Genomic DNA, 144,179 nt, shown 5'->3' with positions numbered 1-144,179 from the left:
AGGGTCAAGGATCGCCAAATGTACTGGTCATTGTTGTAAACGGCTATCACAGGTCCAATGTCCTGGGGAGCCATAGGCTCTTGACGATGATGGGAAAATGTGGAGTCGAGTCCGTGCCGTGGAAGAGCAGTGTCGCCTGTTCTGTGCTGAACAGGACTTTTGAAGCTATGCCTTTAGAGCCCACAAAACACAATGCAGTCTGCGCCGGGTGGGGAGGTCAGTGACAGATAGTGATCTGCAAGCGCGTTCTAGGGTGATGCCAGTTCCGGAGGGCCTGAGGCAGTGCCGTGAAATTGACAAAGGAAGCGTCATGTCAACAACAACCAGCGGAAGAAGGACGTAGTGGGAATGGAGAGGCTGTGTCAAGTGGAAGAGGAGGGGGTCACGTAGGACACGCACAAGTGTGTGCACCCATGATCAGGTACAAATCTCATTGGGTGGGGTTGAAGACTCGCTGTTACTGGTAATGGCTGCCTGCAGCATGGAGTAATAAGGGTCAGGAGTTTTTATGATGACAGCCAAGGGAGTAAATTGAATGCTATCGTTTAATTCACACAATGTTTATTGGGCCGATATGGCAACTGGACATGATGAGGACATCATTGTTGTGTCAGGGAGAGTCATGGTTCCGATGCCAAATGTAACTGGGTTTGATCGTGGCTCAATCATGTGCACTGCGGAGACATCCACAGTTTGAACAGATTGGGTTGTGGGGGAAGTTCTCCAAAGGCAGGTACAGATCGGTGAGTAGCCCTGGAGTGCACCAAAACTGAAATGAGATAACCCCCATCTCCACGTTCATCATTTGTTTTAGGCTGTCACGGTGGAGTGACCCGATTCTATTGTGTATTGGAAGGATGGGGTAGGGTGAAAGTATTCAGCTGGTAACAAGTGACTGTCACCCAGCAATCTTTTGCCGATTGGCCTCTCTTGCCGTTGACTCTGCACTGATACCTAACCTTGTAACTACTCTTCTGCATCTGCCTGCATCTGCTCCGATGGATATCAGGCTGTATGGGCTTTAGGGGGTGGGGTGCGGGGGGAGGGCTGGGGGCGTATGCTTCCTTCTCTTCCTGCATCTCAAGAAATCCGTGTATGCCTAAATTATTTAAAATAGTGAATGTGTTCCCACATTCTGTTGTCTACCAGGTCAGGTTCTGTGATTTGAACTTGAGCATGTCTCGGCAGGAAATAGCTAACAAGAGTTTAAGCCGCCACCTTCTCGTTCTCTAACAGGGTATGCCTGCTGAGGAGTCCCAGACATCCTTGAAGCGGGTGATAAAGTCAAGAATGGGTTCATCTGAATTCTCCAAGCAACGGGAAAATTCCCCAAAGTCAGCCTACTGCCTCGTAGCTATTTTAATGGCTTCCAGTCATAGAGATGTACAGCATGGAAACAGAACTTTCGGTCCAACGCGTCCAACGCGTCCATGCCGACCAGATATCCCAAAATAATCTAGTCCCACCTGCCAGCACTCCGTCCACTTCCCTCCAAACCCTTCTTATTCAAATACCCAGCCAAATGCCTTCTAAATATTGCAATTGTGGCAGCCTCCACCACTTCATCTGGCAGCTAATTCCATACATGTTCCACCGTTTGTGCGAAAAAAATATCCTTTTGGTCTCTTGTATCTTTCCACTCTCATCCTAAACCTATGCCCTCTAGTTCTGGACTCTTTCACCCCAGGGAAAAGACTGTCTATTTCGCCTATCCACGCCCCTCATAATTTTTTAAACCTCTATAAGGTCACCCGTTAGCCTCCGAAGCTCCAGGTAAAACAACATCAGTCTGTTCAAATTCTTCTTATATCTCAAATACTCCAACCCTGGCAGCATCCTTGTAAATCTTTTCTGAACCCTTTCAAGATTCACAACATCTTTCCGATAGGAAGGAGACCAGAATTGCACGCAATATTCCAACAATAGCCTAACCAATGTCCTGTACAGCCGCAACATGACCTCCCAACACCTCCCAAGTCCTGCTAAGATTTTCTTTCCCAAAATGCAGCACCACGCATTTAGCTGAATTAAACTCCATCTGCCACTTCTCAGACATTTGGTCCAACTGGTCGATATCCGATTGTAATCTGAAGTAACCTTCTACACTGTTCACTACACCTCCAATTTCGGTGTCATCTGAAAAATTACTAACTGTACCGCTTATGCTCGCATCTAAATGGGGGTTTTAGGGTCGACAGTATGAACCTTTTCCCGCGTATTGAGTCGGGTATTACAAGGGGGCATAGCTTTAAATTAAGGGGGAGTAGATATAGGACTGATGTTAGGGGTAGGTTCTTCACTCAGCGAGTCGTTAGTTCATGGAATGCCCTGCCAGTAACAGTGGTGGACTCTCCCTCTTTATGGGCATTTAAGAGGGCATTGGATAGGTATATGGAGGATAGTGGGTTAGTGTAGTTTAGGTGGGCTTGGATCGGCGCAACATCGAGGGCCCAAGGGCCTGTACTGCGCTGTATTCTTCTATGTTCTATGTTCTATGTTCTATAAATCATTGATATAAATGGCAAAAAGTAGAGGACCCAGCACCAATTCTTGTGACACTCCACCAATCACAGACATCCAGTCTGAAAAACAACAATCCACCGCCATCCTCTGTTTCCTTCTTTGAGCCTGTTCCGTATCCAAATGGCTAGTTGCCCCTGTATTCCGTTAGATCTGAACTTGCTAACCACTCTCCCATGGGGAACCTTGTCGAACGCTTTACTGAAGTCCATATAGATCACGTCTACAGCTCTGTCTTCATCAGTCATCTTTGTTATTACTTTGAAAACTTAATTAAGTTTGTGAGACATGATTTCCCACGCACAAAGCCATGTTGACTATCCCTAGTCAGTCCTTGCCATTGCAAATACATGTGCATTCTGTCCCTCAGACTTTCCTCCAATAACTTGCCCACCACCGACTTCAGGCTTACTGGTCTGTAGTTCAGTGGCTTGTCCTTACCACCGTTCTTAAATAGTGGAACCACATCAGCTAACCTCCAGTCTTCCGGCACCTCACTTGTGAGTATTGAGGATACAGAGAGTTAGCCAGGAATTTGCTAAAGCAGGTCCTCAACTTTTGATATATCTGGAGTACTCCCGGTGCTACAAGCTACTGAGGGTCTCAATAGAAATATAATGCCGATGAATGTGTGGATGAGGAGCTGGCGCACGGGAGAAGGTGTTGACTTTTTTTGGGTTATTAGAATTTGTTCTGTGTTAGAGATGACCTCTACAAGAAAGATGCATTTCATCTGAATTGGAAAGGGACAAAAATGCTGGCAGGAAAATTTTGCTAGAGGTTCTCTGGAGGATTTAAACCTGTAGGGTGGGAGGGTGTGACACAGGGTGATAGTGAGGAAACGAATCAATCTGAGAATGGTACAGTTGGGAAAGAGCTCGTCAAACAGTCAGGGAAGGCAGGGACAAAGCAGAGAAAAAGTTAGGACTGATAAATTAAACTGTGTTTGTTTCCATGCAAGAGGCTGAACAGGAAAGACCCATTTGGGGGATATGGGAATGGGATATCAGAGCAATTACAGAAGCGTGGCTCAGGAGTCGATAGGACTGCCCGGTTAATATTCTAGACCTTTAGTAGGTATAGAAAGAGTGGCAAGGGAGGAGGGGCATTGGCGTTTTTAATCTGGGACAGCATAACAGCTGCACTGAAAGAGGATATTTTAAGGTATACATCCAGGGAACGTATTTGAGTAGAACTGAGATATAATAAAGGAATTGTCTTTTTTTTTCGTTTGTATTGTAGACCGTTAATAGTCAACACAAAATTAAGAAACACATTCATCTGGAGATTTTCGATGCCTGTAAGAATAATATGGTGGATATGTTCGGGGAGTTTATCTTTCTAAAGATAGGCTGGGACTGCCATCGTGTTTAGGATTTAGATTGAGAGAAATTCGTTAAATATGAAAAAGAAGAAAAAAGTTCTGATAGAGTACATAGATTCACCAAGTTGCGAAGGTGCAAAACGTGGTTGACTCTTGGGAAAGAGGTCATGGAAAGTGACTGAGAGGTAGCTTTTTGGGCAGCGACTATAATTCAGCTTTAAAACACTGAGGAAAAAGAATAAACCCGATTTAAAAGTTGAAGTTCTATGTTGCCAGAAGGTCAGTTTTGACCTTATTAGGCGAGAACTTTCAAAAGCTTATTTGAGGCAGATATATGCAGGGAAAGGGGAGGCTGGAAAAATGAGAGTCCTTCAGAAATTAGATAAGAAGAGTTCAGAGTCAGTTTTTTTTATTCCCGTCAGTGTGAAATGAAAGGCTGGTAGGCGTAGCGAACATTGGATGACTCGAGAAATTGAGGCTTTGGTCAAGAAAAAGAAGAGATAAAGAGAATTCTTCGAAGCGTATGAAGTCAGAAGTAGTATGCAAAGGGAAATCAGGACGACAAAAGGAGGACGTGGAAAAGCTTTGGTCAACAGGGTTAGGATAATCCAAAGGTTTTTTTTTTTATAAATGCTTTTAGGACAAAAGGGTAACTAGGGAGAAAATATGGCCCCTCAAGGATCAGAAAGGTAGCCTATGTGTGGAAATGCAGAGATGGAGAAAATACTAAACGAGTAGTTTCAATCTGTATTTGCTGTGAAAAAGGGCAAGGAAGACATAGAATGTGGAGGAATAGACTGCGACAACTTGAAAAATATCAAAATAACATGGGACGCCGTGCTGGACGTCGTGTAACACATCGAAGTATAAAATCTTCAGTGTACCCGAGAACTCTGTGGTAAGCAAGAGAAGTGATTGCTGGCCCAGTTGCTGAGATACACGTATCATTGATTATCACAGGTGAGGTGCCAGAAGACTCGAGGTTGGCTATTGTGCTGCCACTATTTTGGAAAGATGGTAAAGAAAAGCCAGGGAACTATAGAAGGCTGAGCCAGAAGTCGATGGTGGGCAAGTTGTGGGAGGGATTCCTGAGGGGCAGGATTTACATGTGTTTGGTAAGTCAGTGAGTGATTAGAGGCAATCAGAGTGGCTTTTTGCGGGGGAAGACATGTCGCACGAATTGGTTCAGTTTTTTTGTAAAGGTAGAAAGCGGGTTAATAAGGGCAGAGTGGTGGGCATTATGTATATGGATTCAGTAAGGCGTTCGAGAAGATTACCCATGGGAGACTGGTTAGCAAGACGTTGTTTCAAGGAATGCAGCAGAATCAGTATTTGGTTGCACAACTGGTTCGAAGGTTCAGGACATAGGATGATGCTGCAGGTCTGGAACCAGTGCTGTTCCGTGTTTTCAGACTGGACGCATGTAACCAGTGGATTGGCACAAGGATGGGTGCGGGGTCGCTACTTTTCGTTAATTATAGAAATAATTTGAATATGAACACAGTCAGTAAGTTTGTAGAAACCACCAAAATTGGATGCGTTTGAAGGTTAACTCAGATTACAATAGAATCTTATTCAGATTGGTCAATGGGCTAAGGAGTGCAGATGGAGTTTAATTTAGATAAAAACGAGGTGTTGTGAAAGCAAATCTCAGCAAGATATATACACGTTTGGTAAGGTCCTAGGGCGTGTGCTGAACAAATAGACCTTGGAGCGCAGGTGAGTAATTCCTTGAATGTGGAGTCTCAGATAGATCGGTTAACGAAGAAGGTGTTTGCCATGCTGTCCATTATTGGTCAGGGTAATGAGTATAGTAATTGGGAGGTTTCGTTGCGTGTGTGCAGGGCAATGATTCGGCCACTTTTAGAATATTGCATGCTATTCTGTTCTGCTTCCTATTGGAAGAATGCTGTGAAACTTTAAAGGGTTCAGAAAATATTTAGAAGGATATTAAACCCACATCCAAAAATGTTTTACCTGCACATCCACTAATATCATTTATTGTATCCGTTACTCCCGATGCGGTCTACTCTACACTGGGGAGACTGGACGCCTCCTAGCAGAGCGCTTCAGGAAACATCTCCGGGACACCCGTACCAATCAACCACACCGCCCTGTGGCCCAACATTTCAATTCCCGCTCCCACTCTGCTGAGGACATGGAAGTCTTGGTCCTCCTTCACCGCAGTTCCCTCACCACCAGACGCCTTGAGGAAGAACGCCTCATCTTCCACCTCGGAACACTTCAACCCCAGGGCATCAATGTGGACTTCAACAGTTTCCTCATTTCCCCTTCCCCCACCTCACCCTAGGTCCAAACTTCCAGCTCAGCACTGTCCCCATGACTTGACCTACCTGCCTATCTTCTTTTCCACCAATCCACTCCACCCTCCCCCCGCCCCGACCTATCACCTTCATCCCCTCTCCCACTCACCTATTGTACTCTATTCTACTTTCTCCCCAACCCCACCCTCCTCTCGCTTATATCTCCACGCTTTCGGCTCTCTGCCTTTATTCCTGATGAAGGGCTTTTGCCCGAAACGTCGATTGTACTGCTCCTGATTCTGCCTGAACGGCTGTGCTCTTCCAGCACCACTAATTCAAAATCTAGTTTCCAACATCTGCAGTCATTGTTCTTACCTAACCTGAAGCCCATCCCACCTACACTATTCCATGTACGTCCATCTGCCTGTCCAATGATGATTTAAATGCAATAAAACTTGTCTACAACAGCAATCAGTGACACCTGAGACAGGATATGGTGCAGAGGAGCATATGGAGCGAGGGAGATGGAGAGGGAAAGAGAGATGGAGAGAGGGAGAGGGAGTGGGAGAGGGAGAGAGATAAAGAGAGAGAGAGAGAGAAGGAGAATGCATAGCTTCTGAGTAGAGAATAACACATTATAATACTACAGCATTCTATTCAAATTTGGCAATAAATAGGTTGGACACATTAAACGCTAAATTCAAGTCCAAAAATAATAGACTGGTATAGGACAACAATGGATTGAGATGTCATAACAATTGATTGGAATGATATAACGATGGATTTACAAATTACAGCAAAAGACTGTTTCGACAATGATTCAAAATGGGAGATCTTCAGTTTGGAATGGTAGAACAATGTGGAGAGTTTTCTTTCATTTATTGAGCAATGCTTCTACTGGATTTGATCGGGTACCAATGGAACATCGCATTCGAACGGTTCTTTGGATCATTGAATTCATTGGTTATTATATTCTTACTATTGTTGCAGATTCTGGTAAGTTTGTTTGTATTCCTATAAACCCTCGTATTCCGCTGCAACCCTCGTTGATCTTGTATTCTTCCTTCTCCGTTGCTTATTCTGCAAATCACTGATAAGACTTGTATTATGCCTGGTATTTATTGTCATATTTACCCCTTCTTGTTGACATCTATGACCCACTATTAGGCCTGTAATCTTTACTGACTGAGTCTTTTATGAAATACTCACTGATTCAGTATCCATGTATTCATGGACCCCGTCCAGATGCAGTTGAGGTATTTGATTGATTCAAACTTTCGAGTCCGCTTCCAATTGCAAAGGTCTTTGTTTATCCATTGTATCCATTACAGACATACATTAAGGTAGCGCCTTTTAGATTGTACTCATTTCAAATGTTCATTCATTGGCATGTCCATTCTACCACGCGCCTAATCCTAGCCATCACCCATGCCCTTCATATCTCATTCTATCGTTCCAACAGCAAGTAGAAAGAGATCGAACAGCCCAGCAGGTTGGTGAAATCTGTAGAAAGAATCAGTTGACATTTCGACACAGATACGAATAACTCGCCATTTTTTCAGTACCTCATAACACACGTAACTTTTTGCTACACTGTCCTGCACATTGATGACAATGGTTATTGTAAGGCTTGATGCAAAGACACTAGATCAGAGGAATCAGAAGCTTTCAGAAAGGATTGGTATTAAAGACGGAAAGAACAGTGAAAGCCATAAATCAGAAACAAAACAGAAGTTTTGGAAAATTTGTCTGACAGCATCTGTGGAGACAAAGAAGTCTTGATACTTTGGATTGAGTCACTCTTCCTCAGGCGCTCAACCCAAATCGTTTACTCTGATTTCTCTCCATAGACGCTGCCAGGCCTGATGGGTGTTTCTAGCAATTTGTTTTTTTTTTGCTGATGTCGGTCATTGGCATGTTCTGATATACTTACTGTACTTACCTTTTAACAGTAGTAGTCAAACATTAAAAGGTTGGTATTTAAGGAATCCTGTTGAGCTGCTGCAGTACAACTGACGGATGGTGGACAGAGTAAGAGTTTCATGTTTTAGCTGGGTTTTAATTGCATTGTCGTTTGCATTGTCGATGGTGAACAGGCCTCAAGTACAAAGGTGGTGAGTTAATTTGTGCAGGATTCCAAATAACGTCAGTGATAAACCAGTCACCAATGGACCTCTCAGTATCTTGTTGTCCCCTTGGCGTGACTTGAACAAAATCCTGACATCCATTGACCAAACGCAGTCTTTGGCTGTGCAAGATTGCAGCTCACCACAATGAATACAGGGAATAGTAAATATTGACACAGTCACTGAAAGTTACACCGCTGAACGAACGATACAACTATGTCCGATAAAATACTATAAGTACTCTCAACAACAGTTTCTCGTGGAGAAGAAATCGTGGAAACGGATTAGCGTGTTTGTCACAGTGCAACACAGAGTCATGGCGGACTCAACAGGGTTGGAAATGCCTGTTGAATTATCCACGTAAATCCAACAGTGTTCTGAAATTATCAGGGGAGAATAGCCCCGCCAAACGCACATGAACCAGAAAATGTGCACATCATCAAGGCTGGGACACAAATCCATTTTGGCTGATATCAGTGCTCTCTGCCCCAAATTATCTGGCCTGAAGTGGGAGCTACTATGATGGTGCAAACTTCATTGCAGCAAAAATGATCATTCCAGTCAACAGCAATTTTATCTGAATTCATAATTCCATTCTGTGCTCCTTTCATTGCATATTCAAACTTGAATCCATCAAGTGACCTTCATGCTGATACAATCATTTGGTACAGTCGTCGCTCTAGAATAATATTTGCACCGCATAATTTGCTCATAAGACTAATAATATTATGAGAAGGTGAAAATGTGAGTTATTTGTTTCATTTCCATACATCTAATACATTGACATTTGTCATCCTATTGTGAAGAAATTGTGGTCTCTTCCCATTGTGTCACTCACGAACTGATGGCCATGATAATGGCAGATCTCTTAGTAATCATCATTGAACTCATTTTGTGACACCTTGCATTTGTCTACAAGGAGGACCATCATTTGTCCAAAGATATCCCGTGAGCAATATTCATGCTGTCCTGCTGTATACAACCACTGACTGTTCTGTATGGTTCATTGTCACTTTCACCTTAGATCGATTAGTGGCCATTAATGCTCAAATATGAAATGTAAATATTGAACTGTGAAAACAACGGTTGTTGTTCTTGGAACAGTGATCGGAATTGCCACTTAAAGGTCAACAAAGATTCTGATTCTACCACTCCCAGGTTTATAAGATGATCAGAGGAATAGATAGAGTAGACAGTCAGAAACCTTTTCCCCGGATGCAACAGAGTGTTACAAGGGGACATAAATTTAAGGTGAAGGGTGGAAGGTATAGGGGAGATGTGAAGGGTGGGTTCTTTACCCAGAGAGTGGTGGGGGCATGGAATGCGCTGTCTGTGGGAGTGGTAGAGTCAGAATCTTTGTTGACCTTTAAGCGGCAATTGGATAGGTACATGGATGGTTGCTTAAGCGAGAACAAGTGTTCGGCACAACATCGTGGGCCGAAGGGCCTGTTCTGTGCTGTATTGTTCTATGTTCTATGTTCTAACTACACTATCAGCAATTAGTGCTGCATCAGTTTCTATGCAATCTACACTCCCGATGTTTGATTTACAGATATCTTTGAATCAGGATTCTATACGCTGGGGTTTGCATCTCTGATCTTTGTCTCTCTAACCTGATAGACTGCATTGGTGCATTTTTTCCCCTGTATGTCTAATCAAGTGTGTGCTCGGGTCTGTGTACGTGCATTACTACAAGCATAAGATTGTGGAAAGAGGAATAGTTTCAGAAACAGATGTACTACTGAAGGATGATGAGAACATTACGGAATGTTGTTCAGTTTGAGGGGATCAATAGAGAATGAAGCTGACACTTAAATCTGATTTATAAAGTGGACACTCGTGAAAGCACAGCTTCTTGTAGTGGACTGTAATTTAAAAATATCAATATGTGAAATTGTAACATGGTAAATGTGCAGTACGATGCGTTTAGGGAGACATTTTGTAACTCTAAAACAGGATTGTTTTCACTGAAATACAATTGAACGAGGAGGGCGGCTGCACCTTTCGTTACTAACTGTTGGACCAAGATGAAAGAAACTGCACCATACTCTGAAGCTCATTGGGATAACATTTTCTTTTTACCAGCAATGGATGACTTTTCCAAAAATGGAAAATGTGGAATAAAAAATGTCAAACAGTAACGAGTGCTTCGAAAAGAAAATGTTCAGGACTTCTACAAGGGTAGGTGAATAGATGGGAGTTGTTGAATGAAAGCTCATTCCTGTTGAATGAAAGTCGGCAATTAGAAATGGCAAAGTAGGAAATTATGTGAATTTTCAACAAATAATTAGCATCACTTTTTTGAATAGGTGAATGTATTATAATAATAGAAACTTCTGAAATAAAGCAGGAGGAGGAAAAAAAGATTGAAAACTATCTTTGTACCAGCTGTAAAGAACATGTATTATACTGTTTTGGAACAAAGAGCATGCACTGCAGAGGGGTCAGGGAAAGTATGAGCTTATTGTTTGAAAAATATTCTATTTTGAATAGTCAATGCGGTTACACTGGCCCAATTGAATTCTAACTATGCTGGCGAAATTGTCTGATTCGATTGGGAAGACTAAACGGTCTAATATATTTTGGAGTTCCGAAGCATGAGCTTTTGCATTGCAGAATGGGCGGCACGGTGGCACAGTGGTTAGCACTGCTGCCTCACAGGGCCAGAGACCTGGGTTCAATTCCTGACTCAGGCGACTGACTGTGTGGAGTTTGCACATTCTCCCCGTGTCTGCGTGGGTTTCCTCCGGGGGCTCCGGTTTCCTCCCACAGTCCAAAGATGTGCAGGTGAATTGGCCATGCTAAATTGCCCGTAGTGTTAGGTTAAAGGGGTAAATGTAGGGGTATGGGTGGGTTGCGCTTCGGCGGGTCGGTGTGGACTTGTTGGGCCGAAGGGACTGTTTCCCTTTCTAACATCCTGAAAAAAAAAGAATATTTGAAAGAAGTAACAAGTGCTGTCGTTGAAGATTGTATGCAGTTTTGCTAAAGTCCTCTGTACTGGGAACGTTCCAGAGGATCATGAAACCAACTCATCAGATGTATCCGTATTCCAAAACGTTTAATTGAAAGATCAAGTTATGGCAGTTGAGATCAAATCGTGCTATGTTCCTTGTGATCCATATGGGAACTTCATTCACTGTATCCGGGACCAGGATGAGAGCAGGAAACGTCTCCAACTGAAATTCCTGGAAGGCCGCGTTTAGCAATTGTATTGGCTGCTCACAACACTGCAGAACATCCTCAAAGCTTTGGGAAGTGTGGATAGTATGAATAGGGAGGTGGACACACCGCAAAAAAAAAAATCACAGGCAAGACGACAACGGCTGGCCACCACATTTCTTCAGAAGACTTAAAAGACAATGCAAGAATACCCTTTCGCAATTCCCCCGAGAAACATATTTAACACCTGCATCCTTCTGAAGGAAATGGCCTCCAAAGGGGAAAGTAGAAACTGCCAATTTTGAACCAACTCCATTGGCTCTTTTGAACAGAGGAAGAACGAAGCCAGTGGAAGTACAATAGTAATTTAATTATACGAAGAATTCAAAGGCATTTCTGAGACAAAAATGACTCCGGAATGCCATGATGCTTCTGTAGTGTCAGCAACAAGGAAGTCTCAGAATGGCTATAGAACGTCCTGAAGGGGAAGAGTGAATAACCTGTGATCATGGTACACTTTGGTAACAACAACAGCCGTACAAAAAAGAGACGGGATTCTAAATACAAACAATTGGCTGTTACGAAGCACACTAAACGTAGGGCGTCCAAAGCTGGGAATTCAAGTTTGCGACCTGTGCAACATCGTGTGAACGAGGAGATCACAGAAAGGACCAAAGAACACGTAGCTAACACTGATTCGGTGAGGGGGAGGTTTTCAGATTCATCCTGCATTAGGAGTTCTGGTAGACGTGGGAATAGCAAAAACTGGATTGGCCCACCTTCCGTTCAGAGTTAGTGTCAGTGTATTCCAGGTGGCAGTGATATGGTGAGTGTCAGAGGGTCAGAGTGGCAGTGACACTGTTGGAGAGTTGTGTGAGAGGGTCAGGCTGACGATGATGGAGAGAGTATGAAGGGTCATGGAGACAGTGAGTTAGTGAGTGTGAGACGGTATGGGTGACTTTGAAGGTGTGTATTTGTGACCGGGCCAGGGTGATATTGACAGTGAGTTTGAGGTGGTTGGGGTGAGAAGACGGAGTGAGTATGAGGTGGCCAGCATGGCAATGAGGGATTGAGCGTCTGGGTGATGTGGACAGGGTGAATGTGAGTAGATTCAGGGTGGCAGAAATGGGGTGAGTGTGAGTGGGTCAGGTTGACGGTGATGAAATCAGAGTGAGATGATCAGCGTGACGGTGACGGAGATCGAGTGAGAAGGTCATGGAGGCGGCGATGGAGTGAGTCTGAGAGTATCAGGGTATTGGTGATGGTGTCAGTGTGAGGGGGTTAGAGTGGTGGGCATAGCGTGAGTGTGAGGGGGTCAGGAAGGTGGTGACAGAGTCATTGTGGGAGGGTCAGTGTGACAGTGACGGAGGGAGTGTGAACGGGTCATGGTGGCGGTGATGGATTCAGTGTGAGGTGATGGTGAGGGAGGGATTGCAAGGAGGTCAACGTGTCGATGAGGGACCAACTGCAAGGGGCTCAGTGTGATCATAACCGAGTGATTGAGCGTTAATGAGTGTGAAAGTGTGAGTGTGAAAAAGTTGAGGTGACAGTTGGACGGTGTGAGGTGTGAGTGTGAGGGAATCAGCATGACAATGACAGAGTGAGTGTGAAAGTGTCAGGCTAATAGTGATGGAACGTTGTTAAGTTCTTTGAGAAGGTGACGTATCAGGTGGATCAAAGTAAAGGAGCTGATGTGGTGGATTTCAGGAAGGCGTTTGATAAGGTTCCCCACTGTAGGCTATTGCACAAAATACAGAGGCATGGGATTGCTTGTGATTTTCCGATTTGCATCAGACTTGGCTAGCTGAAAGAAGGCAGCCGGTGTTTATTGATGGGAAATGTTGATCCTGGAGTTCGGTTAATAGTGGTGTACACCAAGGATCTGTTTTGGCTCCACAGAAGAGTTTCATTTTTTATTAATGACTTGGATGAGGGCGGAGATTAATAGTCAGTATATTTGGGGATGACACTCAGGTCGGTGGAGTTTTTGACAGTGCCAAAGGATGTTGAAGATTGCAGAGGGCATAGACAAGCGACAGAGATGGGCTGAGATGCGGCAAAGGTAGATTAACGTGGGAAACTGTCAGGTAATTCACTTTTGAAGGAGTTGCAGGAATAAAGAGAACTGGGCTAATGGGAAGAGTATTGATAGTGCAGATGATGAGAGACATCTCGGTGTCCATGTAAACAGATCCATGAAAGTTGCCACCCAGATTAATAAGGTTGTTAAGAAGGTATCCGGCATGTTAGCTTTTATTTGTCGAAAGACTGAGATACAAAGCCATGTTGCGACTGTACAACAGTCTGTTTTGCCAGCAATTGCAGTATTATGTACAGTTCTGGACACCGCATTGTGCAAAGGATGTGGAAGCGTTGGGCAGGGTTCAGAGGAGATTGACTGGCACGTTATCTGGTATGGAGGGAAGGTGTTATGACGAAATGCTAACAAATTCGAGGCAGTTTTCGTTAGAGAGAAGAAAGGTTGAGGATTGACTTTATGGAGACATACAAGATGATCAGAGGATGAGATACGGTGGACAGTGAGAACCTTTTTGGTCGGATGGTGATGACAAGCACGAGGGCACATACCTTTGAATTGAGATGTGACCGAGAAAGGACAGATCCGAGAGGTAGTTTCTTTACTCAGAGAATAATGAGAGCGAGGAAATCTCTGCCTGCAACAGTAAACGGCTCGCCAACATTAAGGGCATTTAAATGAGCACAACAAATAGATCATAATGGAATAGGATAGAGCAAATAGGATTCATATTGGTCTCACTGGCTGGCGCAACATTGAGGGCCGAAGGCCTGTACTGCACTGTTAAGTCCTGTGTTATACGTTCTATTCAATACTCCCCCTTTCTACCTTCTTCTCATGTCTCTCCTTACCCTTCATTTACTCTCTTTCTCTCTGCCCCTCGTGCTCACCCCAATCTGTTTTTCTCACAACTCATCTATCCCCAGTCTCACTCGCATTGATTCGTCCTCTCTCTTTGTCTCCTCTCCCTCTCTCGCCGATCTCTCTCTCTCCCCCATTTCTTGAGATCTGCCACCTTTATTTTACTATCTCCTTCTCTCTCACATCTCTAACCGCTCTCATTCTACCATTCTCTATTTCTCCCATTTTCTCTCCTTCCCACGTTCTGACTCCCCTTCCTAATCCCTTTCGTCCTCTTTTCTCCACCCTACCTCTCTGTCCCCTTTCTCTGTACCCCTTCCTCCCTCTCTCTTACTTTCTCTGTCCTTCTCACTCTCGCCCCCTTTCTTCCTCATCATTCCTCTCTCAGACAACCACCCCTCTTCCACAGTTGCCTCTCCCCATCGCCTGCTTCTTTACATCTGTCACTCCGTTCCTTCATTTATTCTCCTCGATCTTTCTCTCTCTATCCTGTCTCTTTCAGTTTCCCCACGCAGTCTCTCTCTTTTCACTCATCCCACTCGTTCGCTCATTCTTTCCCCACACTCTGTCTCCCTCTCACGATCTTTCTCGCTCGCCCTACTTCTCTCTGTTTTTCTCTCTTTTCATCTCTTGCACATTTTCCACAGTGTGGAAACAGGCCCTTCGGCCCAACAAGTCCACACCGACCCGCCGAAGCGTAACCCACCCAGACCCATTCCCCTATATTTACCCCTTCATCTAACACTACGGGCAATTTAGCATGGCCAATGTGCCTAACCTGCAGGTTTTTTGGATTGTGGGAGGAAACCGGAGCACCCGGAGGAAACCCACGCAGACACGGGGAGAACGTGCAAACTCCTTGCAGTCAGTCGCCTGAGGCGGGAATTGAACCCGGGTCTCTGGCGCTGTGAGGCAACAGTGCTAACCACTGTGCCACCGTGCCGCCCACATTCGCCCTTACACTCTCAATCCTCCAATCTCTATCTTCCTTCGTCTCTCCATCTTTCTCTCTGCCCGCATCTCTCTTCCCATCTCTCACACTCCCTATATCTCTCTTGTGCCATCACCTTCAAACCATCTCTCTCTCTGTCTCTGATCCTCTCTCTCCCCCTCTCTCCACCTTCCTTTTCCATTCTTTCTCATATTCCTCCCTCTCTGCATCTCGCTCTATTTTCCTCCGCACAACCTCACCTCTTTTCCCTCGCTTTCCCTTCCCTCCATCTCTCTTCCCACTTACTCTCTCTCTCCCCCATCCTTGTATCTCACATTCACTTCTGAACCTTACATCCTCTCCCTGAGGATAGCAGACTGTCACTACTATGTCTCTATCTCTGACACTGGGAAAATAACGCTGACCCCGGTATGTGTGAATCACTGACCCCAGAGGGAGCAGGCAGATTCCCTTGTATCTGCATGATGGGTTCCACGGAAATAAGGTTCCAATCTTTCAAATAACCAGTTTTGATTCTTCTAATATCTGGAGTACACAGATGCACATTGAAAATTTCGCAGCAACAGCTTTATTCACGTTCTTTATAGACTTTTTTTTACTTTTTACCTACTTTTAAAGTAAAGAACCAAGTATTATGAGCACATTCTGTTGATCTATTTTCTTGCCAGCTCTTGCCCACATTCCATCCACAAGATGTATTCTTCACATCTACCCCTGTTTGCTTCGGATCTGCTACAAAATAGACAGACAGGAGGCTGGAAGAACACACCATGCCATGCAGCATAAGGAGATGGAAACTTCGATGTTTGGGACGCAGTTCTTTTTCAGGACTGGGAAGAGAGATGCGGCCAGAGGGAGAAAAAAAAGGAAGAGGGCGAAAGTGGAGTGAGACGGTTGGAGAAAGTGGGGGAGAGTGTGAAGGGTAGTGTGTGAGAGATGGAAAGAGGGGAAGGGAGTGGAAGTACAGAGTGAAGGATAGAGAGAATGTCTAAGGCAAAGGGAAGAAGAAGTTCACACGACACGTCGACTTCTCCACCTTATGATTCTGACTGGCTTGCCGTAGTCTTGCAGCCTCCTGCCTATATATTTTAGATTCCAGCATCTGTATTTTTAAAATTTCGAATCAATTTCAATCGCACGTGTAACTCTGCCCTTTGCAAAAACATTTGTAAATTTAACCCTTCTTATGCTGTAGGCTAATCACGCAATTTTCAATGTCCAGGCCCAGCTAATAATTGGGAGGTGACCTTATGTGGTAAAGAGCAGTAAAATACCAAACTTTTGACTTCAGAATTTACTGAATACAATATTTAATCAAGGATTCAACAAAATACAGATTGATAACTCAAATAATATCAAGTAATACAACAACCATGTCATATTGGGCAATTGTAACAATTCCTGTCAAGTTGCAAGTTCAGTCATTGGTTTCTCGTTGATATCATACATGTGTAAAGTTCCCCAGTTTTCGTTTTCGAGGTATCTGTGCATCGTGATTACTGTGTACTTTCACTCCAGCTCTCTATCATTGTTTCAAAGTCGTATCCTCTGTGGATTATGTGTCAGCGTCTTTTCATTTAAACCGTGCTCTTTGGCTTTTTCAAGTCACACTAATCCGTTTTTTCAAGTAGATGTACATGCCTCAGTCCCATTATCCAGCTCATTTTGTTTTTACCATGTATTCCCTTATCTTTGTTACTTCTGAAACATCACTCATTTTTGCACAATGAAATCGCATTTCCAAGAACATGTCGCGCATCTTTGACTCTCGTATTACCTTATCAACCGATCTGTGAAACTTTACTGATTTCTCCATGTACAGAACCAATAGCTTGGGTAGTAGTTTGATCAAACAGTTCCCCAAAGGAAGACAAGGATAGAACATCATCAAGAAATGTAAAACGCAATTTAATTTCAGTTCCAAGATTTAAAATCATTAATCTAATTTGTCGCCACTCTCCTTCTCTAATTTTTAAATTTTGCAATTCTCTCCTATCTAACTCCAGAGATTTGGACAGATTTGTAATCTGTGGAAAATTATCTTTGGTTGTTTTAAAACAGAATTCAAACGCTTCAGTTTGATTCAGGCAAAAAAAAACTTAGCATGCTCTTTCTCTAATTTGACTCCATGTATAAAACGACTTGATATTTTATTCTAGATGTTAGTTTGTACAATTCAAATTTCAATATTCTCCGTCAGTCACAGTTTTTTTTTATGATTTGTAATTCCTGATATCCGAACACAATTAATGTTTTTTACAGCAATAATCCAGTACGAGGATGTGTTGTTAACGAATGGCTTGATCCACTGGGCTATGATAGTGAAAGTCTGCTAACAGATTCAGAAGTTCATCCTCTTATCTGAATTCAAAAAAAACTATCTGTTCGTTCCACTTAAAGCAGAATGGATAAATTAGCAATGGTTTATGGGTTGGATTAAAAATATTTGGACAGAATTACATCGACTGACTCTGCCTCTCCTGTACTGAAATAAGTGTACTAAGAATTTGTTCAGCATTGCAGCACGGAGAACTTCTCTCTCTCTCTCTCTCTCTCTCTCTCTCTCTCTCTCTCTCTCTCTCTCTCTCTCTCTCTCTCTCTCTCTCTCTCTCTCTCTCTCTCTCTCTCTCTCTCCACCCTCTCTCTCTCTTCTCAACTCTCCCCCATCTCTCAACCTCTCTCTCTAGCTCCATTTCATTTTGATTTTAAGCCTTCCGGGCGCTCACATGAATGGGCTTGGAGTTGCTTGGTTTGCATTGGTTCTTAGCACGGCTCCACATCATCGCTGGAGGCAGGGGACGATTCTGCTTTGTCCCTGTCTTTCTCTTTCGTATTTCACTTATCAAATGGCATTGTGACGGTTAAACTGGCCTTGGACTGGGATAGTAGATTTAGGAATTGTTGATTGGGTATCTGGATTCTTTTCTGCCGGATTTCCTTTGGTACATCCTGGCTCTTTTCAGTGCATTTCAATTTCTCAGACAACATTTAATTGGCTTGTCCAGTTCTTCTCCAACTCGTCATTAATTAAATTCTGTATTGTCATTCAAATTGTCGGTGCTGTGCAATGAGGACAAGGGAACATCTTTCTACCAGTTTGGAATAGGGAGGCCTGTGCTCTTACGATCGTATTTCTTCCTATTTAATGACAACCTTCTCGTCCTTATTTTGCCTTCTTAAAGCTCATGATCTGCACTTGTCGTAAATTAAGTGGCTGGTCTGCTTCTTCAGACTGGCTGGAGCTGAGACCAAAATCTTTGCCCCCACTTCCCAGAGCCCGCACTGAATCCGTGTCGTGGAGTGTCCCAGAGTCGGTAGATAGGAGAGAGCTTAGATAGGGTAAGGGTGAAGGACCAGTAGAACTCAATATTAGTCAAGGTTGAGATGTAGAGGAATTTCTTAAGTGCATATAAGACAGTTTTCTGATTCAGTTTGTGGATGTACCTACCACAGAAGGTGCAAAACGGGACCTAATCTTTGGAAATAAGGCAGGGCAGGTGAGAATGGGAGAGCACTTTGGGGCTCGTGACCATAATTCTATTCGTTTTAAAATAGTGAAGGAAAAGGACAGACCAGATCTAAAAGTTGAAGTTCTAAATTGGAGAAAGGCCAATTTTGACGGGAATAGGCAAGAACTTTCAAAAGCTTATTGGAGGCAGATGTTCTCAGGTAAAGGGACGACTAGAAAATGGGAAGCCTTCAGAAATGAGACAACAAGGATCCAGAGAAAGTATATTCCTGTCAGGGTGAAAGGGAAGTCTGGTACGTATAGGGAATGCTGGATGACTAAAGAAATTGAGGGTTTGATTAAGAAAAAGAAGGAATCATATGCCAGGTATAGACAGGATAGATGGAGTGAATCCTTGGAAGAGTATAAAGGAAGTAGGAGTATTCGTAAGAGAGAAATCAGGAGGGCAAAAAGGGGGCATGAGATAGCTTTGGCAAATAGAATTAAGGAGAATTCGAAGGGCTTTTACAAATATATTAAGGACAAAAGGGTAACTTGCGAGTGAATAGGGCCCCTCAAAGATCAGCAAGGTGGCCTTTGTGTGGAAGCACAGAAAATGGGGGAGATACTAAATGAATATTTTGCATCAGTATTTACTGTGCAAAAGGGTATGGAAGATATAGACTGGGGGGAAATACATTGTGACATCTTGCAAAATGTCCAGATAACAGAGGATGAAGTGCTGGATGTCCTGAAACGGTTAAAGTTGGATAACTCCCCAGGAGCTGATCAGGTGTACCCGAGAACTCTGTCGGAAGCTAGGGAAGAAATTGCTGGGCCTCTTGATGAGATATTGTTACCATCAATAGTCACAGGTTAGGTGCCGCAAGACTGGAGATTGGCAAAGGTGGTGACACTGTTTCAGAAAGGCGGTAAAGACAAGCCAGGGAACTATAGACCAATGAGCCTGACCTCAGTGGTGTGCAAATTGTTGGAGGAAATCCTGACGGACAGGATGTACATGTGTCTGGAAAGGCAAGGACTAATTAGGGATAGTCAACATGGCTTTGTGAGTGGGAAATCATTGAGGAGAATGTGAGGTCTGCAGATGCTGGAGATCAGAGCTGAAAATGTGTTGCTGGAAAAGCGCAGCAGGTCAGGCAGCATCCAGGAAACAGGAGAATTGACGTTTTGGGCATAAGCCCTTCTTCAGGAAGGGCTGAAGAAGGGCTTATGCCCGAAACGTCGATTCTCCTGTTCCCAGGATGCTGCCTGACCTGCTGCGCTTTTCCAGCAACACATTTTCAGCGTGGGAAATCATGTCTCACAAACTTGATTGAGTTTTTGAGGAAGTAAAAAGAAGGTTGATGAGGGCAGAGCAGTAAATATGATCTACATCGACTTCAGTAAGGCGTTCGGCAAGGTTCCACATGGGAGACTGATTAGCAAGGTTAGATCTCATGGAATACAGGGAGAACTAGCTATTTGGATACAAAACGTGCTCAAAGGGAGAAGACAGAGGGTGGTGGTGGAGGGTTGTTTTTCAGACTGGAGGCCTGTGACCAGTGGATCGGTGCTGGGTCCTCTACTTTTTGTCAATTACATAAATGACTTGAAAGCGATCATAAGAGTTACAGTTAGTAAGTTTGCAGATGACAGCAAAATTTGAGGTGTATTGGACAGCGAGGAGTGTTACCTCAGATTACAACAGGATCTGAACCAGATGGGCCAAATGGATGACAAGTGGCAGATGGAGTTTAATTCAGACAAATGCGAGGTGTTGCATTTTGGGAAAGCAAATCTTAGCAAGACTTATACACTTAATGATAAGTTCCGAGGGAGTGTTGCTGAACATAGAGACCTTGGAGTGCAGGTTCATAGCTCATTGAAAGTGGAGTCGCAGGTAGATAGGATAGTGAAGGAAGCGTTTGCTATGCTTTCCTTTATTGATCAGAGTATTCAGTACAGGAGATGGGAGGTCATGTTCCGGCTGTCCAGGACTTAGGTTAGGCCATTGTTTGAACATTGTATGCAATTCTGGTCTCCTTCCTACTGGAAAGATGCTGTGAAAATTTGAATCGTTCAGAAAAGGTTAAAAGGATGTTGCCAGGGTAGGAGGATTTGAGCTATCGGGAGAGGCTGAACAGGCTGGGGCTGTTTTTTTCTGTAGCGTCGGAGACTGACGGGTGACTTTATCGAGTTTTACAAAATTACGAGGGCCATGGATAGGATAAATAGACAAAGTCTTTTCCTTGGGGTCTTGGAGTCCAGATCTGGAGGGCACAGTTTTGGAGTGAGTGGGGAAAGATATAAAAGAGACCTAAGGGGCAACTTTTTCATGCAGTGGGTGGTATGTGTGTGGAATGAGCTGACAGAGTATGTGGTGGAGAGTGATACAATTGCAACTTTTAAAAGGCATTTGGATGGGTATATGAATAGGAAGGGTTTGGAGGGATATGGGACGGGTGCTGGCAGGTGGGTCTAGATTGGGTTGGGATATCTTGTTGGCATGGACAGGTTGGACCGAAGTGTCTGTTTGCATGCTGCACATCTCCATGAGTCTATGACTCTAAGTCACAAATTGGAGTGACTTTGCTCACTAAGGATGTGTGTTAGGAGACATAAAGAGTTAATGCACTCGTGAGCTGGTCTGTTGTCATCGACTGTTCGTGTTGGGGGTGGGATGGGTTGGTGATGGGGAAATCATTCTTTATGCCTGGAAATGGGGGCATTGATATTACTTCCTCTGATGACTACAGACATCTGTAAGTATGTGGATCCAGTTGGAGATCACGGACGGATCCAGATCACGTCAGACGAAGTTGGTTTGAGTTTATGATATCAGGTGAGAACATTTAGAATCAAGACCAGTCGTTAACCATGGGTGCTGTAAGGATGTAAGCCGTCTTAAGTGATCCAGCATTCGTTTTTTTGATCCTGCTCCTCTGCCAAGGTGTTGGGTTCCTTAAAAATAAGTATCAAGCCCACGATCTTTTCAAATATCAGGCTTTATTTATTTTATTATACGTTGACTACAAATTTGCAACTTTGGACTTCCGCAGCGATAGTTTTAATCATGTTCTTTAGATTCTTTTAACTTGATACTCCATGAAACCGGAACAAATGTTTGGTAAATGTTATTATGCTCCTTACTTGCAAGCTGTTCCCAACATCATAAATACACGTTCTTGACAACAGTCTGTTTTATCAGGTACATAAAAAGATATAACATAGAGCAGTACAGCAAAGCAAATGCCCCTCATCCCTCGATGTTGTACCGGCCTTTTATCCTGCACTAAGATCAGATTAGCCTACATGCTCTTAACTTTACTAGATTTCTTGGCACTATCCAAGAGTCCCTTAAATGTCCCATCTTATTCTAGTATCACTATTGGCAGCGCATTCCATGCACCTACAAACCTCTGACTAAAGAACCTACCTCTGACATCTCCAATAGACATTCCTCCAAGTTCCTTCAAATTATGCCCCATCATGACAAACATATTCGCCATGGGAAAAGAAGCCTCAGTTTACCCACGCGGTCTCTGCCTCTCAACATATGACATAGAATACTGAAATCTTCAGCACAGAATAAGCGTTTTGACCCACGATGTTGTGCCGAAGGTTAAGCTTAATGTAAAATAAAATAAATAAAATAACCTACTCATCCCTCAACTCGCTGCTATCCATGTGCATGTCCATCAGTCGCTTTATTGTCTCGAATTACTCTGCCATCACTGCGACCTCGGGCAATGCATTGCATGAATTCACAAATCTCTGCATAAAGAACCTTCCTCTGACGTCCTCCATATACCTTTCTACCAATATCTTAAAACTATGACCCCTTGTACCAGTCAATCATGCCCTGGGGAAAAGTCTCTTCCTATTGAATCTATGCATTCCTCATATTATCTTGCATACATCGATCAGGCCACATCTCTTCCTCATTCCCTCCTGAGATAAAAGTCCAAGCCTAAGTCTGGCAACATCTAGTACATCTCTATCAAGTCACCACACATGTTTCTTCAATCCATTCAGACAAGACCGAAAACCCTCAAACTTTCTTCATAACACATCTCCAGTGCAGGCAGCATCCAGATAATCTACTGTGCACCCACTTTAAAGCTTCCACATTTTTCCTTGAAGAGCCTATCAGAACCGGAAACAATTTTGCACGTGTCATCTGACCATGACTCTATACAGATGTAGTGTAACCTTGTGGCTTTTAAACTCAATCTTCCGGCTAATGAAAGGCAACACTTTATACACCTTATTAAAAACACTATCAACCTGGGTGGTACCTTTGAGGCATCTATGGACATGAACACCAAGATCCATTTGTTCATCCAAACTGCCAAGAATCTTCCATTCACCTGTATTCCGCATCCAAATTCGAACTTGCAAAATGAATGAATTCAGACTTGAAATCCATCTACCACTTACTGACGCAGTTGTGCATACTGTCAATGCCTTATTGCAATCTATTGCATCCCTCCACACTATTTACACCTCCTCCAACCTTCAAGTAATTCGACACCTTACTAAACCACTCTTCCACTTCCTCATCAAGCCATTTGTAAAAATCACAAAGAGCAGAGGTGTCAGAATCGAGCCCTGTGGAACAACACTCTTCACCAAGCTCCAGACTGAATACTTTCCATCGACCATCAGACTGTATCTTCTTTGGGCCAGTAAATTTGTATCCAGCGAGGCTGGTTTCTCTCTACCCCATGCCGCCTCAATTTCTGCAAGAGCATAACAGGAGGAAAATTATCAATCGCCTTTCTAAAATGCATGTACACCACAACCACTGCTGGACATTCATCAACATGTTTTATCACATCATCAAAGATTTGAATAAGTTTTTTGAGGCATGATCTGTCCCTTGAATAGCCATGCAGACTATCTTTAGCCTAACAATGGTTTTCCAAGTAATCGTAATTTTGTGCCTCTCGGACTTCTCTCCAATACTTTAAGTCTGCACTGGCGTAAGATTTCCTGGTCTATAATTTCTATGAGTATCCCTATTTCCTCCTGGAACAATAGAATAACATTTGCTAAACACCAATGATCTGACACTACTCCAGCGGCGAGTAAAGTCTCAAAGATTTAGCCAAAGCCGCAGGACTCTCTTCCCTCGATTCCTGTATTCAACTAGGATATATCTCCAATGTCCCATTCGATTTATGTATCCTGACGTTTTTTTCAAAATTTTCAACATATCCTTCTTCCAAACATAAACCTACTCATGCCTAACAGTCTGTTTTACGCCATTCTCAGAAACGTCAATGTCACTCTCAGTAGTGACTAATAAAGCAAAATATTCATTCTGGACATCGCCGACCTCCTCTGAAACCGGTCTTAGATGCATTAGTCAGAGGTGCATGTGCAGTGATGGGTTAGTGGAATGGATCTGTGTGGGTTACTCCTCGAAGAGGCTGTGTGGACTTGTTCGTCCAATTGGTCTCTTTCCACCCTGCAGGTATTGTATTTTATGATTCCTTCAAACTACCATCTCTTCCTTGCCTCAGTGGGACAAATCTATGGTGCACCATCGGCACGTGCTTCGCAAAAAAAATCCATATTTTCGTTATGCATTTCCCTGACAACATCTGTTCCCAAATTAGGCGCCCCAGTTCCAGCCTAATCGGATTGTAATTCCTCCTCTCCCAAATAAATACATTCTTATACCTTCTGCTCCCATGAGTATAGAAAAGCTCATAGTGTTGTGGTTTCTGTCAACAAAATGTTCTTCCCCTGAGAGATCTGACACCTGGCATAATTCATTGTTGAGCACCAAATTTAATATGGCCTCCCCTCTGGTCGATCTATCTACATGATGCGTCATGAACCCTTTCTGGGCATACCTAATAAAAACTGCTCCATTCAAACTATTTCAGTTAAGTACGTTCCAAACAATATTAGGGAAGTTGAAGTCACCCATGAGAATAACCCTGGTACTTCTGCACATTTCTGAAATCTGCCTCCCAGTCTTCTCTTCCTTGTCATTGTTGGTATTCCACGGCCTGTGTAAAACGCCCAAAAAGTGACAGATCCTTCCTTTTTGCTGACTTCCACCCATAATGATTCTGCAGACAAACCCTCGTCGACGACCTCCCTTTCCGCAGCTGTGATACTTCCCCGATTCGCAATGCCACTCATCCATCTCCTTTGCCTCTACTCCTCCATTCCGTTTGAAACATCATAACAGTGGAACATCCATCAAGTATTCCTGCCCCTATGATATTGACGTCTTTGTAATTGCCCAATTTCATATTTCCACGTATTGACCTATTCTCTGAGTTCATCACGCTTCTTAAGGCTACTTAGTGCATTAAACTGGACACATTTTAAACCATCATACTGACTACACGTTTGCCCGATCAAGTGCCTGTCCCTCCTCATTGACTATCTGCACACTGTGTCTGTGTGTTCACTACCAACTCCATCATCTCATCCATAGCTCAGTTTCCTTACCGACCACACCCATCCGTCAATTTAGCTTCAACCCTATCGAAGAGTTCTAGCACGTTTCCCAACTTGGGTATTGATGCCTGTTACAGTTCAGGGGCTCCTCATTATTCTTGATTAGACCCCACCTTCCCCAGACGGTAACCCAATGATCCACATACCTGAAGACCCCTCCCCACACCAGTCCTGCAGCCACTTGTTCATCGGCACTGGGTCTCTGTTCCAAGCCTCATGAACACGTGGCATTGGTAGAAATCTTGAGACTACTCGTCCTACTTTCTACCTTCCTACCTAACTAACTCCATTCTATTTTCACTTTCTCTCCCTATGGAACTCGTACAATTCGTACCGTGAATTCTGGCTGCTTTCCATGTCCATTAAGAATTCTGTAGACTCGATGAGAGACATCCCTGGTCCTGGCATCTGGAAGGCAGCACAGCATCCGGGATTGTTGGTCCTGACCTCACAACCTCTTGTCTGTTTCTCTCATGATTGAATCACCTATCATCATCGCTGTACAATCCTTCCCATTTCCATTCTGAGTCACAGCGCCAGACTCTGTGTCAGGAATCTGGCTGCTGTTTCTTTCCCCTGGTCGATCGCCCCTCCCGAACAGTCTTCAAAAAGGTAGACTTATTATTGAGGGATCGTCCATAAAGTGGGTCCTTGTACTGTTTGCCTATTTCCTTTCCTCTTCTGATGGTCACCCAGCTACTGTTGTGCTGGAACCTAGACATGACTATTTGCCTGCAACTCGTCTCTATGATGCCCTCAATCTGCCGAATGATCCGATGTTCATCCAACTCCAGATCCAGTTCCATAACATGGTCTGTGAGGAGCTGGGTTGAGTGCACTTCTTGCAGGCAATGTCAGGAGCAAAATCTTTGGTGACTATTACCTCCCACATCCTGCAAATGGAGCATGCAGCTGCCCGAGCATCCATCCCCTAGGATCTCAATTATCAAGAGAGATTGAATAAATGAAGAAAAAAATCCAAGCCTCCATACGTTGTGTTTTCTTCGGTTCAATGAAGAAGTTCGAGCAGGAGACATTACGCATATAGTGTGTCGGGTTTGTTAACCACAGCCCAAATGTATCAGTTCACGTGTCAACTCATTTTGAGTCTTCGCTCTGCCTATTCACGCAGTAAGTCTTTGAGAGAACAAACGACCTTCCTGTCTTCCCCCAGTCATCACACCATTCCCGCTGCTTCTACAAAGGGAGGCTGCTGATTTTACAAAGTAGGTCTTTCATGGAAAACGTCTCATGTCTGCTTCAATCTGATTTATAACTGCACTTACAAGTCAGCTTTTTGCAACATCATTTGAAAATGTAATTCTTATTATGCTGAAGCTTAATGCCACAGTTTTAACTATAATTCACAAGGAGAGATTAAACAAATACATAAACATATATGCTTTCCTTTCTCTGGAAAACAGCTCTCTGGTTTGCCAGAGGACTTCACACCGTTATACCTTCAATGAACTCTTTGATGCGAGAACTGAACGTCTGGGTGTCAGGCGAATGCTTTGGTCAGCCGTAACCATCCACCCCCCTAAACCCCAAGAGGTCAGCATATATGAGCCAATTGATTTACTTAATTTATTGGAAGGAGGTGCAATTTTCTTTGCTATATGGCCCTGATTCAATGACTGAACTTCCTCTGTATAAACCAAGATGGGGGCCTGGAGTAGGCAAGTTAATGTTTTTTTCCGCACAAGCTGCAGTTTCCCCAACAATTCCTGTTTTCGTCTCACACCTTGAGTATCCGCATTTCTTTGTTTTATTTATTCTGTTTTCTAAATGGGAACACTCCTGCACCCTATCTCCCATACAACATTTCGCAACCAGCGAAATACTTCTCTGCATCCACTCTGTCTTTCCCTTTCATAATGTCTAGATACCAATGAGCACCCCTCTGCGATAGAGCAGAGCAATGAAGGGATTAGACTTTACCCAGTGTCCTTCCCGTCCGAGACCATGAGCTGGAGCCCGGGCGAAGGAAATGAGGGAAACTGGAAGCTGCCCGAGTGGCTTATTTCTCTGAAGAATTGAAGCTGTAGCAAAATACAGCTGCAAACAAATTCACCTAAGATCACCTGATGACACGGACCCTCATTTGAAACTGTGATCGAACAAGCCCACTCAAAATCTGGAGCTGCAAAAAACTTTTACGATGATATCGTTGTACCTGAAGCTAACACTGCAGTCGGATTCTCAGTCTGAATCTTGAGATCTATATGGCTGTGAACTGATCCAAATTCGGTTACCAAGCAACCGGTTGTGAATCAATCCTCATTATGTTTCTCCGCAACAGAATGTGAATCAAGTCTTCTCTATTCCCACAGCAATGCCCTGTAAACCCACCCACGCTTTGCTGTCCGAGCAACGATCGTTGAGCCCACAGCCGTTCAGTACACTGAGTGAAGGTTTTTTGAAACTGTTTGCACTCTTATCCTAGCCAACGCTTGTGAACCCAAACCGTTCTATTCTCCTCTCACCTTTCTTTAAACCCATTGTTACAATGCACTTCTAGCTATGGACTGTGAACATTTTTCCACTCTGTGCCAGTAACTATAGTCTATGAACTATATCCGACTGGAATCCCAGAGGAATAGCATGTACACCGATCACCCATCATGGCCTCATCCTCTGCACTTCCCACGCTGTGATACTCGCATCAGTGCGAGCAGCAGCGAACGTAAGACCGTTTGGTTTTAAAAGTACTTACCGGTAGCGGGCAGCGGTGTTTTTTTTTCTCTTTCACTCTCTCTTCACAGAAAGAGCGGGAGCACCAGGGGGAAGTAACGACGACCAGAGGGGCAGCCGGGAAGGAAAGCGGTGAGTATTTATACTCACCCTTCGAAGCCGTCGGTCATTTCCAGTGCGAGCAGCAGCGAAGGTAAGACCGTTTGGTTTTAAAAGTGCTTACCGGTAGCGGGCAGCGGTGTTTTTTTTTTTCTCTTTCACTCTCTCTTCACAGAAAGAGCGGGAGCACCAGGGGGAAGTGACGACGACCAGAGGGGCAGCCGAGACCCGGAAGCAGTTAGTGTAAGCTTACCTGGGTAGGTTTTTTCCCCCTTTAAAAGCGCGAAGGAGAGGAACCCGAGGCACTACACGGGTAGTGCCTCCCACCCGCCCTCCTCCTCTAACCTAATAATAACACCTGTTGTGGTAAGTAGGTAAGTGCTGAATTTTCCTTGTTGTATTCTTTAGACCCAGTTTTTTTTAAATAAAAGTTAGCTTTAGAGGGATGGCAGTGAAGGCAGTGCAATGTTCCTCCTGCAACATGTATGAGGTGAGGGATGACATCGACGTCCCTGCCGATTACACTTGCAGGAAGTGCACCCATCTCCAGCTCCTCCAAGACCGTGTTAGGGAACTGGAGCTGGAGTTGGATGAACTTCGGATCATTCGGGAGGCAGAGGGAGTCATAGATCAGAGTTATAGGGCAGTAGTAACTCCAAAGATGGCAGATAGATGGGTGACAGTGAGGGGGACTGGGAGGAAGCAGCCAGTGCAGGGACCCCCTGCGGCCGTTCCCCTCAAGAACAAGTATACCGTTTTGGATACTTGTGGGGACGACGACTTACCAGGGGTAAGTAACGGGGCTCAGGTCTCTGGCACGGAGCCTGTCCCCGTTACTCAGAAGGGAAGGGTGAAGAAGAGCAGAGCAGTAGTAATTGGGGACTCGATAGTTCGGGGCACAGATAGGCGGTTTTGTGGGAACGAGAGAGACTCACGTTTGGTATGTTGCCTCCCAGGTGCAAGGGTACGTGATGTCTCTGATCGTGTTTTCCGGGTCCTGGAGGGGGAGGGGGAGCAGCCCGAAGTCGTGGTCCATATTGGCACCAACGACATAGGTAGGAGGAGTGCCGAGGATGTTAGACAGGCTTTCAGGGAGCTAGGTTGGAAGCTCAGAGTTAGAACGAACAGAGTTGTTGTCTCTGGTTTGTTACCCGTGCCACGTAATAGAGATTCGAGGAATAGGGAAAGAGAACACTGAAATGCGTGGCTACAGGGATGGTGCAGGAGGGAGGGATTCCGTTTTTTGGATAACTGGGGTTCTTTCTGGGGACGGTGGGACCTCTATAAACAGGATGGTCTACACCTGAACCTGAGGGGCACCAGTATCCTTGGGGGGAGGTTTGCTAGTGCTCTTGGGGGGGGGGGTTTAAACTAACTCTGCAGGGGCATGGGAACCCAGATTGTAGCTTCAGGGTGTAGGGCCTGGAGTGTAGGGAGGTTAGGAACATGGCATCAATTTCCAAGGAGGGTGCCTGTAAACAGGAAAGTGGCTTGAAGTGTGTATACTTCAATGCAAGAAGTATACGAAATAAGGTAGTTGAACTTGCAGCGTGGGTTGGTACCTGGCACTTCGATGTTGTGGCTATTATGGAGACATGGCTAGAACAGGGACAGGATTGGCTGTTGCAGGTTCCAGGATTTAAATGTTTTAGTAGGGTCAGAGGTGGGGGTAAAAGAGGGGGAGGTGTGGCATTGCTTGTCAAAGATAGTATTACAGTGGTGGAAAGGACGATGGATGAGGACTTGCCATCTGAGATAGTTTGGGCTGAGGTTAGGAATAGGAAAGGTGAGGTCACCCTGTTAGGAGTCTTTTACAGGCCTCCTAATAGTCCTAGAATCATTGAAGAAAGGATAGGGAAGGTGATTCAGGAGATGAGTGACAGTAATAGGGTGGTTGTTATGGGGGACTTTAACTTTCCTGATATTGATTGGGAAAGCTATAGCTCAAGTTCGTTAGATGGGTCAGTGTTTGTTCAATGTGTGCAGGAGAGTTTCCTGACACAATATGTAGACAGGCCAACAAGAGGTGAGGCCATACTGGATTTGGTTCTGGGTAACGAACCAGGCCAGGTGTTAGAATTAGAGGTAGGTGAGCACTTTGGGGATAGTGACCATAATTCGGTGATTTTTACTCTCGTGATGGAGAGGGATAAGTGTGTACTACAGGGCAAGAGTTATAGCTGGGGTCAGGGAAATTATGATGCGGTGAGGCATGACTTAGGATGTGTGGCTTGGAAAAGTAGACTCCAAGGCAAGAGTGTAAATGATATGTGGAGCATGTTCAAGGAGCAACTATTGAGTGTCCTTGATAATTATGTACCTGTCAGGCAGGGAGGAATGGGTCGTCCGAGGGAGCCGTGGTTTAATAAGGAATTGGAATCCCTTGTTAAATGGAAGAGGGCGGCCTATCTCAAGATGAGACGTGAAGGTTCAATTGGGGCGATTGAGAGTTATAGGGTAGCCAGGAAGGACCTGAAGAGAGAGCTAAGAGCAGCAAGGAGGGGACATGAAAGGTCCTTAGTTGGTAGGATTAGGGAAAACCCTAAGGCTTTCTATAGGTATGTTAGGAATAAAAGAATGACTAGGGTAGGAATAGGTCCAGTCAAGGATAGTAGTGGGAAGTTGCGTGTGGAGGCGGAAGAGATTGGGGAGACACTGAATGAATACTTTTCTTCAGTATTTACTCAGGAACAGGGCATTGTCGTCGATGCGAATACTGAGTCACAAATAAGTAGAATGGATGGCTTTGAGGTATGTAGAGAAGAGGTGTTGGAAATCCTGGAAAAGGTGAAAAGTCCCCTGGGCCTGATGGCATTTATCCTAGGATTCTCTGGGAAGCAAGGGAGGAGATTGCAGAGCCATTGGCCTTGATTTTTATGTCCTCTTTGTCCACAGGAGTAGTGCCAGAAGACTGGAGGATAGCAAATGTGGTTCCCTTGTTCAAAAAGGGGAGTAGGGATAACCCTAGTAACTATAGGCCGGTGAGTCTCACTTCTGTTGTGGGCAAACTTAGAGAGAATTGTAAGGGATAGGATTTATGAACATCTGGATAGGAATAATGTGATCAAGGATAGTCAGCATGGTTTTGTGAAGGGCAGGTCGTGCCTCACAAACCTTATTGAATTCTTTGAAAAGGTGACGAATGAGGTTGATGAGGCGAAAGCGGTAGATGTGGTATATATGGATTTTAGTAAGGCGTTTTATAAGGTTCCCCATGGTAGGCTACTGCAGAAACTACGGAGATATGGCATTGAGGGTGAGTTGGAGGTTTGGATTAGGAATTGGCTGGATGGAAGAAGACAGAGGGTAGTAGTTGATGGCAAAGTTTCTTCATGGAGTGCCGTCACTAGCGGTGTTCCGCAAGGATCTGTTTTGGGACCATTGCTGTTTGTCATTTTTATAAATGACCTGGAAGAGGGGTTAGAAGGTTGGGTGAGCAAGTTTGCGGATGATACGAAAGTCGGAGGAGTTGTTGACAGTGCGGAAGAATGTGGCAGGTTACAGCAGGATATAGAGAAGCTGCAGAGCTGGGCAGAAAGGTGGCAAATGGAATTCAATGTAGCTAAGTGTGAGGTGATTCACTTTGGGAAGAATAACAAAAAGATGGGGTACTGGGCTAATGGTCGGATACTTGGTAGTGTGGATGAGCAGAGGGATCTTGGTGTCCATGTACACAGATCTCTGAAAGTTGCCACCCAGGTAAATAGTGCGGTGAGGAAGGCATATGGCGTACTGGCTTTTATTGGTAGAGGAATTGAGTTCCGGAGTCCTGAGGTCATGATGCAGTTGTATAAGACTCTGGTGCGGCCGCATCTGGAATATTGTGTGCAGTTTTGGTCGCCATACTATAGGAAGGATGTGGAGGCACTGGAACGGGTGCAGAGGAGGTTTACCAGGATGTTGCCTGGTATGGAAGGAAGATCGTATGAGGAAAGACTGAGACACTTGGGGCTGTTTTCATTAGAGAAAAGAAGGTTTAGGGGTGACTTGGTAGAGGTGTACAAGATTATTAGGGGGTTAGATAGGGTTGACAGTGTGAACCTTTTCCCGTGTATGGAGTCGGGTATTACAAGGGGGCATAGCTTTAAATTAAGGGGGGGTAGATATAGGACTGAAGTTAGGGGTAGGTTCTTCACTCAGCGAGTCGTAAGTTCATGGAATGCCCTGCCAGTAGCAGTGGTGGACTCTCCCTCTTTATGGGCATTTAAGCGGGCATTGGATAGGTATATGGAGGATAGTGGGTTAGTATAGGTTAGGTGGGCTTGGATCGGCGCAACATCGAGGGCCAAAGGGCCTGTACTGCGCTGTATTCTTCTATGTTCTATGTTCTATGTTCTATACCATTCACATTCTGTTCCTCCTCGCAACAGCCTGTGGAAGCAACTCCACTCTATCCTCCTCTCAAAGGCCTGTAAAATTATCCCCACTATCTTCCGCCAACAAAGGCCAGTGTACACATCCCTACTCTGTGGTGCTTGCATCGGCCTGTGAAACGAGTTCCACTCTGTTCTTCTCGCAACGGCCTGTGAACACATCCTCACACAACGCTTCGAGTAATTGCCTGTGAACCCATCACCATTCTGTGCTCCACGCAACGGCCTGTGATCCCATCTCTACTCCATTCTCCTAGAAAAGTAGTACGAACAAATCACAGCGCGGTGCGCCTCGCAATGGCCTTTGAAACCATCCTCAGTTTGTGCTTCTGGCAACGACCTGTGATCGCATCCACACTCTGATCCCCTGGCAACGACTGCAAAACATCCCCACTGAAGGAAAGTCGACCATGAGCCGAAAGGTAGAGAAGGTGTTTGGAAGGGAGGGAGAATGTATGAGGGACAGAGAGTGAAGATAATAAAGCAGAGTAGGTAAACCCAGAGGTGAAAGAAAGGACAGAGTGGCCAATTCCAATTCCTGAGTATGGATGACCAGCATTTAACGCCTAACCTGTCTCTCTCTCTCTTTCTTTCTCTCTCTCTCTCAACAAAGACAAAGAACAATATATTTCACTTTGCTCGTTGGCATTTTTAATGAACATTTTTATTATTTACAAATTTAAGTTAGTGATAAAGTCAATGCACTGGTGCCTTTTCGCACTGGCCCTTGATTTGAGACAAACATTGTAGTGTGTCGTTGTAACCTTCTTCACGATAAAGTTGCAGAAACCAGCCCGACACTCAGTCTGTTTCCATACTAACACACTGCATCACTGCTGAAACATTGAAATGAGAATATTCCAGATGGATTAATTCAAGTGTGAATTTGACTGACTGATGAATTTTGGAAAAGGGATATTTCAACACACTCTTCAGCTGCTGTCTGAACTTAGTCTGGGTCACCGCATAAATTGCTGTGTTTGTGCAGCAACTGAGGAGCTGCAGCATGAACCCCAATTCCTGCAAAAACCCAATGAAGATGCACAGCGTAATACCCCAAATCATTCATCCGGGACCATATAGAATACACCATTAACGTTGACCATAGCAGGATGAAATTGGCCGAGATCACAAAGAGCAAAACAATGGATTTTTTTCGATTCCTCATTTCTGTGTCACACTGAGTGTTCCCATTGGTGTGAGCCCGGAGTCTCCTGCGGGCTCTGCTTGTCACTAAAATTTGCCTGACTGTGAAAACATTCAACAGCAGGATTAGGAGAAATGGTAAAGCCGGGTTGTGAATGTAGTGAAGGAACAGAATTGTGACCCAGACACGAGAGAAACGAACATTGTACAATGCATAACAAAACCAAGGTTCGTTCTCCAGCAAATACTAACCTGTGAGCATAAAATACCAGAAAATGTTCTTTAAGCAGCTGAGCACAGTCACTGCTGCCAGAACCACAGCCGCCGTTATCTCACTGCAATACTTATTTTTCAGCTTTTGGCACGAAATGGCCACAAATCGATCAAAGGTGAAAGTGACGGTGAACCAGACAGAACAGTCCGTGGCTGCAAAAATCAGGACAGCATGGATGTTACACGCGGGCATGGATCCCAGGAAATAAATCTGCTCCTGGTAGACAATAGGAATGTGTCTCAATAACAGCTCAAGTATAATGATCAGCAGATCCGCCACTGCCATGGCTCCTAGGTAACGTCTGACACATGGAGACAATCTACAATCTTTGTAAAGCAGGACGTAGATCGTCGCTATGTTAACTGTGAGGAAAGTAAACAAATCGTACATCAGCCTGGAGGCGAACTTAAATGATTGATTAACGACGTAATGAGATTTTAAAATATGTCACAAATATTCAATGATGCATTGGAATAATTCGAGCTGAAATCACAAATATAAAGTCTTAATGATTTACAAAAATGTGACTTACAATACAAGAAACACTCCTCCCACAAAAAAACACCGATGTCCATCCATAAGAACAGTTCATTTCTAGAACATTCCCAAAGATTTGAACTCTCGACAATAGACAAGAGTTCAGAATGCATTGTGAAGAATTACGTTTAAACCACTGGCTCAATTTCTTCAAAAAATGTGACAACTTGGATGGATAACGGGATCCCGGAGATGTAATTCAACTGGACTTACAGAAGGCATTGAGTAATGTGCTGTAAAATGATTAATCCTTAAGCTAAAATAAAATTAGGTTTGAAGGAGTTTATTAGCTTGGACTATACGTTTTCTGGTTTGGAATCAGTAATTTGGTGATTTTCAGGTGGCTCACCTGAATTCCAGATCCATTGTTCTGACAATGGACTTACTTAGACAGTGAAAAAGAAAGAAGCCAGTCGACAGCTACTTCAGTGGCAAAATAACCTCTGCATTTATTAAATATGAGAATGGATAGGTAGAACAGAATGAACAAAAGTGAATGTAAGTAACAGTGAAATTGAAACAGGCAGCTTCACAAAGCACTGTAACTAAGTGCACTATTAAATCAAATGCAGGTTAAGTGCTGTTAAGACTACACAATTGTCTGAACCACAAAAAAACATTTGTCCGGTTTCACAACCTTTGGGTTCGGTGGACTGTCACCACTGAACGTCCCTCTCCCTGTGAGCAAGATGGTAAATTTTGGGGTCTCGTGAGTATAAGTACACCAGTGGGGAGATGTGATTTTGAAGTACAGCTGGCTGTTCCTGTTTGCGGTCGTCAGTGTCTCGATGAAGTCTTCTGTCTTGGTTGAGTCCACTGATGTTTTATGACCCGTATTGGATTACCAGGTGATTACATGGTTTCTCTTCCTTTCTGGTGGTTATGTGAGCCAGAGTGCACTTCAGAATGTGCCTGAGGCCTTGTGGGGTCTGTCAGATCTTTAGTTTTCAGAGTTTTAGTTCTCAGGGCTACTGGTCATGGATTTTGCCATTGGTTCCTCGGGTATGGACAAGCCTGTATCATAGATTTTGAGGTTGATATTCGGATCCCACTTCGGGATTTCTGTGCAGATAGCTCTTAGTAGAATCATTTTGGGAACTATCTTCTGGTGGTACCTTCTAGGGATAGCTCACTCGGGGGTAACTGTCTTCGGACAAATCAGTCTCTCAGTTATGGCTTAGGCCTGCAATTAGTATCTGTTCTTCTGTTCACTCCATTTCTTGCTTGTCATTGCATTCCTTTTGGTAACGTTTGAGGTGAATTGCATTCCTGATAGTTTTGAGTAAGTGCAAACATACGTTGAATAATCGGAATGTCCAGTACGTCTATGCATGAATATTGATTGAAGTTGAATACCTTGCTATATTTGTCGGCTCCATAATGTCTGGATTGGGGTATCTCCAAATGGTGGACGTTATTTTCGTCTAGAGTATTAGGTCTGACTAATTGTTCTTTTAGAATGAAGGTATAAATCGAATTTTCAGTCCGAACTCCAAGAAGTCTGAATTCCAAAAATAGCTGTCTCTGTATCTGTACATTTTCCCAAAGAATAGCTCAGCTGCGTTTCTACATGAAAGTGTTTTTGAAAAGTCCAGCAGTTTGGTTTTGTCTGGAGATTTTTATGTCTGTATCCAAATTGCAGCACGATGAATATGCTGCACAAGAATAGGCGACGATGAGTTACCATACAGTAAGCAGACGTTTTGAATACGTCAGTTTCGATCAGTTTGCCAGTGCACTATCAGTGTAGCTAGACAGTGATTAGTGCTGTGTCCAAAATTGTTGACAATCTGTATCAATGAGCAAGAGGAGTGGAAGAGATGTGTGGTAACAAAGTTTGGCGAGGACGTTAACTAAGCTGAAAATTGAATCATCAAAACAAAGGGAAGAGTCTGAAAATGGATATTATCAAGGAAACAATTGTTTGGCAGGGGCATTATGACGTGACTAAATGAAGACCTGCAATTATTTTCTGGAAGAATAAAATATAATACATTAATGAAATGGAGAGTTGTGACAAGACTTACTGATACAGTGTATGCTCGAGGGGTCATTCTGAACTGTTCAGACAGAGCAAGTTTTGCTCTATCTCCATGATGGTTTGCTCCCTGATTTTCCAAGTGGCTCAATTGCTGTCGGCATACATGAGATATTTTGATGGTTTTTTTATGGTGATATATTGGAAGGGGTAGAGTGTTTTAAGTGTGTATCACGCGGATGGATGGCCTTTAGTTGAGAGACCTCATGGGAGACATCGGGAAGGGAATATAACTACGGCACACATCGTAGCATTGTTTCTGAACTTCGCACCGCCAGAAATCGGTGAAGTACAGAGTCAACAATAACAACGCCTTCGTAACATACAGAACAACATGAACATTTCTATTCAAGATTGAATCAGTCAAATAATTAATTTACAATATGATGTGGAAGTGCTGGGAAAAGACAGGGTTGTGGGGCGAACTGGCGGGAAAAGACCTTGGAAAGTCCAACTCACAAGACTGACGACATTGAACAAAGGCATTGCCAGGTCAGTTGAAAAGGGTTGCTGCATCAAATCTGAATGTGCCTCACAGAACCATCCCAGATGCCATAAAATGACACAGGTTAACAGACCAGCATGGAGCATTATGCAGACCATGCTGCTGTCTTGCTAAGGAAGCTGGAATTCATGCCCAGCATGCAGAACATTGCTCCCGTTGCCAGGATATTGGTGCGAGATTTGCACTAGATGGTATGGAACTGGATCGGGGTCATGGAATTGAGGGAGATTTTGAAGTTTGAATCAGAGACTAACGAGATGTAACAAAACAGAGGGTGTGATTGATAGGAATTTTCATCCTGGAGTTGAGTTACTAGTGGTGTACTGCAAGGATCTATTTTTGGCCGCTAGTGTTAGTAATCTTTATAAATGAAGTAAAAGTGGCTGCAGAAGAATAAGTTAGTCAATTTGCGTTTGACGCTGAGGTCGGTGGAGTTCTGGACTGTCATCAAGAATGGTGCAGGTTACAGAGGGACATCGATAAGTTGCAGGTCTGCCATGTAAGTTGCCGAATGAATTCAGTTCAGAGAAGTGTCAGGCGATTCATTTTGGAATGAATAAGAGTAAGGCAGAGTACTGGGCTATTGGTATGATTCTTGATAGTGTAGTTGACCAGAGAAATATTCGTGTCCACGTACATTGATCCCTGAAATTCGCCAAAAATGTCAACAGTTTTATTAAGAATGCATACGGTGTGTTAGCTTTTGTTGGCAGAGGGATTGAGCTTCGGTACCACGAGGTTATGCTGCAGCTGAACAAAACTCTGGTGCAACCCCACGTGTAGTTCTGCATACAGTTCTCGTAACCTTATTTGTAGGAACGATGTGGAAGCTTTGGAAAGCGTTCAGAAGATATCAACTAGAATGTTGCATGGTATGGAGGAAATAACGTATGAAGAATGGCTGTGGGACTTGAGGCTGTTTTCGGTCTAGAGAATTAGGTTGCACATATTAATTGATAAGTACAAGAAAATCAGAAGTTTAGATAGAACGGATTGATGAGAATTTATTTCCTCAACCGGTGACAGCTAACGCGAGGGGATGTAGCTTTAAACTGAGGTGTGGTAGCAATAGGACAGATATCAGAGTTATTTTCTTTACTCAGAGAATAGTAGTGGCGTGGAACGCACTGCCTGTCACCGTCGTAGGCTCGTCAACTTCAAGCGCATTTAAATGGTCATTGGATGGACATTTGTAGGAAATGGAACAGTGGAGGATAGAAAGTCATCAGACTGGTTCCACAGATCAACGCAAGATCGAGGGCGACGAGCTTGCACTGCGCTGTAATGCTGTAATTTGCATAAGTGTCTCGAACGGGAAAATGTATTGGGGTTTGAGGGAGCAGTAGTGTATTCGAAATTTATTGTTCAAGAGAGAACATGCTTGAAGAATCTGTTTAAATATGAACAATTGTCGGGGGTTTGGGAAATCAACAGAGAGAGACTGGTGGAATTTCATGGACAGATGTGATGATATGTTTGAGAATATTAGAATAAATAATTTGACATGGCCCATAGCAATATAGATCAGTGCACACAAGAATGATAGGGTGATGGAATTTTAGTGTGAGTTGTGAAACGAGTCATTAGGTACCAACGCAGATTTCCTTAGCGGGTTTGAAGCTGGCAGCGTCAACAGTATATTATTGACATCATTAATAGTGTATTTAATAGCTCACAGTTAAAATAGCAGCTGTGATGAGCCACTGAAATATTTTCTGTTTGTGTTTGTAGTTCAAATTGTGTCTGCTCAGGTTCTGCAGTGATGTATCATTCATGATCATTGTATCACTGGAGATATGACTCGTTTATTTCAGTCTCAGACATTGGGCTGGAATGGGACAGAGTAAGAGGAAGGAAATGGCATAGAAGACAGTGATCTCCATGTTTCCAATATTGAACCAGGCAATCCTGGTTCAGAGCTGAAACTGAAACTTTATTGATGGAACAGCACAGCAGGTCAGGCAGCATCTAGGGAACAGAAGATTCGACGTTTCGGGCACATGCCCTTCTTCATTCCTGAAGAAGGGCATGTGCCCGAAACGTCGAATCTTCTGTTCCCTAGATGCTGCCTGACCTGCTGTGCTGTTCCAGCAATAAAGTTTCAGCTTTGATCTCCAGCGTCTGCAGACCTCACTTTCTCCTCAGAGCTGAAACTGTATCGGTGAAAGGAGCAACCTGGTAGGCAGACTGCGAGAAGCAGAGAGGGAGAGAGTGAGTAAACAAGTACGCTGATGCAGTTAGTAATGGATATTGGAGAAAATATCTGGCCTCAGAATCTCAGCAGGAGCAATAACTGCAGCAAGGTATGTGATGTTGATTAAAGAACAATAATACAGTTTTAACTGGTTTATAGAAATAATTAAAAATTATTTATATGACATGAACGGCAGCCAGAATAGGATAACGAAAATACTGAATAATCAAAAGTGCAAGTTCACTCCACAATTATAATGACTATTATAAATTGTAAAAAGAGCCTAAACATCCCCTGATAAACCTCTGTCCATTGTGATAACGTTGCTGTCTGTTGCAAACAGATTCTGACGCACTGCTGTAACTTAACAGTGAATTATTATCAGACCCTGATCTCTCCTCCCCCTCTGGAGCTGCTAGTCCCGGTTTACTGTGAGCATTTCAAATAGCAGGCAATTATACCATAATTTGTCGACGGGGGTACACAGATGTCCTGTTGGATGCGCTATTACAGAGAAGTACAGTCTTCTTCCAAGAGGAAGACACGACACGAGTTTGATCAAACATGGTCGGAGCTCACCACCGAGCTCAGTGCAACATCTGCACGCTGAAGAAGTGTCCAGCAATACAGTTCAAACATCAATAACCTTCCCTGCTCTTCCATGAGATGCGTCACTGGATTCTGCATGCTTCCTCACTCACACTGTATATATTCTTTACAGCACGTACCCCCCAAACAAGGCTCACGCTCCACCACTCTCACCACAGCATTAAACACCTTCCAACCCCATTACCGCTCGACGAACACACACAATACCCCGACTCTAATAGCATTCACCAATCAAACATTGACTCTCTCCGGGCACCTCAGCTTACCCCCAACTTCACCAGCATTAACAGCGAGCCATCCACTCCCTCCCTTTTTCTCAATCCAGGAGAAGTAGGGTATAATCGGACAGAAAGGGCCATTCCCGATGGTGTATAGGACAAGTTCAGTTCCCTCATTCCCTCCCCTGATTATGGGCAGCGGATCCGGCCAAGATATTCTAAAACATTCATTTCCCACCAACCATGTAGGAGCAATGTTCAGAAAGAAGTAATTCTCAATTTAAACTCACTGTCATTCTGTTTCCACCAGGCATAACGTAGAAACTGTCAGAACAACACCATTACCCTTTTTTTTTGTCGAGTCAGGTCAAATGGAATCTCGATGGTGTCTCTTGGAAGGAGGATGGGCTCAGAGAGCGCTGTGCGAAAGTGAGTACTGCTGATGCTGGAGCTCAGATTCAATATTAGAGTGGTGCTGGAGAAAGCACGGCCAGTCAGGTCGCATCCGAGAAGCTGGCAAATCAAAGGCGTTGCCTGAAACGTCGATTTTCCTGCTCCTCAGATGCTACCTGACCTGCTGCGCTTTTGCATCACTACTCTAATCTTGATGTAGAGAACACTGCCTCTATTACCATGAAGGAAGAGAGCACGGAAGTTCCCTTCGACACCCTCTCCTGCAAACAGCTCAGATACAGAAAAATACTGAAGCACAGACACAATCCTCGTGTGAATAAGTGAATTACTAATACAATGCTCATAAACTAATTTGGCAGGGGGATGGGATCCGGACTTGTAGTCCAGCAAGTAGGCGAGCTGTTTGTCAGGATGTCCAAGTGTGTGGGGAGGCTGTGAAGAAGGTAGCACTGACAGGGAATACTTGTGGACACAGGGATGGGTTCAAGTGCGTATACTTCAACGCAAGGAGTATCAGAAATAAGGTCGGCGAACTTAAGGCGTGGATAGGTACCTGGGACTACGATGTTGTGGCCATCACGGAAAGGTGGACAGAAGAGGGACAGGAATGGTTGTTGGAGGTTCCTGGTTACAGATGTTTCAGTAGGATTAGGGAGGGTGGTAAAAAAGGAGGGGAGTGGCGTTGCTAATTAGAAATAGTATAACAGCTGCAGAAAGGCAGTTCTAGGGGGATCTGCCTTTAGAGGTAGTATGGGCTGAAGTCAGAAATAGGAAAGGTGCAGTCACCTTGTTGGGTGTTTACTATAGGCCCCCCAATAGCAGCAGAGATGTGGAGAAACAGATTGGAAAACAGATTTTGGAAAGGTGCAGAAGCCACAGGGTAGTAGTCATGGGCGATTTCAACTTCCCAAATATTGATTGGAAGCTCTTTAGATCTAGTAGATTGGATGGGGCAGTGTTTGCGCAGTGTGTCCAGGAAGCTTTTCTAACACAGTATGTAGATTGTCCGACCAGAGGGGAGGCCATTTTAGATTTGGTACTCGGTAATGAACCGGGACAAGTGATGGGCTTGTTAGTGGGTGAACATTTTGGTGATGGTGACCACAATTCCGTGACTGTCACCTTGGTTATGGAGAGAGATAGGTGCCTGCAGCAGGGTAGGTTTTACAATTGGGAGAAGGGTAATTACGATGCTGTAAGACAGGATCTGAGGAGCATAAGTTGGGAGCATAGCCTGTCGGGGAAGGATGTCGTGGAAATGTGGAACTTTTTAAGGAACAGATACGACGTGTCCTTGATATTAATGTACCGGTCAGGCAGGAAAGAAATGGTCGTGTGAGGGAACCTTGGTTGACAAGGGAGGTTGAATGTCTTGTAAAGAGGAAAAAGGAGGCTTATATAAGGTTGAGGAAACAGGGTTCAGAAAGAGCAGTGGAGGGATACAGGATAGCCAGAAGGGACCTGAAGAAAGGGATTAGGAGAGCTAAGAGAGGGCATGGAAAATCTTTGGCGGATAGGATCAAGGATAACCCAAAGGCATTTTATGCGTATGTGACAAACATGAGAATGACGAGAACGAGGTTAGGTCCGATCAAGGACAGTAGTGGGAGACTGTGTATTGAGTCGGAAGAGATAGGAGAGGTCTTGAATGAGTACTTTTCTTCAGCATTTACGAATGAGAGGAACCGCATTGTTGAAGAGGAGAGTGTGAAACGGACTGGTAAGCTAGAGGAGATACATGTTAGGAAGGAAGATGTGTTGGATATTTTGAACAACGTGAGGATAGACAAGTCCCCCGGGCCTGATGGGATATATCCTAGGATTATGTGGGAAGCAAGAGAGGAAATTGCAGTACCGTTGGCAATGATCTTTTCATCTTCACTGTCAACGGGGGTGGTACCAGGGGACTGGAGAGTGGCGAATGTTGTGCCACTGTTCAAAAAAGGGAATAGGGATAACCCCGGGAATTACAGGTCAGTTAGTCTTACTTCGGTGGTAGGTAAAGTAATGGAAAGGGTACTGAGGGATAGGATTTATGAGTATCTGGAAAGGCACTGCTTGATGAGGGATAGCAAGCACGGATTTGTGAAGGGTAGGTCTTGCCTTCCAAGTCTGATTGAATTCTTTGAGGAGGTGACCAAGCATGTGGATGAGGGTAGACCAGTGGATGTAGTATACATGGATTTTAATAAGGCATTTGATAAAGTTCCCCATGGTAGGTTTATGCGGAAAGTCAGGAGGTATGGGATAGAGGGCAATTTGGCCAATTGGATAGAAAACTGGCTAACCGATCGAAGTCAGAGAGTGGTGGTAGATGGTAAATATTCAGCCTGGAGCCCAGTTACAAGTGGAGTTCCGCAGGGATCAGTTCTGGGTCCTCTGCTGTTCGTAATTTTTATTAATGACTTGGATGAGGGGGTCGAAGGGTGGGTCAGTAAATTTTCAGATGATACGAAGATTGGTGGAGTTGTGGATAGTGAGGAGGGCTCTTGTCGGCTGCAAAGGGACTTGGATATGATGCAGAGCTGGGCTGAGGAGTGGCAGATGGAGTTCAACCCTGCCAAGTGTGAGGTTGTCCATTTTGGAAAGACAAATAAGAATGTGGAATACAGGGTTAACGGTAGGGTTCTTAGTGAGGTGAAGGAACAGAGGGATCTTGGGGTCTATGTTCATAGGTCTTTGAAAGTTGTCACTCTGGTGGTTAGAGCTTGTAAGAAGGCCTATGGTGTATTAGCGTTCATTAGCAGAAGGATTGAATTCAAGAGTCGTGAAGTGATGTTGCAACTCTACAGGACTTTGGTTAGGCAACATTTGGAGTACTGTGTGCAGTTCTGGTCGCCTCACTTTAGGAACGATGTGGAAGCTTTGGAGAGGGTGCAGAGAAGATTTACCAGGATGTTGCCTGGAATGGAGAATAGGTCGTACGAGGACAGGTTGAGAGTGCTAGGCCTTTTCTCGTTGGAACGGCGAAGGATGAGGGGTGACTTGATAGAGGTTTATAAGATGATCAGAGGAATAGATAGAGTAGACAGTCAGAAACTTTTTCCCCGGGTACAACAGAGTGTTACAAGGGGACATAAATTTAAGGTGAAGGGTGGAAGGTATAGGGGAGATGTCAGGGGTGGGTTCTTTACCCAGAGAGTGGTGGGGGCATGGAATGCGCTGCCTGTGGGAGTGGTAGAGTCAGAATCTTTGGTGACCTTTGGTGACCTTTAAGCGGCAATTGGATAGGTACATTGATGGGTGCTTAAGCGAGGACAAATGTTCGGCACAACATCGTGGGCCGAAGGGCCTGTTCTGTTCTATGTTCTATGTTCTATGTTCTATTTCACATGGAGCCAGTCAAATAATGACATGCTGTGAACCGAACAACAGAAATACTGACTAACACAAGGTGGAGTATTTTTTGACAAACTCGCTACAGAGCAAGAAAAGTGCTGATAAACTCTCCATGTTTCTATGACTGTCAGAGCACTAATCAGTTTCTCTATGTCTGTATTAGTTGTTGTCAATTGGTTTGGTGTCAAGATGGTTGCAGTTTAGGATGCTCCTATTGGAGATCCAATTATCTGTCTGTGTTGTTTTCTCGGTTTTCTTCTATTTTACCTTTTCATCTTTCCAATTTTACCTTCCTCTCTCCCCTTGTACCACAGGTGATCCAAAAAGGAGCAGCAGGCACCGGCAACAAATCCCTGGAAAAGTGAGGTCCGGAACAGTACGTGGAGCATGAACCTGGAGCAGCGGATCAATGATGAGCACTGGAGAAGCGTGTGGGAGCTGTTCCCTGGAGCCACGTGAAGGCCCCGATCGCTGGTGCAGTATGCCTGCCACGGGCTCCAGAGCAGCGTGTGCCCCGCATAGTCGGAGCAGTATCGGGCTACAAGACCTTGAACTGTTCAGGGGCCCTGACCTCCAAAGCAGAGTGTGGGCCACAGGATCTGGCGCCATGCGTGGGCCATGAGACTTGGAGCAATTTGTGGGTGATCCACGGGCCCTGAAGACATGCATGTGCCCCAAACCCATAGCAGTATGTGTGCAACGGGCCCTAGAGCAGTGTGTGGGCCAACAGCACCGGAGCAGCATATGCACAACGAGCTGTCGAACAGTGTGGGACATGGGGCCTTTAGCTGTGCATGGGCCTTAATCCCCGCACCAGCATTTGCGCAGTGTGCGCACCATGGACATGAAGCAGTGTGTATCACGGACCGTGTGGCAGTGTGTCTGGCAAAAGCTCCAGGGCCTTGTGTGGTCCACTATCCCTGGAATACTGTGTATGCCCCTATCCCCGGACCAGTGGGTGGGCCACTATCCCCATGCAGTGTGTAGGCCAAATTCTCTGGAGCATTGTTTGGGCCACAGGGCCTGGAGCAATCTCTGGGTCATGAGCCCTGTAGCAATGGTAGAATACGGAGCCTGGGAGAGTGTCTGGGCCACAGGTCCCGGAGCAGCGTGCAGTCCACGAGACCAGAAACAATGAGTAGACCACGAGCTCTGGAGTGGTGCGTCTGACACAAGACTCACAGCAGTGTGGGCATCGGGCCCTGGAACAGTGTCTCGATCATTCGCATCAGGGAAGAGTTTAGGCCATGATATCAGGAACGAGGAGTAGGCAACAAGCACCAGAGCAATATGCCGGCCACGCTGCCTGGAGCAGTGCATGCACTGGGAGCCCTGCAGCAATGTGTATGCCGTGAACACTGGAGCGGTGTGTGCTCCATGAGCCCCAGGGCACTCTGTGGTCCTCGAGCTTTGGAACGTCTGTGTGTCATGAGCTCCGGAGCAGTATGTGGGCCAAGGGCCGTTGAGCAGTGTTCGGGCCATGGGTCGTGCAGCAGTGGTAAGCCACAGGCCCTGGAGCAGCAGATAGTCCTACAGCCCTGGTACAGCGTGTGTGCCACTGGCACTGGAGAGTAGTGGGCCAAGGTTTTTGGAGAAGTGTGTGGGCCACAGGCCCGGGAGCAGTGGTGTACCACTGGCCCTGGAGCACAGTGGGGGTCATGAGCCTTGGAGCGGTGTGTGGGCCACGAGCTCCAGAGCAGTGGTGGGCCACAGGATCTCTAACAGTGTGTGGGCTACAGGGTATGCAGTGAGCTATGGGCGACGGGACCTGGAACAGTGATGGACCACGTGGCCTGGGGAAGTGTTTTGGCCACAGGGTCGAGCGCAGCGTGTGAGCTATGGATTCAGGAAACAGTGCATGGGCCACGGGGCATGGAGAATTGTGTAGGGCTCCGGGCCTGGAGCAGCGTCTGGCCGACAGGGTGGAGCGCAGCGCGTGATCCACAGGGTCTGGAACAGTGTGTGGACCACAGGGCCTGGAAAGTGTGTGAGACACGGGGCCTGGAGCAGTGTGTGAGACACGGAGCCTGGAGCTGTGTGTGAGCCACCGGGCCGGACAAATTGTGTGGGCAATGGGCTATGTCGCAGTGTGTGGGCAAAGACACCCGGAACCATTAGTGGGCCACGTGACCAATAGTAGTGTGTTGGCCTCAAGCTCTGGACCAGTGTATACGCCGGGCGTCTGGAGCACTGCATCGGCCACAGGCCCTGGATCAGAGTGTGGGACTCGAGTCTCAGACCAGTGTCTGAACCATGGGGCGTGTGACACATGAGACCTGGAACAGTGCCTGGGCCACGGCCCATAGAGCAGAGTGATGGACACAAATCTCAGAATCTCTTGTGTGCCACTTGTCCTTGAGGAACGTGTCAGGAAGTGTCCTGAGATTATCATGTGGGCCATGATCCTCGGAGCAGCATCTCTCCACAGGAGCGTTTCGGCAATGCGTCCTGGAGGTGATAAGGTCTGTGGATCCCAGAGCTGTCAGTGGGCCGTGAAACACTGGAACAGATGAAAAATGCATGACCCACAGCAGCTTGGGGATGCAGCTCCATCGACGCGCACAGGCAGAGAATCGCAGATGGCATCAGGGCAGGAAAAGCACCAGTGAGCTTACGTTGCACAATTTGTATTCTGGTAACAGATTGGTGCTTAGAGCGGGAGCAGGGATGACCTTGGGTGCTGGACTCTATCTGCTGCAAGCGGTCAGACCACGTGCAGAGACCGTATATTGAGTTTATTTTAATCTTTAACTTGCTTTTCGCCTCTGAATAGTAATGCAGCGTCTTGCTCCCCCCACCCCTGTTGGATTCATGAATTGTACCTCGGTATTCGTTCTTAAGAGTTGGTTACACCTAGAGTGGAGTACATACGACAATAAAAGGCTATTCCATATTCTGTGTGTGTGAGTGAGTGGCAGATGAGACAGTCTATGTCTTGATTAAACGAATATAATGCCACACTCCGCTGGCTTCCGCATGCCATGCATTGGAGGTGGCAGAGGGCTAAAACGATCAGCAATTCAATCACAGAGAGGGAGGGCAGGTGCTCAAAGCTTTACCCAAATTGAGAAAAACATCGGCACACACACACACACACACACACACACACACACACACACACACACACACACACACACACACACACACACACACACACACACACACACACACACACACACACACACACACACACACACACACTACAATTGCAATGAGCTCCTCAGAGTGGAGCATGCTCGTGTGGAGTAATGTTCGTGCTTCATTTGCAATATCGAAGTAGTTTGTTCAGGCAATATTCCTGAAACTGAATGGCACGTTAAATAGTGTTTCCCGTGCATTTGAAATCATGCCCGTCAGAGCGAAGCAATTTGAAAAAGGTTGAGATACATATGTTGCACTTTCTCCAATTGCATTTTCTCTTGATGCACTCTTTCTAATTGTCAGGGAGAAAGGACTCAAAAATTCTAAAATGTACCTAATGCTGGCATCCGGTTCAGCAATATGAATGTTAATCTCGTTCTGTGAATATCACAGGCAGAAGACTGCATGGAATGGGATAAGAATTATTCTGTGTCTCCAACGATATTATTTGAATAACCAAAGACTTTGAAATAACTGAATTTCATAGTATTTGATGACTTCTCAAAATGATTTTTAAAAATCTGTACATTAGTCCGGGGTGTTGGGCTTCCAGCAACGGAGGGATCGCACACATTTAAACAAAAAGCAGAGCGACAGAAAGAGAGAGACCAAGGGAAGGCATTGGATTCCCATGCCAACTAATTCGCCCCCAATACAACAGATACCGAAGTGCAAAGAGATGAAAAAACAGAGAGACACACATTAATGCGTTAATCAGAGAATGCATGAACAGGTACAAGCACATTGAGGCAAACAGCGCTGATGGAATCGTTTCTTTAAGGCAGAGATAGATGTGTTGTTGAATTTTAAGTTGATTAAAGATTGAAGGAAGAAGGCACGAATAAACTGTTGAGAAACATGATCAAACAGTAGAACACATTTTTTGGCTATTTAGCTGAATTTTACTCGTAAAGTTATTGGTCTTACGCGATCTTGAAAAGTATTCTGAGAGTCCAGTGGAGGCTAAGGTTGCGGAATATTTGATTGGAAAGTGTATTGCCATAAGGGAGAGATATGACTGTCTGAAGCGACTGTTTATTCATAGAAAACCTACAGTATTGAATCAGGCCATTTGGTTCCACAAATCCACAGCAACGCTCCAAAGAGCTTATCACTATCCTATTCATGGAACTCAGCATTTCCAATGGATAATCAGCCTCATCTGTACATCCATCGTCTCAAAGAGAAAACCAAAACGTCGGCATGAAATCCACATGGAAACAGGGAGAAATTGCAAACTCTGTATACTCCCCCAAGGCTGGAATTGAGCTCGGGCCCCTGGTGCTGTCAGGCAGCATTGCTAAACACAGAGCCATCATGACGCCCATCAATTCCTAATGGTTGCGCCGTTGTGTTCCCAAAAGTGTTGATTTGGAGCAAGAGCAAAACACTTAAAAAATAATGGGTCCCAGATTGAGATAAGAATATCTCTCTCTCCTTATTATTGTGCTGTCTGCTGAGTTCTCACATCTCGGGAATAGTGAAGACTCGGTAATTGAAGACGTTCAAGGCAGCGATTGACTGACCGTTGGTGGGCAACGAAGTCAATGCTTATTTGGAATAAATATGGAAGTGTGTCAGCCACACTCTAATCAAACATGGGCATTCTGAATGGTACGCCAGGCTCGAGGGGCCGACTGGCATACTGCATACTGTTGGTCTTCCAATATACCCCACGAGGATGTCAGAGAGAGAGAGAGCGAGAAAGAGCGAGAGAGAGAGAGAGAGAGGGTGCGTGCAAGAGAGAGAGAGACAGAGAAAGGTCCTGTTCAGACAGTCAGGATCTTCACAATGAGAGTGGAGGAGGCCAATGTTGCTCTCTAAGGATTTATACAGTGATAGAATGAAGAAAATGGGAAATTGGAAGCCTTCAGAAATTAGATAACGAGAATCCAGAGAAAGTATATTCCTGTCAGGGTGAAAGGGAAGGCTGGTCGGTATAAGGAATGCTGGATGACTAAAGATGTTGAAGGTTTGGTTAAGAAAAAGAAGGAAGTATATGTCAGGTATAGACATGATAGAGCGAGTGAATCCTTAGAAGTGTATAAAGAAAGTATGAGTATACTTAGGAGGGAAATCATGAGGGCAAATAGGGACATGAGATAGCTTTGGCAAATATATTTAAGGAGAATCCAAAGGTTTTTTTTACAAATATATTAAGGACAAAAGGGTAACTAGGGAGAGAATAGGGCCCCTCACAGATCAGCAAGGTGGCCTTTGTGTGGAGCCACAAAAAATGGGGAGATTCTAAATGAATACTTTTCATCAGTATTTATTGTGGAAATGGATATGGAAGATATAGACAGTGACATATTGCAAAATGTCCAGATTACAGAGGAGGAAGTGCTGGATATCTTGGAACGGCGAAAGGTGGATAAATACCCAGGACCTGATCAGATGTAACCGAGAACTCTGTGGGAAGCTAGAGAAGTGATTGCTAGGCCTCTTGCTGAGATATTTGTATTATCGATAGTCACAGATGAGGTGCCTGAAGACTGGGGGTTGGCAAACGTGGTGCTACTGTTGAAGAAGGTCGTTAAAGACAAACCAGGGGACTATAGACCGGTGAGCTTGAACTTGGTGGTGAGCAAGTTGTTGGAGGGAATCCTGAGGGACAGGATGTACATGTATGTGGATGTACTGATTCGGGGTAGTCAATATGGCTTTTTGCGTGGGAAATCATGTCTCACAAACTTGATTGAGTTTTTTGAAGAAGTAACAAAGAAGATTGATGAGGGCAGAGCGGTGAATGAGGTCCATATGGGCTTCAGTAAGACGTTCGAAAAGGTTCCCCATGGGAGACTGATTAGCAAGGTTAGATCTCATGGAATACAGGTAGAATTAGCCATTTGGACACAGAACTGGCTCAAAGGTAGAAGACCGAGGGTCGTGGTGGAGGGTTGTTTTTCAGACTGGAGGCCTGTGACCAGTGGAGTGCCGCTAGGATCGGTGCTGGACCATCTACTTATTGTCATTTACATAAATGATTTGGATGTGAGCATAAGAGGTAGAGTTAGTAACTTTGCAGATTACACCAAAATTGGAGGTGTAGTGGACAGCGAAGAGGTTATCTAAGGTTCCAACAGGATTTGGACCAGATGGGCCAATGGGCTGAGAAGTGGCATTTGGAGTTTAAATCAGATAAATGCGGGGTGCTGCATTTTGGGAAAGCAAATCTAAGCGTGACTTATACGCTTAATGTAAGGTTCGAGGGAGTGTTGCAGAACAAAGAGACCTTGGAGTGCGGGTTCATAGCTCCTTGAAAGTGGAGTCGCAGGTAGATAGGATAGTGAAGTAGGCGTTTGGTATGCTTTCCTTTATTGGTCAGTGTATTGAGTACAGAAGTTGGGAGGTCATGTTGCGGCCGTACAGAACATTGGTTAGGCCACTGTTGGAATATTGCGTGCAATTTTGGTCTCCTTCCTATCGGAAAGATGTTTTGACAATTGAAAGGGTTCAGAAAAGATTGACAAGGATGTTGCTAAGGTTCGAGGGTCTGAGCTACAGGGAAGGCTAAACAGGCAGGGGCTGATTTCCCTGGAGCGTCAGAGGCTGAGGGGTGACCTTACAGAGGTTACCAAAATTATGAGTGGCATGGATAGGATAAATATACAAAGTCTGTTCCCTGGGGTCAGGGAGTCCAGAACTAGCGTGCATAGGTTTAGGGTGAGGGGACAGATATAAAAGAGACCTAAGGGGGAAAGTTTTCACGCAGAGGGTGGAACGTATATGGAATGAGCTGACAGAGGATGTGGTGCAGGCTGGTACAATTACAACATTTAAGTGGCATTTGGATGGGTATATGAATAGGAAGGGTTTGGAGGGATATGGGCCAAGTGCTGGCAGGTTGAACTATTTTGGGTTGGGATATCTTTTTTGTCATGGACGGATGGGACCGAAGGGTCTGTTTCCATGCTGTACATCTCTATGACTCTATTCGGCTGTCTGAGCACATTGCATAGCACAGGATGAAGTCAATTGACCTTTCCAGGCTGTTACACATGAAGATGGGCGCCCTGATTAGCGAACAGCGAATAGAGAGTAGAGATTAATGTCTATTTTCCTTTTGGAAAACAATAACTAGTGACTTGCTGTAGGATCAGAGTGATGTCATCAACGATTTGAAAAATATATAAATGATTTGGATTAAGACTGAAAGGATTGTAGCTCAATTAACTCATATACTAAAATACACATTTAATGAATTTTCAAGTGGAGGCAGAGCTGGGATGTCGGCCGGGGTAGTTATTCCGTAGACGTCCATTTGAAAACGTGACGGGATGACAAAGTAACAATAAACACAGAGAGATGTGGCAGAACTCTGGTACAGAAAGGAATAGCCTGTCGTCACACATGATTCACATAACGTTTGTCTTTAGTTTCAACAAGTGATTTAGAAAATATATTGAATGGTATTTTCATTTTTTGCAAACATTACCAGGTATAATCGTTGGAAAAAATTATTACATCAGTTGAGAGCCTTGCTGAGACCTCAACTGATTCACTGTGTGCAGCTTTGATACGAAGACAAGGGAACAATGCAATTGTTTTAGAAGATTTTCAAGAATGATTCGCTTTTCTGGTTCCTGAAATGAAGGCTTTCTGGTATGAAAGATATATTTATTGATCCATATATAATCTTGAGAAGGTGGTATAGGGAGCAAATCTGCTAATTAATTATCTTGTACTACAGACTTAAACGAGGGTTTAAAATTTAATAACGAAGGATGCATTAACACATACATTATGAAATGATGCAATTTCTAAAAGAAAAATACACGGAACCAAATTCAATAGCATTCAAATTATAAAGTGGGAAGTTTTGTGTTAAGAAAGAGGAACTTGTTTCAACAGCAACAATGACATATCTGCGCAGAGCAGGAACCAGGAACGGAGTCACACAGTTTCCTCGATAAACAAGGCGATCTGACATGGTCCAGAATGGTTTTTGGATAACATTATTATATATTTCATAACGTGGCAGAAAATGTGAACAGCTTGAAGTTCTGTGCAAGTTCACAATGCAAGTACATAGCCGAGTCTCTTCAGAACATCTGTCAATCGATATGGAGATGTCGCAGTGGCGTGTAACTGATCAGGAATCATATGTCTTGTATATGTGATTCGCTTCTGTTAAGGAAATAATGTGCTTGCCCATAACCCACATGTTCCAATGCAGTTACCTCTTATTGTCCCTCTGCAATGTCAATTCAACAACGATTTCTTTCACACACTGTTCATGATATGGTCATCCCAGATTTAGTTGGGCAGAAGTCCTTTGCACTCTCTCTGGGGAAGGACATCATTCCTCATAAAGGAGACTAAATCAGGACACAATGTCCAAAATACTCTCTCACCAAGACCTTTTCCGTCATTTTTTCCCTATGTTTAGTTCTTATGTTTTACTTAAAACTTAAATCCGTCTCTGCACACGGCGCATTGGGCGGCACAGTGGCTCAGTGGACAGACTGCCGAGTCGAAACGTCAGGGATCATTTAGAACGTCTGGTAAATGTCTGTGTGGAATTTGCACATTTTCCCCATGTTTGTGTGGTTTTCCTCTAGTGCACCGGTTTTTTCCACCAATTTAAAGTTGTGCAGTTTGGTGATTTCGCTATTCTAAATCTTGCTTCATGTTCTAGAATGTGCAAATTGGTTTGTTTATCAGAGGCAGACGCAAATGAAAAGTGTCGGAGAATGGGTATTGGCGGTTACTCTTCAGAGGGCCGGCGTGGACTTTATTAGGCTAATTGACCAGTTTAAACACTGTTGGGGTTCTATGATTGACATGCCTCTTGCACCTTGCACCATTTTCCACATCTCCGCATCAATGCAAACAAAACTAGAGGTGCGATCCGGAGACCAGGGTGCTCACGGTGGAAACTGAGAGTGAACAAATCCTCTCGAAATAGTGAACTGTTACATAACTGAATGAAAATAAGTTGGAGTGTTACAAATCAAAATATGCCAAGGAGATAGCTTAGATACTCTTCTCTCTCTGATTTCAAGGCAAGCGTGATGTGTTGCATTCGGGATACAATTCGATGGGTTAAACAGCAGGGCTTTCAGGAAAGGCACACTTTATCACTTACACTACGATTAAAATACAGACATAATAAAACTAAATGAATTGTTTTAACTATGACGGCATCCATATGAAATAACAAAACTATATATCATTTGCCTAAAACTAATTGAGTATTCCAATGCAGCTGTATCTTCCAAACAGCCGTTCCAAATGCATATACACAGGATAACTCGAAAGCACAAATCCAGCACGAAGAAGAGGACCGTTTTTACAGACAGAGAGGTGGATATCCTGCTAATTCCTTGTATCCAATGGTAAAGCAATACAAACAAACATCAAATGTGCTTAACTCCACCCACTCATGCTTTTTTTTCTCAGAATAAAAGTGAGCTACATTGCAGAGCAGATGGCTTGTCTCCAAATTTACAACAATTGCTTTCAAAGAAATATAACAGAGCAAATCTTTCTGAAAGGCCTATCTCATAGCAGACAGAGGAGGAGGATTAAGTATATTTTGCTACATTTTCATGCGATGTGTGCATCCCAAGCAAGGTCAGAACTTTACACGCAACATGACTTTTTCCCTTGAAATGAGTGCCTTGTTCGTCTATTCTACAGAATAGGAAAGAATCAAACACATTTTTGCGGGTCTGCATTTACGCAGACACTTGACCAAGGGAAGAAAAACACATTGCCTTCACTCAATGGAAAGAACAGAGCACGTTTCTTTTCTCTCCAAAGCAAATGCCTTCATAGTATCTCTTTAAACTCCTCCAATTTCCTTCATGGAATATGAATTAATAATGACACCATATTATAATCCATGGCTTCCATGTTGCTTAACAATGTCCTGACCAACGTGTAAATGTTTACCATTCACAGATGCTGTGGAAATATAAACACTTTCCGGAGTAAATGTTTCGTGAGTGGAAGATGGGCGAGAGAGTATTGTAACAATTGAATACAGATTTAATAAAGGGACAGTACAGTAACTGCACTGAAGCTCACTTGGAGACTGCAATATTATGGTTCTGGTCGTTAAGTGAAACAGAAAGCAGTGCAGGGAGAGAAAGGATCATAATTTTTTTTATAGTCTGAATTCCTCTAATACATTTGGTTATTTTGTAATGGGAGTAATGAGCAATCAGCAATCAGTGTTAAAATGTTTATTTTGAAAATTTCAAGGAATTACATTTTGATTGGAGCTGAAATATTGACGACCATCCTTGCAAAACTTCAATATAATGAGCAGAAATTCAGTTCTACCCGATTTAATAAACAGATAGAGTGACTTACCAGGAATCCCAACAATAGCGAGTGTGGGATAATAACCACTTTGGACAACATAACGTATACCCAAAATCCGTGATGCTAATGACATCCAATCCTGAGAAAGCAAGTAAAGACCCAAGGATAACCTCCTGTCCATTCTATGAACATTCCAGTTCAATATTCTCAGATTCTGTTCCATTGCTGTAACATTCCAGTCTATCGTTCTCAGATTTTCTCTCACTCTCTCTCTCTCGATGCTGATCCTTGTTGGCATAGAAAGTGATGGTGATACTGAAACGATGGTAGAACACATCGAAAGGAAGCCTTTATTTACTGACAAGGGAAACCTTCCAAGGCATATTGAAAATCCATGGAGACTGACATTAAACACGGCCACTCAACAAACAAGTTTAATTAATCCCTTTCGATTTAATACTTTTTCGTTTAAAAGTCAAAATAATATAGGTAATCTACATATTCAGGGTGAAGTATATTTTTGGGACACTGAGTACAGGAATGCTGAACATAGTGGAGTGATTATGTATCATTATTCAATCTAACTTGCACAAGAATTGTGGAGGGGCCGATGTTGGACTGGTGTGTTGAAACGTAAAAATCACAAAATACAATTTCCTCGCCTAATAGCTTTAATTGGAAGTGCAAGCTTTCGGAGCGCTGCTCATTGTTCAGTAAGCTAGTGGAGCAGGACCATTGGACAATAAATTTACAGTAAAAGATCAAGGTGTCATACAACTTCAAGATGTATTAACCGAACTAAAATCGCTGTGAAGGCTTCAATCATTTAGAATGAGTTGCATGTTTTAAATCATTTTTATGCAAATTCCAGAACTCTTTTCTAATCACATTCCCGAGATAACTTACGGTTCCTTTTCTTTGAAAAGCAAATATGACATCTCAAAACAGGTAATTCATTAATGGTGTAAGATTAGCGTCGGTCTGTATTCGAACTTTAAGTCAAAGGTTTATATTGCCAAAACAAGAATTTGTGAAATGTCACATGGACTGACTGTCAACAAATTGTATACTTTTTGAACAAAATAGAATGTATATGCGAATACAAGTCTGCAAATGCAAATTCATCACGAAACATGTATATTTTTGTGTGTGCATATTGGAATGACGCTGTGGCCGAGTGATGAACTGTGTGTTTGTGTGTGTGTCTGTCTGTGTGGGTGAGGAAATAGAGAGTGTGTGTGTGGCATTGTGGTGTAATAGATGCCGGTGAAATTGTGTTGGCATGAATATGAGTGTGGGTGTTTGAGTGAGCCTGAGAGACAACGAAATTCTCTCACAAAACTCTCTCTCTCAGACTCACATATTCCCACATCACACTCATTTGCACATCTCCTTCCAGGCGTCCACTCCATCAAACTCGTGCACACACGCACTCACACATTCTCCACCTCTCTATCACTCTCACTCTCTCAGACATTATCTCTCTGTGTTTTTGTCTCGTTCTGTCCCGTCCTCACAAGTATGCATGCGCACATATGGGACTGTGGTGTGAATTTGCATTTGCAGAATCTTATTCGTAATTGCTCAAAGCAAGTTAGACAATTCAATGCACTCTGCCTGTGGGAGGTTGTGGGAGATTATAAAACAACAAGTGTGATCCCACAGTTTCAAAAGGAGATGGGCGAGAAACGGGTTACTACAGCGAGTTAGCTCAACTTCAGTCGTGGCGAAAATGCTTGAATGTACCATCAATGAACAGAAATCAAATACTGAGAATAAAATGGCATTTATCTGATTCGCCATCAATGGCTTGTAGTGTGCCTCAGGGATCAATGTTGGGACCATAACTGCTTGCATTTTAAGGAGATAATTTGAAGTTCTGCACCAAGTGTGATGTGTCAAAGGTCAGAGCGGACACGAAGATGATCTTATCCACGCTGCTGGTTGCACCATAGATGAGGCATTTAATCAGCTGGTCACACCAAAGGTGCATTTAGAGATTGGTTGGGTGATCACAAGGAAAGCCAAAAGGAGTGTAGATGAGCAGAGGGGTGTCGGTGTCCATGTACAATGACATGGAAAGTTGTCAATTACATTTATGTAGTTGTTAAGAAGGCATATGGTGTGTTAGCTTTTATTGGTGGAGCTATGTGTTTCAGAGCAACGAGGTCATGCTCCAGCTGTACAAAACTCTGATGCCGCCTCAATTGGAATATTACGGACAGTTCTGTTCGCCCAATTACATGAAGATCGTGGAAGTATTGTATATGGTGCAGAGAAGATATACTGGGATGTTACCTGATATGAAAGGAATGTCTTAGGATCAAAGGCTGATGCTATTGAGTCTGTTTTTTTTTCGGAGTGGAAAAGGTGGAGGGGTGAATTAATAGAGACATACAAGATCATGAGACAATTAGATAGTGTGGACAGTGAGATCCTATTTCCTCGGATGGTGATGGTTCATACGAGGGCGCATCGCATTAAATTGAGATGTAAGAGATCTCGGGAACATGTTAGAGGTAGGTCCTTCACTCAGACAATAGTAAGGGCGTGAAACGTTCTGCCTGCCACAGTAGTAGACTCGCCAAATTTTAGGGCATTTAAATACTCATTGCACAAACAAATCGATGATGATGGAGTAGTGCAGGTTATATAGACTTTCTAATGGTTTCACAGGTCGGTGCAACAACGAGGACCGAAGGCTCTAGTTTCTTTGTTATATGTGCTAATGCTTTTTCAAAGAAAAAGCCATCGATAGCAATATATACCAACCATTTCATCGAAAGTATTTAGGTTGAAAATACAGGTTGGCTTATGCTAAGCATGTGCAGGAATCCAACTGCGCGTTGAAACATTATGCAGTTCGAACTGCAGGGAAATGTTGAAAAGAAGAAGAAACTGTGGAAAGAGAGACGTTTGTGGAAAGAATCAATGACTTTAGACGGGATTATTTGCATGCAAGGTCTTTTTGAAATCCTTATACGTTGCTTAATACAATATGCAATTCACTTTTAATGGACATGTGTACATCACCACCAACAGCCCCTTCAACACGCGCCAACTCCCGAAAGTCATCCTTCTAAATTTGCTGTCTGATAAGCCGCTTCATTCCTGGGAGGACGCAGTTACTGCCCTCTCATTATCCCTTTTAAAATTTTGCCTTCTCTGTGTTTGTTCATATTGACGTGCGTCATTGCGAGGGATAGAGTAAAGAGCTATCGAACCACAGCATGGAGAACAGCCCTTTGACCGAAACTGATCAATACCAAACAAAATGTCCATTCATGGTCACCGTATCTCCCTGCTCTTGGCCTACATCCTCCCAACCCTTTGGTATACAGAGATTTGTCCAAATTCTTTTAAATGTTGTTCATGTACTTACCTCACAACTTCTGCTCCAGTTCATTCCATATTCAGGTCATCCTCTTTGCTAAAAGAAAACGTTGCCCTTCGGATACCTTTTTAGTCTTTCCCCTATAAGTTTAAACTGATGGCTTCTCGTACCCGATTCCCCAACAGGATGGAAAAGACTCATTTCATTCAACCTATCCATTATTCTAATGCTCTTATATGTTTCTATAAGATCCCCCGTCAGTCTCCTATGCTCAAAAGAAAAAAAAAGAATCCTTGCTTGTCCAACGTCTCTCTACAAATCAGACACTTTAGTCCTGGAAATTTACTTTTCCATTTCGTCAGCACTCTTTCCAGTTTCGTAACATAGTTCTTCCAGCAAGGTGATCAAAACTGAGCACTGCAATCCATTTCCCGCCCACCAACATCCTGGAACCATGCAACATACCTTCCCAACATCTGTACTCAATGTCCTGACTGATGTCGGCTAGTGTGCCATTAGTCTGCTTCACTACCCTGTCTACCTATGAATCCACTTTCAGAAAACTGTGAACCTGAACTCCAAGGTCCCTCTGCTCTACTACATTGCTTAAGGCCCTACCTTTCACCACAAAACTCCAACCTTGGTTTTATTTTGTTCGAAATTCAACATCTAACATTTATCTATTTTAAACTCCAAACGATACCGTCTATTTGAGTGTCATCAGCAAACCTACTGATTATGGAGGAGAAAGTGAGGAGTGCAGATGCTGGAGATCAGAGCTGAAAATGTGTTGCTGGAAAAGTGCAGCAGGTCAGGCAGCATCCAAGGAACAGGAGAATCGACGTTTCGGGCATAAGCCCTTCTTCAGGAATTCCTGAAGAAGGGCTTATGCCCGAAACGTAGATTCTCATGTTCCTTGGATGCTGCCAAACCTACTGATTATGCCTTGTACATTCTCATCTAAATTAGTGACATACACAACAAAGAGTAATAGGCGAATCACCAACCTCTGAGGCACTCCAATAGTCACAGACCTCCAGTCCGATAAGCATCTTTCTAGTATTATTGTCTGCTTCTTTCCATCAAGACAATTTCGTATGCAATTGGCCAACTCGCCCTACATTTCTTCCGATCGAACCTTCCAAGGCAGCATACCATGTGGAACCTTATTAAAGGTCTTAGTGAACACCATCCAGACTACGTCTAACGTTCTGCCTTCGTCAACTTTCCTATTCATATCATCAATGAACTCTCATAGCTTTGTGAAATGCGAACTCCCACTCACAAAGCCATATTGAACAATCCGAATCAAATCTGGCCTTTCTAAATGCATTTGTAGCTTATCCCACAGAATCTTCTCAAGTGACTTACCCAAAATAGATGTTAGGCTTACTGGTTAGTAGTTCTCAGGTCTTTCCTTGCAGCCCTTCTTGAATAGCGGCGCAACATTTGCTACCCTCCAGTCTTCTAGGGTCTCACTTGCTGGCTAACGACGATGAAAAACATCTGCCAAGGCGCACGGAATTTCTTCTCTTGCCTCTTGCAGTGGACTTGGATATATGTGGTCAGGACCATGAGATGTATTCATCTTCATACGTTCTAATATAACAAACAACTCATTTACGGTGATATGGACTGTACTCAAGATATTAACACTCATGTTTGCAAGTTCCCAAGTGGGTAAACACAGAGTAGAAATATTCATTCAGAACATCGCTCATCTCCTGTGGTTCTGTACGTGTCCACGTTGGTTCTTTCCGCACCCTATTCTCGATCTGAATATTCTTGGTCCTTCAATATACTTAAATTACCTGTTTGGATTCACCCTAATGTTCTCTTACAAGGGTTTCTCGTGACTCCTTTTCGCCCTCCTGATTTCCTTCGTCACTAATCTCCTGTGTTCCCAGTATACCTCTAATGATTCCCTTGATCCCAACTGCTTCATGCTGAGTTACCCATCTTCCTTTTTTTTGGTCATAGCCTCAATATATCTTGTCATCCAAAGTGCTCTATTCCTGCCGTCCCTGCACTTCACCCTCACAGAAACATATCGACCGTGAACTATAGCAATCTCTCTTTCAGAGGCCTTCCATTTGTCGGTGGTCTCTTTGCCTGCTTTTAAAGTACTCCAGTCAACCTCCCGCTCTGCAAGCTCCTGGCTGATTCCATCGACATTCGCCTTGCCCCAATTTAGATCTTGAAACGATGGGCCTGTTTTGCTTCCCCCCCACCACCACCCCCCCACACCCCCAGTTATGTCATCCATCAATTGTACTGTCCCAATTCCCAAGAGTTGTTCTAGCTTGGCCCTTCTCCAGTAGTACCTCTCATGTACTGCTTTAGGAAATGTTCCTCGATACATTTAAAACCTTCGACCCCGTCCATTTCAAGAAAATAAAAATAAAATCTCCGACTCCGGCACGTCTGTTTCTCCTACAAGTCTCCCCCATCTCCCTGCAGATTTTATTTTATTCTTATTGCCGTTGAGTACTTGGGCGCCTGTAGTACAAACTCAATAACGTCCCCATCACCTTCTGATTGCTTATGCCACTCACAAAACCTCGCAGGCTGATTATTCAGTTATTTCAAATCCTTGTGTTAATCAAAACTGCAACTCCCCACCTCTTCCACCACCTCTCGAACACCTAAAGCAAATGGAGTTCGTACCCTGACACATTCCTGAAGAAGGGCTTATGCCCGAAACGTCGATTCTCCTGCTCGTTGGATGCTACCTGAGCTGCTGTGCTTTTCCAGCAACACATTTTCAGCTCTGATCTCCAGCATCTGCAGTCCTCACTTTCTCCACAAACATTAAGCTGCCCGTCCTGTCTCTTCATTAGTCGTGTTTCTGCAAGGACATAATTTCGCAATCCAACATACTTATCCACGCCCTGAGTTCATCGGCCTAACCCGTAATCACTTTTGAAATGAAATAAATGCAATTCAATCAAACCAGCATTCCGTGCTCCATGCCATGTTCCAGCCTGACCTGTCTCTTCGACCTACTGTTTGCGATTACTGTATCTCATTTTAGCCTCGCACTTGCCTCTCTGCTGATGAGAATTTCACCCCTCTGCCAATCTAATTTAAACTCTCTGCAGCACGAGAAAACCTGACCACCAAGATATTAGTTTCCCTCCATGTCAGGTGCAATACGTCCCTGTTGAACTGTTCACCGCTGCCCCATAAAACATTTCATTGATCTAGAAGTCTGAATCGCTGAAACCTGCATCACTTCTTTGTTCCTCTGCTATATGCTCCTGTTCTTAACCTCAGGAGCACATGGCACCGGAATTCTTCCAAGATTTTTTCCTCGATTTTTATAATCACGCTGCAAGACGTTATCCCTATTTCTACCGATGTCATTCGTGCCGACAAGCACAATGACTTCTTTCTGCTCCCCCTCCCCCTTGGGGACGTTCTGCCACCACTCTAAGTCTTTGACCCAGGTACCTTTTCGGCAAGATACCATCCTGGATTCCCGTTTGCACACATAGAATGTGCTATCTGTCCCCATAATTATCGAGTCCTCTATCACTAATGTCCTGTTAACCTTTAACATTTCCCGCTGTGCTCCAGAGCCAGTCGCGGTGCCATCCATCTGATTACTGCTGCTTTACCCGAAGTCATCCCCCCATGCGTAACCATACATGTATACGTGTTTCCGAGGGGAAAGTCCACAGGGGATTCCTGAATTCTCTGCGAACTCCTTTTGACTTTCCTAGTGGTCACCCAGTTACTATGTTTCTATACCTTCGTTGTGACCACCTCACTAAAAGCAGTGTCTATGAAGCTCTCAGCATCTTGGATGACACTGAGTGCATCCAGCTTCAACCCCATCACCCGGTCTCACAATAACTGCAGCTGGGGGCACATCCCATAAGTGTAGTCTTCAGGGGCAATGGACGTCTCCCAGGGTTCTCACATCCTGCGGGAGGAGCGTGCAACTGCCACATCTGTGGAATTTACTGCAGTAAAACTAAAAATGTACAGTGAAAATGACTATACCTGTGCTTACACGTGTACGTTTTTTGGAGCTGCTGTTTTCCAAAGCCCTCGAGCCAAAACCTTACTTCTTCCTCTGCTGTCAACCAGTTTTGCAATGGCACATTTCTCGACACCTCCACTTCCCTTTTCGTTCAGAGCAGGAAGGAAGAAAAGTAACACTACTGTGATGGCCTCTTTGGACCTTAAGTACTCTTTGCCACCAAGCCCACGATAACCTGCTCAGTATACGTGACTGTTTGTTCTCGGAAAGGGTCTTCCTGAGGTCCTTCTTCTGTTAATGGTGAATGCCCTGGTGCAATTCTTCACCCCGATAGCCAAACACAGTTGTCACAGTCCTCTGCTTGTCTTCGTGGACATCACTCTTGTGTGATGTGTGAATGGCATTCTGCTTCACACAATCGAAACTGCTCTGATTTATTCACTATGAAATTCTTTTTTGATCAATTTATAACCTTTTCTTACCAGAATATGAAAAAAAATTGAAGGTTCTGTGAATGCCAACTACCATCATTTCGCTCTTCTTTAAAGACACCTTACAGCAAATTGCATATGAGCCTGGGGGCAATAGTTGATAAATATCACGGTTGCCCGACCAAAAGTCAAGCTGGTAGTATAAATGACATTTCACTCGCGACTTTAAAGCATTGGTCCCATTCGTGTTAACTCTGGTACTCAACGTGCTCGTAAGTTTCAATAATCAGTCTTTTCCATAAATGACTAAGAGTTCAGGGCAGTAAACAAGATTGCCATGATGCAAAAATATAAAGTAAAACGATATCACATATACTATGCTTAAGCATATCTTGTAGCTTCACAGAACTCCTACAGTGTGGAAACTGGCCATTCCGCCCATTAACCCGCCCCCCATACCATCACACTATCCTTTCTCTGTCATACTCCATTTCCCATGGCAAATGCACCTAATCGATACATCCCTGAATTCTATGGATAAACTAGCATAACCAATCCACCTAACCTGTACATGTTTCGGCCGAGAGACGAAACAAGATCTCCATGTGGAAACCCACATAGCTATGGGGGCACGTCAAACCCCACACAGGCAGTGGAATCGATTTAATGTCACTTGTATCGTGACTTAGAAGTACGATTCATTGCATCACCGTTCCGCCTCCACCCCCCCCCCCTTTGATCAGAGACTGCTGTATTTTATTTTGTTTGCAACACCATCAACTCTTCAGATCGCTAGGATTACGTTATTTCTGAATTTACATTTGAAAAACTCAGAATTACGATGAGGAATCTTAGTTGCTGCACAAATGTGTTTTTTTATGACGTGGCACAGTCCAAGATTAGTGTGTAGTTCAAATGGATAATGAACTGCCTAGTCATGACCAGCAGTCGTTTCATGAGTAAGCAAAACAACGCACTGCAGACCAGATCGAGGTCAATCAGGGAGTTTTTATTTTTCCCAGTGACTGAATTACACCCCAGATAATTATTCACCTTTGCCAATCTCTGGCACCTTGTGAGGCACTTCGAACTTCAGTGTGACGACACTATAATTGACGGGTTAAAAGACAAATTTATTTTTTTTCATGCTTTCCTTTTCAACCCTACTGAAACCGATGGTCATTGTTACATTGCCTAAAGCAATCATAACGCTCGAGCAGTCATTGCTTGGCCAGGGGAAAAAAAAAGTAAAACAAATATTGTTTCAAATTCAGGTCAATGGTAGAACTTCTTTTCCAGATAGTCAACTATAACAGAAACTTCAACAAAGCCATGAAAATTTGATTTAGTCATTGACCAACTATAAGGTGCCACGTGTGGGGAGGTGCCTGTTTGGATATTTCTGCCTGCATGTGTTTGTCAGCGCGGGATTTGTAAGCCTGTGTGAATATATCGTTTCCTGTATATGCCATTGTGTGCTTCTGTGAATGTTGTCGTCGGTAGCTCACGTTTTGCTTCCTCAAAGCTCTCCTCTTATCCACAATATAGAAGTCGTGATTGTGATGGAACACACTTCATGTCCCTCTGTAAGTGCAAGTCTAATGACACTCAAGTATTTGCACACCATCCAAGAATGCACAGGCCACCTGATTGCCAGAAAAGCCACGGAACTTCACTGCTCTGAACAATGAAGCCCAATCTGTCATCTCAGAGTCCATGAACTATCTCGCTCCGCTTGGACCAATGGATATTTATAATAAATTCAAGAAGGAGAAACAGAGGGGAATTTTAATTTTCTATAATTATACTAACATTGTGATTATCGTGAAACAATTATAAACTGAAAAAAGGTCTTAACTTAGAATGCGAACAGAATGGAAAAAGAGAAAAAGAGAACACTGTCATAGAACAAACATTGTTCACGCATTGGTTGGCGTGAAAAAAAAACATGAGCATCATTGAGGTTCGATTTCCAAGGTGCGCCCATACCAATTATGGAGCAGGATATATTGATCATGTCTGTGAGATAATTCATGGAAAAGGGCAAAAACTTGAAACGCGGTAAGAGTTTTGGGGCATTGAACAGGCAGTAAATGTTATGATTTTGGGAAAATGCGCATCTATGGCGAGATATCCAAGGCAAATAATGATATCGGAATACCCAATTTTCCAGTGGTTGAAAACTTTATGTGACTCGGAGCATGGAGATGGTAGCAGTAAGAGGGAGGCAGTGTGCGGGAGAAGGGCACGGAAAATTTTGCCAAGACTATTTTTCAAGAGTGGCTATGTGAATCTGAGGAAGGTGATACTGTGCATGTGCCCACCAGAGGAAGATGTGCAGAAGAGACTCTTTGGGGTCTGTGTGCATGTCCTTTTGATTCTATTTGTGCTTTTCGGGAAATGTGGATGACCGTACAAGGAAGTACGCAGCCTTCCGAGCCTGCCCCACCATTTACAATGATCATGCCTGATCATCCCACTCAATAGCCTAATCTCGCTTTTTCCCCATAACCTTTGAACCCACTCGCCCCAAGAGCAATACCTAGCCTCCACTACATTGCATTCAATGTTCTGACATCAATTACGTCTTGTGGTAACGAATTCCACAGTCTCAGCACACTTTGAGTGAAGAAATGTCTCTTAATCTCCATCCTAAATAGTCTACCCTAAATCCTCAGGCTCTGACCCCGGTTCTGGATGCATCCACTATCGGAGAAAAAAAATCTCCCTACACCTAACCGACCTCGAACCATTACCCTGTTATATATCTCTATGTGATACCCTCTCATTCGTCCGAAATCCAACGAAAACCATTTTAGCCGCCTCAATCACTCCTCATTTCTCAGTCCTGCCATCCTCCGAATCATCCTGGAACACCTTCACTGCACACTCGGAAAAGCAAGTGCACCCTACATCAGAAAAGGAGGCAAGAAGTGCACACAATACTTTAAGTGTGGCCTGAGGACGGCCCTGCATAACTGCAACAGCATATCCCTGCAGGAATCACGTAAGATCGGTGTGCACGTACAGGAAGTAGTCACAAAGATAAAATGAATGGTATTGTTTCTCACAAAATTTGCTTTAAGAAGAGGAGTTAGGCAAAAGAAATGTATCAAAACAATGCCAGGAATGATTTGCTGTATCTCTACACGGCATTCGAGTGTGAAAATCTGACGCAGTGTATGCATTTCTGATCGCCAAACTGATAAAAAAAGCATAATTGCATGATAAGCAGTTAAAATATGTTCCAGTTTCTTTTCATAATCGATTTTTACCTCTTTTGCTTGTTGTCACTTCCCGTCTTCAACTCTTACATTTCGGTTGGATTTTCAAATGCAAGTTCTCACTGTCTTAAGCACAGTTTTAGTTATATGTTTCAATATAGATTTTTTCTGTCTTTCACCTTCCACAGGATTCAGCATTTGTTTGTTATATTTTATCATTGTTAGTGGATATAATTTAAATGGTCGTTCGCCATCTCTGTTATTGAATGACCAAAATGCGCAGTTCCAACTTTTCACAGGAATATCGCTATCCATTCCTACAGCAGAGTTCCATTCGTGATGCAAAAGAAATTCCCTTTCATGCATGTGATCTTTAGCACATTATATTTTGTTATTTTCTATGTCCCACGCTCATCCTGAAGAATGTTTTCCCTAACTCATTCCTAAGTAACGCTTCCAGAAAGAAGATAATTTCGGCATTTTAGAAATCTTTCCCGTACAAAGCATTCTATGTTTTGCCCCACTGTGCCTTCACAGATATGCACAGCCATGATAAATTTGTCTCACTTCCTTTATCCTCTGCACAAAGCAATGTAATGTATAGTAGTTCTTGAAATTTCTGGGTCATAAATTTGAATGACACTTAAGCATTCTGTGAATAATCAAGTGGTACCCATTATCAGTGATTTCTAAAAAAAAAACAATTTTATCGCTGAGGTAGATCAACCATGAACGAGGGAGGTCATCATTTTTTATAGTAATTACCGCATGGCCATGGTCTCAACAGCAGGTCTCCGAAGCAGTATGAGACATAATGGTGCATGTATTGGGGCTGAATGAATGACTCCCTGTTTTGGAAATTGAAATTAAAGTAAGACAAATCATTCAACTGTTCTGATCAGAATTTTGCAGCTGAACGTCGTCACTTAATATGTTACATAACAGCAGGGACTTGATTGCCATGACATGGTTAGTCTTTTCAAAGCTTCATGTTCTCACCTGCTGTAACATATTGTGGAGATCTAACAGCACATAACTTGAATGCCCTGAGATTACACTGAATCAGGGTTTAACATCGTGAGTTCCTCTCCACCAAAAAAGGAAAACCTTGAGATAGAAATGCATTATCGAATCGACAGCTTCTTGAAAAGTTACTGGAATGCACGTGCTGTTATTGGCGTGTCTAGTAAGTGGGTCATAATCAATCAAACTTCTGCAAAAGTGCACAATTCAGTCGTCTATTGCATTCTGTTACGTCGTCGAAAAAGTGAATAGTCACTTTAAGACTGAAAGTGCTTTTCTGAGTTTAAACTGCAGCAAACACTGCCAGTGTACAGAACAGCTATGAGATAGGCTGTTCAAAAATTGGCTGATGAATGAATGCCTGAATGTTAGTTGCTGTTTTGCCAACAACTTAAGTCTGACTAATTTGCTTCAAACAAATCACTCAGCTCTTCAAAGCCAATCAAATTTAAATTCAGATGCCGTTGATGAGCTGAAACCATTCAGATTTATGAATTTCACGTGCAAAGAAATGAGGGCACTTTGAAAATATGTGACAGCGATTGCCATCGAGTAAGAGAGCACGCCATCTGAATGAGGCTCTCCAAAAGAATTATCTCAGAAGGTACTCTCTATCAACGGTAACTATTCCAGTTACAACAGTAAACGGAAAGTCAGAGGACGACTCAGGTAGAAGACATCGATTTTGGAGGGACAGACGGAAGAAAAAGATTCACAAGACTGGAAGGAAGAAAGCATATGAGACTGTGTGGACTTTGAGAGATCAAGTTTATTTAATGGTGAATAGCTGTGTCATCGGAGCGGCTGTTCAATGCATTTGGGGTCAGACTGATTATCTAACATAAAGAGGCCCGTATATGTTCATAGTTTTTGTTTATTGCACACTGTTAGAGATATGAAATTATACTTCTTTCCTGTAAATAGTGGAAATGGGGTGTTTTCGTTCTCACTCACGCTGTCAGCAGATTATGGGGCAAGACGACTTTTTACTGGAATTATAGTTTTAACTCGCAGAGGGATGTTCATTATCGGAACAATTCTGTGATGGGTACGATTGCATCCTGTTCTAATACTTAACATTATTCAGGTATCGAAATATGACATTGCTTTGTGGAGAAAAGCGACATGTTTATTTTTGGTGTTTAATTGTGTGCCGTCAAAACATGAGCATTTGTTTTCAGCTCACAGGTTGTCTGATTCATCAAGCGACTACTTTCCCTGAAATGCGTACACATGTGAAGCAGCCGTCAGTGTAAGAAACGCTCTGATAGGAAGAATTGCAAAAGGATTCGTAATAGTTAAGTTATATTAACTGTTAATCGCTAAAATATCCACGTTAGCTCATGCAAATAGCATACAGGAATGGGAAATCCCTGTCTTCAGCAATGCATTGAATACATCACTAAACAGTATATGCCCCTGACACAGAAGACACACTTTATTTGAAGCATCTGTTATTGAAACATGTTCTTGAAAGTGAATTAAACAGTTCTATTACCAAAGTAAACTATGGTAATCTCAGTCAATTCATGTGTCTCTGCGTGTTTCACAGTTCACAAAAATTGCAGAGATGAGCATTTCTGCTGTTTAGTTATACTGAGTGAAATGCATTTCTTCTTAAGATTTTTTCTCCAACTTCAGGTGCATCAAAGAAACCTGTTCAGGATTTAATGACAGATAAACAAATGTTGTTATCGTGTTGACCTACACCTTTGGAAGGAATGCTGAGCTGTGAGAGTGTTATGTCATTTTCACCTGTGCAGAGGTGTTCAGGAGCAGAGGGCAGATATGATGACTAGTTCCACCATGGAATGATGGGAACTTCTACCCTTTCCTGGACCAGACGGTAGGGTCTGGGTTATTTGGAGAGAAAGGAAGGCGTTTCCATGTCTGGGCAAACACATTAGGTGTCTGAGCGGAGTGTAGTGGCATGTGTATGATGTATACAGGGAATCGATTGAGCAGTTATCCTTGAGTTTGATTATGTGCTCAACAATCTACATTTCCCTGAACAGAATTTTGATCATGTATTTTATGGGAATCAACTAATTTCAATGTAGGTAGCAGAATGATACAGGCTTGGAGCGCCTGTGCAGTAGGGAATTCGATTTCCTTCAAAGATTTTCGACTCAGCCTGGTCTGAAATGTTATCACTACGGAATAACTACAATGTGAAACTAGGCAACCGAGAATTGGAATCCTACTACTGCATCGCAATACTTAATTTACGTTTGCTTCAACGTGCGCCATGGCATGCACTCTGCAGCATTCTAAAGTACAGTTCCTAACAATACAGGCCTGCTGAAGGTCTCGACAATGACCAATCTGAATTATTAACTCCACCGAATAATAAAAGCCCAAGTGATGGGACAATTATTCACAATTAAATGGCTTAGTTAAATAATGGGGAAAATAAAGGAAAGTTCATGCAATTGTGCAAAACTTGACCCGTGTTTCGAGGATTGGACAAAACATTTAAAAAACCGGCTCATTAAAAGAAACGTGACTATATAAGTGCAAATAACCAATCATATATAAACATATGAGAGATTCTATGTAAAAAATTATCAAGGAAGAAAAGGTGAGTTTTGGCCCATCCTGGCGTGAGACTCGAGAGTGAAAAACAGAAAATATGGAAAAGGCAGGTGAATTGAATTGATAGTTTGGATCAATCTTCCCTGTTAGGGATAGATAATCAATCGAAGAAAAAACCGTGAAACAGGAAATTAAGGCAATGAAGAATTGAGAAAAGTCTTAAATATTTGTTCAAATGGGGGAAAACTGGCGTGTGAGATCTGTGTTGTTTTGTTTTCTATTTTCCAAAATGCATTCCGTCAGGGATGGAACCAATTTATGACGAGAAAGTAAATGCTACTCATTCATTTGAAAAGTCAGAGAGGACGTGGGACATAACAGTGCCGTTGGCTCGACAGCAGCCGACTGCATTTTCTCACGTGCAATATATGTTTGACCAATCAATTTGAGTTCATTGCGATGGTGATAATTTCGGTGGTCATAGTGACCAAGTTGATCACGTGGCCGTTGATTTCCAGAATGCGTTTGATAAGCACATGCATGACATCATAATTATAGCCAAATTAAACACTGACGTTGTGGGTGCTCACACACTGTAGTCGATGATAATTGGCTGGGTAAAATGAGCAAATGTGGAGATTTAATTGTGTTTTGCTTTCAATGTTGCAAGATCGAAGTTGTTACAGGAATCGTGTTCTGAACTGTTAATAATTCATACAAATGAAGAGATTAACAGACCAATAATTCTTCAGTCAGGGCATTCAAAACAGAATTTGGAAATTTACGCTGCAGTTACACAGGACGTTGGTGAGTCCGCATTCGAAGGATTGCATTGCGGTTTGGTCACCTTATTACAGAAAATGTAATATTAAATTGGAAATATTGGACAGGAAACTTACAATGATGTTGCCTGAGTCAATGGTCTGAGTTACATCTACAGGGTGGAAAAGCTAGGTCTCTTTGTTTCTTGCATAGAAGACTGAAGGCAGATCGTTTTCACGTGTATAAGATCCTGAGAGACATGGATAAGTTGAATGCACTCAGTCTTTTTTTTTCCCTAAGGTTGGGGAATCGAGGACTAGATGGTATCAGTTTTTTGTTCGAGGAGAAATAATATAACTCGAGGGGCAACTCTTTTTATTAACAGACAGTGGTACGCCTATATATTGAGCTGTCACCAAAAACGGATTGAGGCGGGTATATTAACAACATGTAAATGACATTTGGCAAACATTTGGATAGGAAAGCTTCAAAAGGATATGGGCCTAATCCAGGAAAATGGGTTGGAGTGGATTGACATTTTGGTCGGCATGGATCAGCTTGGGCCAAAGGGCCAAAGGGCCTGTCTCCAGCTGTGTCACTTTAACCGCTAAATGTTAACATCGAGGTACAGCATGTAGTTCGGGAATGATGCTAGAATATTAGTGCATAGATCGTGTCTGGTTTTATTTTTCGCAAGTTTGAAAACTGTGTGTGAAAGAGGTAAATGGCTATCTTAAAACGTAGTGCTAGAAATGTTACACTTTTTAAGTAAAAAAACAGAGCATCCCCTGCGGGAAATGCATGGACAATAGTTCGAGAAAGTAGTCCTCGAAGTTTGAGTTGCAGATTATTTGGATGAGGGAGTGTGCATCTCCAGCTTTCAATGTCAGCAAACATGTTCATTGGCATCTGGACTAGTGACCAGTTATAAATTATAGAGATTTTCTTGGCTTCCAACAGCGTTGTATTTGGTTCCCAACGGTTCTCACGGGATTGAGGTTGAAAGAGGTCACAATGTGACAGAAGTATTCAGTTCATCTTTAGCTTGGAAAAAACTTTTGTTATTTACTATTGTCAAAAGTGACTAGAAATCGAAAAAAAAGTTCGAAAATTATTATAAACTTGCATTTTTCACTGACAGAGGCAGGAACTTTTATGATTGATGCAGCGTTTCTCCTCCCAAGCTGTGGAAGCATTTACGAAAAGACGACTGAAACAACATCCTTTTCCAGCAGAAGAACCATAAAGACGTCCTCAAAAGCAGAATGGAAGATCAGAAACAACTGAACTGCATTTCCTCTCGTAACCTATTTTTCGACGATATGTATGGTTGTGGAGAAAATAGGAGCTTCAAAGTGGCAATGGAGCCAATTCATTATCTTCATTGCCGACTATTTATATTTGCCTACCTGTGGATAGTGTTCAAATCATCGGATCGCGACTGTACAGTTACTCTGTCTGTCAAGAATGAACCTCCAACGTGTATCCCGCCCATCTCAATGGCTAAATGCATCTGCACATCTGGACAATGCATCTGGACATTGAGGGGTAATTTAGATTGACCAATCCACCGGATCTGCATATCATTTTAATGTGCAAGGGGACCAGACACCCAGCGGACGCCTATGCAAAAACATGTAAATGCCACTGACAGTCTCGCTTAATTGAACATGTGCCCCTGCGGAGCTGTCGGGGAGCAGGCATTCTGCCGTCCAGAGCACCCACCCGTAAAATAAATGATTCCCGGTCACAAGAGAAATCTGTTTGATAATTTGTAACAAGTTGAGTTTGAAAGTAAGGAAATTTCGGGAGCTTTTTGTATGCTTTAATATCTATAAATCATATAATGACTCTGGGATTAGGATAGCTTGATTTCCAAAGTTGTGTCCAATTAGTTGTGACGCATCATATATTGAAATTATACCAAAATTTACAGTTGTAGATGGCATTACTGAAACTGCATCGAGAATACTGTACTCATACTGTTCAACTTATTCAACGAACGAATAGGCATACTGAAGACAGGTCAGTATGTTTTTTTCAGACTAATACCTGAAATGGGATCGGCTGGGGGGTGGTTGTTGTCTGTTTCAGGAACGTCTTGCACGTTAACTTTCTACTGGCTGTAGAAAGATGCGACCTGACCAAAAGGTCTATGCCATTAAGGAGTCTTACTTTAAGCATATATTATCCTGAGGGGAGTTTCAAAGAATAAAAGTGTTGAGGACGTTTATACTCACAAAAGCATCTTGAACCAAATGACACATATTTGAAAATTAGGGTGAAATAAGTGAAATTATTACCATTGATAAACGGGAATCTTTGGATTTGTCCTTCTGCAAATATGATTTCAGCGCATTGTTTAATTTTTAAAATGGAAATATAGATGAGTTCGAGTTAAGCAGATGAGTGAAAGTTTTCATGGGAGTTGGAAATGTGGTTTTGAGATACAATCAAATCGGCAATGTACCGATGGAATGTCATGTACGATCGAAATATTATGTTACTTATTGTGATTCACATGTATGTAACTTTCAAGGTGGAACAGGAAAAATCTTTCTTCAGACAATAGTAAAACGTAACTGATTAAGTTAATTCATTTTTTTTCCAAACGTTTCTTTTGAAAATTCTATAGATATGCAGACACATTGTCCCATTTTAGCTCTGAGTTAAACATAATTTCATTTCAACTGCCCGCATTTATTATGAAAATATTCTTCTGCTCTTAAAATTCACTGTTTATGGGAATTGTAAAGGACAATATACTCGTCGCGATTCCTTGCAGAATGGAATTCCCCAGATTCTGTCAAGGTGTTTGCATACATTTAAAACCAACTTCACTAAACCATGTTTTGTATCAGCTATCAATCCATTCTTCAACGGACGCCCTCTCTCTCATTCTTTTGATGTAACTGATCACCGTTAAGTAAGAACAAACTACAACTATTGTATCGCTTGTATCAACTCACTATAATGGTCAACGAAATAGTGTAAGTAGATCTTTCCATTCTACAGGCTCTCACAACATAAGCACTGCCTCATTCTATCAAGAATGTCCCAGAACAGGAGCGACTTAATGCCTCATGACCTTGGAGCTGCTCCGCAATTGTTCATTTAGTAGATGCTGCATTTTGGGAATGCAAATCTTAGCAGGATTTATACACTTAATGGTAAGGTCCTAGGGAGTATTGCTGAACAAAGAGACCTTTCAGTGCATGTACATAACTCCTTGAAAGTGTAGTAGAAGGTGGATAGGATAGTGAAGAAGGCGATTTGTATATTTTCATTCATTGGTCAGAGTATTGAGTACAGGAGTTGGGAGGTCATGTTTCGGCTGTACAGGACATTGGTTAGTCCCCTGTTGGAATATTGCGAGCAACTCTGGTCTCCTTCCTATCGGAAGGATGTTGTGAAACTTGGAAAGGTTCAGAAAAGATTTACAAGGATGTTGCCAGGTTTAGAGGATTTGAGTTATAAGGAGAGATTGAAAAATCTAGTGCTGTTTTTTTTCCATGAGCGTCGGAGGCTGACGGGTGACATTAAAGAGGTTTATAAAATCATGAGGAGCATGGTTCGGATAAATAGACAAAGTCTGTTCCCTGGGGTGGGGGAGTCCAGGACTAGAGGGCATAGGTTTAGGGTGAGAGGAAAAAGATATAAAAGAGACCTAAGGGGCAACGTTTTCATGCAGAGGGTGGTACGTGTGTGGAATGAGCTGCCAGTAAACGTGGTGGAGGCTAGTACAATTGCAATATTTGAAAGGCATCTGGACAGATATATATAAATAGGAAGGTTTGGCGGGAGTGTTTGGACCAGGTGCGGGTAAGTTGTATTAGATTGCGTTGGGATATCTTGTCGGCATGTACGAGTTGGACCGAAGGGTCTGTTTCTGTGCTGTACATCTCGATGACCTTGTGAATCTATGACTCTATGTCAATGCACCAGCTTTGTCTATTTTGAGCAAGCTACTCTCAGGTGATCAATTTTAAAACATTACTTGGAAGAATATATCATCAGAGACGTATCAGCCAGTTTTCACCATCTGGGTCTTCCACAGAAGAAAATTGCAAATGTTTCATTTTATTTTGTTAATTCCTGACTCTTTCTGAATCTTCTCCTGCATCAGAGATTTTGGAATGTGTAAGTTCTGATCAACCAAAGCCAAGTAACAGTGGTGAACCATTATCATGTTGAAAGGGTTACCACACGTTTCTTGTTGTGCTGTTTCACTTACAGTATATTTTGTGGCGTATTGAAACTGTCCCATGAAACAACTGGCCTTTCGATTGTACCACTCGTTATGTGCTACCTCTAGCAATAGCAGATGAAGTATTTGTCACCACAGTAGTCATACTGTGGCGGATCACTTATTATTTTTGGCTATCATTTTTTATTATTACCCCTGTGTGCAGTGTTAACCATAACCTGCGTTGTGCAGCAACGGAATATTCATTCTCGTTCACCGATAATTTTACATTTGATCGATTTGTAGCCATTTGTTGGCAGTGTCAAAGGGGAAAAATAGTGCACTGAGAGAACAACAGTTGTGGTTCGAGCAACAATGGGTGTTCTCTCTATTGAAACAAAACATACCTCACAACTTTATACAGGAACCTGGAGAGATATGAATCAATCCTTCATGGTTCTGTTATGGAAAGCCAAGCAATTATATTGATTCTGTTTGGGTGTTATTTAATTACTTTTAAATGGTCTTAAGTCCATTGCTCCTATTCGGTTTTTTTTCGCAGAAACCTCTGACCTTGTGACACACGTTAGTGTCTAGCCACATCCGTAAGAGACTGAGATACCAGAGCATCAAAGATAATTACAACGACGCAGAAATGGTGAGCAGGAGGAGGTCTACGATTTTACTCTCCAGCATGTGCAGCACCTTCATTCTTTTGTGGATGGTGCATGCATATATACTTCTTGTATTATAGCATGACAGGATCAAATACAAGAAATCATAAAAAGATACAGATTCGTATTGCAAAGGGTCAGATTCATGCTGCGCAATTTTATTTGCAGTACAAACACTCGTTTGTATGGAGCAACTCAGTCCAAATTTAGAGAGTAGCTAATCAGTGCAATGGAGAATCCCATCGAATCAAGGCTTCGAATGAATAAACAAACAGGGCAACTGTGAGGCTCCAAATGATTTATTTCCCCAGAGATTTTAGTCCATTAGCATCAAATACACTGCACATTCCCAATTAAATGTGTGACAAAGAGCTATGCAAAACCATTGTTTCTGGTGACCAACTAATCAACACTGTTACCTCCATCAACCCTTGCTGTAATTACTTTCAAAACCTTCAGAAACTTTGTTAGGCACGAATTATATTTTGTAATTCCGTTCTTTCTATTCAAGCTGGTAAGTTAAACATAACTACGATTTTAACTAAAGTCCAAAAAACGAAAACCTAGTTCCAATTGTGTCCTGTTCCTCAAAGTTATATTTGTCATCATCCAAGTAGCAATTTTAAATTTGTGTCAAATTTATCGTTAACTTCAAACAGAACTCCATCCCTTTATATTCTGTCACCGCCAACCCTCTGCACTGGTTTGTCACTCTCTCAGGGAATTACAGTACGTTGCATGTATTTCTACATATACTTTGTCAGATGAACCAACCACGATGAAGATTATTTGTGTGAAAAGAAAAAGGCGAAAAGGAGTGATAGTGTTCCTGGAGAGCATTCTGAATGGAGAACCTTTCCATATTTCATCATATTTAGAATAGTTGAGGATTTTTTTGGAAGTCGCAGTCACAGATATTAAAGTCAATTGTCGAGCTTTTCTGGCTAGTGCCTAAGTAAGTCAAGGATTCACTTGGACGTCTGACAGTCTCCTATTGACGCAATAGTTTTCCTTCTTCTCCATAACATATTTGCATTGGGAGACAAATAATGTTAAATTTCACTGTGTCTGCTCTGATCAAGTGATTATATCAGTAGGACTTACTTCCAAGGCACAACTTAATTGTCCGTTTACATTGCTTTGGATCAGAGTAAACCCAAACTGCAAAAGTACGTTGCTGTCTCATTCTCGATCCTAAGCATTGACTGTTTTTTAAAAAGCAGGTCTATGACATTATGTTTCATTTTCCAGGATTAAAGATATTCCGGTTATTGTGCTGGGTGATTTTATCTTCCCTTGCAATGGTTTGGCCTCTCTTCATTCTAGGCCCTTGAATAGGGCAGAACTTGGAAGGACAATCCAGGAGGGTTTCTTGGCACAGGGCATATGCCTTCCAGTCAGAGTGGCCGTTATGCTGGACTTGGATCTGGGAAGGGAACCCGAACAGGTGTGCGAAATTTCAATTCTGTAGACAATAGACAATAGACACTAGGTGTCGGAGTCGGCCATTCAGCCCTTCGAGCCAGCACCACCATTCATTATGATCATGGCTGATTATCCTCAATCAGTATCCTGTTCGTGCCTTATCCCCATAACCCTTGATTCCACTGTCCTTCAGAGCGGTATCCAACTCTTTCTTGAAAGCTTCCAGAGACTTGGCCTCCACAGCCTTCTGGTGCAGAACATTCCACACACCTACCACTCTCTGTGTGAAGAGGTTTCTCCTCAACTCTGTTCTAAGTGGCTTACCCCTTATTTTTAAACTGTGTCATATGGTTCTGGACACACCCATCAGTGGAAACATGCTTCCTGCCTCCAGAATGTCCAATCCTTTAATAATCTTATACATCTCACTCAGATCCTCCTCAGCCTTCCAAACTCAAGCGTATATAAGCCCAGTCGCTCAAATTTTTCAGCGTAAGTTAGTCCCGCCATTCCGGGAATTGACCTCCTGAACCTACGCGGCACTCCCTCAATAGCCAGAATACCTTTCCACAAATTTGGAGACCAGAACTGCGCACAACATTCCAGGTGATGTCTCATCAGCGCCCTGTCCAGCCGCACAACGACTTATTTGCTTCTGTACTCAATTCCTCTTGTTATGAGCGCTAGCATGCTAATAGCTTTCTTCACTGCCTGCTGTACCTGTATGCTTGCTTTCATTGACTGATGTACTAGAACATCTAGATCTTGTTGTACCTGCCCTTTACCTAATTTGATTCCATTAAGGTAGTAATCTGCCTCCCTGTTCTTGCCACCAAAGTGGATAACCACACATTTATCACATTAAACTGCATCTGCCATGCATCCGTCCACTCACCTAGCCTGTCCAGGTCACCCCGTATTCTCCTTACATCCTCCTCATATTTCGCTGTGCCACCCAGCTTTGTGTCATCCGCAAACTTGCTAATATTACTTTTAATACCTTCATCTATATCATTGTTGTACATTGTAAAAAGCTGCGGTCTAAGCACTGATCCTCGCAGCACACGACTGGTCACCGCCTGCCATTCCGAAAGGGAGCCATTTATCAGTACTTTTTGTTTCCTTTCAGCCAAACAATTTTCAATCCATGTCAGCATTCCCCCCAATACCATGTGCCCTAATTTTGCAAACTAACCTCGTATGTTCGACATTATCAAAGGTTCTGTGGAAGTCTAGGAATACTATATCCACTGGATCTCCCTTGCCCATCTTCAGAGACATATCCTCAAAAAATTCCAGAAGATTGGTCAAGCATGACTTACCTTCATCAATCCATGCTAACTCTGACCTCTCCTGTCACTGCTATCCAGGTGTGCACTGAGGAGAATTTCGAGAGGATTGACCATATTACCGGACGTTACAAAGTACTCTTGAAAAGGATGCTTGCAGTCCTTCAGTGAAGATGGAAAATTAAGGGCAGGCAAATTACAACAATGTTATGAAAAAAAACTGGAGAATATTAATGCAAGGTGGCTGTTAGAGGGTAAATTCGCATTGGGCATGTGAATTTGTTTCAAATGGCAGGTTTACGACCTCAACAGAGGCCTACTCCTGCGAGAATCAAGGTCCGTGAAGGTTGGTTGAGGAGTTGGGAGGTCATATTGTGGGTGTACATGACATTAGTTAGATTATTTTTGGAATACTGCGTGCAATTCTGTTCTCCTTCCTAAAAAAAAAGAATGTTGAGAAACATCAAAGCGTTTAGAAAATATTTACAAGGATGTTGCCAGGGTTGGAGTGTTTGAGATATATAGAGAGCTGAATATGCTATGGCTGTTTTCCCAGCACAGACAGAGGCTGAGGGTGAATGTATAGAGATTAATTAAATCATGACGGGGATCCGTAGGGAAATAGACAAGGTCCTTTCATTTTGCGGGGGTGGGGTGGGGCGGGGGGCAGGACGCAGTCCACAACTAGAGGGCATAATTTCAGTGTGAACACAGAACATAGAACATTGAACAATACAGCGCAGAACAGGCCCTTCGGTCCTCGATGTTGCACCGACCTGTGAACTAGTCTCAGCTCATCCTCCAGCACTCTCCCAAAATCATCCATGTAAAGAGAGAGAGGAAAGATATAGAAGTGATATGAGGGGCAAATATTTCACACAGAGTGTGGTCCGTGTGTGGAATGAGCTGCCAGAGCAACTGGTGGAAGCTAGTACAATTACAGCTTTAAAACCATCTGGATGGTTTAATGAAGAGGAAGGTGCTGGAGTGATTTGTGCCAAATGCAGGCAAATGGGAGTAGATTAGTTTAGTGTATTTGTTCGGCATGGACGAGTTGGAACAAAGTGTCTGTTTCCGTGTTGTACATCGCTAAGACTCTTTGACTCTATGACTACGTATGTTGTGAAATTATTCACAAGGAAAACTAAACATATGGAATGTCCAGTAGGATGAGAATTGTTCCAGCCCTTGAAGTACATAACATGTAAAACTTGCAGAGGGCAGCTTTGGAAAGCATTGGCCCACTAAAAGTAAAAGAAGGGAGTATATCAATCAAACCAGAATAGGCAGGGAACATCCTGAACACAAACATCATGTTGGGATTCATCAAAGAGACTGAATTGGGTGAGGAATTGTGTGTCGAAATTCAAAGTCAAGTTTCGATTAAAATAGAAACGATATTATGCATCTTTTTTAAAAAAGTACTAATGTAGGTATGTCCCTTGTTCCTGACGAGACCTATTCGAGAAAATTGCGGAGGGCAACAGATAAAATTGCTGGAACATTGACAGCCCACTTTGCATCCTTTCTGGCCGCCAATGAAGTTCAGGAAAACTGGATAATCCACAGTGTTGTCCCATTGTGGAAGAAGGGTGGAATAAATAATCAAGGAAACTACAGGCGAAAGTTTCGCTGATAGGAAAATTAATGACAATCATTCTGAAGGACATGTTCTTATGCATATAGAAGCGAGACAGAGCATGGTTTTGAACAAGGCAAGTCATGCTTCAATAGTACATACAGACGGTTGAGCAGGTCACAAATTTGATTGAAGAGGCAAAACCAATTCTTGTTGTCGACATGAACTTCAGCAAAGCCTTTGCCAAATTCAGTCATGGGTTACTGGAACAAAAGACGAAGTGCTGCATTTTGGAAGTTCAAGAATAGGTAGATGTTACACATGGAATGGCAGAACATCAGGAATATAGATCTCCATAATGATCTATGTGCGCAGTTCCACGGATCACAAAAGGTGGTATCACAGGTTGGTAAAAGACCATGACACACTTGCCTTCATTGGAAGGGGCATTGAATAAAAGAATGACCAAGTTATGCTGCAGTTTTATGGACTTTTAGGGAGGCCACTGTTTGAATATTACGTGCACTTTGGTCGCCACAGTGTCAGATGGGTATGAATGCTTTGGACAGCATACGAGAAAGATTGACCAGAATGTTAAGATTGCCTGTTTTGGGGATTTTAACTATGAAGTAGGGTTGGATAGAACCGGTCTTCTTTCACGGATTGCAGAATGTTGTGGAACTACAGAATAAGATTTTACAATATTCTCAGTAGCATGGGTAGAGTGGAACTTACGAGGTTTTTACCCATGGTGTAAGGGCAAATTCCGGGGGACACAGGTTCAAGGATCGTGGGGTGGGGGAGTTTAAAAGTGATGTGCGAAGCATTTGTTTTTACTTAAAACGTGGTGAATGTGTGGAATGGGTTGCCAAAAGAAGTGCTGGAAGCAGACACAGTATTGGTAGTCAAGAAACATGAACGTGGACGAATACACGAATAAGAAGCGAATAGATGAAAGTGAACACAACTTAAATATGGAAGCACAAAATATGTCAGTCTAAGATCAGGGAACTCAAATATTAAGCTCCCAAAGATGGCAAAAATCACCAACTCACTGAAAGCAAATGCGAAGTCCCTTTGGATCCGTGTGAACCTGACCCCACCTCCTGATTCTTCTATCTTACTTTAAAAGTCAACCATAGAGAACTCAAAAATGTTTAACGACTGCCTGTCTGAAGGAAACAAAATCTGTACCACTGAGTTAATATCCTTCCGCAAACCAAACAGAACTGAACACAACTCTAGAAGGCACAGTATTGTCAGACCATTGTTAGAAGTCAAAATGAGAGCGTTTACTGATGAGGAATGAATAAGAAACATGAAAAAATAAATGTACATTGTCTCTCAAGTGTGTGACATTGCTGGAAAAATTTGCAAAATTTGCAACAAAAAGTGTAAATCTTATCCATGGATGTAACGGTGATTCTGTTATGGTCTGCACTGTACACACAAACCTCTGTCTGTTATTTTGTACCTGGACAGAGCAGTTGTCGGATCCGGCTGTTCTGCAAACGGACAGTATGCTTTCCATTCTGAATCTGTAAATGTTGGTGAGGGTCCTTTTGTGGATGTGACATTTACGAATTAGTTGGGGAAGAAGAGACGATGTTGTGCCTTCTTAACCATCACATCTATGTGGGAAGCCCAAGAAAGGTTGTTGGTTTTCGACACTCCACGGTACTTGATGTGAACCACCCTCTCAACGTCAGTTCCGTTCAGGTAGATAGGGGTATATTCTCCCCCATTCGTCCTGAAGTAAGTGATCAGTTGTATTGTTTTGGGGACATTCAGAGAGAGGTTATCACTGCACCACGACGCCAAGCCCTCTGCCTCCTTTCTGTATTCTCACTGATAATTGATTGATATCCTTGGTGTCGTCAGCACCTTTGTAGATGGCGTGCATTCCGAATTTGTCTGCACAGTCGTGGAAGTACAAAGATTATAGTCGGAGGCAGCGAATGCATCCGTGCGGAGGGACTCTCCATTCATAGAATGCCTACACTGTGGAAACTGTACCTTCCACCCAAAAAATCCACACTGACCCGCTGAAGAGTAAACAACCTCGCGCATGACGCTACTACTCGATATTCATCCCAGACTAACACACATAGAACATATACATAGAACATAGAACATAGATTATAGAATATTAGAACTCGGTACACGCCCCTCGGCCCTCGATGTTGTGCCGACCAGTCATACCAATCTGAAGCTCATCTAACCTACACTATTACATGTACGACCATATGCTTTGCCAATGACGACTTAGATGTACCTAAAGTTGGCAAATATACTACCGCTGCAGGCAAATCATTCCATTCTCTTACTACTCTCTGAGTAAAGAAACTACCTCTGACATCTGTCCTTTCTCTATCAACGCTCCATTTAAAGCTATGCCCCCCTCGTAAATGCCGTCACCATTATTGGAAAAGGTATCTTCCATCCACCCTATCTACCCCTCTGATTATCTTATATTTCTCTATTAAGTCACCTCTCAACCTTCTTCTCTCCAACGAAAATAGCCTCAAGTCCCTCAGCCTTTCCTCGCAAGACCTTCCCTCCATACCAGGCAACATCCTGGTAAATCTACTCAGCACCGTTTCCAAAGCTTCCACATCCGAGTCGTGGGTTCATGGAATGCCCTGCCAGTAGCAGTGGTGGACTCTCCCTCTTTGTGGGCATTTAAACGGGCATTGCATAGGCATATGGAGGATATTGGGCTAGCGTAGGTTAGGTGGGCTTGGATCGGCGCAACATCGAGTGCCAAAGGGCCTGTACTGCGCTGTATTTTTCTATGTTCTGTGTTCTACCCTTCTTATAATGAAGCGACCAGAACTGTACACAATACACTAAGTGCGGCAGCACCAGAGTTTTTTTACAACTGTAGCATGACCTCATGGTTCCGGACCTCGATCCCTCTATTAATAAAAGCTAAAACGCGGTTGCATTCTTAACAACCCTGTCAGCCTCGGTGGCAACTTTCAAGGATCTGTATACCTGGACACCGAGGTCTCTCTGCTCATCTACACTACCAACAATCTTACCATTAACCCAGTACTTTGCATTCCTGTTGCTCCGACCAAAGTGAATCACCTCACACTTGTCTGCATTAAACTCTATTTTCCACCTCTCAGTCCAGCTCTGCAGCTTAGCCATGTCTTTCTGTAACCTACAACATCCTACGTCACTATCCACAACTCCACCGACCTTAGTGTCGTCTGCAAATTTACTAACCCACCCTTCTATGTCCTCATCCAGTTCGTTTATAAAAATGACGAACAGCAGTGGACCCAATACCGATCCTTGCGGTACAGCACTGGTAACTGGACTCCAGGATGAACATTTCCCATCAACCACCACCCTCTTTCTTCTTTCAGCAATCCAATTACTGATCCAAACTGCTATATCTATCACAATACCATTCCTTCGCATTTTGTTCAATAACCGACTGTGGGGAACCTTATCGGACGCCTTGCTAAAATCCATATACACCACATCAACCAGTTTACTCTCATCTACCTGTTTGTTTACATTCTCAAAGAACTCGTTAAGGTTTGTGAGGCACGACCTGCCCTTCACAAAACCGTGCTGACAATCCCTAATCAAATTATGCTTTTCTAGACGATTATAAATGCAATCTCTTGTAACCTTTTCCAACACGTTAACAAAAACTGAAGTAAGGCTCGCTGGTTAAAACTTACCAAGACTGTCTCTACTCCCCTTCTTGAACGTGGGAACCACATTTGCTATCCTCCAGTCTTCTGGTACTATTCCTGTAGACAATGACGAATTAAAGATCAATGCCAATGGCTCGGCAATCTCCTCCCTGGCTTCCCAGAGGATGCTAGATAAATCCAATCCGGCCCAGGAGACTTATCTATTTTCACACTCTGCAGGATTTCAAATACCTCTTCTTTGTGAACCTCAATCACACCTCGTCTAGTAGTCTGTATCTCAGTAATCTCCTCAACAACATCGTCGTTTTCTAGAGTAAATGCTGTCGAAAATATTCATTTAGTACTTCTCCAATCTCCTCTGACTCCACACAAACTTCGCACTACTATCCTTGATTGGCCCTAATCTTACTCTTGTCATTCTTTTATTCCTTAAATACCTGTAAAATTCCTTAGCGTTTACCCTGATCCGATCCGCTAACAGCTTCTCATGTCTCCTTCTGGCTTTTCTGAGCTCTCTCTTTAGGTCTTTCCTGGCTACCTTGTAACCCACATGTGTCTTAACTGAGCCTTCACATCTCATCCTTACATAAGCCTTCTTCTTCTTCTTGACCAGAGGTTCCACTTTCTTCGTGAACCACGGCTCCCGCCCTCTAAAGCTTTTCCTTGAATAAGCTCCACATTCCTAATGTGCCTGTCCGCTGCAGTTTCCTTCCCCATCCTATGCATCCAAAATCTTGCCTAATCGCATTGCAATTGCCTTTCCCGCAGCTATAACTCTTGCCCAGTGATATACACTTATCCTTTTCTATCACTAAATTAAACATAACAGAATTGTGATCGCTATCACCAAAGTGCTCACCTTCTACCAAGTCTAACACCTGGCCGGGCTCATTACCCAGCACCAAATCTAATGTGGCTTCGCCCCTTGAGGGCTGTCTATATATTGTGTCAGGAAGCGCTCCTGCAAACTCTGGACAAAAACTGACCCATCTATAGTACTAGTACTATAGTGTTCCCAGTCAATATTTGGAAAGTTGAAGTCCCCCCATGACAACTACCTCATCTCTCTCACTCCTATCGAGAATCATCTTTGCTATCCTTTCCTCGACATCTCTGGAACTATTCAGAGGCCGATAGAAAACTCCCAACAGTGTGACCTCTCCTTTCCTGTTTCTAACTTCAGCCCATTCTACCTAATTTGAAGAGTCCCCAAACATCCTTTCTGCAACTTAATACTGTCCTTGACCAACAATGCCACACCTCCCCCTCTTTTACCATCTTCTCTGTTCTTACTGTATTATCTAAACCCTCGAACCTGCAACAACCATTCCTGTCCCTGCTCTCCGAAATGGTCTAAACATGGATGTCACAGGTACCAACTCATGCTGCAAGTTCAACCACCTTATTCCGGATGCTCCTGGCGTTGAAGTTGACACACATAAAACCAACTTATTGCTTGCTGGTGCCATCTTGCGTCCCTGAAATTTGATTTTGGACCTCCCTACTCTCAACCTTTCTATACTCTAACTCCAATTTTGGTTCCCATCCCCTGTATATCGTTGAACACAATGAGTAATTTGGAGTGGCGAATTCGCCTAACCTGCATATTTTTGTATTGTGTGAGGAAACCAGAACCCCCAGAGGACACCTGTGTCGAAGTGGGGAGTATGTGCAAACTCCTCCCAGGCTGACGCCGGAGGTGGGAAGCGAATCCGAAAGCCTGGCGATGTGAGACAGCAAAGGAAACCGCTGAGCCACCTTGCCACTCCCACTGCTGATGGTTATCGTACAGGAGGTGCAGTTGACTATCTTTACGCATTGCAATATGCTCAACCTGAAGCTGATGATCCAGCTACAGATGGCAGATTCAAGAGTTTGTTCGAGGATTTTGAGATTAGTCTGGAGGAGATTATGTTTTTTGCAAGCGGACTTAAAGTTCGATGATTATGAGTCCTGATGTACAAATTCTCCAGGGCCAGTTTCAGTGCTAGGGAAAATGGTGACTTCTGTGTTCCTGTCACAACGGTATGCAAATTGCAGGTGAATGAGGCAAGCTGGATGGCAAGAATTGATTTGGGCTCGAACCAGTCAGTACAAGCAGTTAATGATTATGCAGATCAGAGCCACTGGTTGGTAGGAAAGTTGGATGATGCTCATGCACATATTGCTAACTAAAATTCATTTGAATGGCATCCTCGAAATTGCATAACACTGCAGTTTTACTGCAATGTACGGTAACAACTGGAAAGCAAAGACGATAAATTATTTGATGCCCGCAATCTGGACAGGTAAGGCCCAACTGAGCGAATTTTTTTCATTAGCTGTACAGAAGTGTCACAAGTTTTGTCTCAGACATTAACCGCTGTCATGGAATTGTGCAGAGTATTCCAAATGTCTTAACAACATATATTGATGCGGAGCCTGGAACATGATACAAGTACTGGGTTAACAGAAATAACTGGGTTTTGAAATGGTGCAAAGTGCACAAAGTTTATGGAAACAACGCCTCCTCAAAGTGTACCATACCTGGAACGTCAGACGAAATTATAGCAGATGGAATACAAAAAATTGACAATGAGCTTCAGAAGCCGCCATCAAAAGGAAGTGGCTCAAGTGCTCCACAAAAGGATTTATTTTATTAAAAGGCTGCTTAAAATGGTTTGAGAGCATGTCAAAGTGGATGATAGATGAATCATTCAGCTTTCAACACCACGCAACAGAAAGCTCTGACTGGAACGATAATTTACCAACATTTTGCAATGTTCATGAATGAATGACAGGGGAAAATCCGACTTCATGACTTATTTTCCAGCTTCGAAAACTAACACGAAGGAGCTGCCGAAATCGCACTGAGTTTTATGAACTGTATCTAGAATCGGCAAAGGATATCCCTGAGAGACATGTTGGCAGTTGCAACAATGATGCAATGAAGGAATAGGACACAAGTGGAGATTCATTGATGATGCGTGATTTTCAGGAATCCAATTTGTAGTTTATTGGTTCAAAATATCAAATTGTTGAAAACGAATTAGTTTAGTCCCTGTTTAGAAATGCGAGGTTAGAATAAGCTGCTCGAAAATTTGTACAGACAGTTACATTGTGATACATCAAATGCATCTGGATTGGTACATCTGCTGGAAAAGTTCAGAGCGATGTGGGTCAAACGCAGTAAAATGGAACGAGTTCAGCTTCAGATATCGAGTTGGTGCTTGCAAGTTTGAGTGAAGGGTCTCTTTATGCCCTACATGAATCTAAAACGCTAAGACTCTAAGCCTGAAACCTCCTCGTGAAAAGGGTGGGTGGGCTGTCTTTTCTCTGGGTTTGTAATCTGAAATGTTAAGGTCGTGTTCGACCACCTTTGAATTTCACAATGCCAAATGTGGAAATTAGAATTAAATTAATTGACCAAAATAAACAGTCCAGTGTCAAACATGTAATTTCTGTCCAATCTTGAAAAATCAGTGTCCTAATGTCCTTTAAGTGCGTAGATTTGCCGTCCTTAATGAAACTCCAAACACACATCAATGTTCTTGACCGATGACTCTCCTCTGAACAATGAGGAACAGTCTACAAATATTGGCTTTTCCAGTGACACCTATATTCCATCAATGATCATTGTATATATCAACTGATTTATTTCAGTCATAAATTATTCACGCCACCAGCCAGCCTAAATACAAAAGAATGGACATTAAGCTTCAGGGAATGAATGCACTCAATCTGAATGCTTTCATATGTTGTTTCGATGATAGGTTGACTCGCCTCCATTAAGTGCCCATGGTTCCAGTCCTCCTTTAGAAATACCAGGAAAGACCTGAATAAATAAGAAAACGCTAGTCCTCACACTCCGCGAATTTTCTGTTCCACTGGTAGCTCTTTAAATGAAAACACCAGATGTCCTGAAGTTAACAGTTGGCAGATCGCATAGTGGGTAGAATTCGTGAATGTAATATTTTGTTTACTGCATTAAACATTTGTTGAGATAAAGACAATCCATGGTTTGAAACTGGAGGAAAAGGTATGAATAATCATGAATTGAATGTCAGGCGTGGAAATGTCTTCAGCTATGGTTCATACATTATGGAGGAAGACTGTTGGATTTTCTTCCTGAAATGAGCTTTTGAAAGTGTTTATCATGGCCCTCTGGACATTTTAAAGTCAATTAATCTTTTCCTTCTTGTACAATCAATCATTTCCTCGAATCTGACTTTAGCAATATAATACACTGCTAACGATACAAGTCTGAATTCCCAGCATTGAAATATAACAGTGAATGCCATAACATTTCAAGTAATTCCAAGAATTGTTGAAAGTTTCCGAGCATTTCCACCTCAACTATCCTCCAACGGAGTGAATTGCAGAGCCCCAACACACTCTTGGTGAAAGCTAATTTACCAATTCAGAAAGAAACAAGAAATATCTCTGTCTCTAACCAAAATGGCAGTTTCCATTATTACCTGTAAAGGTATAATCGCCTCAGATCTTTCTAAATTGTAGGAATATAAACCTTGCTTATTGTCTTTACATCCCCTCGTCAATAACCCTTGACGTTCAGCTATCATTCTGATTAATCTCCACTGCACTCAAAAGGACATGGACTCCCACTTCCCCACCCTGTCTTTTTTTTAGTTATAAAGTTGACGTCAGTATTATGATGATGTCAGATGGTGACACTGAAGAAACCAGCAGCAAGGTAATAATGTGCCTCCTCTCGTCCTGACACTTGTATTAGGGAAAAGTCAACCACCATAGAGTCTATTGCCCTCATTATTTTGTAACTTCTATCAGGTCACCTCTCAACCTCCTACGCTCCAGCGAAATGAAGAAGATTACAAAACTATCCAACCTTCCTATATAGTTCAAACCTTCCTTCAGGCAACATCTTCATAAATCTCTTTATAACCAACTCCATCTTGATAATAGATACCTTTTAACTGAGCGACCAACACTGGAACCAGTATTTCAGATGTGGAAACCTCCCGAGTGTTATGTACAATCTTAACATAATGTCCCTTTGCCTGTACTCAGAGGACTGTGTAATGAAAGCAAACGTGCTAACCGAACTTCTTATATATCCTGTTCATACCTATTACACAGATTGTCCTTGTTTCACATGAATAACAGTTGTTCAAAGAGACAGCTCAACATCACCATCTCAACAGAATGTCGCGACAGGAATTAAATGCTGTTCAAGCCAATGATGCTTGCTACACTGAAAGCAACATAGAAAAGAAAGGAAAAAATGTTTTCTGAAAAATAAAAAAAGTTAATGCACCATCTGTGTAGAAAACGAACTGTGTGGATTTCTGCTGGAGTGACCCTTTTTGAGAAGTAGGACAAGCTAGAAAAACATGATGTTTGTGTTTGTGGGTCTGTGTGTGTGCGTGCGCGCCCACACCGCATGTGTGTGTGTGTGTGTGTATGTTATACAGGTGGGTGCGCACACAGAGACACACAATACAAATATATATATATATATATATATATATATATATATATATGCATATAGTTTGCATTTGGGTGCGTGAGTGCAATGAATGAGAATGTGGTTGAATATGGAGTGCAGGGAACTGAAAGATAGTTAACCAAGCCAAGGGTTAGATCATGGTCTGACAGGGAAGAAGAAAAATCAGACAACGGTTTCAATAATTAAATGAGAGCATGCAACCTCTCAATCTGTCAATGGGCACGCACAATTGCATCTTCCAATGGTTCCTGACCGTCCTAGTAAAACAATGTCATTCCCATTGTCCACACTGAGTAAGCATCCTATGTTTTGTTCGAGATATGAAGGATACATTTCTGATTCAGTGAGAGATTCGAATGGATATTAATATCTACCCTTCCACAGAGGAGTTGGGACCCCTGAGAATGAAAAATAAAGACAGGAGAGCAGCACTTCGGGTCCACCATTCTTATTGAGTATAATGGATGGATAGTGGGAGCTCAAGGGAGAGAAAGGGTCAATACGAGAGATGGAGTGAGACATCGAAAGTGAGAGAGAAAAAATGAGAGAGGAAAAAAGGAGAGCTGGTGATGGAAGAATCGGAAGGAGAAAAATTAACAGGAGGAGATTGCGGATTGAGGAAATGAGGCAGGGATAGAAATGGACAGAAAGGAAAGTAGGGAAAGAAAGAAGACAAAATGATGAGAGAGATAGTATGAGGACAATGAGAGAATTTCGAGTGATGTAGATCAGTTTGAAGATTTAATTTCGGTTGAAGAGAGAGGTAATGAATTTGGAAGGGTCGAAAATGAAAGAAGAAGAAGGTTGATGGCAAGAACGGTAGAAAATAGACGGGAGGTCTCTGAGGCGTCAAGACAAAGAAGGCAGACTCAGCAAGAGAGATGAATTTCGCTGAAGCCGGGTTGGAGTGTGGATAACCAGATGTGAAAGCAAGAGCAGAGTTGAATAAAGCTAACCACTCAGTTCAATTTTGCCCCCGCTGTGTCCAGCATGAGCAGATTTGGGGCAGAGTATGTCTCGCTCGAATTCAGTTTCCCAAACTAAAAGACAAAATAATTATTCATCAGTGGTATCTGCCACTTTACAATGATTTCGGTTTTAAATGTGTGTGTGTATATATTCACATTCAATTTTATACATTGTATGTTTTGTACGTTTTATTAAATTATGCATGCATACTTAGAATGATCTCATTGAAAAGAAAGGCAAGTGTGCCCTTGCATCCTCTAATAATGGCGGATAGTCTTGCACAGCCATCAGTTGCTTACAAAGCGGTCAGGCTGCGTAACAGCTGAATTGTGATTTGAAATGCGATGATCTTGCATTTATTCATTATTTGGTAAATTTTTTGCACTGATTAATTTGATTGAAGGAATATTTTAGCTCATTATAAAGCTGCTTTCTGAACTTCTTCTACACAGTTTAAGCTGTCCGTTGCAGTGGTCGGTATATTGCAATGTTTTTGCAGCAGCTGAGGATCTGCAACATGTAGCCACAGGAAAGCCATTCACACAGACCAAGTCCTAAACTACGAAAGCAACCACCGCAACACACACAAAAGAAGTTGCATCAAGACACAATTCAAAAGGGCCACAAAACACTGCATTATACTAGAACTGCAAAAAGAGGACGAAGAACACCTATACAATGTATTCGCCAAAAACGGATAACCGCGCAATTTCATCAACAGATGCCGAAGGGAAAGACAACAGAACGAGGACATGCCACAACCCAAAGGACTAGCCACACTACCATACATCAAGAGCTTTTCCGAACTGACAGCCAGACAACTGCGACCACTACGACTTATAACAGCACACAAATCAACATCCACTCTCAGGTAAAAACAATGACTGCAGATGCTGGAAACCAGATTCTGGATTAGTGGTGCTGGAAGAGCACAGCAGTTCAGGCAGCATCCGAGGACAGGCAAATCCATGCTGCCTGGACTGCTGTGCTCTTCCAGCACCACTAATCCAACATCCACTCTCAGACAACCACTCACCAGAACGAAGGACCCGATACCCAGCATGAGCAAAACTAATGTAGTGTACAAAATCCCATGCAAGGACTGTACAAAACACTACATAGGACAAACAGGAAGACAGCTAACGATCCGCATCCATGAACACCAACTAGCCATGAAGCGACATGACCAACTATCCTTCGTAGCCACACACAGAGATGACAAGCAACATGAATTCGACTGGGACAACACTACTATTATAGGACAAGCCAAACAGAGAATAGCCAGGAAATTCCTAGAGGCATGGCGCTCACCCACAGATTCAATCAATAAGCACTTCGATCTGGACTCAATATACCGACCATTGCAATGAACAGCTGGAACTGACAACCAGAAGCGGCAGATTCAAACCATTACAAATGCCGGAGGAAAGATCACAGAAGCGCTTCACAGGAGGCTCCCAAGCACTGATGATGCCACCAAGACAGAGGACGAAACGTCTGCAACACAAATTCCCAGCTCGGCGAACAGAACCACAACAACGAGCACCCGAGCTACAAATCTTCTCACAAACGTTGAACTGAGTAACTGTGAATGGGAAACGCGGGTTTCCTGACAAACAGCTAAAACATCCTGCTTTATAGAGCTATCCCCGCCTGCCAATTCCACTTCAAATGTTGTTCAGACCGCCAGACCAAGATTTTTCTGGACCGAGCATCTGTAAATTCCCAGACTAAGTTTGGCATGCGCGAGGATTACCCTGAATACAACGTATTATAGCTAACCTCCAGGAAAACGACCACTGAATGTCAGATATCAGAATAAGAAAGTAAGGAAAGGGATCAGGAGTATGCCCTTCAGTTCCTGCTGCACAATTCAACATGATCTACTTTTTTCTGCCAACGTTATGCCGCCTGATATGTATTTCAAACCAGATTTAAATCAATTAATCATCTTTCCCTTCTCTGTGTCTTATCAAATCTTCAGTACAAGGATATGCATTGCCATCAGATCCAGAAATGTGCAATAAATGTTTATGTGTATGCCTTACCAAATGCATTATGCGAATCGAAATTCACTGCTGGACGACTCACTTTTAGTTTTATCGACTTGTCATATCTTCAAATCAATCAACGCATTTGTCGAAAAAGGTTTCCCCCAAAACGAGCTCATTGTGTTTGATTTCTTTGTTTTCAAAAATGTCAAGGTATTTTTTGTTCCATAATAATGTGCCCCAGCACTTTCCAATCGTTCAATACAAGGCTAAGTGGATCGTGTGCTCCTGATTTCTGTCTCCGCAGCTCATGTAATTACAGCATCACATTTAGCGAATTTTAAAAATCCAGTAGTACCATGTTGGACTCCATTCAGTGGCAGAATATTCCAAGGAATGCCAGAAATATATTTGCAGCAAGTTTCTTTAAACTCCGGGAACAGGCCAACATCTCTCAGTAAACAATGTGTCTGTGCTCCCATTCTGTTGTCGAATACATTCTCTTTGTCAACATATGACAAGCCCATGCTCAAATGCTGTAAGATATCCATGCTGAAATGCAGCAAGATCTGGACAATGTACAGACGTGGGTTGAAAAGTGGGAGGTAACACTTGTAACCATCATCAGTCAGAAAAGATTTACCCACTCGTCATGCTGTGTTGTTACCAAATCTGAATCTCTATTATTAACATCCTGCGGGTTATCATTAAATAGAAACTCAAAAGACAATCCACATAAACATACTGGCTACATTAACAGAACAGAAGATAAGAATACTGTGGCCTTTATTGCACGTCCTACCCTTTCTTCCGCCCCACCCGCAAGAATAGGTCCATCTACAACGTACAATCAGGAGTGTGATAAACGACATCTAACTCGGCTGAATGTGCGCATTTCCCACAATGCTTAAGAAGCTTCAAACCATGCAAGGCAAAGCAGCTGGCTTGATCGACAATGCATCCACAAGCATTCACTCCCTCCACTACTGATGCTCACTACCAGCATTGTGCAACAAATACAAGAGGACGCTGTAAGATTTCACCAAAGATCCTCAAGCAATACCTTCTAAACTCCCAACCACTTCCACCTCGAAGGGAAATGGCAGCATATTCATGGAAGGACGATTATTTGCAAGACCCCCATCAGGCCGTTTGCCATGTTGAATCGGAAGTCTATCTCCCAAACTGCATTGTCGCTGGGTAATGAGTTAAATTCCTGCATTTCCCACACTAATCTCGTTATGGTCAACTCACAGCAGGTAGAATGCAGCTCACCACCATCTTATCAAGGGCAACTGAGGATGGGAAATAAATACTGGTTATGCAGCGACGCCCACATCCTGCTCATGAAAAAAAGCATCTTTCCAAATCTTAAATTATTTGATATCTTTGTGATTTTTGTTTACATATAAATATTGATTTGAATTATCTCCCATTTCCGCTTTATAATTTGCAAATTTCTGGTCGCACTCTCCAGATACCCTACACAAGCGTTTGCTGCTGATTTCATTTTATTTTTGATGTACACGGAGAATCTCTTGTTGTTTTAGTTCATAGGTCATAACAATTTGTTTTCTTCATCAGCGTTTACCCACATTATTGTGTTTACAGCCATTGGTTGCTGGATACTAAAACTAATTACAGTCTTCTGGCTTACCACCAGTTATCAGACTTCTGTATTTTTTAAAAATTCGATATTCATGAACGCACCCGTTAATTGTGGATGATCTGTCATCTCATTGAACTCTTTTGACTTCTTTTTCGCTGAAAGTTATGTAATATGTCTTCACATATATGTTGTTGTTCATCAACTGACTTTCCCCTTAGTCTATATTCCCAGCTTACTTTAATCAAGAACTAATTCAAATGCACATTTGTGTCTGCTGAGCTAATGTTTCTTGCCAATCATCCAAGCTGAGAGGTATGGTTTGGCAGCTTACTTATTTGGGTGAACGCAGAATTATCTCAAACTGACAAGCAGACGATCAAATAACAGAAGGAGAACATCTTGCAAAAACGAGGGTCAAAGTGACTCAAATGCCCTATTCAACAGAGAGCTCCTTTGCATACAATGGGAAGTGACTGCAGCGTAAGTTACACTATTTCTTTGTTTCGAAACTTCATAACGCCAGCACCGCTCACTCTGCAGAATGCAAATTCTTGTTCATGGAGAGAAATAAGAAAAGGTAATTCACTCTAAAAGAAATAGGTTTGAATAATTCCCGAAAGGGAAATAAGCAGAGTGAGGAAGAAAACGGTGGGAATGTGACTGATTGGTAGAGTGACGTTTTAGATGGACCCTTCAAAGGCATGGTGTATTAATATTTGCCTCAGCCCACAAAAGCCAATGTTGGTCAGTGAGGGCAGAAGTGAAGGGTATGCAGGACGCTGCGTGATTTGGCGTCCAGGCAGCAGAGTTATTGATGAGCTGAAGTTTTTGGAGGGTGTTGGGTGGAATGTCATTGAGACAAGTATTGGAAAAACACACATTGCAGTCATGCATCCAGGTGCATGAATGTTCCAGTCGCCGTGGAGCTGAGGTATAGACAAAGGTTGGAGATGTAATCGAGGTCGAATTACGTGGTTGTGCTACTAGACTCAAATATGATCAGAAACTCATCTCTGTCTAATGTAGAAGACGGAGTGCTGCAGACTCATTGGTCCAGGCTCAGACTTCCACTGGGAGACGGATCGAAAGCACACTCATTACTGACAAGATTGGAAGCTCTAATGGAGCATAGGTCCCATTAGGAGGCAGAAAGAGAAGTTAATTTATAATGGCATATATTATCGTTAGTTAAATCACTTACTTGATGGTTGGGAAAAGGACCATACCATTGTGATCGTGATATGACGTTGACCGCAACGATTGTCAAAGTAACCGAACAGCAGGAAAATAATACAGTCTGTACCCATAACTGACTCTGTTTGGGCTGTGTTTTGTACATTAGAGTGAAGGTATTATGCCATTGAAATGCAGGACATTAGTGAGACTACATCATGAATCGCCTGTGCAGTTTTGCTCAATAAATCTTTTAATTACGTACATGTGCTGAATGCAATCCAGAGAAAATTGACTTAATTCATGTCAGCCATGTGTGACCTATTTTATGAGGAAAGTGCACAGCGTTTGCATGGGAGTTTAGAAGTGAGGGAGTTGAATTTATTAATGATTGCAAATTTCTCCACTATCCTAACACTGCGTCCATTAAAATGAGTTGTCGTCTTGTGACAAGTCCCACTAGAGTTTGTTTAATGTAAGGGTCATCCGTTTTTTTATTTCAGAGATGAAAGGTTTCATTTTTCTTTATTTTCTTGCAGGTTTATGGCAGTTTTGAATCTTTTGCTTCAGTACAGACAATCATAAGCATCACAACGACCAGTAAGTCATTCAGTCTCTGAAGCCTGCGCCCGATTTAATAAGATCATAGCTGAACTGCCTGCAACTTTCAATTAGCATTCCTGCCTGTCTCATGACAACGGATCAAATGGTACCTTAAAAATATGAAAATATTTGCACCACTATCTTTTCAAGCAGAATGTTCGAAAATACCAGTGCCTTGCAAAAGAAGAAAGTAATCGCTGTTTTGTCCGGATATTAAAGTACGGAAATGGAAGCATTCCCTTCAGTTTTACCCCGTCAAGATCCCACAGTATCATAGTAAGACATAAACACATAGCTGCAGAGGTAATCCATTCAGGCGAACAAGTCGGCTCTCCACAATTCAATAACATCGTGGCGTACGTAATAAACGAATCATAGAATTTAACAGTAAATAAGAAAGCCATTCGATCCATCCTGTCTGTATCAGTTCCCTCATGTGCTATGAGTCTCATCCTACTCCCGAGCCTTATCGCTGCAGCCATCTGTAGAAGCAAAGGTTGAACTTCACGTTGGGGAACTGAGCGACAATTCCAGCTTCAGTGGTGGGCATACTAATCACTGCATTCTCAAATACATCTCTTTATGTTATCCTCACTGTACTTCATTCCCTTAGTACTTTCTAAGTCTGTCCACCATCACCGTGGAATATCGTTACAGACACAGCTAGGAAAGAAAAAGCATTCGATGTTTCTGTCAAAAATGGTGATCTTTTAATCAGAAGATGGTTTGTCTGGTCAGAGAATCTCCGGCAAGGGGAAATAATATTTTGGTAAATATCCCGTCAAGCCCACAAGTAATGTTATATCTCATTTCCTCGTGAAGGTCTTTTCTCAATTTTCCAAACACCAATGAATACAGCCCAAACTATTCAAGTTCAATTGCTGAGGAAGCACATCAGTGTATCACATCCTGTGATAAACATCCTGAACCTTTTCTAGCATACCTCCAAATCAGTTGGACGTTTTTCTTCCAAAAAGACGGCCATAACTGTTCATGGTGTTGCATTTGTGAGTCAAATAGAGATTGCTGTATTTCTGATGTGATATTGGGCTCATCAGAATTAATGACTAATCGAGAATTCACGTTTCCAAATTCTGATGGAACATGGAAGGAGGATTAGTTTTTGTAACACAAACTCGAGGACTCACAAACTCGTCGATGCAGCTGTTTCTGATGGACTTTCTCAATTGATCATCACAGAGATGTTCTGTCCTTATTCCAACATACTTTTCTATTATCCAAATCATTGTCCAATGTCTTCATTTTGCATCCCCTCATCGACTTCATGTAACACCCTCAAGACATGAATTCCTGAATCATTTGTCTTTTACTTGCAAACATGCAGTGAGTACAATCGCATCCCGTCACCCCTGCCATTCCATTATAAATAATATCAGCAACAGCATCTATCGTTCTGGCACTTCTACAGTGATAGGACGCCAATGTAGATGTGCTACTTTGATCACAACTTCCTATTCCTTGGTAAGATTATTTTGCGTCCGATTGCCTCAATAAAGTCAACACTGAAATTCTTTTACTAATGTGAGAATTCAAACAATTCAATTGCCATCATTCCGTACTGCAAATTGGATATCCAGCCAACTGTGCTCACCAAATCCCGAGAATCATAGCTGAAAACAAACTTCATTATTACTTGATATATGTGTACAAAAATGGTTTACAATTTTTGCATGAGAACACCCGAATCCGACTGCATTTTATGTCTCCATGACCTCTCATCTATTCTATATAATTCCTAAGGAATAAATTCACACTAAATCGCATAGTCTTCTACTTCTCGTACTTCGTTCCACTCACCTGATATTTGATTGTTTGTGTTATAAACTTCTGTGATTGATGGGGATGCATTCGTGATTTGGTTTTTATTGTGATGTAGATAGGTCCTTGTTGAGAAGGTGAAGGAACTATTTTGGAGGTAGAAAACAGTGGCATTTATAACAGAAACAGAGGAGGCATTTTCTTGTATGCAACAAAGACTCATTAAAATATGTTGAACTTCAACCTCTTCTTTCAGTTTCCAGTTTAAAATAAGAAAAACTTTAAAATTAACGGTTACATTGTTTCTTTAGTTTTTCTACCTGGTGCTTGAGGTAATGTTTCACGTTTTAACTCTATTTCAATGACTGTTTTGTGACTACTTTTTTGCACCAATTTACCTTTACCTGAGGCGGTGCTTTGTCATGTAACATTACACCCTCTTTTACTGCACTCCCATACCTCTGTACTTCAGGGCACATGACAATTAAATCTAAAGTCTAAATATAAATGCAAAAGAATGTCAGAGTTCAAGGGCCAAATTGACCAGTGTTCTGGTCAATGCGTGTTCTGACACGATTCTTTCTCAACGACATTTTTTCCATTGATGCTAACTTCAGGTAGTTCCTCGTGAGTTCCGTTTACCAAGTGTGCTGCAAAAATATCACGAGGCGTCCTATGACAAGTGTCTTTATGCAACTTATTTTGTGTGGGTTGGGGTGGTTGATTTCGTCGTTCAGGACTTAGTCTGTGTGTGTGGTTATCATGTAAACATTTGTGGTGAATTCTCTGTTCGGTGTTCTCTGTACCATCACGTCTAGGAATGGGAGTTGATTGTCCTTTTCATCCTTTCTAGTGAATCTGATTCCTGTGAGTGTTGCGTTGATGATCCGGTGTGTGTTTTCTATTTCTGTGTTTTTAATGATTACAAAGGTGATCAGCCGATCCAGACACTCTATACAATCAACACAGGAATTCTAGGACATCATCAGAATTATACATATAGACATTGAAGAAACTATGGTCTCATTCGATGTAACAGCACTGTTCACCTCTCTAGACAAAGCTCTAGCCAGCGAAACAATAGCCAACCTGCTGGACATACAGAACAGACAACAAGACTGGGAACCTATCAAAAAAGACTGCATACTCAAACTAATGGACCTGTGCATCACAACACACTTCACTTTCAACAACCAAATATATGAACAAATCAACGGCACACCTATGTGCTCACCCATCTCTGGACTCATAGCAGAAGCTGTAATGCAAAGATTAGAACAAACAGTATTACCGCAAATTCAACCCAAACTCTGGGTCAGATATGTGGATGACACCTTTGTAATCATTAAAAACACAGAAATAGAAAAAACACACCGGATCATCAACGCCACACTCACAGAAAACAGATTCACGAGAGAGGAAGAAAAGGACAACCAACTCCCATTCCTCGACGTGATGGTACAGAGAATACCGAACGGAGAATTCACCACAAAGCTATACAGGAAAACGACACACACAGACCAAGTCCTGAACTACGAAAGCAACCACCCCAACACACACAAAAGAAGTTGCATCAAGACACTGTTTAAAAGGGCCACAACACACTGCAGCACACGAGAACTTCAAAAAGAGGAAGAAGACCTCTACAATTTATTCGCCAAGAATGATTACTCCGCATTTTCATCAACAGATGAAAATCTGTTTTTTTTTTTTTTTTTTTTTTTTTTTTTTTTTTTTGAGTGGGAGCAGCGGCCGAGTTGAGGTGAACCCGGGAGACTACAGCTAAGGTAAGAGTTTTTTTCAAAATTACTTACCTGTAGCGGGCATCGGTGTTTTGTTTTCTCTCTCCTTCACAGAAAGAGCGGGAGCAGCAGAGGAAGTGACGGCAAGCAGAGGGGCAGCCGGGAAGGAGAACTGAGTATAAATACTCACTGTTTCACCACCAACGGTCATTTGAGTGGGAGCAGCGGCCGAGTTGAGGTGAACCCGGGAGACTACAGCTAAGGTAAGAGTTTTTTTCAAAATTACTTACCTGTAGCGGGCATCGGTGTTTTGTTTTCTCTCTCCTTCACAGAAAGAGCGGGAGCAGCAGAGGAAGTGACGGCAAGCAGAGGGGCAGCCGGGAAGGAGAACTGAGTATAAATACTCACTGTTTCACCACCAACGGTCATTTGAGTGGGAGCAGCGGCCGAGTTGAGGTGAACCCGGGAGACTACAGCTAAGGTAAGAGTTTTTTTCAAAATTACTTACCTGTAGCGGGCATCGGTGTTTTGTTTTCTCTCTCCTTCACAGAAAGAGCGGGAGCAGCAGAGGAAGTGACGGCAAGAAGAGGGGCAGCCGGGAAGGAGAACTGAGTATAAATACTCACTGTTTCACCACCAACGGTCATTTGAGTGGGAGCAGCGGCCGAGTTGAGGTGAACCCGGGAGACTACAGCTAAGGTAAGAGTTTTTTTCAAAATTACTTACCTGTAGCGGGCATCGGTGTTTTGTTTTCTCTCTCCTTCACAGAAAGAGCGGGAGCAGCAGAGGAAGTGACGGCAAGCAGAGGGGCAGCCGAGACCCGGAAGCAGTTAGTGTAAGCTTAGCTGGGTTAGTTTTTTCCCCCTTTAAAAGCGTGAAGGAGAGGAACCCGAGGCACTACACGGGTAGTGCCTCCCACCCGCCCTCCTCCTCTCACCTATTAATAACATCTGTTGTGGCAAGCAGGTAAGTGCTGAATTTTGCTTGTATTATTTAGACACAGTTTTTGTTTAAACAGTTAGCTTTAGAGGGATGGCAGTGAAGGCAGTGCAATGTTCCTCCTGCAACATGTATGAGGTGAGGGATGCCATCGACGTCCCTGCCGATTACACTTGCAGGAAGTGCACCCATCTCCAGCTCCTCCAAGACCGTGTTAGGGAACTGGAGCTGGAGTTGGATGAACTTCGGATCATTCGGGAGGCAGAGGGGGTCATAGATCAGAGTTATAGGGAAGTAGTAACTCCAAAGATGGCAGATAGATGGGTTACAGTGAGGGGGACTGGGAGGAAGCAGCCAGTGCAGGGACCTCCTGCGGCCATTCCCCTCAAGAACAAGTATACCGTTTTGGATACTTGTGGGGGGGATGACTTACCAGGGGTAAGTAACGGGGCTCAGGTCTCTGGCACGGAGCCTGTCCCCGTTACTCAGAAGGGAAGGGTGAAGAAGAACAGAGCAGTAGTAATTGGGGACTCGATAGTTCGTGGCACAGATAGGCGGTTTTGTGGGAACGAGAGAGACTCACGTTTGGTATGTTGCCTCCCAGGTGCAAGGGTACGTGATGTCTCTGATCGTGTTTTCCGGGTCCTGGAGGGGGAGGGGGAGCAACCCGAAGTCGTGGTCCACATTGGCACCAACGACATAGGTAGGAGGAGTGCTGAGGATGTTAGACAGGCTTTCAGGGAGCTAGGTTGGAAGCTTGGAGTTAGAACAAACAGAGTTGTTGTCTCTGGTTTGTTACCCGTGCCACGTGATAGAGATTCGAGGAATAGGGAGAGAGAACAATTAAATGCGTGGCTTCAGGGATGGTGCAGGAGGGAGGGGTTCCAGTTTTTGGATAACTGGGGTTCTTTCTGGGGACGGTGGGACCTCTATAAACAGGATGGTCTACACCTGAACCTGAGGGGAACCAGTATCCTTGGGGGGAGGTTTGCTAGTGCTCTTGGGGGGGGTTTAAACTAACTCGGCAGGGGCATGGGAACCCAGATTGTAGCTTCAGGGTGCAGGGCCTGGAGTGTAGGGAGGTGAGGAACATGGCATCAATTTCCAAGGAGGGTGCCTGTAAACAGGGAAGTTGTTTGAAGTGTGTATACTTCAATGCAAGAAGTATACGAAATAAGGTAGGTGAACTTGCAGCGTGGGTTGGTACCTGGGACTTCGATGTTGTGGCTATTACGGAGACATGGCTAGAACAGGGACAGGATTGGCTGTTGCAGGTTCCGGGATTTAAATGTTTTAGTAGGTTTAGAGGTGGGGGTAAAAGAGGGGGAGGTGTGGCATTGCTTGTCAAAGACAGTATTACAGCGGTGGAAAGGACGATGGATGAGGACTTGCCATCTGAGGTAGTTTGGGCTGAGGTTAGGAATAGGAAAGGTGAGGTCACCCTGTTGGGAGTCTTTTACAGGCCTCCTAATAGTCCTAGAATCATTGAAGAAAGGATTGGGAAGGTGATTCAGGAGATGAGTGACAGTAATAGGGTGGTTGTTATGGGGGACTTTAACTTTCCTGATATTGATTGGGAAAGCTATAGCTCAAGTTCGTTAGATGGGTCAGTGTTTGTTCAATGTGTGCAGGAGAGTTTCCTGACACAATATGTAGACAGGCCAACAAGAGGTGAGGCCATACTGGATTTGGTTCTGGGTAACGAACCAGGCCAGGTGTTAGAATTAGAGGTAGGTGAGCACTTTGGGGATAGTGACCATAATTCGGTGATTTTTACACTCGTGATGGAGAGGGATAAGTGTGTACTACAGGGCAAGAATTATAGCTGGGGTAAGGGAAATTATGATGCGGTGAGGCATGACTTAGGATGTGTGGCTTGGAAAAGTAGACTCCAAGGCAAGAGTGTAAATGATATGTGGAACTTGTTCAAGGGGCAACTATTGAGTGTCCTTGATAATTATGTACCTGTCAGGCAGGTAGGAAAGGGTCGTGCGAGGGAGCCGTGGTTTAATAAGGAATTGGAATCCCTTGTTAAATGGAAGAGGGCGGCCTATCTCAAGATGAGACGTGAAGGTTCAATTGGGGCGATTGAGAGTTATAGGGTAGCCAGGAAGGACCTGAAGAGAGAGCTAAAAGCAGCAAGGAGGGGACACGAAAGGTCCTTAGTAGATAGGATTAGGGAAAACCCTAAGGCTTTCTATAGGTATGTTAGGAATAAAAGAATGACTAGGGTAGGAATAGGTCCAGTCAAGGATAGTAGGGGGAAGTTGCGTGTGGAGGCGGAAGAGATTGGGGAGACACTGAATGAATACTTTTCTTCAGTATTCACTCAGGAACAGGGCATTGTTGTCGATGAGAATACTGAGGCACAAATAAGTAGAATGGATGGCTTTGAGGTATGTAGAGAAGAGGTGTTGGAAATCCTGGAAAAGGGTGAAAATAGATAAGTCCCCTGGGCCTGATGGCATTTATCCTAGGATTCTCTGGGAAGCAAGGGAGGAGATTGCAGAGCCATTGGCCTTGATTTTTATGTCCTCTTTGTCTACAGGAGTAGTCCCAGAAGACTGGAGGATAGCAAATGTGGTTCCCTTGTTCAAAAAGGGGAGTAGGGATAGCCCTAGTAACTATAGGCCGGTGAGTCTCACTTCTGTTGTGGGCAAAGTCTTAGAGAGAATTGTAAGGGATAGGATTTATGCACATCTAGATAGGAATAATGTGATCAAGGATAGTCAGCATGGTTTTGTGAAGGGCAAGTCGTGCCTCACAAACCTTATTGAATTCTTTGAAAAGGTGACGAAGGAGGTTGATGAGGGGAAAGCGGTAGATGTGGTATATATGGATTTTAGTAAGGCGTTCGATAAGGTTCCCCATGGTAGGCTACTGCAGAAAATACGGAGATATGGCATTGAGGGTGAGTTGGAGGTTTGGATTAGGAATTGGCTGGATGGAAGAAGACAGAGGGTAGTAGTTGATGGCAAAGTTTCTTCATGGAGTGCCGTCATTAGCGGTGTTCCGCAAGGATCTGTTTTGGGACCATTGCTGTTTGTCATTTTTATAAATGACCTGGAAGAGGGGTTAGAAGGTTGGGTGAGCAAGTTTGCGGATGACACGAAAGTCGGAGGAGTTGTTGACAGTGAGGAAGCATGTGGCAGGTTACAGCAGGATATAGAGAAGCTGCAGAGCTGGGCAGAAAGGTGGCAGATGGAATTCAATGTAGCTAAGTGCGAGGTGATTCACTTTGGGAAGAATAACAAAAAGATGGGGTACTGGGCTAATGGTCGGATACTTGGTAGTGTGGATGAGCAGAGGGATCTTGGTGTCCATGTACACAGATCTCTGAAAGTTGCCACCCAGGTAAATAGTGCGGTGAGGAAGGCATATGGCGTACTGGCTTTTATTGGTAGAGGAATTGAGTTCCGGAGTCCTGAGGTCATGATGCAGTTGTATAAGACTCTGGTACGGCCGCATCTGGAATATTGTGTGCAGTTTTGGTCGCCATACTATAGGAAGGATGTGGAGGCATTGGAACGGGTGCAGAGGAGGTTTACCAGGATGTTGCCTGGTATGAAAGGAAAATCGTATGAGGAAAGACTGAGGCACTTGGGGCTGTTTTCACTAGAGAAAAGAAGGTTTAGGGGTGACTTGATTGAGGTGTACAAGATGATTAGGGGGTTAGATAGGGTCGACAGTATGAACCTTTTCCCGCGTATTGAGTCGGGTATTACAAGGGGGCATAGCTTTAAATTAAGGGGGGGTAGATATAGGACTGATGTTAGGGGTAGGTTCTTCACTCAGCGAGTCGTTAGTTCATGGAATGCCCTGCCAGTAACAGTGGTGGACTCTCCCTCTTTATGGGCATTTAAGAGGGCATTGGATAGGTATATGGAGGATAGTGGGTTAGTGTAGTTTAGGTGGGCTTGGATCGGCGCAACATCGAGGGCCCAAGGGCCTGTACTGCGCTGTATTCTTCTATGTTCTATATTAACAGATGTTTAAGGGGGAAAAAAAACGGAATGAGGGCATGCCACAACCCAAAGGACTAGCCCCGTTACCATGCATCATACTATACATTTTTGAACTGACAGCCAGACTACTATGACCAAGACGACTCTTAACAGCACACAAATCAACATCCACTTTCAGACAACAACTCACCAGGACAAAGGACCCGATACCCAGCATGAGCAAAACTAACGTAATATGCAAAGTCCCATGCAAAGACTGCACAAAACACTACATAGGACAAACAGGAAGACAGAAAATTATCCGTGTCCATGAACACCTACTAGCCACGAAACGACACGACCAGATATCCTTCGTAGCCACACTTGCAGATGACAAGCAATATGAATTCGACAGGGACAACACTACTATTATAGGACAAGACAAACAGAGAATAGCCAGGGAATTCCTAGTGGCATGACACTCATCCACAGATTCTATCAACAAACACATTGACCTGGACCCAATATACCGGCGACTGCAGCGGACAGCTGGAACTGACAACCGGAAGGGCAGAGACAAACCACTACAAATTCCGGAGGAAAGATCACAGAAGCGCTTCACAGGAGGCTCCCAAGCATTGAGGACGTCACCCAGACAGGGGACGAAACGTCTGCAACAAAATATTCCCAGCTCGGCGAACAGAACCACAATAACTAGCACCCGAGCTACAAATCTTCTCACAAACTTTGACCAAGAACGATTTAAAGTAAAAATTAGCACCTAAATATCTTAACATATAACAGAGAATAACTAGCTAACCATTAATCAGAATATTTTTCTCTAACCCATCTTTTAACTTCCCTTCGAAAATACTAGTCCAATAAAACTCCTAATTAATATGTATGAAACCACACTTCGTGTCTCAAAAACAGGCAGCTGTACGTTTTTGTCTTCTCATCTTCATGTGTCTTCTTTTCACCTTGTTAATAATTTCTGCGTTAAAGGTTATTGATTGAATAAGTAATTTAAAGATAAATATTTTTCAAGCAGTCTGTTTAAATGCTGGGCTTGGCAGTTATCCATTCAACTGTTCAATTTTCAAAATTGACACCCAACGCATCAGATTGTGTCGTTATCCTTTAAGACCGTGAACATACTCAATTCAATTTGGATTGCAGTTTGAAATTTTTTTGGGGGTATAATTTTAACTAATCGGTCTGAATTGAATCTGATTTTTTTGTCTTTTCCAGACTGTTGGCGAGTCCTGTTTGTTCTCATCAAATGTTACTTTGTAAATTCTCCAGCTTTCCCTGAACCCGCCAAGTATTTCACTCTCTTAAAGGTACACCCACATCTTCGTAACTCCTCCCCTTAATAATAAAATGAACTTCAGAATGAAAAGGTTGCGTCATTTTTTCTGTACTTAAAGCACATTGCCCTAACATACAGACAACTTTAAAACAAGTTCACCTTCACTTTTTTCCCATGTACCTGTATGTGCATAATATGAAATAAAAACAAATCTCAATTGAAATCTATCAATTACATCCGCGATAACGCATCTGTGATTATATTCTTCTGAACCGCAACATGTTTGATTTTTAAATTAAGCGTCTGTAACTTAAGACTCCAACGAAATAATCTCATATCATTATATTTAAAACTTTCTAAGAATGTAAGCGGACTGTGGTCAGTGTAAACAAGTCTCTGAGACATTGTTCATGACATACACATTAAAATGCTGTAACGCTAGTACCAAACTCAATCCCTCCCTTGCTATTGTGGAATATTTCCACTGGTGGATGTTGATCTTCTTCGAAAAGCAACCACCTATCAGTTCAATCCCATTCTCATCTGCCTGTAGGAGTACAGCTCCAAGTTCAATGTCTTTCACATCGATGGAGACTTTAAAAGTTTCGAAAAGTTTGGTTTAGCTAAAACTCGTTTGGTTGTTAATATCAATTTCAAATGGTCGATAGCCTCCTGGCATGGTTCTGTCTATCAAATCTTTGTGTTGTTCTTCAGAAAATCAGTTGACCGTGCCACTACGCTGCTGACGTTTGGAGCAACATCTTGATAAAATCCGCTGAGTCCTAAGAATCGAAGCACATCTTTCTTCGAGGTTGGTCGTTGAAATTCCGCGATGGCCTTCACCTTTGCATTCCGTGGGTCCAACCTTCCATGACCAATATTATGTCCCAAGAACATCACCTCTGTTTTCGGTATTTCCGTTTTATTTAAATTTATCGCCAGTTTTGCTTCTCGTAGTCGTTCAAAATGCTCTGTCAACAACGCCAACTGATCTTTCCAGGACTTATTGAAGATCACTACATCGTCCAAATCGACTGCACAGTTTGTTAACCCAGCTACGGTCTCTTCATGAGTCTTTGGAATGTAACGGCCGCTTTCTACCTTCCAAAGGGCATCCCTTTAAATTAGTACAGTCTATTTGGGATGACAAACACAGAAAATTCTTTTTCCAACACTGATAAAGATACTTGCAAGTAACCAAGCATTAAGTCCAATTTGTGATGTAACTGGCTTGTCTTACTTACTCGATGCAGTTCTCCAATTGAGGAATTGGATATGAGTACGACTTCTAAAAACGTTGACCTTCCGTTAATCAACGCAGAATCATTGAGTCCCGTCCGGTTTGGAACCTGAGCTGATCGGCGAACACCACTCTCTCTGGATTAGTTCGATGATGTTCTCGGTAGAACTGGGTACTACAGATGCTGGAGATTGGAGGCAAGGTTCGAGTGCTATTGAACAGCACAGCAGGTCGGGCAACATCCGAGGAGCAGGAAAATTGATGTTTCCTGACAAAGGGCTTTTGCCCAAAACTCGATTTCGTGCCAATTGGATGCTGTCTGACCTGCTGTGCTTTTGCAGCACCACTTTAATCTCGATGATGTTCTCGTCGAGCATAACCTCCACCTCCATTGGACCTGTCTGGATTTGAAAGAATTAAGCCGATGGGGTGTTGTTTTATCGGACCAGTATTCCTTACGTCTACTTCGTGAAAAGTAGAATTAGTCCACCCCATCTAATTCGTACGTATGTCCTTGCATTGCAGTAACAAATCTTCAACTCCATTCTATGTACCGGAGACAGATAGCTTTCTAATCTATACCAATCTTCAACGACCTCTTCATTTTTTAGTCTATTTGAAGACACCTCAACATCCAATCATCTGGATTTAACTACACATTCTACGGGGCAGTAACTAACAGCTGTTTCTCCAGCTCTTTCTCGCGAGTATAATACAGTTTTTTCATGTTCAATGACAGATACGACACCTGTTTTTAAAATCTGGCATCTTTAATAAATAGTTCACCTGACGAAACATTTTTCTCAATTTGATAGGGACTGCTAAACCTGGCTTTGAAGGGATCGCCTGTCACTGGTTACACTACCAACACGTTATCCACTTGGGAAAATGTCCGAGTCTCAGAGCATTTATTTGCCACCTGCTTCATTCTACATTGCGTCCTTTTTAGGTGCTGTTTAGCTAAGTCACCTACTCGATGTCGACTCTCCATCACGTCCGATACATAATCAAAATGTGAGATCTCTGGCTTTGGTCCTGGCAATTTTTTTATAATTAATTTCAAAAGGCCTCTTGCTTCATGACCAAATGTTAACTTAAAGAGACTAAACTGAGTAACTTCTTTTGGGGCACCTCTCATGGCAAACAATGCGTTTGGGATGCCTTCAGCCCAACCATTCGGGTAATCTTCATGGTCTGATGCCACCTTTCTAAAGCTCCCTGGGGTTCAGGATGATACGCACTGGCTTTGAACTGCAGAATACCTCAGTTATTCATAACCTTGTAAAAATGCCTCGCCATAAAATCTGACCCTTGGTCTGATTGAATCTCTCTGGGTAACCCATACCATGTGAAGAAAGCTAGTAACGCGTCTACTACAGTATTTGCCTTGATACTTAAAAGAATTGCGACCAAAAATCTGAATAGACACATCCATTATGGTTAACAAGTACCGCTTCCCAATTTCAGTTCCCAGGAGGGGATCTACACAATCAATTATAGATCAATCCTCGAATGCAAGGATTTGGAACAAAGCTGCTAGGTTTATTACCTGTGGCGCACATACCAATTAGCATTTTTGACAAGTACGACAGAAGATAACCACATCCTTGTGCGTTGCAGGCCAATAAAAATGTTTTTCTACATTAGCCTGAGTCTTTCGGTGACCTCTTAGATGTACGTTCATGTACCATCAGACTTTCTGTCTGTATGCTACCAGCAACGCAATCTGGTGCACTTTGGCTCATTCTTCGATGCACTAAACTGCCGTGGTCTCCATTTCCGTCCGAGGATTCTATTAGTCTTTCAGGAAGAACCACCCCTGTTTGACACCCTCTCTGTTCAGTGTTTTCCTGCATTATTACGTCAAACTGGGTATCCGCTCACTGAACTTTGACTCCTTTAGCCTTCTCTTTACTTTTCACTTCGTGCTTGGACTTGTGATCGTGGAATCTGATTACGAAACAGTTTTGGAAAATACCAGGATATTTCTGTTTTGGCATCTGAGTTTCTTGGTTTTCCTTGCGTTTCTCCACAGCAGGGCCGTCAGTCACACCTTGGATCCTTCCAAGTAATTCCCAAGAACAAACTGAATTCCTGGAACTGATACTGCAACTTCCCAGTCTTAATTTGGCATCTGAACCTGATCTTCCATAGGGGAATGCTACGTTTCTGTTCATCTGTTCCAAAAATTACCACACTCTCGGGTACCACATCAGAAAGAGTGTGCATTAGCTCATTCCTTACTATCAGCGAGTCGTGAGCTTCTGTAGCACTAAAAATTCTTAATATTCAGAGATGCATAAATTCTTAATTAGTTCTTGTCCTTTTCTCCCCCTGTTCTCTCTGAGTAGACGTTCCCCAGAGAGGGGAATTCTTTTTAGAAATTGGGTCGTAACATCATACCCTCTCCAGCCTCGACTGTGCACTCTACTGCCGCTCCTCAACTCATCTTGGGGTCTCCTTTACTACCTTCACTAATGCTTAAAAATGTTTTGCTGGAAAAGCGCAGCAGGCCAGGCAGCATCAAAGATACTGGATAATCGACGTTTCGGGCATAAGCCCTTCTTCAGAAGAAGGATTTCTGAAGAAGTGCTTATGCCCGAAACTTCGATTCTCCAGTTCCTTTGATGCTGCCTGGCTTGCTGCGCTTTTCCAGCAACATATTTTTAAGATCTGATCTCGAGCATCTGCAATCCTCACTTTATCCTACCTTCACTAATGCCATTGGCTTAGATTACTTCACCACATCGTATCTTACAGTGCCTTTCTTTAACAAACAGCACTTTTTTTCACGTGTCTCACTTTACTATAGTGGAAACACCTGATGTCTTTCACCTCCCTTCCAACGTCTTGTGCTTCTTTTTTATTCCTGCGGCAAATTCTTTGCAGTGTTTTCGCTACTCTTTGTTTACTAGTGTAGGATCTCTCTTTCTCTCAATTTCTGTCCATCACACGATGAAATCTTGGTCAGAAGCTTGTCATATGCACCAACAGGTGCTCATCTGCTAATTCTGCTGTCCTTCTCAATACCTGAAAATTCTGTTCCTCCACTTGAAGTCTTATTATCTCTATTTGTGAACTCTTAAACTGTTACAGGGTCTCAATGTACGATTTATTTTCAAACACGCATCCATCGATCAAAATAACTCTGTTTAATTATTTCGAGCTCAACATATGTCTGACCTGGTTCCTTCTTTGTGCTTCTGAACCTCAGTCTATATGCTTCTGATACCAATTCTCAGCACCTAAAAAACCCTGTATAATCTCTTCATAATCTCTTGAAACCTCATTGGACATTGCGGCAAATACATCACCAGCTCTGCCTACCTGTTTAATCTGAACTAGCATTTACCATAAATCCTCAGGCCACTCCATTTGCCGAGCCAATTTTTCGAATGAAATAGAGAAGGTTTCAGTATCTTTCTCATCAAAATGTGGCAGTGTATTTACATATTTTTGCTGACTAAGTCGTAGCTACTCACGTTCAAATTCGGTCTCTGTTTGCTCAGCTGACAACTTTCTCTCTTTGTTTTTCCTCTCTCTCTTCTTTTTCTCCCTTTCATCTCTTTCTCCTTGTTGAGCCAAGTACCTGCTCTCTTTCTCTCTTTTTTCTCTCTCTCAACTCTTCTTCATCGTTCTGTGTCTTTTCTCTCTCTTTTTGCTCAGCCAAGAACCTCCTCTCTCACACGTTTCCTCTCTGTTTCTTTCTTCTCTCTCTCTTTCCCTTTTTCTCTACATCTCTTTCCCCCTCTCTTTGTTTAGCTTCTCACTAAATCTTCCTCAAATGTAATTTAAGCTTTTCTATCTCGACTGCATTTGCCTGTTTCTCTGACACACGTAAGAGTTTGAGTAATTTCCTTACAATTTCAACTTTACATTTGTTCTTGTTAAAAAACAAATCTAACTTATTTGCTAATTTTAAAATAATGGCCTTTTTCTTTCTTTCTAAACCTTCTTGGCAAATCTGAGAATCATTTTCAAATCCCAGAACCTCTTCAGCAATTTTAAGAGCCATTACCCTTACACTTCACCGAAAGTAAATTAATTGTTTCACCTACCGTTTATTGAAAGATCTAGAACGCTAACCTGTAAGTGTTTAACTCTGCTGGGGCCTTTTGCAACCACGAATCTATTCAAATTTCTTTAAAATATTTCAAATCACGGGCCCGCGCCCCCAAACTGTTATGACACGGGGTAAAGCCTCCTGCTAAATTTACCAGTAACATAGAAGGAATTTATCCAGTGCAGTAATGTGCAGTAATGTGTAAAAATCCGATAGGCCAAGAACTACTTTCAGTAAAAATCAACAACTTTACTGCTCAGAGAATAATCATCTAAACACTATTTACAATTCTTTCTCTAACCTATCTATTAACTTCCATTCCACAATACGAGTCCGATAAAACTGCCAATTAAGCTTTACAATATCAAAATTCTTATCGCAAAGCTGGCGGAATTCGCGTTTCTATTTGGATGTTTTGTCGTTTTTTCTTCTTCTTCGGATTTTCTATGTTACAGGTTACTGATGGAAAATGTACTTTTTCATGCTGTCTATTCACATGTTGGGCTTGGCTGTTCTCGTCTCAACCATTCAGTTTTGCCCGATCTTTTCCCCCCAAACTATCTGATTTGTCGTTGGCTTTTAAGATTATCAATCTACTCAGTCCAAGTTGGATTCAGATTTCACCATTTCCGGGGTATAACGTAAACTTATTGACATAATTTCAAACTTTTTTTGTCCTTTTCAGGCCACTCAGCGAGTGTTGTTTATTCTTAATCAAATGTTACTTCGTAAATTCTCCAGCAATCGTTGTACTTGCTACGTTTTTTACATTGTTAAAGGTGCACCCACTTCTTCCTAACAGATTGATACACAAGGATTCCTAAACCCCTTTGTGCAGTTAGTCTGAAACCAAAATGGCATTAGCCTGACAGTAAGTTGGGAAACTACTGGAGTGTATTATAAAGGATATGACAAACAGTAACTGGATACTTTGAAACAATGGGAGATGCATGACTTTATAAAAGGGGAATACTTTAAATCTGTTGGATTTTATGCTTCGCTGTGGCCATAAGTGGCAGAATCGACAAAGGTAGGGGAGGGCGCTTGCGGTCGGGGGACGTTTGAAATTTCAGAAACATTTTGACAAGTTTTAATAAGGGCTGAATCTTAGCGAGGTCGAGAATATGGCCCCTTAAAGGTCAATGGGGCTCTCGATGTGGAACCACTGTTGATAGGGGAGATCTAAAACAAATATGTTGCTTCAGGATTGGTGTTGGAGAAAGACATGGAACTCGAGAACGTGGGAAAATAAATGGTGATGTATTCAAAAAGAGTTCAAGTGGGAGAGCCGAAGTGCTCGTTGTCTTTAAATACAAAATGGTAGATAAAACAATGGGATATTATCAGATGTATCTCAGCATCTTGGGGGAAGATAGGCAAGAAATTGTGCAGCACCCGTAGAGGTTTTTATATCTTTGATAGCCACTGCAGGCAAGTGTGACTGATGATTGGGATGGGTAAGTTGGAGAAGAGTCTGGAAGACAGGAATGTTATGCATTTGGAAAGGCAAGAATGGATTAGCGACAGTCAGCATGGTGTTTTGCATAGCAAATCATGTCTAACAAACCTGACTGAATTTTTGAGAACGTAGAAAAGTGATAGATCAATGCAGAGCAGCAGACATTGTCAGTATGGCTTTCCGAAAGCCCTTTGACAAGTTTCTGCATGGCAGATGGTTATTAGTTCTGGACACTCATCATCATCGAGCGCTCACTAACTGGATACAAATTGGATTGACGGGAGAAGAAGGAATTCATTCATAGAGGTTTACTGCTCAAAATGCAGGCTTGTGACCAACTGTGTGCCGTGGGGTTCAGTGCTGGATTCACTCTTGCGCATCAATCATATATACGATTTGGATGAGAATAAAAGAGTCATGGTTAGTAAGTATGTGGTGACAATGAAGTTGGTCGTAAAGTAAACAGTGAAGAGGGGTATATAAAAGTACAGCGGGATCAACAGTACTGCTGGGCCAGTGAGTCTCGGAATAGCTGGTGGAGAAATGCACGATGTTGCATTTTGCTAAGGCAAACCAGGGCGGGCCTTTTAAGTTCATGTTAGAACCTTAATAGGACGTGGGGATGCAGATGCACAGTTCGTTGAAAGTTGCATCATAGCTAGATAGGCTGTTGAAACAGGCGTTTGGGATGTTTGCTTGCATTGGTCAGAGGATTGAGAATAGAAGTTGAGATGTCATGTTGTGTCTGTGCAGGACATTTGAGAGGCCAACACAAATGCATCTGGATAAACATATCTAGTTCACGTGTGTCCTTTAGGGAAAGACATCTGACATTGTAACGTGGTCTGGCTAACATGTAACTCCAGGCCCACAAAAATATGGCTGTCTCTGTGCTGCCCTCTGGGCAATTCGCAGGACAGCAAAGAATGCTCGTCCAATCAATGACATTCTCAGCGAATGAATGACTAAATAAAAAAGTCCTATTTCCATCGCTACCTCTGCAAACTGCTCCAGCTGCAGAAATTTGTACTGGCTTTTTAACATAATTCAGGCCCTAGCCACTTTCTGTCAAACTCTCACCACCTCCAGCACGTTCAACTCTCCAGGTTCCTATTATCTCATTAAACTCTTACAATCGCTCCTCTTTCTACTGCGATCCTCCTGCTGGCAGACTACTTGCGATCCCCTGAACAAATACTTGCATGTTTCTGAAACTTTGGTTTCTGCAGAATTGTTTGATTTTTTGTCTTCTGAGCATGTCTTCATCAAATCTGATCCTTTCCATCCTGCATGAAGCACAGGTGGGAATGTCTTGCTGATGTGTTGCATTTATGTTGAATATGATACAGTTCCTTCAAATGTTATCCACTGTTCATTTCCAGTCACACATCTCAATCTGTTTATCCTAACTGCCATGCTCAGTTCTCCTCTCAAACTCGTGCAATTGGCTTTGTTTCCTATTGTAGGATGTGCTTTATGGTCAATTTAAAACTTCATAATCTCTTTGAATTCCTCTATACTGCAATTTCCTGGAGAATCGCTCAGTGTGACATCATCACTTCACTCAGCTTCACCACTCAATGGTCGATCTGAGACAGTTACGTCCCTCGACAGTTGGACAATGTGTTACTCAAAAAAATACCGGCAGAAACATGTTTTGGACTCCTCTTCGAATATCACTCTTGCCATTGAGACTATCCCGGATTATACAAAGATTGAACTATTCCAAAGTTATCAAAGCCTTTGTTACAAACTCCAATGAATTTCTGTTCAATACAGAGATGAGCAATAAAATGTTGGTAGGGAGCGGAAAAACTGCTACCCTGCTTTTGCTTTTGAGACGGATTTCCCAGAATTTGCATTCAGGCTGATTCAACTGAATAACCTGAGGCCAAATGGTTTCCCTGTAATGCCTTTGCAATCCATTAATGTCAGGGTTTATCAGTCCTGCATTCTCATTCTGCCTGAATACCCGCAAGTTGGTTTATCATTGTATGCGGAGAAAGTGAGGTCTGCAGATGCTGGAGATCAGAGCTGAAAATGTGTTGCTGGAAAAGCGCAGCAGGTCAGGCAGCATCCAGGGAACAGGATGAAGAAGGGCTTATGCCCGAAACGTCGATTCTCCTGTTCCCTGGATGCTGCCTGAGCTGCTGCGCTTTTCCAGCAACACATTTTCAGCTCTTATCATTGTATGCGTATGTTCCACTTTTTTCACCCTATATTCCCGTATCTCTGATGACTAAATCTCAATTATCTCTGTCACAATTCCGTCTTTTTTTATTGCCGATACTTTTTCCATTCCATAGAAACCTTTATAATTATGTTTTCCCCCATTTTCATGTCACACACCTATTTGTTGATGTATAGTTCTAGTTAAACTCTGCCCCTTCCTGTTCCTTTCTGCTTGACATCAGCCACATCACCATGCCGTTCCGATGCTTCACCATTTCAGTTTGGATTTAGAAAGCTCCTTTCTGCTGAATCCTGTTTCTGCATCCTCGTTGTCAGTTTAAAACCCTGTCCATAAATGTACTGGTATGATTGGCCAGGACACTGGGTTCCAGCAGTCTTACTTCTAATTCACTCCGAGCATGTGTGCATTTCTGCCTGGCCAGCTTTTCTTGCCCAACCCGAGCTGATCTTGAACTGAGTGGCTTGCTGGGCCATTTCAGAGGGTTTGGGTTTGGAGTGATATGTAGTCCGCCTGCCTAAAGCAGATATCCTTCTTCCAAGAATATTAAGCAGTAAGATGGGTATCATTTTCACCGGCATTAATTTCTGCATGAATAGTCTAGTGAGAATAACACTAGTCCATTGTGTCTGTCACTGAAAGATCATTCATCCTTGAGTGTTGATAGAAGTGCAGCATGGGTTAGCCCCCCTCCTTCCTGACCACTCTTTGATCCTGATAGCTTCCTGCACACTGCTGATATCACTCAGTATCTCTTCATGTGGTAACTGACACCATGTGGGTCTAATTGCTGCCTCTGACTGCACATTTTGCAGCGACTCCAGCTCCCGAGACAGCAGATTCCTCCACTCCAGGAAGATTAGGCAGCACAGCTTCGGAATGGATACTGGGATTTTCCAGATCAGTGTAGGACTCCATTCCATTATCCATGTGTCATCCTCACTGCATCAGTCGATTTTCCCATTTTGTCTATTTCTCTGTGTCCTGTAGGTTCTTGGGAATTTCTTGACTCAATAAACTTCCCAACTGCCGGCTGTCTCGTCCATCGCCTCATGAACGCAATTGGTCAGTCCAAAAGCAGTGAGATCTTGAGCCTTCAATAAATCTGGGAGTGAGTAGGGGTCACACACAGTGATAAGAGCATAGAATAATGGTTTGAAACATCGGCTAACATATGCTGACATAGATGCAATGCTGAAGGGTGAGCACAGAACATGGGTGTCCCATCTCAATTCCCACCCACTTCTGAGAGAATTTCTTCAGCCCTGCTGGACTAAAACTTCATGAGACAGCATAGGGAATTCACCGTTATTAATCCACGCCTGTGCTGCATTAGTGAGCATACGTACAACAGAGGGGAAAGCAGGCCTCCCGAAGGAAGGTGATAGAACATAGAACATAGAACATAGAAGAATACAGCGCAGTACAGGCCCTTCGGCCCTCGATGTTGCGCCGATCCAAGCCCACCTAACCTTCACGAGCCCACTATCCTCCATATGCCTATCCAATGCCCGCTGAAATGCCCATAATGAGGGAGAGTCCACCACTGCTACTGGCAGGGCATTCCATGAACTCACGACTCGCTGAGTAAAGAACCTACCCCTAACATCTGTCCTAAACCTACCCCCCCGCCCTTAATTTAAAGCTATGCCCCCTTGTAATAGCTGACTCCATACGTGGAAAAAGATTCTCACTGTCGACCCTATCTAAACCCCTAATCATCTTATACACCTCTATCAAGTCACCCCTAAACCTTCTTTTCTCCAATGAAAACAACCCCAAGTGCCTCAGCCTTTCCTCATACGATCTTTCTACCATACCAGGCAACATCCTGGTAAACCTCCTCTGCACCCGTTCCAGTGCCTCCACATCCTTCCTATAGTATGGCGACCAAAACTGCACACAATACTCCAGATGTGGCCGCACCAGAGTCTTATACAACTGCAACATGACCTCAGGACTCCGGAACTCAATTCCTCTACCAATAAAAGCCAGTACGCCATATGCCTTCTTCACCGCACTATTTACCTGGGTGGCAACTTTCAAAGATTTGTGTACATGGACACCAAGATCCCTCTGCTCATCCACACTACCAAGTATCCGACCGTTAGCCCAGTACCCCATCTTTTTATTACCCTTACCAAAGTGAATCACCTCACACTTAGCTACATTGAACTCCATTTGCCACCTTTCTGCCCAGTTCTGCACCTTATCTATTTCCCGCTGTAACCTGCCACATCCTTCCTCACTGTCTACAACTCCTCCGACTTTCGTATCATCCGCAAACTTACTCACCCAACCTTCTAACCCCTCCTCCAGGTCATTTATAAAAATGACAAACAACAATGGTCCCAAAACAGATCCTTGCGGAACACCGCTAGTGACGGCACTCCAAGATGAACCTTTGCCATCAACTACTAACCTCTGTCTTCTTCTAGCCAGCCAACTCCTAATCCAAACCTCCAACTCACCCTCAATGCCATACCTCCGTATTTTTTGCAGTAGTCTACCATAGGGAACCTTATCAAACACCTTACTAAAATCCATATACACCACATCTACTGCTTTCCCCTCGTCCACCTCCTTAGTCACCTTCTCAAAGAATTCAATAAGGTTTGTGAGGCACGACATGCCCCTCACAAAACCATGCTGACAATCCTTGATCACATTATTCCTATCCAGATGTTCATAAATCCTATCCCTTACAATTCTCTCTAAGATTGTGCCCACAACAGAAGTGAGACTCACCGGCCTATAGTTACTAGGGTTATTCCTACTCCCCTTCTTGAACAAGCGAACCACATTTGCTAGCCTCCAATCTTCTGGCACTACTCCTGTAGACAACGAGGACATAAAAATCAAGGCCAATGGCTCTGCAATCTCCTCCCTTGCTTCCCAGAGATCCTAGGATAAATGCCATCAGGCCCAGGAGACTTATCTATTTTCACCCTTTCCAGAATTTCCAACACCTCTTCTCTACATACCTCAAAGCCATCCATTCTACTTAATTGTGACTCAGTACTCACATTGACTACAATGTCCTGTTCCTGATTGAATACTGACGAAAAGTATTAATTCAGTGTCTCCCCAATCTCTTCAGCCTCCACACGCAACTTCCCACTACTATCCTTGACTGGACCTATTCCTACCCTAGTCATTCTTTTATTCCTGACATACCTACAGAAAGCCTTAGGGTTTTCCCTAATCCTACCAACTAAGGACCTTTCATGACCCCTCCTTGCTGCTCTTAGCTCTCTCTTCAGGTCCTTCCTGGCTACCTTATAACTCTCAATCGCCCCAATTGAACCTTCATGCCTCATCTTTACATAGGCCGCCCTCTTCCATTTAACAAGGGATTCCAATTCCTTATTAAACCACGGCTCCCTCACACGACCCTTTCCTCCCTGCCTGACGGGCACATACTTATCAAGGACACTCAATAGTTGCTCCTTGAACAAGCTCCACATATCAATTACACCCTTGCCTTGAAGCTTACTTTTCCAGGCCACACATCCTAAGTCATGCCTCACAGCATCATAATTTCCCTGCCCCCATCTATAACTCTTGCCCTGTAGTGCACATTTATCCCTCTCCATCACTGTAGTATAGGTCACCGAATTGTGGTCACTGTCCCCAAAGTGCTCACCTACCTCTAATTCTAACACCTGGCCTGGTTCATTACCCAGAACCAAATCCAGTATGGCCTCACCTCTTGTTGGCCTATCTACATATTGTGTCAGGAAACCCTCCTGCACACATTGGACAAACACTGACCCATCTAACGAACTTGAGCTATAGCTTTCCCAATTAATATCAGGAAAGTTAAAGTCCCCCATAACAACCACCCTATTACTTTCACTCTTCTCTTGAATCATCCTCGCAATCCTTTCTTCTACGTTTCTAGGACTATTAGGAGGCCTGTAAAAAACTCCTAACAGGGTGAGCTCACCTTTTCTATTCCTAACCTCAGCCCAAACTACCTCATATGGCGAGTCTTAATCCATCGTCCTTTCCACAGCTGTAATACTATCTTTGACAAGCAATGCCACACCTCCCCCTCTTTTACCCCCACCTCTGACCCTACTAAAACATTTAAACCCTGGAACCTGCAACAGCCAATCCTGTCCCTGTTCTACCCATGTCTCCGTAATAGCCACAACATCGAAGTCCCAGGTACCAACCCACGCTGCAAGTTCACCTACCTTATTTCGTATACTTCTTGCATTGAAGTATACACACTTCAAACCACTTTCCTGTTTACAGGCACCCTCCTTTGAAATTGATGCCATGTTCCTAACCTCCCTACATTCCAGGTCCTGCACCCTAAAGCTACAGTCTGGGTTCCCATGCCCCTGCAGAGTTAGTTTAAACCCCCCACAAGAGCACTAGCAAACCTCCCACCAAGGATACTGGTGCCCCTCAGGTTCAGGTGTAGACCATCCTGTTTATAGAGGTCCCACCTTCCCCAGAAAGAACCCCAGTTATCCAAATACCGGAATCCATCCCTCCTGCACCATCGCTGTAGCCACGCATTTAACTCTTCTCTCTCCCTATTCCTCGACTCTCTATCACGTGGCACGGGTAACAAACCAGAGACAACAACTCTGTTCGTTCTAACTCTGAGCTTCCAACCTAGCTCCCTGAAAGCCTGCCTAACATCCTCAGCGCTCCTCCTACCTATGTCATTGGTGCCAATGTGGACCACGACTTCGGGCTGCTCCCCCTCCTCCTTAAGGACCCGGAAAACACGATCAGAGACATCACGTACCCTTGCACCTGGGAGGCAACATACCAAACGGGAGTCTCTCTCGTTCCCACAAAACCTCCTATCTGTGCCCCGAACTATCGAGTCCCCAGTTACTATTGCTCTGCTCTTCTCCACCCTTCCCTTCTGAGTAACGGGGACAGGCTCCGTGCCAGAGGCCTGAGCCCCGTTACTTGCCCCTGGTAAGTCGTCCCCCCCACAAGTATCCAAAACGGTATACTTGTTCTTGAGGGGAACGGCCGCTGGGGGTCCCTGCACTGGCTGCTTCCTCCCAGTCCCCCTCACTGTCACCCATCTATCTGCCATCTTTGGAGTTACTACTTCCCTAAAGCTCCGATCTATGACCCCCTCTGCCTCCCGAATGATCCTAAGTTCATCCAACGCCAGCTCCAGTTCCCTAACACGTTCTTGGAGGAGCTGGAGATGGGTGCACTTCCTGCAAGTGTTATCAGCAGGGACGTCATGGCATCCCTCACCTCAAACATGTTGCAAGAGGAACATTGTACTGCCTTCACTGCCATCCCTCTGAAAGTAACCTTTTATAAAAAAAACACTGGGTCTAAAGAATACAACAAGCAAAATGCAGCACTTACCTACTTACCACAACGGGTCTTATTATTTAGGTTAGAGGAGGAGGGCGGGTGGGAGACACTACCTCTGTAGTGCCTCGGGTTCTTCTCCTGCGCGCTTTTAAAGGGAAAAAAAACCTACCCGGCTGCCCCTCCGGTCTTCGTCACTTCCCCCTGCTGCTCCCGCTCTTTCTGCAAAGAGAGAAAAAAAACCCGCTGCCCGCTACCGGTAAGTAATTTTAAAACAAACTGTCTTACCTTAGCTGCTGCTCGCACTCAAAGTGATATTTAATTTTGGGACCTTTCTGTTCTCTATATTCTCTCCAACACTCTGTTGTCATATCATAGAATTATACAGCAAAACGAAACATGCCTTTTCGTCCACTTTATCTGCGCCAATGCCTTGAATGCTTCTAACTCCGAGAACTCAAATACATGTAACCTCCTCCCCTGCCGACAATCCCACTATATAATTGAAATCTATTCCACTGCTGACTACTTTCCCTATCTTTCGAAATTGCTCCAGTCTGAATAATATGCCCAAGGTCGGTAATCTCCTCCTCCAGTCATAATAACAAACCACTCTTACAGTCATCTTGCACAATACCTACTTCAACGCTGTCTCTTCAACATCCTGCAGCCCTTACCAATATCACCATCGGTGCCCCTTTCTCCAGCCCTAAAGCTCATGTTATCACTATAACCTTCAACTCCTATAACACTCTTACCCACGATCCGACATCACCACACGACATCTGTAACCATCTGCCATCCTTACAGACGTTTCTGACTGTACAATCTCATCCAGTCTGTCAAGACTGTCCTGCCTGTGTAAACTGTTCCAATCCCTGCAACCCTGCCTGCGTATAGCGCTTTAAAGCCATTTTAACCCTCCCCATGTCTGCAACCTCATGTAGCTCTGCATTTTCCTCAATCGCTGTGACCTTCTCCCGTCACGACAATGCTCTGTAACTCTACATTGAGGTGTATCACTTCAGTCGCTACGTCTATCACTTTCTGTAACCTCCTTCAGTCTGATGAACTATCCAGTGTCCGCATTCGTCTGTATTACTAACTTCATCCAATCCCGAAAACCATCACCACAAACCTCACGGCAATAGTAACATCTTCCAGCTCCTCTCTATTTCTGCACACCATCCTGTCTCTACTACCCGAACTATAATGTCATTTCTTGACAACCCTCACGATTACAATCAGATTCTTTTATTGCTACAACCCACTCCATCGCTCAGCAACCTCTTCCTGTTCCTATTCCCCGTTGTGCATGTAAATTCCGAGAGTCATGAGAAACAATTGTTTGTTACCTCCTGCAGAAATGGCAATAATATTTTTTATAGTCAATACAATCTCCTATAATCCTCCCTGTCACAGTGACCTTCTGCAACCTCTGCATACCGCCTTTTTCAATCAACACCTCCAGCTTCAAAAACTCTGCATATCTTGACAAACATCTCCTGTATGAATGACACTCCCTATCTCTTTACTCTCGATCAGACTCCACTCTTGAATACTCCCCAAGATACTACAACCCTCCATACCTCTTGAACCTGTTCCAGTCTCTCCTCCTGAACCAATCTCTGTAACCTGCTCCAGTCACTCCACCTCTCCTTATCTCTGTATCTTCCACAGTCACTCCAAACCCTCTCCCTATCTCTGTAACCTCCTATAGCATTCCAATCCTCCCTATGTCTGTATCCTCTCCCATTCACTCCAACCCTCCCTATCTCTGGAAACTCCCTCAGTAACTCCGGTCCTCCTTATCTCAATGACCACCTCCAGTTGAGCTAGTATCTGTAAGGAGTGAAGGCAGGAACAGGGCACTGAGTGAGATTGTCAGCCGAGATCATATTGAATAGGAGGGCAGGCTCGTGGGGCTAAATGGCCTACCCTCCCCCTCTGTGCTATATTTCTGAGTAATGCTCTCTGTCTCCATAACCTCATTCAGTCCCGACTAATCTACATGTCAGTGCAATCTATTCAACGTCCTATCACTGAAACGTTCTCACACAACAGAATACTCCCTATCTGTCAAACCTCCTCCAGTCTCTATAGGCCTCCAAAACTGTTTGCTCCTTCAGGCTGATAACCCTTCCTGGCTTTGTAACGTCCTCCAGATGCTGTAATCCTCCTATTCTCTGAAACATCATATCCTACAGCGTCCCCACCTTTGTGTGCTCCTCCAATCCGTGCAATGGCCATTGCCTCTGTCACTTCATCCCACACACTGAACCCCCTTCCAATATTGAAAGCTTCTCTGTCACTTTTACCTTCTCCTGCTCGTACCTACCTCCTTGTCTGTATGATCCTCTGTAGTTCATCTGCCGAATCTCTATCTGCAATCTATACCAGCTACCGTAGCCCTACTTACATCTGTAAACTCCAGTCCCTTCACATTTATCTGTAAATGCACCAGCAGCTATAACACTCCCCATTTATTAAGGCTACTTCAGTCCCTGCCAGGCTCTGCAGCCTACTTTCTCTCTAACTTCCTCCAGTCCCTGCAAGTCTCCCTTTATTTAGTGTACATTTGCAGCCACAACAGCACTTCACATCTCTGTTTGCTCCTCCACCCCCAACAGCCGTCCCAGCACCTTAAACACTCTCTCATTGTGTAACTCCACAACTCTCCCTCTGCATTCTGTATTACTCTCCTAAAATTATCCCTCTATCTGGATGTAGGTTTGCTCGCTGAGACGGAACATTCCAGCTCAGCGAGCAAACTTAGGTCCAGAACTTTAACCTGAGCTACAAATCTTCTCAAAGCTCGCTAATATGCCTCTATAGATAGACAGCTCCAAATGGTCCAACCTCCCCATCTCTGAAAACTGCAACACCTGCAACACGCCTCCATATCTGTGATAACTCTTCCAGTCCTGCAACCCTCTCAATATGTGGATACCCGAGAGACCTCCGTCTCTGTGCAACCCTCTGAAGTCTCTGCAAATCTCTTCGTCTCGAGAAGCCACTCCAGAGCCTGCGAGTGTCCCAATCCAGTCCCAACAATACTCATTATCCATGTAGCACCTTTCTGTCATTATCACACATCCTGATAGTGTAACCTCCTCAAGTGTCTCTATCCAGCTCCTCATCATTGTAATCTTCTCCAGCTCTACCAACCGTCTCTCTGTAAACGTCACCCTCCTCTACAAACCTCCCCACCCCAGCAATCTCCGTGGCTTTGTGGCTCATTGGTTAGTACAGCTGCCTCCTTACGCCAGTGAACAGTGGTAGACTCCAGCCTCAGATGATTGTCTGTGTCAAGTATGCACATTCTCCCCGTGTCTGCGTGGGTTTCCTCCACATTATAAAGATGTGCAGGTGAGTGGGCCACGGGGAATTATCCACCCACGACTGTTTCTGTGATTCTATGAAACAGACATAGGATTAGGCCATTTGGACCATCGAATCTATTCTACCATTTAATTATGGCTGAATTGTTTTTCATCCCCATTCTCTCACCTACTCCCTTTAACGCATGATCCCCTCACTCATCAAGAACTTATCTATCTCTGATTTAAAATACTACATTACTTGGCCTCCACAGCCGCCGGACGCAGTGAGATCATTGATTTATCATGCTCTGCCTGAATAAATTCCTCAACATCTCCATGTGAAACGGTCACTCATTCATTTTGAAACTGGACCGTTTGCTTCTAGTCTCTCCTGCAAGGGGAAACATCTTCCTTGCGACCACTCCATTCAGGTCCCTCAGGTTTCTGTAAGCTTGATTCAGAATCCACCGTCGCCAACAGAACCCGAGTCTTCAACTTCTCGTTATAAAACAAGCATTTGATCCCTGGTATATTTCTTGGAAACCTCTTTTCCGCACCCCCTCACGTCTTTTATCCACGCTGTTAATCTATAACGTGTAGAGTGTTGTCCGAAAACTGACTCCTGTGGCGCTTCACAGAGTGACTGTTTTATACATACTCTCTGTCTTCTGATCGCGCCAATCATATTATTCTGAAAACATGATTTTACTTCACAAACACTACTGAGTTGATTTTTCTGCATGGCTGTAGACAGCAGAGTAGATAAAAAGGAGGATTTTCTGAGATTTTTCAGATTCCTTTCAACAAGGCCCCACTGAAGAGGTGGGCAGGCAAGACTGGCACATGTAGGATTGGCGGGAATGTGCTAGCATGGATTGAGAATTCTTTAACAGACAGAAAGTTAAGCGGAATAAATGGATTAGTGCTTGATACCTAACTGTACACAAATGGATACTATGCATTTGATGAATGAACAAAATCTAATGTTTCCATGTTTGTTGATGAAACTTCCGTGAGTTTCACTATTAAAAAAAAAAAATCATTGATGGGATGTGGCCATCACTGGCGAGGCCATCATTTTCTTCCCATCTGTAATTACCTGGAGAAGGTGGTGGTGAGCTGCCTTCCTGACACCCTGTAATCCTTTGGGTGTAGGGATAGACACAGTGCTGGAAGGATGGAGCGTGGCTTTGAGGAAATTGGACATGCTGGTGCTCCCGTGAAACTGGAACTTCCGTCCTTCCAGGTTGTTATTTTTTTCCGGGTTTGTGAAGTGCTGTTGAAAGGGCTTCCCTGAGTGTCCTCAGTGCTGCTCCTCGATCTTTTTTAACTTATTCATTCATTCACTCATCTCTCAGTCACTCACTCACGCACTCTCTTTCTTCTGCTGGATGAGCCAGCATTTATTGTTGATGTTGAGTTGTCTCTGAGATGCTGATTGCGAGCTGCCTTCTTGAGTCACTGCACTAGCCGTCTGAAATGTTGTTATCGGTGTATCCTCCAGCAAGCTCTACAACAATCCCCACCTCTGTACTGCACACAGACATGCAGGTTTCCCTTGATATCTGCCATCCTCACCAAGCTACGACTTCTTTTGTTCCTCACAATTTCTCACCTATTCCACTTCCATCTGCGCTGTTGATCTCTCGAATTTCTTTATTCTTGTTTGACCTGTTGATCAAATATAAGCGCTTCTTTGCTAAATTTGTAACCCTTCAATATCTGCAACCCTCTATATCAGTTTTACCAATTGGAGCACAGGTTTCCCTCCTTAAGTCCCAATGAATTTCATAGGCTGGATGTGCTGAAATGGCACATTTCACGCTCCTTATCCACCTCGTCTATGTCAGTCGCCGCAATCCCACTATTTTGAAATGCTCCCATTCTCAGTGCAGTCTCATGTCCTTGAACGACATCTATTCTCCAAAAATCTATTTCTTCCCAGTTATTGCAAGTCTTCGAAATCTGTCACATCCCACAGTCTCCAGCACCTGCAACACTCCCTGGCTGTAATTTTACATTTATTGAAGCATTCATATCTCTGTAAGCAGCTCACTAAAAGCCCTCTGGTTTATAGAAAGCTCTGTCACCAACAAGCCACCATCTCTCGGTTTCCTTTGCCTCCTTCAGTGTCTGCAACTCTCCCTGCATATTACAATAACCTCTGCAGATAACCTGTTGCATCCCTGACAGCTTTCTTAATCCATGTAAAATCTTGTGTTCAATGAAATCCTCCTCTGTTCCACTGTCTTCCAGGCACAACAGCGATCCAGTGAGGGAGCAGTGCGAAATAAGATGTTATAATCTCATTTGAGGCTTAAGGCCTACCATTACCTGTGAATCACAAAGGCAAAGAACCTGAGAGTGAGCAACACAGACCAGGGGAACATAAATCAGCAGCGAGGATCAATGCCGACGAAGATTTTGAGTTGGAGGAGCAGCAGAGCAGAAGACTCGAAACCACTACTAATTCACAGAAGGAGTGACCACGTGAGTGAGCAAAATGGAAGAGGAATTTGGGCCAACTCACAACTGGGAGTTGCCGTGGCAGAAGGGTGGGAGGTTATAAATCAGCATTGAGGATCGAGGCATCGTCATACCTGGAAGTCCCAGAGACGGTGACCTTGGAAGAGAGCAATGTGGAGTGGGAGTTTGAGGATTAAACGAACCTGGGAGTCACAGAGATGGTTTTACCGTGAGGAAGACGAGCAGAGTGGGAGCTGGACGATTACCCAAACCTGGATGTCATCGAGACAACTTTCTGCTGCTGGGACATGCATGCACTGAGTTTGAAAGAAGTGCAAGACATATCACTGAAAGGCTGTAATTTCATTGGCTGATAACATACCGTTATAAGTGATTGTCTGTATATTTCTATAGGTTATCTAATTTATTTTTCAACTTCTGAAAGAAGTTTTGAACTGAGAAATTAGAGAAGAAATCTCAGCCAATAAAATATAGTAATCTCAGTAAGCCATAGTTGAATAAGGGACTTAACTCTAATGTTATTTCACTGATGTTAACTTTATACGAAGTAAAATAATTAACTAAAACTATGTATGTTGCAGTTTACGACATGGTGGTGTTCTGTTACATTGGGTAGTCATAGCCCCTGCTGGTCTTCTCGATGAACACCATTGTCTTGAAGCTCAGACATCGACTGGAGACTCTGTGGGACATCTATGATGCTGAGAGTTAAGTGGATAGCACATGCAGAGAAAGAACCACCCTGCAGACATGACAGCCTGGAAGAAGGAAGAAAATGGGCGCCCAATAAAAGGAAAAAGTATAGCCTGATTCCTCTTTCTCAAATCATTTTTCCAGTTTGGAAGTTGATGAAGGTGCTGGCTGCTCAGTGAGTGCAGTGAGAGCCATGTTTGTGGCACCACAAGCAACTTAACTGTAGGAAGGGAGGGAGAAGGGAGGAGTAGCAATTGTCAGAGGCCATTCCGTAAATTGAGGAAAACGCAAACATTTGTGTAACTGTCAATGTAACTCCAGGATGGTGGGGTCAAGAATATTACTGAGTCTGAAGGGCAGCCACCTGTGAAATAGTGAACAGTCAAAGGTCATGGTATGAATGACATGGGTGTGAAGGGTGAAATAGACTGTGAATGAGAATGTAGGGATCTCCGTGGATGGTTCGCTAGCAGGTCCTCATATCTTGCAATCCCTGACATACTGCTAGCGCCGTGTGCAAGTGAGAACAGAACTCGAGATTTTAGAGAGATGAGAGCGTTGCTGGAACGATGGTGCAGCAGAAAGGGAATCAGATTCATGGGACATTGGGGCCGGCTCTTGGGAATGCAGCAACTGTACAAGGTAGCTTGGAAAAAAAAGTGACAGAGCTGGAACTGAATTCCTTGTGTGGCATTTGGTCGGGTTTGAAAATAAATTGGCGTGCATTCAAAACGGAAAAATAGAGGAGACTAACAGGATTCACAAAATACTTGAAGATGCTGCTGGTAATTTGCATAAACATGTTTAAAAGTGGCAAATGGAGTAAGAAAGGAGGTAGATGCACTGCATGGATGTGAATGCTCAGAATCTGGGGAAGTGCAGATGGAGATTGGCGTGTGGAAACCTGATGTACTGATAACCAAGAGCTGGTTCAAGCAATGGGTGCTATATATTGCTGGGTATAAAGTATTCCGGAATGACAGGAGTGAAGTGAAAGAATGGAGTTTAGAATTATTGGTTTAGATTTGTGTTAGTTAAGGAGAAAGAAGATGCGTCCAAGGACAGATGGGTGTGGTTGGTGATGCAGGACATAAAGTGAAAAATTACCCTATGAGGTACCGTCTATAGGCCACGAACCATTGGAAAGGATGGAGAGAACAGATAGGTAGTGACAGTTAAGAACGATGAAAATACTAGAGAGTCGTGAGATTGAGAATCTTACATTATCCACATATGGACTGGGATTCTGGTGTTGGAGGGTCATGAGGAGTGTGTTCCTGAATTACAAAAAGGACAGCTTACTGCAGGTGTATGTGTCCAGCCCAAGACAGCATGCACTTTTCTACCTGGTCTTTGGCAAAGTGTTGGGAAAAGTGAATGCAGTGTCAATTGAGGAGTGTTTTGGTGAACAGCGATCATTTTATTGTAAAGTTCAGGATGATGGTCAAGAATAATATTCGATAATTGAGAGTGAGAAACATAAGTTTACTGAGAACAGCCTTCAATGGGGAAAGAATGAAGGTTTGAGTAGAACAATAAGTTGATCAAAAAAAGAGAACAATGTGGTCCCGTCAAAGTGCACATGATTTGGGTCTAGTCGAGGAATTGTCCCTCAAATAGGAAAGACAGGAGGAACAACCCAACACTCCCTGGATGATAGAGAAGAAAAATAAAACAGAAACAACAGATAGAAAATCTAATTGTGACCTAGGAGGAATGCCGAAGTGGAGTTGGAAGATCAGGGGAGACTTTTGAGAAAACTGAGTGCCAACATAGAGTTGTCCCAGAATATTATGTGGGCATCTTCGAGTGAGAGTGTTTAGAGATGGAGTAAGACTTGGTTGAATCCCTAATAAGGAATTATTCTGGAAAACTATCTCTGCGAGTAGTAAGGATAGAGTTGGATGTGTTGTAGAGACATGTTCAATGGTAACATTCAAGAGGATTGGATGATTATTGATACAAACATGTGTAAGAATGTGTGGAAGGAGGACATCATTACGCAGCAATGCGTTCAGTTGAAGAGCTGGTCTAACCATGATCGGCCACATTCCATTCTTCTATGCCAAAATGCATTTTTGTGATTCCACGTAGTGTCTTGAGAGTTCTCCAAGTCAAAAAGGAGTCCGCCCTTGTAACCTCATCGATCTTGTCCGATACATTCTAGTCTTTGCAAACTACTTCAGAAAATGTAGATCTCCTGATTTCTGAAACTCATAGATGCCATATAAACCATCTTTCTCTGAAATCTCCTCCAGCTCCTCTCACCCTTACTCTTTAAAAAGTATTTCTCAAGCCTTTACACTCTTCCCTTTTCTGCAGCTACTCTCATCCGTAGAAAATTTATTTTGCTGACTCCTCCAGATCATACAACAATCAACTCCTTCCTACCCAGACAGATCGCAAAATATCCATAAGCCCTTCCAGCCATTAAAGCGTACATTATATCTCCAGCTTCCTCCAGCACCGGCCCTTTTCTTTTCTTGAATCCCGATAACTTGCCCTGGTGTGTAACTACTCCAATTTGTAACAGGCTGTGTAACGTCCTCCACTCCCTACAGCATTCCCGATTCTGTAACTATTATCTGCCCCGAAGCAGTTCACTATCTCTGCAACTTCCAGATTCTAAATCCATCCCAATCTATCTAAACACCTTCAGCCCTCCCTCTCTCTGTAATATCTACCGGATGTTCAAACTGAAATAACCTCAAGAGGCCGGTATCCTCTCACCAAATCGCCTTTTATTGTACATCATGGTACATGGCAGTGACTCACGCTAGCTCAGAGCCGGCTTTTAGAGTGAACAGAGCCCCTGACACTCCTGTTTACTTCTGTCAGCCAGGATTCGTTGATTGGATTCGGTTGACAGTCCCTGTCAGGGAACACGTATTAATGAGGTTCAATTGACCGAGCTCGTTCCAATCACTACAAAATCCCTTCACGCATGTCTAACCTCCATGAAACCTGGCAGTCTTTGAAACCATCTCCAGTTGTTCCAGCCCTCTCCATCTCTGTGAAATTCTCCAAGGAATTTCAGTAAAACCTTTCAGTAAAACCTCATGTTGACAATTCCCTACATGATCTATGCAAGTTTTTTCTGCTTTCAGAAAACTCTCAATTTCAAACTCCTCCAACCAGAAAGTCTCTTGCTAATCTCTAACCGCTTCGAAAAGCTAAATCCGCCGTATGTCTGCGACGATCTCCAGGAGTAGGAATAGATTTTGAAGCAGGGAACTTCATAGGGCAGGGAGAGCTTGGCATAATAAGAATGTTTATAAAATCTAGTGAGTTTACAAGCGTGGGAAGGGTAATGGGACATGAAGGGTGTTACAGGGACAGGCAGTTTGTCGCCGCAGTGAACACATTTCTTCTTTATTTCTGGTACAGACGGGCACAGAGAGCTAAATTATGTCAAGGCATAATTTTCATCAGGTTTCAGGGAGGTTTTCTCTCGCGAAGGCTCTTGTCGCCAAGTTATTGATCTGGCCAGTCTAGTTCCATTTTCACTTCAAACAACATCCTAAAACTATTCATGCCTTTGTTATCTCCTTCAGCCCTTATGACAATCCATTTCCCTGTAATAGCCCGCAGAATTCACACATCTTCTGATCTGTGGAACCACCTCTGAACCCTGCAACAATCATGGTCTCTGGAACTTGCGACATCCCTGAATTCCTTCCTGACATTTCAACTATTCAAATGAAATAATACCTTCAAATAGCATGAAACAGACGAGATGTAGCTGACATTATGGAGATTTGACTGCAGTCTGGCCAAGACTGAGAACTAGATAATAATGGGTTTTCACCATTTATAAAGGAAGGGTAAATAGGCCAATAGAGTGATGTAACGTAAAGGATGGTATCATTATTAATGTGATGCTCATCAATTTACACATTGCTCCTCCCAGCCTCTTTCCCCCAATCCCTGCATATTGTTCCGATCAGATCATGGTAAGCTTTGAAAACTTCAGTAAACAACACAGCAGAGAGGATATCACACTATACACTATATATTGGACAAGAAAGAATGTTTTTTAACGACTTTGTGCTGACTCCTCGGAGTCTATTGGACTTCAGGACCGGATCTCGGCACCTTTTTAAAGGAGTTTAAGAGTTTCTGTCTCTACTCCGATGACATTTGTGACTTCCAAATCCTTACCATGCCCTGGATGAAAAATCAACTTTCCTCACCACTCCTCTAATATTCAAACCAATTATATTAAATATTCACCGCGGGTAACTGAGCTCTCCAAAAGGAACAAGATGTTCTCGCTTTCTCTATCCAGATCTCTCCCAACATGTACAGCCCAATCAAATCTCCTTTGAGCATCCTCCGTTCCAATCTTTCTTCATAAATACACTTTCTCTTCCACAGGGTAACATATCTTCTCTGTACTCTCTCCAGGCCAATTCAGTCTTTCTATGTAATGGGTTGACCAGAACTGCACACAGTACGCAGGCTGTGGCTAAACTAATGATTTATGCAGTTCCAACAAAAAACCTTCCTGCTCTTATATTCTGCACTTTGGCTGACAGATGAAATAATGCCATGTGTTGTCATAACGAGATTATTGATGTGTCTACCTGCTTTCAGGGATTTGTCCACACTGAATATGGTTTCATTTATTGCGCATTTCTCTCTATTGTTTATGTCCCCAAATGTCTTGCCTTGCACATCTCATGGCTGTTTGCTCCATTCACCTGGAATCCATAGTTTCTGTTTTTAAACGACCTGCCATGTGATCAATTGTTAAATCGAAGTAAGTCACATTAAGTTATAATTTGGTGCGTCGCACATGCAGTCGGACTAATTACACACGGTTTTCCCTTGTACAAATCCAGGCTGACTGTCCTGGAGTCCCTGGGAGTTCTTCAGTGACCGTTCCTCCTGTGTCTCAGAATTCCAGAGTCGACCAATTCAGTTAGTCCCTTGACTCTATTAAACAAAGCTGCGGTGTGAGCCATGCTCCAGTCCTCCAGCATCCGGCATCTAGTGAGGTTCGGATAATGGTGATCAGTATAAGGCAGTTGATTTTCCACCATTTTCTTTTAGCAGCATGGAATATTATGTTAGACCCTTTAAAGGATGTGAATCTCCTTTATAATTCCCCTCGCCATGACTCCCAATAGCTCACACTACACCGCATAGAACACCTGTTTGTTTTTGTACAGACGGATAGGGTCCTAAATCAGCTTATGATCTGGTAAATCTCATTTTAGTCGAGTTTCATGAAGGGTTTCTCTCCACAATGTCAATTACAATTTCTCAAAACGTCGTCCCCAACCTGACTCATTAACTACCTTCCCTGCACCCAAGGTCTTCTTCTAACCTGACACTAAGCCAAAGATTTTTCCCTTTGTTATAACGACTGCCTACTGCCTGGATATCCCAAAATGAACTGGCCTCCCTGTTATAGGTGCCACCTTTAAAACATCTTTACCCTCTTGGATTGTCAATCCCAAACTGCCCCAGACTTAGCAGAAGGGGGAAAACTGCGGCTCTACTTTGTGGACAGGCCCCCAAAGGTCTGTTGGATGTCATGAGGGAGGAGAGGAAAATTAGGTTCCTCCACGACTGGCAGGGGAAGTCGTGACACCAGACACTGGCAGCTTGGTCTGAGGCTAACACCTGGGTCAGTGCAGTGCCAGCGTTGTGGGTGAATGCCAAACAGTGTGGTAAAGAGGTCAGTGACTTCTCTATTCCACCAGTTTAAGTGCCACCACCTGAACTTTGTGACCTCGCACTCACTCTATCTCTATTACCGTACCAACCTCCCAGAAAGGCTCCAGTTCTCCCACTCTCACTTAATACAGCACCTTCACCCGTTCTCTGCCTAACCTCTTCTGTGACCCTCTCCCCAATTTTGCCAGATGCCTGTGCTGCTTATTCAGTCACTCAACAACCCTCGCCAGCTTTCCCCCAGCTGTACCTACACTAACAGCTGTACCAGAGATGAACATCTCACTAAAAACCTCTTGGTAATTTTCTCAATCTAGGAGGAACCATTCAAAATCAGGGCAGAAATTACCAAGAGGGAAAGGGGACAGGACGACATTCCGCTCCTGACCACCCTAATAGAGGAAGGAACCTGACCCAAACAACCATGAGATTCAAAGTTTGGGAGAAGAGTTGTAGCTCGGGTGCTCGTTGCTGTGGTTCTGTTCGCCGAGCTGGAAGTTTTTGTTGCAAATGTTTCGTCCCCTGACTAAGTGACATCCTCAGTGCTTGGGAGCCTCCTGTGAAGGGCTTCTGTGGTGTTTCCCCCGGCATTTATAGTGGTCTGTCCCTGCCGCTTCCGATTGTCAGTTTCAGCTGTCCGCTGTAGTGGCCAGTATATTGGGTCCAGGTCTATGTGTTTGTTGATGGAGTTTGTGGATGAGTGCCTCACAACACACTTCACATTCAACAACCAGATATACGAACAAATCAACGGAACACGCATGGGCTCACCAATCTCGGGACTCATACAGGAAGCAGGAATGCAAAGGTTAGAACAAACAGTCTTACCACAACTTCAACCCAAACTCTGGGTCAGATACGTTGATGACACCTTCGTAATCATTAAAAACACGGAAATAGAGAATACACACCGGATCATCAACTCCACACTCACAGGAATCCGATTCACGAGAGAGGAAGAAAAGGACAACCAACTCCCATTCCTAGACGTGAGGGTACAGAGAACACCAAACGGAGAATTCACCACTAAGGTACACAGGAAAGCCACACACACAGACCAAGTCCTGAACTATGAAAGCAACCACCCCAATACATAAAAACGAAGTTGCATCAAGACACTATTCAAAAGGGCCACAACACTCTGCAGCACACGAGAACTGCAAAAAGAGGAAGAGGAACACCTATACAAGGTATTCACAAAAAACGGATATCCTCGCAATTTCAACAACAGATCCCTAAGGGAAAGACAACGGAACGAGGACATGCCGCAACCCAAAGGACGAGCCACACTGTCATACATCAAGAACATCTCTGAAATGACAGCCAGACTACTGCGACCACTAGGACTTATAACAGAACACAAACCAACAGCCACTCTCAGACAACAACTCACCAAAACGAAGGAACCGATAGCCAGCATGAGCAAAACTAATGTAGTGTACAAACCCCATGCAAGGAATGCACAAAACAATATATAGGACAAACAGTAAGACAGCTAACGATCCGCATCCACGAACATCAACTAGCCACGAAACGACACGACCAGCTATCCCTAGTATCCACACACGCAGACGACAAGCAACATGAATTTGACTGGGACAACACTACCATTATAGGGCAAGCGAAACAAAGAAGAGTCAGGGAATGCCTAGAAGCATGGCACTCAGGCCACTACAGCCGACAGCTGAAACTGACAACCAGAAGCGGCAGGGACAGGCCACTATAAATGCCGGAGGAAACACCACAGAAGCGTTTCACAGGAGGCTCCAAAGCACTGAGGATGTCACCTAGACAGGGGACGAAACGTTTGCAACAAAAACTTCCAGCTCGGCGAACAGAACCACAGCAACAACCATGAGAGGCTGGCTGACCGTGTCCAGCTCCGAAACTGACACCTGAGACTCCACTTGACTGACTGAACTTGGCACCTTGACTGACTATGGACACTGATGTCAAGCTTCCTCGTTTTTTGTCTGTGCTAAACAACAAGACAATACAGCAGTCTTATAAGCCTGGTAGCTCGGGCTGAGGGGAATCACTATTAAAGGCAGGGCAATATTTCTATGAGCATTTGAGTAATCGCAAAGTGAGTGTGCACAAACACCGAGTGAGCAGCCGAGAGGTACAGTCCATGAGTTGGGTGTGTGTTCCCCCCCCCCCCCCCCCATTTGCCACCCGTCGTCTGCCCGGTTTGTCCTGTCAGGGCGACAGTACCTACCAGAGAAAATGGTGATGTTGACTGGGACATCGACCTGTTCACAGAATCCTGCTTTACAGACAATGTCTGCCTGCTGCTTGATTATTCTATGCAAAAATATATGGCAGGTCACTTTTAAATTTTGCACAACGAAGATATAATATCACTTTATTTCTTAGTTGTTTTAAAATAAACCGAACATCATTGTTTTTCAGTTGAAAACAATTGAAGTGAGCAATAACTACATTACCAGGGCACACATCTAACTATTACACAATTCAGTGACTGTAGTAATCAGCTGATTCTTGTTCTGATCAGTGAACACATTATCTTGCAGTCAGCAAAGATGTTGAAAATATCTTAAAAAGCACGGAATTCAGACACCGTGTTACTGGGCTTCACCACTACTTCTAAAACACTGGCCAGTTCTAAAATCTATCCAGAGACCTTTCAAACTGGAGCTGGAATGTTTTTGCACAATCCCTCACAACAGACCAAGGAGAGGCATTCCTGATCAACAGGGAAAGGCATGGCCACTTGACTAGCTTGGTAATGGTCCAAACACAATTCAACATTTGTTAAAATCACCTGTCCACAAGCATGTTTTGCAAGTTTATCTTTTCTGCAGGCGCTGTAAAGGTGATTAACTCCTGACGCACATGGCGTCTTACATTGAATCCCTCATAAAACACATTCAGTGCATGTCAGTTCCGCAATGTCAGTATGCAAATAGAATTGATGGCAAGCATGATCCCAGACCACCTTCCATGTATGTGACTCGAGATAAAAATTTCTATGGAGGTATTATTCATTAACAGCAAAGTCCCTTTATTGACGTTTCAACATTGTTCGGTAATAATGACTTTTCAATTGTCCAATAAGCAAACCACCCACCCATTTGTTCAGTTCACGTTTATGACAACTATTTGATGCACAAATCACAGTAAGGGGCTTTGAAATGGCGAGTCTCATTACTACAATCAAGAAAATAATGTTATGAAGTGAAAGGACGCAATTGCTTCTGTCCTTCTCATAACACACTAATGTGATGTGTTAATGTCAGTGTATATGTGATGTTAGGTATGTCGGCCATGCTTTTGAAAGACAGATTGTTTCAAACAGCAAATCCCTTGGGCTGTTCACAGCAAGCAAGATCATGACTGGACCCCACCAGCGTGCGCTCACAAAACCAAAAACTCAGTGCCCAACTTTGGGCATGATTTGTCAATATTTTTCATTCTAAATTATTCATGGAATGTGATTGAGACAGTATTTATTGCCCTTCCCATGTTGCCGTTGAGAAGGTGGTGGATAGCTGTCACAATAAATCACGACAATTCATGAGCTGTAGGTAAGTTTACAATACTCTAATGGAGAGAACTTGAAACAGTGACACTGAAGGAACAGCAATATATTTCCCAATCAGAATGGTGGGTTGCTTGGAAAGTGAGCGTTCTTGCGTTCCCATGTATCTGCTGCCCTTGTGCTTCTTGATGGTCGTGCTTCAGGGGGCTTTGTAAAAGGATTCGGTAAATTTCTGCAGAGTACTGTGTTGATGGCAGGCATTGTTGCTACTGACTGTCAGTGGATGAGGGGTGAATCTGCACTCATATTGGTACATGGGGTGTATTTCATCACACGCACATTCAACGTGTTTCGGAAAGAAGGTTACAGTCTTTCAGAAATTTTGAGGTAATGTAGTTTTGCTGGATTCTTACCCTCTGACATATTCTTAAAGCCAATGAATTTATTTCTTTTGACAAGTGTGGTGCTGGAAAATCACAGGAGGTCCGTCCAACGTTTTAGCATAAGCCCTCACAGGAAAAGGTAATGAATATATGTGGCCAGTCCAGGTCAGGTTAACAGTAATCTCCAGTATATTGGTCCTTCGGAATTCAGTTGTGGTGGTAGCATTGAATGTTAAAGGGTGCTGGGACAATTCTGTGTTGTTAGAGGTGATAGTTGTCTTGCATGTGCGTAAGGAAAATGAGACTTGTCGCTGGTAAGCACCCGCGTGCATATTTTGCTTATCTGTGTAATTACGTACGATGTTGAATATTATCCAATCATTGACAAACACCCCACTTGTGACTTTACAATGCAGAGATAATCATTTATGATGCAGCTGAAGATTGTTGGCTCGAGAACAGACAGCACTCTTAGAACTCACTGATAATGACACTCTCTCTGAGTTTGGAAGCTTGCTTCGATTTCCACCTGCGCCAGAAGTGTGTAACAACATTTCCGAACAGATTTATATTATAAAATATTCCCTAAGGAACAAATTGAGGAATTTGTTAGCTCAATCAGTTGAATGACTAGTTTGTAATGCATATTCATGCCAACAGGGTGGGTTCAATTCCTGCACTGATTGACTGTGACGGCTGGAAAGTACTGTTGCACTCATGCACTCCTTTATGTCAGGTATAATCCCTGTCCAGTAAAACAACCACCGATTATCTCTGTCTAACAAAAGAGCAACAACATAATCTCTTCAGAGTATGGTGCCTTCGAATTCAGCTGTGTGTTTTCTTGTTGTCCATGTTTGTACCAAATTTTCAATGAGGCCAGAGGATGAGTGACCCAGCAAAACCCAAACTGAGCTTCACTGACCAGCTTGGTGCCTAGGAAGTGCTGCTTGATACCACTGTAGAGGATTTTTTTCATCACTATATTAATGATAGTTGTTCGACCAAGGGGCAGTCATTGAACGTTGTTTTGTCTGTGTATGTACAGGGCACAATCGATCGTTTCCCACATTGTCAGGTCGATGCAAGTAATGTATCCTAAAAGGAACAGGTTGAATGTAATGTTATCAAGGCCCACAGCCTTTGCATTATCCAACCTCTCGAGCCTGATTGGAGACACCACACGAAATAAATCGAATTAGTTGAAGCATGCCATTTAAAGGAGATTAAAATAGGTAATCCCGTCGAAACTTCTGTCTGACCGATACTGTGAATGTCTCAGCCATATTTTTCTATGGTTGTGCTGGGCTCTTCCACCATGTGGATGCGTTTATTGATGGAGTTCCGGTTGAAATATGTGGTTACGAGGAATTCCCATGAATGTATTTGTTTAGCCTGCCGCAAGATGGATGTATTGTCCTAGTCGAACAGGTGTCCCTCATCGTTTGTATGCATGGTATCGGTGATAGCTGATCGTATCTTTTGGTGGCAAGTTTAAGCTCATATATCCTGGTGGCTAATTTAATGCCAATGTAGTTTGACCAATGTAATATTTCTTGCAGTCCTTGCAAGGCAATTTGTACATGACGTTCATTCTATGGTTGTGCATACGGGGTCCTTTAAATTAATCAAGAACTGTTTCAATGTAGTGGCAGGTTTTCGGGCTGTCATGACGCCTTGGGCCAGACTCACCTGGTTGTCATCTCCGATATGTCTTTGATGTATAGCAGGGAGACTCGAGTCACTGGGGGTCCTCGATTACCCTGGGGAAAAAGACTGAGTGTGCTCGCTCTTTCATGCCTCTCATGACTCGTACTCTTCCAAAAGATACCCCTCTGTCTCCTACACTCGAAAGAAAAATGTTCGAGCTTGTGCTCCTCTCCTGATACCTGAATCCATTGAGTCCTGGTTACAACATTCTAAATTTCTACTGCACGATTTCCCTGGTTAATAATATCATTACCGTAGCAGGGTTACCAAAACTGAACACAATAATCCGAGTATGGCTTCACCAACATACTATAAAACTGCATCATAACTTTCCAACGTCTGTACTCAATGTCCTGACTGATGAAGGCCAGGGTGCTGGAAGCCTTCTTCACTGTTCTGTCTAACTGTAACATAACTTTCAGAGAACAGTGCACCTGAACTCGAAGATCCATCTGTTCCAGTGCATGCTTAAGACTCTGCTATTTACAAGGGAAATTCTATTTTTACTTGATTTTTCAAAATATAAGCCCTCACAAATATCTATATTAAACCCCATTTGCCATTTCTCAACCTACTTCCCCACCTGATCAACGTCCTGCCACAATTTCTAATAACCTTTCTCACATTCCACGATACCGCCCTTGTAGTGTCATCTACATTCTTTCTCATCATGCCTGAATATTCTCATTCAAGTCATTGATAACAACGGTAATGGCCTCAGCACCGTTCCATGAGGGACACCACTCGTCACAAGCCCCCAGTCCAACAAGCATCCTTCCACTATTCCCCACTGCTTCCTACCTTCAAGCCAGTTGGTTATCCAATTTGCCAACTACCCCTGGATTCCATGTAACCTTTTCTTTCAGAACAGCCTGCCATGTAGAACCTTATCAAAGTCCTGACTGAAATCCATATAGACTGTGCATCCCAACTGAGGAGCAAACCATACTCCCAAAACCTGTAACATTCTCCAATCCATCCCATCTTCCCTATCCCTGCAATATTCTCCAGTCCATACCAACCTCCATATACCTGTAAGTTTATCCAGTCCATACCATCATCCTTTTTCGTGTAATATTCTCCAGACACCACAACTGCTTTTGAATGTACCACATGTTCGTTTCTACTGAATGTTTCCACACCCTGCTCGATTTGGTCACTGTAACGATCCACAGCCTAACAACTATCCATAACTCTGGAATCTAATCCAGGCACTCCAACTCTCTAACTTGCTCCAATCTAGAAAACCCTTCCTCCTGATATTTTCTGACATTCGCTGATAGCTATTAACTTTCTTTAACTCTGTATCAACCTCGAGCCCCTGAAAACATCTGTAACTCGATAATTTCAACCATCCCTCCAAAACACACTATCACTGAAACACTCCCGACATTTACAATTAGGCTTTCGAGGTAATCCTTCTTTCCCTGACTAATCAAAATCTCATAATCGCTGTCGTAAATATGCTTAATGTCCCATCCTCGATATCTTTCTGCAGTAAGGCAATCCAGAGATTCACTATCTACTGAGACACTAAATTGCTCCTCATCTCCTTTTCGAGTGAGTGAACATTTGTTGAGATTTGATGGTCTCTGGTCACAGATTCTAACACAAGGTAAAATAAAACGAAGTGGCAAAAAATATCTATACCTTTACATAACCTACAACATCCTTCGTCGCTATCCACAACTCCACCGACCTTAGTGTCGTCTGAAAATTAAGTAACCCACCCTTCTACGCCCTCATCCAGGTCGTTTATAAAAAGGATGAACAGCAGTGGACCCACACCGATCCTTGCGGTACACCAGATTTCCATGGACTCCTGGATGAGCATTTCCCATCAACCCATCCGATTCTTTCAGCAAGCCAATTACTGATCCAACCTGCTATATCTCCCACAATCCCTTTCCTCCGCATTATGTACAATACCCTACTGTGAGGAACCTTATTGAACGCCTTGCTGAAATCCATATACACCACATCAACCGGTTTACTCTCATGTACCTGTTTGACAACCTTCTCAAAGAACGCAATAAGGTTTGTGAGGCACTACCTACCCTTCTCAAAACCATGCTGACTATCCCGAATCAAATTATTATTTTCTAGATGATTATAAATCCAATCTTTTATAACCTTTTCGAACGCTTTACCAACAACGGAAGAAAGGCTCACTGATCTATAATTACCAGGCTCTTCTCTAACCCCCCTTTTGAGCAGGTCAACCACATTTCCTATCTGCCAGTCTTCTAGCACTATTCCTGTAGACTATGACTGTTTAAAGATCAATGCCAAGGCTCGGTAATCTCCTCCCTGGCTTCCCAGAGGACCTAGAATAAATCCCATCCCGCCCAGGGGACTTATCTATTTTCACACTCTGCAGGATTTCTAATACTTCTCCCTTGTAAACTTCAATCCCACCTAGCCTAGTAGCCTGTATCTAAGTATTCTCCGCGACAACAGTGTCTTTTTCTAGAGTGATGCTGTCGAAAAATATTCATTTAGTGCTTCCCCTATCTCCTCCGACTCCCCAGACAACTTCCCAATACTATCCTTGATTGGCCCTAATCTTACTGTCGTCATTCCTTAAATAACTAGAGAAAGCCCGAGGGTTTACCCTGATCCTATCCGCCAACAACTTCTCATGTCTCCTCCTGGCTCTTCTGAGTTCTCTCTTTAGGTCTTTCCTGGCTACCTTGTAACCCTCAAGCGCCGTAATTGAGCTTTCACATGTCGTCCTAACATAAGCCTTCTTCTTCCTCTTGACAAGAGATTCCACTTCCTTCATAAAACATGGCTCCCGTGTTCTACAGCTTCCTCCCTGTCTGACAGGTACATACTTATCTGGGAAACACAGGAGCTTTTCCTTGAATAATCTCCATATTCCTAATGTGCAGTCTCATTCCCATCCTAAGCTTCCTAAATCTTGCCTAATCGTATCGTAATTGCCTTTCCCCCAGCTGTAACCCTTGCCCAGAGGTATACACCTATCCCTTTTTAGCACTAAAGTAAACAGCACAATTGGGATCGCTATAACCAAAGCGATCACCCACTTCCAAGTTTAAAACCTGGCTGGGCTCATTACCCAGCACCAAATATAATGTGGATTCGCCCCTTAAAGGCATGCCTACATACTGTGTCAGGAAGCCCTCCTGCACACACTGGACAAAAACTGACCCATCTATAGTACACATATTTGGAAAGTTGAAGTCCCCCATGCCGACTACCTTGTCTGTCTCACTCCTATCGAGGTTCATCTTTGCTCTCCTTTCCTCTACATCTCTGGAACTATTCGGAGGCCTATAGACAACTCCCAGTAGGTGACCTATACTTTCCTGTTTCTAATCTCAGCCAATACAACCTCAGTTGACCAGTCCCCAAACATTATTTCTGCAACTATAATGCTGCCCTTGACCAACAATGCCACACCGCCCCCCTCTTTTACCATCTCCTCTGTTCTTACTGAAACATCTAAATCCTGGAACCTGCAATAACCATGCCTGTCCATGCTCTATCCATGTCTCCTAAATGGCCACAACATCGAAGTCCCAAGTATCAAGCCATGCTGCAAGTTCACCCACCTTATTCCGGATGCTCCTGACGTTGAAGGAGTCACACTGCAAACGAACTTCTTGATTGTTGGTGCCATCTTGCATCGCTGAAACTTGATTTCGGACTGTCCTACTCTCAACATTTTCTATACATGAACTACAAGTTTGGTTCCCATAACCCTGCTGGATTAGTTTAAAGCCACCCCAATACCCTTAGCGAATTTACCTCCCCACCCCCACCCCCCAAGTATATTGGTACCCGACTGGTTCAGATGAAGGCCATCCTGTTTGTAGAGGTCCCACCCACCACAGAAAGAGCCCTAATTATCCAATAATCCAAAACTCTCCTTCCTACGCCGTCGCTGTAGCCACGTGTTCAACTCCTCTCTCTCCATATTCCTCGACGCACTCGCACTTGGCACGGGCAACAAACCAGAGACAACAACTCTGTTCGTCCTAGCTCTAATCTTCCATTCTAGCTCCCTGAATTTCTGCCTTTAATCCCCATCATTCTTCCTACCTATGTCATTGGTGCCTATGTGGACCACGACTTGGGGCTACTCCCCCTCCCCTTACGGATCTCAAAAACACGATCAGAGACATCACGAACCCTGACACCTGGGAGACAACACACCAACCGTGAGTCTCTGTCGTCCCCACAAAGCCTCCTGTCTGTCCCCCTAACTATGGAGTCCCCAGTGACTCATGCTCTGCTCCTCTTCCCTCTTCCCTCTAAGCGGCAGGGACAAATTCTGTGCCAAGCCCTGTGCCCCACTGCTTTCCCCAGTAAGTCATCCCCCCAACAATATCCAAAACTGTATACTTATGGTTGAGGGGAATGGTCACAGGGGTTCCCTGCACGGCCTGCTGGTTACCTTTCCGTCCCCTCAATGTAACCCATCTGCCTTTTTCTTGTACCTGAGGAGTGGCTAACTCCCTGTAACTCCTCTCAATAACCCCTCTGTCTCCCGAATGGTCCGAAGTTCACCCAGCTCTAGCTCCAGTTCCCTCACGCGGTTTTCGAGAAGCTGCAGTTCGGTGCACTTTCCGCAGATGTACTCAGCAGGGACACAAGTGATGACCCTTACATCCCACATTCTGCAGAGGGAACATTCAACTGCCCTAACCTCCATTCCTACTATTCTAAATGCCCACAGAGACTGTTGAAAAATAAGGTATAAAAAATAAACTCGTTACCTTTCCAATATGGCGCACAGACGATTTTTCCTTGGTTAGAGGAGGAGGTTGGGCGGGAGACACTGCCCAAATAATATTTCGGGTAACGCGACGACACACATATGCAACTTCCCAGATGTCCTTCGCTCCTCTCTCTCAACTCTCGGCAAATGGAGGTCGCGACGCCTGAAGTAAGGTTTTCAAACAGTTAGACTCGCCTTCCCAGAAGTCCTTCGCTCCTCCCGTACCTCTCGGCAAACATAAAAATCTCTGATTTTAAACTCAATCCCTTCAAACCAATGAAGAACAAAATTTTTTTTGCCTTCCTAATTAGTTGTTTCACCTTCAGACGAACCTTCTGTGACTCATGCACAAGTACACCCAGATCCCTCTGCACAGCAGCGTGCTGCAACCTTTTGCCATTCAAGTAATAATCCTTTCTACTGCTACTCCTATCAAACTTTGAAGATACTGGTGTTGGACTGGGGTGGACAAAGTAAAAATTCACACAAAACCAGGTTATATTTCAACAGTTTTGTTTGGAAGCTCCAGCTTAGTGGGCGGCACGGTGGCACAGTGGTTAGCACTGCTGCCTCACAGCGCCAGAGACCCGGGTTCAATTCCCGCCTCAGGCGACTGACTGTGTGGAGTTTGCACGTTCTTCCCGTGTCTGCGTGGGTTTCCTCCGGGTGCTCCAGTTTCCTCCCACAGTCCAAAGATGTGCAGGGTCAGGTGAATTGGCCATACTAAATTGCCCATAGTGTTAGGTAAGGGGTAAATGTAGGGGTATGGGTGGGTTTCGCTTCGGCGGGTCGGTGTGGACTTGTTGGGCCGAAGGGCCTGTTTCCACACTGTAATGTAATCTAATCTTTCCGAGCAACACTTTCCTTACCTACATTCGTCTCTTTATCGATTACTGTCATGTTATTATGGTCTTCCACTGTGAAGACCGATAAAAAAATGCCTGTTCAATGCTTCAGCCATTTGATCATGTTCCATAACTAAATGCCTCAGCTATTTTATCATGCTCCATTACTAAATTTCCTTCTGACCATCTAAATAACTAAAATTTAATTTCGCCTCTCTTTTGTGTTTCATATAATTACAGAAAATTTAGCGAACTGTCTTTTTCTTCACGTTTTACTTGATAGCTTTTAGTGGCTTTCTGTTGACCTTTAAAGTGTTCCCAATCTTCTCGTTGCCTGCGTTTTTGGAAACGTTGTATCTATTCTCTTTCAATTTATGAGTCTCCCTTACTTCCATAGATACACTTTGCAGAATACCCCATTTTCTTACAGTCCTTCATTTTCGCTGGAATATGTTTTTGCTGATCACTTTGAGAAAAAATGCTTTGAATGTCCTCCGATGCTCGTCAACATATCCACATTAAAATCTTTGCTTCAAGTCTATTTGAGCCAAGTCACTCATTCTATTGTAGTCTCCCGTGTTTAAGAACAGGGCCGTGGTATTGGATTTTATTTTCACACACTCCACTTTTCTCTAAATTAATCTTTTACTCTAAGTGATACGGTGACCACTCGTTCCAAGAAGATTTCTAACCAACAGGCCATTAATTATTCATGCCTCATTATGCAGGATAAGATCTAGGATAGCTTGCTCCCTCATTGACACCATTCCATACTATACAAGCCAACTATCACGGAAAAACTGAACGAAATCCTCCTCAAGTCGACTCTGACCGAGCTGGTTCGCCCAGTTTACATATAGATATAAAATCCCCATGATACTGTTTTTACAGACGTTAGTTATTTCTTTGTTTACTACCACCACCACCCACCCCCCGCCCAGACTGGTTAATAAGTTTAGATCACACAGGACCAGGGAGTGCTCACCAACCGGATTAAAAACGTGATTGACGGTCGTAGACAGTGCGTGTTCATAGTGGTTTGTACACAAAGTGCAGGCCTATGGTCAACGGTGAACCGTGAGGTTCGATACATTTTCCACTGTTGTGCATCATTTATATAAACGATTTGTATGAGAGTACAGGAGTCATGTTTTGCAATTGAAATTGGTGATAAAGTGGACAGTAAAGTGGATTATCTACGAGTACAACGGGATCAACAGTACTTCTGATCTAGTGTTGAGGTCTAGCAGGCGGAGAACACAACGACGTCGCATTTTGTGAAGACAAACCAGGGCGGGACTTGTCTACTTAATGTTCGTACTCTGGGTAGTGTTGTCAAACAGAGAGACCAAGGGATGCAACGACATAGTTCTTTGAAGGTTGAGTGACAGTTAGACAGGTGGGTGAAGCAGGTATTTTGGATGCTTGCCTTTATTGGTCAAGCATTGAGAATAGGAGTTGGGATGTCATATTGTGGCTATACAAGACATTAGATTACTTAGATTTAGATTACATTACAGTGTGGAAACAGGGCCTTCGGCCCAACAAGTCCACTCCGACACACCGAAGCGAAACCCACCCATACCCCTACATTTACCCCTTACCTAACACTACGGGCAATTTAGCATGGCCAATTCACCTGACCCTTTTTTTTATATATAATGAAAGACACATTAGTGAGAGGACGATAAGATAATTGTTAATTATCTGGGAAAACAAAAACTCAGCTGGTTCATTTATGTCCTTTAGGGAAGGACATCTGACATTCTTACCTTTTGTACATCACATGTAACCCCAGACCCACAGCAATATGGCTGACTCTGAGCGACCTCTGTGCAATTAGCAGTGGGCAATGTATGCTGGTCCAATCAGTGATATCATCAGACTATGAATGCATAAATTAAAAGGTATACGTCCGTTGCTACCGCTGCAAACGCCTCCAGCTGCAGAAATACTTACTGGTCCTGTAATATTCTTCAGGACCGTTCCACTGTCTATAAAACTCTCAACACCTCCATCGCCCTGAACCCTCTCATTAAAATCTTCTTTAATGAGAAGATTTTGATCTTCTCATTAAAATCTGACAATGATTTACCTTCCAACTACTCTCCTATTCCGAGGAGACTCCTTGCGGTTCCTTTAACAAATACTTCCATATTTCTGAAAAGTTGGTTTCTTCAGAACTGTTCGTATTTTCCTGTCTTCGAAGCATTCTTAATTAAATCTGATCCTTTCCATCCTAAGTGAAGCACAATTGGGAATGTCTCACTGAATTTTTGTCTTTTTGTTGAATATTTTACACAGTTCCTTCGAATGTTTTCCATTGTTCACTTCCAGCAACACATTGCACTCAAACTCATGTAATAGGCTTTGTTTATCATTATCAGCTGTGCATACTGTTCATTTTAAATAAAAACATAATCTCTTTGAATTCTAATATATTACAATTTCCATGAGGATCGCTCAGTGTGATATCTCTCTTGCCCTCACCTTCATCTCCTCATCGATCTGAGAGAGCTATGTTCATAACGATTTTCACTATTCGTTATTCAAAGAAATATTGCCAAAAAGCATTCTCCAAACTCCTGTTTAAAAGCACTTTTGCTCGTGTGACTGTCTCAGACTGTAGAAGGATTGACGTCCTCCAAAACTATTACAATGCATTTGTTACAAATTCTGATAATTCATGTTTAATGCCGTGATGAATAATCAAATGTTGACAAGTTACACCTAAAATTGAGGCGGATTCAACGGAATAATCTGAGGTCAATTGTTTTCTTTGTAATGCCTTTGTCAGGGTTAGACGCTCTGCTATGCCATTCTCCCTGCGTCTCCGGACAGTTGTGTACTGTTGAATATTT

The sequence above is a fragment of the Chiloscyllium plagiosum genome, unplaced genomic scaffold, assembly GCF_037043375.1.
Source record: "Chiloscyllium plagiosum isolate Xiang-an unplaced genomic scaffold, Cpla_swu_hap1 HiC_scaffold_46, whole genome shotgun sequence".
NCBI lineage: Eukaryota > Metazoa > Chordata > Chondrichthyes > Orectolobiformes > Hemiscylliidae > Chiloscyllium > Chiloscyllium plagiosum.
The sequence above is the reverse complement of the archived record's forward strand: the minus strand, read 5'-3'. Positions refer to the sequence as shown.